At 32.4% G+C, this 117500-nt stretch overlaps 10 protein-coding genes across 12 annotated transcripts; 2 read left to right on the forward strand and 8 right to left on the reverse strand.

Moving 5' to 3' along the window:
* Positions 1–2256: 2256 nt before the first annotated feature.
* On the reverse strand, positions 2257–9974 carry LOC119603966 (nucleoporin NUP188 homolog). Its single transcript, XM_037956270.1, has 9 exons — positions 9809–9974; positions 9519–9738; positions 8611–9456; positions 8373–8544; positions 7876–7985; positions 4791–7808; positions 4579–4733; positions 3371–3584; positions 2257–3303 (listed from the first exon to the last, which is right to left on the reverse strand). The coding sequence occupies exons 1-9, from the start codon at positions 9832–9834 to the stop codon at positions 2389–2391; spliced, it is 5676 nt and encodes a 1891-aa protein (XP_037812198.1). The 5' UTR covers positions 9835–9974; the 3' UTR covers positions 2257–2388.
* Positions 9975–11089: 1115 nt separating this feature from the next.
* On the forward strand, positions 11090–15389 carry LOC119603971 (phosphatidylinositol 3-kinase catalytic subunit type 3). Its single transcript, XM_037956276.1, has 6 exons — positions 11090–11300; positions 11359–11980; positions 12046–12141; positions 12944–14196; positions 14423–14784; positions 14852–15389. The coding sequence occupies exons 1-6, from the start codon at positions 11230–11232 to the stop codon at positions 15295–15297; spliced, it is 2850 nt and encodes a 949-aa protein (XP_037812204.1). The 5' UTR covers positions 11090–11229; the 3' UTR covers positions 15298–15389.
* A 1495-nt stretch (positions 15390–16884) lies between these two features.
* LOC119603967 lies at positions 16885–24874 on the reverse strand. 2 transcript variants are annotated; one of them, XM_037956271.1, is made up of 8 exons: positions 24438–24874; positions 24145–24220; positions 20574–21931; positions 20344–20478; positions 20153–20281; positions 20024–20085; positions 18219–19050; positions 16885–18153 (listed from the first exon to the last, which is right to left on the reverse strand). In XM_037956271.1, exons 2-8 carry the CDS (start codon positions 24214–24216, stop codon positions 17526–17528), a joined length of 3216 nt encoding a protein of 1071 aa, XP_037812199.1. In that variant the 5' UTR covers positions 24217–24220; positions 24438–24874; the 3' UTR covers positions 16885–17525. The 2 variants fall into 2 exon arrangements, with proteins under 2 accessions (XP_037812199.1, XP_037812200.1); XM_037956272.1 differs by lacking the exon at positions 24145–24220 and having other exon boundaries at positions 24438–24873.
* A 2965-nt stretch (positions 24875–27839) lies between these two features.
* Positions 27840–30611, reverse strand: LOC119603975 (putative uncharacterized protein DDB_G0286901). Of its 2 annotated transcripts, none has more exons than XM_037956282.1 (3): positions 30420–30611; positions 30024–30196; positions 27840–29957 (listed from the first exon to the last, which is right to left on the reverse strand). In XM_037956282.1, exons 1-3 carry the CDS (start codon positions 30437–30439, stop codon positions 28456–28458), a joined length of 1695 nt encoding a protein of 564 aa, XP_037812210.1. In that variant the 5' UTR covers positions 30440–30611; the 3' UTR covers positions 27840–28455. The 2 variants fall into 2 exon arrangements, with proteins under 2 accessions (XP_037812210.1, XP_037812211.1); XM_037956283.1 differs by having other exon boundaries at positions 30550–30574.
* A 459-nt stretch (positions 30612–31070) lies between these two features.
* Positions 31071–37905, reverse strand: LOC119603973. Its single transcript, XM_037956280.1, has 7 exons — positions 37605–37905; positions 37429–37542; positions 34815–35185; positions 34556–34755; positions 33822–34487; positions 31372–31500; positions 31071–31305 (listed from the first exon to the last, which is right to left on the reverse strand). The coding sequence occupies exons 1-7, from the start codon at positions 37899–37901 to the stop codon at positions 31196–31198; spliced, it is 1887 nt and encodes a 628-aa protein (XP_037812208.1). The 5' UTR covers positions 37902–37905; the 3' UTR covers positions 31071–31195.
* Positions 37906–43517: 5612 nt separating this feature from the next.
* On the reverse strand, positions 43518–46268 carry LOC119603978 (transient receptor potential cation channel protein painless-like). The gene is made up of 4 exons (XM_037956286.1): positions 46233–46268; positions 46009–46173; positions 43734–45950; positions 43518–43523 (listed from the first exon to the last, which is right to left on the reverse strand). Exons 1-4 carry the CDS (start codon positions 46266–46268, stop codon positions 43518–43520), a joined length of 2424 nt encoding a protein of 807 aa, XP_037812214.1.
* Positions 46269–49390: 3122 nt separating this feature from the next.
* Positions 49391–65870, reverse strand: LOC119603977. The gene is made up of 22 exons (XM_037956285.1): positions 65652–65870; positions 65048–65324; positions 61317–61664; positions 61159–61253; positions 60997–61106; positions 60720–60929; positions 60470–60612; positions 60042–60228; positions 59863–59975; positions 59523–59798; positions 58356–59384; positions 57754–58249; positions 57526–57689; positions 57373–57466; positions 57218–57302; positions 57014–57153; positions 55557–55811; positions 55136–55497; positions 55011–55066; positions 54537–54949; positions 53124–53249; positions 49391–49585 (listed from the first exon to the last, which is right to left on the reverse strand). The coding sequence occupies exons 2-22, from the start codon at positions 65133–65135 to the stop codon at positions 49495–49497; spliced, it is 4881 nt and encodes a 1626-aa protein (XP_037812213.1). The 5' UTR covers positions 65136–65324; positions 65652–65870; the 3' UTR covers positions 49391–49494.
* Positions 65871–82791: 16921 nt separating this feature from the next.
* On the reverse strand, positions 82792–87989 carry LOC119603980 (odorant receptor 47b). Its single transcript, XM_037956288.1, has 6 exons — positions 87805–87989; positions 87575–87746; positions 86976–87499; positions 86694–86898; positions 82996–83154; positions 82792–82858 (listed from the first exon to the last, which is right to left on the reverse strand). The coding sequence occupies exons 1-6, from the start codon at positions 87987–87989 to the stop codon at positions 82805–82807; spliced, it is 1299 nt and encodes a 432-aa protein (XP_037812216.1). The 3' UTR covers positions 82792–82804.
* Positions 87990–92209: 4220 nt separating this feature from the next.
* Positions 92210–92833, forward strand: LOC119603976. Its single transcript, XM_037956284.1, has 3 exons — positions 92210–92305; positions 92490–92607; positions 92682–92833. Exons 1-3 carry the CDS (start codon positions 92218–92220, stop codon positions 92800–92802), a joined length of 327 nt encoding a protein of 108 aa, XP_037812212.1. The 5' UTR covers positions 92210–92217; the 3' UTR covers positions 92803–92833.
* Positions 92834–102639: 9806 nt separating this feature from the next.
* LOC119603974 lies at positions 102640–103271 on the reverse strand. Its single transcript, XM_037956281.1, has 3 exons — positions 103119–103271; positions 102924–103041; positions 102640–102856 (listed from the first exon to the last, which is right to left on the reverse strand). The coding sequence occupies exons 1-3, from the start codon at positions 103216–103218 to the stop codon at positions 102733–102735; spliced, it is 342 nt and encodes a 113-aa protein (XP_037812209.1). The 5' UTR covers positions 103219–103271; the 3' UTR covers positions 102640–102732.
* Positions 103272–117500: the final 14229 nt, after the last annotated feature.

The following is a 117500-nucleotide window of genomic DNA, read 5'->3' on the forward strand; positions in this document are numbered from 1 at the left end:
TACAATATTAGAAAATCAATAGCTTAAATCCAAAAAATTACTCCACCAAAGTCTGTAATGATCGGTTCACAATTGACTCAAGGCTTCATAAAGGCTTGAGACAGAATTCAAAATATGTAAAATCTAACGGCAACACTAGTTTAATATGAGTTACTTTTAAGGGTTTTATGCTCTTAAGAACTGTTTGTTAAAGGGTGAACATACTTTTAAACAGAGATGGAAGAATTTTTCAAATTTTTCTTCAAACTTCAATTTTTGGATCAAAAACATAAAATCAACAGTAATTTCTTTAAAACACGTTCAAATTGAAATCGTGTCATATTTCGTGACCACCAAACATGTAAACGGCGGAAACTTCCATAAAATACATCCTTCAAATAAAACGCTTTTTCCATCCCTGTTCTAAATCGGATTAATTTGAGTTATTTATGTATCTGACTGTTGAATATTTAGTAGAGGGTCTGTTTGTTAATGGGGTAGTTGGCATAACAAATAATGAATTAATGTAGCGTATGAGCTTAAGTTTGTACTAAAAACTATGAAAAGTACCTATTTCAAATTGTTACTAAACTGTGTTAAACTAAACATTTGCAAATCACATTATTCTCATAGCAACACGTAGCTAAACTAATTAAGAGAAAACAATTAAGGTTTTTTTTATGGAAAACATGTTAAAATATCTATTGCCAACTAATTGTTTCACACTAGTTGTTAGAGAGGGTTTTTTTTTTCGCATAAAATAGGTACAATACAATATAAAAAAGTTTATTCAACTTTCGGAACTAAAAATGACTAATCTTTAGCTTCCCCTCGTGCCGCTTGATCATCATATAAAGAAAACTATTGTAATGTTCTTGTAAAATATGTAGTTTGAAAATTCTGCTCTCAGATTCTCAAAATCTGAGTACAATTGTACGTGTACAAGAGCAATTATTGGATTCGTAAGTACTTAAGTAAGTATTGTTGTTATAGTTTTTTATCTTTAGGGGGCTCGTTTTCTTGTTTTTGTATCTGAAATAAAAATATCTCAATATTTGTATACAACATTGTTGAAGGTAAAAGTGGTTGTGTTCTCACATTAATAGCAAAAGCGATAGATAAAAGTAAACAATTGTAAGATTTTAAAACCCAAATGAATAGGAGAAGTGTGCAACAGTAAATTTCTGGTAATTGGAAACATTTTCAACGAAAACAATGTATGTAATTGAGGAAACATTTTCAACGAAAACAATGTATGTAATTGAGGAAGGGAGATGGATCATTAATTAGTTAGTTAGTTAGTAAGTAAGTTAGTTAGTTAGTTAGTTAGTTAGTTAGTAGTTAGTTAGTTAGTTAGTTAGATAGTTAGTTAGTTAGATAGTTAGTTAGTTAGTTAGTTAGTTAGTTAGTTAGTTAGTTAGTTAGTTAGTTAGTTAGTTAGTTAGTTAGTTAGTTAGTTAGTTAGTTAGTTAGTTAGTTAGTTAGTTAGTTAGTTAGTTAGTTAGTTAGTTAGTTAGTTAGTTAGTTAGTTAGTTCGTTAGTTGTTAGTTAGTAGTTAGTTAGTTAGTAGTTAGTAGGTTAGTTAGTTAGTAGTTAGTTAGTTAGTAGTTAGTAGTTAGTAGTTAGTTAGTTAGTTAGTAGTTAGTGAGTTAGTTAGTTAGTTAGTTAGTTAATTAGTTAGTTAGTTAGTTAGTTAGTAGTTAGTATTTTTTTTTTTTTTTTTTTTTTTTTTTTTTTTTTTTTTTTTTTTTTTTGTTAGTTAGTTAGTTATTAGTTGTAGTTAGTTAGTAGTTAGTTAGTTAGCGCCAATGTATCTATCGAAACCCATGACATCTCTCTACAACTTTTTGAAAAAGTCTATAAGTGCTCACTAAATAAACTCCTTTTCCAGATTACATGTGTTTCAACGGAGTTACTAACGGATTTTAGGTTTTTGGTCAAAATACAGGATTTTCAATGGAGAATAGCTTCTTTATCAATTTAAACCTGTTTTAATGCAATTATAAGATTTCTTAGATTTTCGCCCAAAAATATCAATTTTTCATTTTAAAAGTGGTTCGACTAATTTACATGCGATTAAAGATTTTCAACCAAACAATAGATTTTTTGAAGGAAAATATGAATGATCACAAAATAAGCTACTCTTCCAAAATGTTACAGCATTTTAGTTTCTTTGTAGCGAGGAAATCTTGATCTCCCAATAAGCTGTTCTTGTTGACCCATCATATGTTTATACAACTAAATAAAACAGTTGCAGCAATTAAAAATTGTGACATGTACTTTTAAAGTGTTCTTCTTTTTATTAAACTTGTATAACAGGCGTTTGAAATTAAACGCGTTTAAGACTTTAATATTAATAAAGAAAATAAAAAAATACCTTAATCAGCAAAGAATTTCATTGCATCAGTTTCAATCATTTTGACAAATAATGAAGAATAAATTGGACATAAAATGTAAATAATCCTCTTCCACGAATTGTATATAGGATAAAGGACTATATTTAGGTTCTTCGGGTGGGAAGTAAGTGATTTCTTCTTGCTCTTCCTCAGCGGCGGGTTCAATTTCTGAAACTTCTTCAGCTATATGAACACGTTTAGTGGGATCGTAGTTTGTGCTGTCACCTGGTCGACGTAAAGCAGATCTTGCTAAGTGTGGTGTAGAAGCTGCCGGCTGTTGACTTGTTGAAGGTTGCGGTTGCTGACTCTTTGCGCTAATGGGACTTATTATGTGAGACATTTCAAAGTTACCCGTTGGTGCGGGTGTCCTATGCTGTTGCAAATGTAAACGTCTTACAACATTTACCCTCAAATCTGTTGAGGGTCTTTTGTGTATATCGCTGGATGAACGTTGTGTTGCATTTCCTGATGTAGATGCCAATTCATGCTCTTCTACTTGCTGCATTAACACTTGCCCATGTTTACGTCTGTGCCAAATTTTATTATGTTCCCTGTATTCTACCAAAACTTTGCGGCGTACAAACTCATGGTATGATAATAATTCACTGGATATTTCACGTTTTATAAGTTGCTTTTCGCGCACTGGCAACAGAGAGTTTTTCAACGCCAACATACTTTGTGAGGCAGCCAAAGTGAGTATATGTTCTAAGGCCATTAGACACAATTCACCATCTAGGTTGGAAAGTAATTCATTGGGTGGACAATTTACCGATGATACTGAGGCCACCGACAATGATTTGGAGAAAGGCCTTTGTGAAGTATTGTGTGTCTGGGGAGATTTAGTAACATTTGTAGATGCATTTGTTGACTCCTTATTGCCTATTTCGGGTAAAACATTTAGAGGCACTTCATGGAAACCATAATTTTGCTTTATGGAGAAATGTATAGTTTGGAATTATATATGGATTTTGTAAAATAGGTTTTTTTGAACTTACCAAATTTAAGACCTTTGTATAGACTCCTACTATGCTGAGTACTGTACCAAATGTTAGATGTATGGCATTTTCACTTAGTTTGGGGGCTCCAAAACGTATTTCAAATATAGGTTCCCATTTGCTGGATAAGAATTCCGGTTCACAAATTAAATCGATAAGATTTGGTGAGAAGGCTTGCAGACATTTAACGCACAAAATGATTACTTCGGTTAAACTGGAAAATAAGAAAAATCACATAAGGGAATCTTTTATATAGAGAAGACTAAGGGCTAGTTTATAGACAAGACTATAGACTAGACTATAGACTAGACTATAGACTAGACTATAGACTAGACTATAGACTAGACTATAGACTAGACTATAGACTAGACTATAGACTAGACTATAGACTAGACTATAGACTAGACTATAGACTAGACTATAGACTAGACTATAGACTAGACTATAGACTAGACTATAGACTAGACTATAGACTAGACTATAGACTAGACTATAGACTAGACTATAGACTAGACTATAGACTAGACTATAGACTAGACTATAGACTAGACTAGACTATAGACTAGACTATAGACTAGACTATAGACTAGACTATAGACTAGACTATAGACTAGACTATAGACTAGACTATAGACTAGTATAGACTAAACTATAGACTAGACTATAGACTAGACTATAGACTAGACTATAGACTAGACTATAGACTAGACTATAGACTAGACTATAGACTAGACTATAGACTAGACTATAGACTAGACTATAGACTAGACTATAGACTAGACTATAGACTAGACTATAGACTAGACTATAGACTAGACTATAGACTAGACTATAGACTAGACTATAGACTAGACTATAGACTAGACTATAGACTAGACTATAGACTAGACTATAGACTAGACTATAGACTAGACTATAGACTAGACTATAGACTAGACTATAGACTAGACTATAGACTAGACTATAGACTAGACTATAGACTAGACTATAGACTAGACTATAGACTAGACTATAGACTAGACTATAGACTAGACTATAGACTAGACTATAGACTAGACTATAGACTAGACTATAGACTAGACTATAGACTAGACTATAGACTATAGACTATAGACTAGACTATAGACTAGACTATAGACTAGACTATAGACTAGACTAGACTATAGACGGAATGACAATCTTATTAAAGTCGGGAATTTTGTACTTACTCATTAAAAGTGGTTATAACTTCATCCACCATTCCAGCATTTTCAATATCCCTCAATATATCTATTTGAGAACGACGGCCGGCTAATAAAAGTTTTAAATTTTTAGGCTGATGGAACATAGAAATGGCATGACCCAAAAGCATTTGTACCGAACGCTAAGAAAACAAAATATATGTAAAAATTTTTCCAACAAATTTACACCAAAAACTCACCATTAAATTAAACAAAGACTGAGAATGCTCCAAACGCCATTGTTTTTCAAATTGAACCAAATTGACCAGTAAAGTTACGGTACTCTTTATTAATTGCATGGCTGCTGGTTCGAGTGATTGTTTGCTTAACAACAAAGAGTCTACTAAGTATTCCTCATGAATGCCCACAAATTGTAGGGCCTCCTTTAGGAAATGATACGAGTGTTTTTGGAATAGTATACAAACTAATTCTATACCACGAGCATAAATGGGCCACCATTTCTGTACAGTCCATTCAGAATCTTTAGGTTGTTGGAGAGCATAATTGGCTTCTAGCAAATCCTTGGGAGGCAAAAGTTTCAACCATAGATAATCACCCACATCGCAGTGTAAAAATTCTGAGGAACAATTGCCTTTAGCAAAGACTATTAAAACATCGAGTAGTTCTACTGACAGCTGTTGTTTACTGTTTAGTTGTAGTATAGCTCCTGTGCAGCTTAGCAAACGTTGGAAAACCTTATTGCTGATAAAGGGAAAATCCCAATTGCCAAAACCATCTTTGTGAAAAATGCCGGCCACTGTCTTTAAAAGATTTAAACACAATACTAAAGAATTGGAAGAAGTTCTTTTGGCTTCCTCCAACCCCGATTTTCTACTTTGTATTTCCATTTTAACACCATTTTCTAGATACTGCAATTCAGAGCAAATTATATGAACCACTGAATGCAAAAATGATAACGATAGGGAGGAGTCTTCTGTCAGTTCCTCAGAAAGTAAATCTGCTGATTTAATAGCTATAGAAAGACAAGCTTCTTTAGCTCTTACATGTAGGTCACTATAACAGGAGGCGACTCTGCTTAAAAGATGATTTAATTGTTTCAACATTTGTTTATGTTCTTCTGAGGTTTCGGTGTAGGCATGTTTGAAGCTGAGTATAATAAATAGATATAATTCCGATAAAATAATCAAAGGCCTTAAATCCTCTACATATTCCGAACGTTCTACTAGAATATTTAAACATTTTTGGGCTAAAAGTTTAAATTGTTTTTTGGGTATTTCCATGAACAGGGGTTGCTTTTTCAAGAGTATTAAAAGGAAACTTTTAAAAGCCTGCAATCTGCACAACCATTCGGGCATTTCCTCGGGATTAAATTCTTGCAATTTATCCACCGAAGTCTTGGGCAAATCGAAAACAAAATCTAGCCATTTTTCAAAATATTGAGGCTCAAAAAACTTGGTTAAGATTTTTTTCAAACCATTATTGGTTTTAGCATTAGTACAGAATACTTCTATGGCCAATATATTCAGCAGTTGTGTATAGGCCTTGACATTAGGCTTAAACGAGCCAAATAAGGGTTGACAAAAGTTGTCCCAGAAGTTGGGCTTTTGCAGCAGAGAATCTGTTAATAATTGCATGTTTTGTTTCCACAGCATGTGGTATAGATTCATAATTTTACTGGGTATTATTTGTTCCACAATATGAGGATCCTTGGACACCGCCTCCAAATAATCTTCCATATAGGTTACTATACTATCGGAGATTTGAGCATTTTGTTCTTTGCCAAATATACGTTTTTCCTTGTTATAGTTGACCTTAAAGAAGGCCTCTGTAACACCTGGTTGTTTCTCTATACAGGCCTCTATCAACTCTAAAATGGCTATTTTGATGGAATCACTTTCCAATTCATCGGGTAACTTTTGCAAAAAAGTCAATCTTATTTGATCTGGTTCCATATCCAAACAGGCCAATAGAGACATGTTAAATTCCAAAGCAATTCTTTTCAATAAACGACAGGACAATATAGGCAGCCATCTGTCAAAAATATTACTCATGTAGCTAGTAACCACCGGAATAATGCGTAAAGTATCTCTTTGTTTGGGTTGGGTATAAATCATGGCTTCTAAGGGTGACAACTCAGAGGTTTTGAAAATATTACTTTTTAACTTTAACACTTGCATTAGAATGCGCATAGACAAACGCACCAACAGCACCAAACCATGAGTCTGTTGTACAATCCAATTTGATTCCATTTCCATGCAATGTTGTAAATAAGCATTGCCCAGGGCTACAAATCTCAATAGAATCTGACCATTTTCCATAGACAACAAAGAGTATACACAAATATCTCTTAACAACAAATGATCTTTGGGTATTTTAACATCCTTTTCCAACGAAGTAAACTCATCCAATATGTCACATATAAAACCCATAATTTCAGCATAAATTTTATGTTTAACCTGTTGCGACTGGAATCTCCAAACATGTAAATGAGGAAAAACATCACGCAATAGAAATATTAAACCGGGTATCTCCACCTGGAAATATTTACGTCTTTGCAATTTGGTATAACAACGCAGAAAGCTGATATAGGCTTGTAGGAAATCAAATTTTTCCTTTTTCTTTTCCACATCTACCAAATAAGTACCCACTAGATTCGAGTCGAAACAAGAACCATGAGCGTATTTCTTATAATCATCCAAAGAATCATTAGTGATAACGGGCAATATAGCCAAATTTATGACACGTATAAAAATCTCCGCATCAGCCAAGGGCAGTAGAGCTGTGCAGACATTCAAACAATTAGCCATTAATTCCACCGGTGGCTGTTGTACCGCTTTAAATTTATTCAATAAATCTATGCACATCTCAGTAGGATGCACCATTTCTACACTTATATTGGCCAATGTCTTTGTTTTCTTTAAAGCTTCATGCAAATACTTTAAACCCTCATTAACACGTTTTACTCTTTCTATATTCTCATATTCCCCATAATATTGTTGCGTCTCGGCCAGCAGACAATTGATTTCATGATGCAAAACATTGAAATAATTCACCGGCAAACGAAAATGTACACAATAGCCCTCGGGGCGAGCCAAAACTGCAGTCGAAGTGCCTTCTGGTATATAGAAATCAATGTGGGCAAAGGGTTTAACAGTTTGTGTCAAAACATATTCATCATCACCCACCGATTTAAGAAAGTATTTATTTTCATCATAGTAATCGGTGAGTATGGGTAAAGATTCCAATTGTGTTTTAATCTAAGGCGAAAAAAGGAAGTATTTTCAATGTTAATTGCTTTTACGTATATTTTCTTAGATAACTTACATAATTGCCCATACCAGCTTTGGTCAAGGAACAAGCCAACAGGGACATGTGCTGGAAGTCTATGGGGAATATTTCCAATAGAGTGTTGTACAGAGAACGAACGCCAACATCTAAAATTTTAAAAATTTTTAAATATTTTAAATGCAATAACAATAAGGATTTCTTCTTGTTGAGTTCTAGTTCAGTTCTAGTTCAGTTCTAGTTCAGTTCTAGTTCAGTTCTAGTTCAGTTCTAGTTCAGTTCTAGTTCAGTTCTAGTTCAGTTCTAGTTCAGTTTTAGTTCAGTTCTAGTTCAGTTCTAGTTCAGTTCTAGTTCAGTTCTAGTTCAGTTCTAGTTCAGTTCTAGTTCAGTTCTAGTTCAGTTCTAGTTCAGTTCTAGTTCAGTTCTAGTTCAGTTCTAGTTCAGTTCTAGTTCAGTTCTAGTTCAGTTCTAGTTCAGTTCTAGTTCAGTTCTAGTTCAGTTCTAGTTCAGTTCCAGTTCAGTTCTAGTTAACTTACCTTCATTACTGCAAAACTCCTTGGCTAAACTTGGCCAACTTAATAATTCACACAAAAGTTCATAAATAAAAGGATGGCGTGAACATGAACCATCACCATCGAAATAGTCACACAAGTAGGACAACAAATCATAAATAGTTTTACGTACAATACGAGCCACCATAGAATCATCCTAAAAAACAACAAAGCTCACAAATTTCAGTATTCTCTCTGCATTTCTGCACATTTATCTACTCACCCTAAATAGAGGACTAGAAATTAAACTATGCAAATAGTTAAAACATTTCAAATCCATAGCCCTTTTACCCATTTGCTGGCAACGCAAAAGTTGTTCATCATTTTCGGCAGCATTGCAACAGCGTATTTGTAACATCATCCAGGATAATAAAATGGGACCATTTTCTGGATGATGACACATGCGTGTTAAATCTTTATCTAAACTCTCATAGATTTCTTGGCATATTTTCGAAGATGCCTGAGCATCTTTAAAATCAAAACACTTGAGTAATATGGCCACTTCCGAGTAGGCTAAACGTAGAAATAATTCAGCATGCAAAGAATTTGAACTGCTCAAATAGGCCTGTTGGCGGCCAAACGAATGTTGCTTAAAGCAATTGAATAAACGTGTAATCTCCGCCACACTCAAATGTTTATGATCACACAATATTAACAGGATCTGTAAAACTTCTATGATTTCACGAGCATTTCTTTCGGACCAATTTACCAGTTTGGCCTGATAGTTGAAAAACTCTCTGGCCGTAAGTTTTTGTGGTGGCTGTTCATTAATCAAGTGTTCTAATTGTTTCATATACGATTCTTTCAACTTGTCCAGACCGATTTTATCTACAATTTCCTTGTATTCATTGTGATAGGGATGATTGGGCACTTTATAGAATATCAAGAGATTTTTAACAATTTTTAATACAATCATACGTTCCAAAGTGTAATAACCCCATATATCATCCAATAATTGTGTCATATTGTTCTCGGTGGATATTAAACTAGTAAGAGAACTGGCCGAACCGCGGTACTCATTGGCCAAATAGTAACATAAGATTTCCCAGCATTGTAATGATTCTAGATCCTACATAAAGTAGTAATTTAATTACAAATCTAGCATTTTATTTTGTTTAAAACATTACTTACCAACAATTCCTGCAATCTCAAGGTAAATGGCAACAATTTCTCCTGCTTTTTATCACTTAACAATTTTTCCAAGTTGTTTTTAGTTGAATTGGCTGTTTTAAATTGTAATATACCATCCTGCAATTCTTTGGAAACATTAAATAGTTCTTCTTTTACCGTAGACTCAGGTGTCTCATGATGTATACCAGACACCAGTTGCCACAAACGTTTCCAGTCCGTACTGCAAAGAAAAATGTAAACACGTTTTTAAATACATTTTTAGCAAATTCTTTTGTAAATATTTTACTTACATGACATTATTTGAGGCCGAGGACATTGTTTATTTTATAATTTATTATTTTATTTATAATTTTGCAATAAATTTTATTAAAAAAAAACAATTAATTTACTTTATGCTACCGGCCCGCCAGTTTTTATACGGCTTGTTTTGATTCTCCACACTTTTTGAATTCGCCTTAGCTTACCATAACAAACGAGAAGTTAGCAATAAAAACGGGGATATTTTTGGGAATAGGGCAATTTGATGTAAATTTAACAGTGTTGCTGCTGTGAAATTTTGCATTTTATTTGATAAATATTGATTTGATAGAAAATTTTTGATACATTTTTATTTTATACAAAATTTTTTATAAATTTAGTTTTTATAGAAATTTTCGATAAATTTTGATTTAATAGAAAATGTTCGATAAATTTTGATTTTAGAAAATTTTCGATAAATTTTTATTTTCTAGAAAATTTTTGATAAATTTTGATTTCATAGAAAATTTTTGATAAATTTTGATTTCATAGAAAATTTTTTATAAATATTAATTTAACAGAAAATTTTCGATAAATTTTTATTTGATAGAAAATTTTTGATAAATTTTTATATTATAGAAAATTTTCGATAAATTTTGATTTAATAGAAAATTTTCAATAAAATTTGATTTCATAGAAAATTTTCGATAAATTTTGATTTCATAGAAAATTTTCGATAAATGTTGATTTAATAGAAAATTTTCGATAAAATTTGATTTCATAGAAAATTTTCGATAAATTTTGAGTTCATAGAAAATTTTCGATAAATTTTGATTTCATAAAAAATTTTCGATAAATTTTGATTTCATAGAAAATTTTCGATAAATTTTGATTTCATAGAAAATTTTTGATAAATTTTGATTTTAGTTTTCTTTATAAATTTTTAAACAAGTTTTCAAAATTTTCAAAGAAATTAAAATTGTTATAGAAAAATGTCGATAAATACCTCTTGTTTATAAAACATTTTGAAAAATATTTTGTTGAAAATTTTCCATTAATTACCTATTTTGAAGATAATTTTAGATTTTTCAGCGTTTTTGTCTTTAACAAAATTCCTAAATGTATTTTTTATTTCTCCATACATCTGGTAGCACTTAACTATCAATCAAATTTGTTAATATCAATCAATATTGTTTACATAAAAACCTACACCAAACTGTCAAAGTCATTAAATAAAAAATTAGCTGGCAACCAATACTGTCAAACATTTGCCATAAAAAAAAAAAAACAAACATACACCTTTGTTGTCACCTAATAAATTTGCCTTGTAAACAGCTGTGCAGTACCTTTCTTTTGTTTACGTTTTGTTTATATTGTGAAAAAAATACAGAAAATAGTTTATCTGGGAAAAAAAGGGGAGGATTTTTTTAATTCAAACCATATAAAATTAATAAATTATTACTAAATTAAAGTAATGGATCAACCAAATGATTATTTTCGTTATATCTACAGTTCATCATTACATGAATTGGTGCAAATCAAAGTGTAAGTTAATTAATACAACATGAATCATGTATAGCTTATTTTTTTTTCTGAATTTTAGAGGCACTTTGGAAGGCAAAAAACGCCAACCAGATTTTGAAAAACTCCTAGAAGATCCTATATTACGCTTTTCCGGTCTCTATTCCGAAGAATGCCCCTCTTTTCAAGTACGTTTGCAAATTTTCAACCAGGGTCGCCCCTACTGCCTACCAGTTACCACTTCCTATAAGTCGTTCACCAAACGTTGGAGCTGGAATGAATGGGTTACTTTACCTTTGCAATTTTCACACTTACCACGTACTGCCATGTTGGTACTCACCATACTCGATTGTGCTGGTGCTGGCCAGACATCCGTTATAGGCGGCACTGCTATATCATTATTTGGAAAGAATGGCATGTTTCGCCAGGGTATGTACGACTTAAGAATATGGTTGGGTGTAGAGGGCGATGGTAGTTATCCCTCTAAGACTCCCGGCAAGGGTAAGGATTCTTCGAAATCACAAATGCAACGTTTGGGTAAATTGGCGAAAAAACATCGTAATGGCCAAATACAAAAAGTCGATTGGTTGGATCGTCTAACATTTCGTGAAATCGAATTGATTAATGAACGTGAAAAGAGAATGTCGGATTATATGTATCTGATGATTGAATTTCCCACTGTGGTGGTGGATGATTGTTATAATGTAAGTGTTGATGAGGAAGATAGTGGAAGGTGTTAGTTATTCTTAACTTTTTTTAATTCTTTTAGTATTCTATTGTGTACTTTGAACCGGAGGGAGATAAAAATTACAAATTTTTAAGTAAACCAAAATTGGTTACAGTTCCAGATTCGGAAATTTTACAGGTAAATAAAACATAATTTTGAATTTTATCATTTTATAGACAATTTTTCTTAAAATTTTGTTTTTATAGAAAATTTTCTATAAAATTTCTTTTTATATAGAAAAATTTAAATAAATTTTGTTTTTATAGAAAATTTTTAATAAATTTTTCGATAAATCGTTTATCATGAAAAACTCACTTCGACCCAAGATTGAGTTAGCTCTTTTTGAATATATTTTTTGAAACAAAAATGAATAAAAATAAAATAATATTAAACTAAAAACAAATTATTTTCTGTTACATTGTTGAAGTCAAGTGTTTTATAAACAAAAACCAATTGTCTTAATGTAAATGAGTTCAGTGTCACAAAACAAACGACCTGAGACAATGAGTCTTTCGCCCTGACTCTGACCTTGCAACAATATAAACAAAATAAACAATAATAATTCTATGTGGGGGATATTCTGAAAGTGTTCAGGTTCATACCCTACAAAATATACATTGAAAATTTTCTATTCAACTGTTTTAAAATCCATAGAAATGTTATGGCGCAAAAACTTTGTTCAGTAAACATTTATTATCTTAAACTAACAAACGTTAAATTTGCTACTAACGCCAAAGTATTTATATATTTTTTCAAAATTAAGGAATTTAAAGAAAAATGTTTAAAATATTTCGATGGTCTAATGCGTAAAATAAAATATCGTATAAAACGTTTTCGTTCTTTTAAATTTGAAAAATGTTTACAAAAATATTATGTAATATGATAAAAATAAATAAATTAATTACTTTTTAACAACAACTTAATTTCTTTTCATTAACAGGAAAACTTAGTAGAACGAAAACATCATCGTTTGGCGCGTTCCGAAAGATCTAGGATATCTGATCGTGATGCCAAACCTACCGCCAACATACGTGATCAATTACACACGATTGTATATCGTTATCCACCCACTTGTGTTTTGAATAGTGAAGAACAGGATTTATTATGGAAATTCCGTTTTTATTTATGTTCCCACAAAAAAGCTTTGACGAAATTCTTGAAATGCATCAATTGGGAAACACAAGCCGAAGTACAGCAGGCTTTAATTTTACTAAGTAAATGGGCTCCTATGGATGTGGAAGATGCCTTAGAGTTGTTAAGTCCCGCCTTTAAACATCCTCAAGTGCGTAAATATGCCATAAGTCGTTTGGCTCAGGCTCCCGATGAAGATTTATTGCTGTATTTGCTGCAGCTAGTGCAAGCTTTAAAATATGAAAACTTTTCCGATATAATGGAATCGCACAAACGTTTTTTCCCCGATCGTGATATAGTACGTTCTTTGGATGATAATTCTACGCTATTCGATCAGAGTTCTTTGTGTTCTGAACTAAGTGTGGGTGCGGTTGGAGCGGTGGCGGGAGGCAGCACTTCCTCCCTACTAACTACGACTCAACGCAATAACTTACAGCGTGCTAATGTTCAAATTGAACGTTCCTCAACCATGCCCATGGCCATCTCGGTGAATTCTTCATTAGCCGATGAAAATGAAACTTCTATTGGTTCTTTAACCTCTGATGTATCGAATACTCTAATGAGTGATACCAATACGAATGTGCAATATTCCACTATGGCCAATTCCGCCACCAATCTAGCCACATTCCTCATACAACGGGCCTGCAAAAATCCCACTTTAGCTAATTATTTATATTGGTATCTATCGATAGAAGTGGAAGATCAAGAGTCTATACGTAAACAGGATGAAAGAGTACATGAAATGTACGATATGGTTTTGAAAATGTTTATGAAAGTTTTAGAGAATGGCAACTTTCATTTGCGTGGCATTTTCTATAACCTCAAGAAGCAGCAACGTTTTATTGATGAGTTGGTGCGTTTGGTAAAGATTGTAGCCAAAGAAACGGGTAATCGTAATAAGAAAACCGAAAAGTTTCAAAAACTTTTAAATGAAACGGATACATTTAAGATTAATTTCACCAATATTGATCCCATACCATTTCCTTTGGATCCGGATATTTATATAACGAAAATTGTTCCCTCAAAGACGTCGCTATTTAAAAGTGCTCTAATGCCGGCCAAGTAAGTTGTCAACGATAAAACAACTTGATCAAGTTTCCATGGAAAACTTGATTGATTAGTTTTTTATAGAAAATTTATTCACTGATCATTTCTCTATAGAAAACTTGTTCAATGATCTCTACAGTAAACTTGTTCTTTTAAATCGATCAGTTTTCTTGAGAAATCAGTGTTCAAGAAATTACTCCTTATAATGAAAACCTTTTAATTATTGAAAATCTTTTCTTAGATTAACCTTTGTCACATCTATAGCTGCTCATGAGTATGTGGCTATTTTTAAGCATGGCGATGATTTACGACAAGATCAACTTATACTACAAATGATCACTCTAATGGATAAATTATTAAGACGTGAAAATTTAGATCTCAAATTGACACCCTATAAAGTGCTGGCCACAAGTTCAAAACATGGTTTTCTACAATATATAGATTCGTATACAGTGGCCGATGTGTTGGCGCGTGAAGGCAGTATACATAATTTCTTTCGTAAACACAATCCATGCGAATCGGGACCTTATGGTATTTTACCAGAAACCATGGATACTTATATAAAAAGTTGTGCGGGTTATTGTGTGATCACTTATTTGTTGGGTAAAGTTTTAGAAAGTAAAAAAATATATTGAATTTGTTGTTATATTCAAATATTTCTTTATCACAGGCGTGGGTGATCGTCATTTGGATAATCTACTACTGACCACCAATGGCAAATTATTTCACATTGATTTCGGTTATATATTGGGTCGTGATCCCAAACCTATGCCACCACCCATGAAGTTAAGCAAAGAAATGGTTGAGGCTATGGGTGGTGTTAGCTCAGAACATCATCATGAATTCCGCAAACAATGCTATACTGCATATTTACATTTAAGGCGTCATGCAAATGTAGTTTTGAATTTATTCTCTCTTATGGTAGATGCTTCTGTACCCGATATTGCTTTGGAACCCGATAAGGCTGTTAAGAAAGTAGAGGAAAATCTTCAGCTAGGTTTAACCGACGAAGAAGCCGTTCAACATTTACAGGGTCTTTTGGATATATCGATAACGGCTGTGATGCCAGCTTTGGTAGAACAAATACATAAATTGGCTCAGTATTGGCGCAAGTAGATAGTTAGTGTTATGTTTTAAGTATAATATTATATATAAATATCATATAATCTTTAAAATTATCAATATAAATATAATAAATATTTAAAATCGAAAACGAGATTATTTTTATGCTTAAACAGCGATCAGTTTTCTAAACAGCGATCAGTTTTCTATAGAAAACATAAACAGCGATCAGTTTTCTATAGAAAACTTGTTCATCGATCAGTTTTCTATAGAAAACTTGTTCATCGATCAGTTTTCTATAGAAAACTTGTTCATCGATCAGTTTTCTATAGAAAACTTGTTCATCGATCAGTTTTCTATAGAAAACTTGTTCATCGATCAGTTTTCTATAGAAAACTTGTTCATCGATCAGTTTTCTATAGAAAACTTGTTCATCGATCAGTTTGTTATAGAAAACTTGTTCATCGATCAGTTTTTTGTAGAAAACTTGTTCATCGATCAGTTTTTTGTAGAAAACTTGTTCATCGATCAGTTTTCTATAGAAAACTTGTTCATCGATCAGTTTTCTATAGAAAACTTGTTCATCGATCAGTTTTCTATAGAAATCTTTTACATCGATCAGTTTTCTATAGAAAACTTGTTCATCGATCAGTTTTCTATATAAAACTTGTTCATCGATCAGTTTTCTATAGAAATCTTTTACATCGATCAGTTTTTAATAGAAAACTTATTCATCGATCAGTTTTCTATAGCAAACTGGTTCATCGATCAGTTTTATATAGCAAACTGGTTCATCGATCACTTTTCTATATAAAACTTGTTCATCGATCAGTTTTCTACAGAAATCCTTTACAACAATCAGTTTTTTGTAGAAAACTTGTTCATTGATCAGTTTTCTATACAAAACCGAACTTGTTCATCGATCAGTTTTTAATAGAAAACTTATTCATCGATCAGTTTTCTATAGCAAACTGGTTCATCGATCACTTTTCTATATAAAACTTGTTCATCGATCAGTTTTCTATAGAAATATTTTACATTGATCAGTTTTCTATAGAAAACTTGTTCATCGATCAGTTTTCTATAGAAAACTTGTTCATCGATCAGTTTTCTATAGAAAACTTGTTCATCGATCAGTTTGTTATAGAAAACTTGTTCACCGATCAGTTTTCTATAGAAAACTTGTTCATCGATCAGTTTTCTATAGAAAACTTGTTCATCGATCAGTTTTCTATAGAAAACTTGTTCATCGATCAGTTTTCTATAGAAAACTTGTTCATCGATCAGTTTTCTATAGAAAACTTGTTCATCGATCAGTTTTCGATAGAAAACTTGTTCATCGATCAGTTTTCTATAGAAATCTTTTACATCGATCAGTTTTCTATAGAAAACTTGTTCATCGATCAGTATTCTATAGAAAGCTTGTTCATCGCTCAGTTTTCTATAGAAAACTTTTCATCGATCAGTTTCGTATAGAAAACGTTTCATCGATCACTTTCTTCAATTCGAAATTGTTTGCTGCGACATTAAAAAAAAAATAATTAATTTTTTAGTAAGAATTCAGTTACTTTTTTATTTATTAATTATTTAAACGTTAATTACTTAATTTTTCTAATAAAAAAAGTCATTTAAAACTTATGTACGTATGTATTTAGTTTTCATTTAAGAATATTGCAAATTTTATATTAAATAAATTGTATTAGGGAGCCAAGAACGAACGACAAAACATTTTTAACAACTTGAAATTGGTTTTGTTAAAAATCTATTTCAAAGTACTAATGTCGTTAAGAAATTTTCAAAAATAAAAACAAAATTAGCTTAAAACTCAATAATATAAATTTTTAGCTTTTACTTTTGTGCAATGAAAGAGGGGAGGAGATCTTTAAAAAATAATAATGAAAGTGAAATAAAAAAAATAATTAAACAATTCACAATTTGTTTTATATGTATAATTTTTTTTTTTTTTGTAATTTTATAGAAATATTTTTGTCTTATAAAATTGTGAATAAGTGAATAGGGTATGAAAAAGAAAAACAAAATTTAATGAAATGATAATAAAAACCTAAATAAAAATAGCTGGAATAAGGTTTAAATAAACAAAAAATTTTACAACCTTAAAGTTGTGTAATAAGAGTAGAGAAAATGAAAACTTTAAAAACTATTAAAAAAAAAGAACAATTAACTAAATTACAAACTACAGCAACTTAAACAAATATAATGTAGAACGCGTCTTTTCATTATAACGAAAACGTTTTCTGCTTGTGTTTGTGTACCTTAAGCTATTAGCTATCAAAAGATATTTGACGTCTGGCTTTAGCACTATCTGTAACCAATTGTGAGTGAGCCTTGACGGCCGAACCATTACTACCGCCTGTATAGGGACTCATATTACGTTGATCTTTGCCGGTGAAATTCTTTTGAGCTGATCTTCTGATATCACAGTCAACATTTTCACGCAATACCACACCACAGAGATTACTTTTCGAGGAGCTGTTTTGTAGTGAAGGGCATGTTTGTATGGTCTTTGAGGCACTGCAGGAGTTGGAAGTCTGTGATGAATCGGCAGTTATAATATCTTGAGATATTTGACCCAGAAAACTTGTTTGTGACATTGTCATGCCATTGGTAGAACCACAAAAGCCCGATGATGTTTGACTAATCAAACCAAAGGAATCGAATGAGTTGTCGGTGTTGAAAATATTGTGTAGGGAACCTTTGTGACTTTGTGTTTGTGTGAGCAGAGTTTGCGATGATTGTTGCTTAAGTTGCTGGTATTCTTCGGGGCCTATGTAGCCGGACAGACGTGTGGTTGACTGACGTTTAGTATCTTCGATTTGTGCTTTGGCCTGCAGGTAAATATCATCTGCGGAGGAACCAGCGGTTACTGGATAAACATATTTTTTGGCCAATCTAAAAAAACATAACAAAAATATTAAATATTTTTATTGTAAACATCATTTTACATTCCAACTTACCTTAACATAGTCTCACTATTACTGGTACTGCTTTTCTGATAGAATTCTTGAAATATTCTTCTCACTACTCGAGCCAAAATGGAGGCATATTGTTTGAAACTTTCATGTTTAGCATTAATTTTTCTCTCCTGCAAGGCCTGTGAAACGGCCCAAAGTAATTTTTTCTTTTGATTTTCTGTCAAACTATTCGAGGGTGCCAAATTATCCGAATAGGCTTTTTGTAGTTTCGAACCCAATAAGGAAGACACTGAACTAGTGCGTGGCAATTGCAACTGACTATTGCTACCACTACTGCTGGAACACAGTGACATATTTGAAGCTGTTGTAAACGAACTGGAAGCACAGGGCAATTGTTTGCTGTTTTTCGTTGAGGAACCAGCCCCAATACAGAAACTTTGACTTTTAATTTTAAGTGCCCTAGGGGTAAGACCAGTCGATCCATTTCCTTTAAATAGTTTGCTACTTTGTGCAGTCAATTCTGAGGTGTCAACATCTTCGGCATCATCACAATGATTACGTTTACGTTTCAGCAACATATCCAATTGTGTGGTTGTACTGGGAGCAAAGTATGATGTTGTTGTTGCTGCAGATTTCTGTTGCTGCTGTTGTTGTTTTTCGGGTGTGAAGAGTAAAGCTCTTTTGGATTTTTCTACACGATTTGCTAATTCGGGTTTCATGGCAGGTGGTTTTGGTACAGTAGCTCTTTGTTGTTGTACATGTTTGGCAGGACTCTGGAATAGGGCTCGTTTCGAAGTTTCACGTGATGGTCCGGGCTTAACTAGGTCATTACGGAACAAACGTTTGCGTGCCGAAGAACTGGGTGTTTTGCGGTCTAAAAGGAGATAGAAAAACAAATTTAATACTTGAAGCAACGATCAGTTTCTAAAGAAATCTTGTTTCTAATAAAGATCAGTTTTATATAAAAAACAAAAAAAAAAAAAAAATTTGTTCATTGATCAGTTTTCTATAGAAAACCTGTTCATCGATCAGTTTTCCATAGAAAACTTGTTCATCGATCAGTTTTCTATAAAAAAAACTTGTTCATCAATCAGTTTTCTATAAAAAAACTTGTTCATCGATCAGTTTTCTATAAAAAAAACTTGTTCATCGATCAGTTTTCTATAAAAAAAACTTGTTCATCGATCAGTTTTCTATAAAAAAAAAACTTGTTCATCGATCAGTTTTCTATAGAAAACTATTTCATCGAAACGTTTTCTATAGAAAACTATTTCATCGATCAGTTTTCTATAAAAAAAACTTGTTCATCGATTAGTTTTCTATAGAAAACTTGTTCATCGATCAGTTTTCTATAGAAAACTTGTTCATCGATCAGTTTTCTATAGAAAACTTGTTCATCGATCAGTTTTCTATAGAAAACTTGTTCATCGATTAGTTTTCTATAGAAAACTTGTTCATCGATTAGTTTTCTATAGAAAACTTGTTCATCGATCAGTTTTCTATAGAAAACTTGTTCATCGATCAGTTTTCTATAGAAAACTTGTTCATCGTTCAGTTTTCTATAGAAAACATGTTCATCGATCAGTTTTCTATAGAAAACTTGTTCATCGATCAGTTTTCTATAGAAAACTTGTTCATCGATCAGTTTTCTATAGAAAATTTGTTCATCGATCAGTTTTCTATAGAAAACTTGTTCATCGATCAGTTTTCTATAGAAAACTTGTTCATCGATCAGTTTTCTATAGAAAACTTGTTCATCGATCAGTTTTCTATAGAAAACTTGTTCATCGATCAGTTTTCTACAGAAAACTTGTTCATCGTTCAGGAATTGTTTTAAATCTACTTACTTTTCTTTTTACTGCCCGGTGTCATACGTTTGGGAGTAGCCTTGCGGCGATTTTTAACTTTCCTAAAAAGATCGGAAACATTTGATTAGAAAAACACTTTAATTTTAAAGATCTATTAAAAAAACTTACTTTTTATCCAATAAAATTTGTGGCCCGACTAGAGTACTAGTTTTTTGTGTGGCCAAATTCGCGGATGAGAATATAGCACGTCTTTTGGCCAAATGACTTAAACGATTGCCGGGTGATTGACATAATAATCTAGTTATAAATTAAAAGAAAAATTAGTTTATTTATTTGTTAAAGAATAAAGTTTTGCATACTTTAGACGTGTGCTACGTTTCTTAGCTGATGAGGGCGAATTTAGATATGAAGAAGCGGTTTCGGCTCCGATAAAACGCTCCATGACTGATAAACTGAGGTATTCATTGTTTTCAGAGGCCTTGTTTAAATTGTAGCTGAAATGAGAGAATTTTATATTAAAAATTTTGTTTCAAATTCTATATCTTTGTCAAGAAACATAATACATTTTTTAAAAGTGTTTAAAACTCACCACAAACCATGTTGTCTCACACTTAAGATATCACGCCATGGCATATTTTTTGTCTCCTCTAAACTGTGTGTAGGTCTAAATAAACTTGGCGGTCTTGAGGAGCTGCTAGATGCACCATCAATAGCTGTAGATTGTTTTGCTGCCTCTTCTTTTATGTCCTCAATGAAATTGAATATATCATTCTTTTTCGATAACACTGCACTAACCATATCCAATTGTGGTATTGTTACCGAGGGTGGTGGCAAAATACCAGCCAAACATTTACGTATACGTCTCAACATTTCACGTTCACGCCGGCAATTGTCTTTGAATAGTGTATAGGAGTCAGAAGAATTGCCACTGACACCAAAGCAACTGCCTTGAGTTAAACTACAGTCCATGGTTTGATCATCGTTGGCAAAACTAGATTCGGTGGGACAATTGAAAGAGTTATCGGCTAAATTGCAGGTAACAAGAGCAGGTTGGGATTCATTTAATACTGTTGCATGTTCGGGTATGGTTTTAAGATTTTGTGCGTGATCATCTAGTTCTTCGTATTCTACAGTTTCGTCAGGTTCTTGTTCTGGCTCTACGTCTTCTTCATCTTCTTCTTCATCCTCATCTTCCCCGAAAAGATCGGGAGATTTTTCATTGCTGTATTTTTTCAATATAAAAGATTCGGAAAATTGTTGTGAGGTATTAAGAGAAGTTTCCATTAAACTAGATAAACGTCTAGTAGCCACAGGTTGGGCAGTTGATGTCTGTTTTGCTTCCTGTGTTTGATTTAAACTTTTTATTTTACCATTAAATGATAATTCTGAAGAAGGATTCATATCACTATTATAGGAATTATGATTTTCTATGCTTGTTCTTCTAGTCAGGGTGCCATTGTTGTCCATTTCCCGGGACATTTGTATATCTACCGCATTACAGCTGTTTTCCTCTATAATAGTATCGTAGAATTTGGAAAATAACATTTTACCAGGAGAAGGATTTTGTGTGACTTGTTGAGGTTTTAAATGATTCTCCAATTTTAAATTATTTTCCGCTAAGGGTTGCTGATCTTGTGCTTGATTGGAATAGAAGAGACGTTGCAGCTTATCAAAAGGGCTAGAACCAAAACCCTCAAATGATGATTCTTGGCTAGAATTGATGGGTATGCCAAACATTAATTCACGTTGTTGAGATTTCAAGGCCTCTTTTTGTGTTATACTTTCCACATTATTATTGAGCTCACTTAACGAAGGTAAAGTCATGGATTTTGTTGAAGCCATTGTATTGGAATTTGAATAGGAAGTAGTTACAGTTACTTCATTATCATATGAAGGCGCTTGCACCAGATATAGGGAATCAAAATCAGGATGTTCTCCCAATATGGTCTGTAAAGATTTGCAGAAATTTTAAACATTATTATTTTCCAATAATAAAATATTTAGAAATTTAAAGAAAACCTTGACCTTATAGGATGCACAGGGTTTGATAAATGAAGAACAAATTTTCCTAATTTCAAAAAATAAGAAAACCTAGAAACAAATTTTCTTTGTTTAAAACTAAAACTAAAAAGAGAAGAGAAACGAAGCTCAGAGACCTAAAAAAGAAGAACTCACTTCAAACAAAAACACTACTGGTTTTCTTTGAATAATGAATGAGGGTTTTCCTTTTAGACATTTTTATGACCCTAAAAGAATCTTTCAACCTTTAATGCAAAATAAAACTAGTGTACACGTACGCAGGCACGCAGACGTTCTGGCAAAAGACACTCATACACGCACACTCGCAGGGAGATATCTACTTTAGGAAATTTTCCTCAAATTTTGACAACCATAGTATATTTGTATGTTTTGTTTTGTATATACACACATACATAAATCTAATATGTAGGTAACCGTGTGTTTGTTTAAAACAACCATGTCAATCATGTAACTGCAGTATGGCTAGAGAGGGTAACATTTCTTTTCTAATTTCCCCCTTTGTGTTTTCGAAAAAACACATAGCAAACATAAACTACAACAAAATGCAGTTACATTCTCTACATGAAAATATGTTTCTAACATTAAACGTTAAAATTTCGTTAAAAAACTAAAAGTGTAATGGAAAATGAAGATAAATTTAATTTGAAATTATCATTAATAAAACAATTTTATTATCTAAAGACCCTTTAGCATAAAAAAAAGTGAAAAAATATTCGAGTAAAAGAGAACAAGAGACCGAAAAAGATTGTTAACTTTTAAAGAGAACTTGTATATACAATAATGGGGAGTGAATGGTGAACTTATTTAGGGAAACAAAGCACGTCAGCTGTGAATAGTGTTTTAATATACAATCTGCCCTATAAGTGGACTGTTATTGTAGAAGAATGATCTGTATTTCGATGGAATGATTGAAATGAAATGATTCTCTAAATTATCTCCAAAAAATGTCTAAATGTTTAGTGTAAAATCTAAGCGGAATATTGGATATGTTTCATACAATCATCCTTTAACTGATGTTAATATTTGTAGAAGTTTTGAAAGATTTTGACTTACTAGGGGATTTACAATGTATAAAATTAGTCTTTGTTTTGTTAAGTGCTTTATTTTATGAGTCAAAGTTAGTAGGTTATGGAGAAAAGCATAGAAATTCTTTAGTTTGGAAAACTTAAAATGAAAATTATAACTATACTTTGAAAAAGAGACCAGACTATATACATACTTCGGAGTAGAGACTATAGTCTGGAGAGACGATTCTACAGTCTGGACTAGAGACACTACTATAATCTGGAGTACAGAGTAGACTGCAGTCTATTTTTTGGAGTCAAAACTAGACAAAAGACGAGACTAGAAACTCTTCTGGACTAGAGATTCTACTGTAATCTAGATTACAGACTAGACTATAGTCTGAACTAGAGAAGAGACAATAGTCTAGATGAACAATACGCGACTATAGTCTGAACTATGGACAAAACTGTAGTCTAGAATAGACACTCGACTATAGTCGGAAATATATACTAAACTATAGTCTAGGCTAGAGACTATATAATAGCCTAAACTATAGACTAAACCTGGCAATATGTTGGACCAGAGGGGAAACTATAGTTTGCAATAGAGACAAGACTATACTTGGAACAAAAGACAAGACTACAGTCTGGTCTAGAGACTAGACTATAGTCTAGAATAGAAAGGAATTATAGTCCGGACTGGAAAGTAGACTATAGTCTGCGCTAGTGACTAAAATATCGTCTAGATGTTAATATTTTTGTTAATAAGCGTTTAGTTGGATAAGTACAATAACAAGATCTGTGAACACTCGGAATGCCGATCAAAAAATTCAATTTTTTAAACTTCCAACAAGACAAAACAAGTTTCCAGTGTTGTATACAGTATGTATACATAATACTTGGAAACCGCAACCCACAGTGATAATTTTAGAATTGAAAAAGCGATATTAGTGACATAAAAACAACAAAATTTCACTTAATTAGTAATTGTAAGTATGTAAAAAACATTAATATGAAATTTGTATATTATGATGAGGGTATGTATGGGTGGGTATGTGTGTATGGAATGATTTTATGTTTCAGCTTAAAATTTAGAAATCTTGGTCCATAACTTACCCCAGCACCTGAAGATGCTTCCGAGTCATAATTAAACTTGATACAATTATAATTTTGTTTAAAAGAAGTCATTTATCTAGAATTAAATAACAAAAATGTCTTAAGAAAAAATTTTGAAAAATTCCCAAAAAAAAAAAAAAAAATTGAATAACACAAAAGAAACATTAACACCAACATTTTAGCAACGACAGCAATTACTGCACTTTTTTCTTCTTTATAAAAAAGAAACAATATCTTCACAATATTTAATATATAAAAACAACAATAAATCCAATTAAAATATTAATATTTACCTTAATTTAAATAAATTTTGGTATTTTTTTCAAAAAGTTCATAAAATTCTTTTTTAACCACAGCTGATAACTACGAAAAAAGAGAGGCAAAAAGAAAATAAACGCGCGCGCGTTTGCTGCTTTTATAACAACAACAATAATAAAAACCTGGCGCACTTCACGTACATATAAATTTTCGCTGCCGTTGACGTAGCAGCGTATGAGCAGAATCTAAGGTGTAGCACACTTTTGATTTTAAAGATTTTCAATAGATTATTTGCAAAATTTTAACATAATTTTTTAGTTGACTATTTTTGTAGTAATTTAATTATTCTTATTTTATTAAAACTTTTTTAATTATTTATTATTTTAATCATTTATTTCAGGTTTTATTAGCTATACACGCAGCTGTGAATGTGACCACGAAAAAATAATACTCTGCTATGTTGGCTTAGTAGAGTTGTAAAAATAAGGAGTATTTGATTACTGAGTACTTTATTTGTTGGGAATAATATTTTTGGTTACTTTATAGTATGAAACAAAAAAAATAAATTTATTGCAATATAAATAGAAACATAACAAAATTTATTATTTTTAAATTGAAGAAATTATTAGTTTAAATTTATATTAAATATATAAAATGCTTTAGCTAAAAACCCATAGTTATTGAGTAATCGTATTGATTAACATTTTACAACACTAACTTGTAGTGTGATTAGTGTTATCAATGCTTTTCTAAAAAACGCTACCTTGCAAATTGCTAAAAAAGTATAAAAGTATTTTTTAAGTACGAAATTAAACTATTCAACCATAAATAAGTTAACTACAGCTTTCTTTTATTTTTACAAAACTAAATTGATTAAAAAACTTATAATAACTACTCTTATAAGCTGAAACATTGTATAGGCTTATTATAAGTAAAACCCGCTACTTATACATTATTGTTTACCACCATGCAGAACTGCATTTTAATATACGAAAATCACTGGGATGTGATAGCTTTAAATTAACAAGCAAATTCACCACACCAGTTTAGCTTTTAGTTTTTTTTTCTCGTTAACAGTAACTTTTGTAATTCTTGAAGTGATTTTTATTTAAATTTAAATCATATAATAAAGAAAAAGTGTTGTGTTATTGTATAAAAAGTATTTATTAAAAGCAATTTTTTAAATTATTGTGCAAATAAAATTATCAATAAGAAATTTCTGTTTGCTAGAAATCGCAAAAATAAAATATTTATAAAATGAAGGCTTTTTGATTATTAATGAATAAAAAAAAAAAATAAAATAGTAATTTTCTGTGTTATATTGAATATGTTCGGTGCTCAAAATCATAAAAGTGTAATAAACATTAAAAATATGAACTTAATCGAACATTTTGATTTGTTCCAAATCTTACAAGTGAAAAAAGAAAAGCCTGATGACTTGCTTATTATAAGAACTTATGTTGTTGGGGAATCCATAAATTTGGCGGCAACTTTAGGGTAAGTCATATTGTAGAAGATATACATACATACACACATACGTATTTAATAGTGCTACAACAAAATGTAAAGGTTTATGGGAATCTATAAATGGCTCCTAGTGGAGTTGATTAGAGATTTAACTATGATCTGGACAGGGGTTTAGAATGTAGTGGGGAATACAGTACTAGAGGTTATACTTTAGTGTAATTTACAGAATAGTACATAGACTGGAATATAGATTGTAGTTTTTGTAATTGTCTTTAAACTCGATTATAGTCTGGACTATAGACTATCTGGAGTATAGGCTATTGTCTGAACTATAGACTAGACTAGATTATAGACCACACTTGTCTTTAGACACGACTGTAATCTGGACAATCGACCAGATTTTAGTTTACATACTAGAACTATAGAGTAGACTGTTGTCTGGACTATAGAATAGCCAGACTTTAATAGTTTGGGCTATATACTAAACTAGGGTCTGGGTAGATTTGGACTATAGTCTATACTTTAAAGTATAGTCCATAAATTTGGCGGCAACTTTAGGGTAAGTCATATTGTAGAAGATATACATACATACACACATACGTATTTAATAGTGCCACAACAAAATGTAAAGCTTTATGGGAATCTATGAATGGCTCCTAGTGGAGTTGATTAGAGATTTAACTATGATATGGACAGGAGTTTAGAATGTAGTGGGGAATACAGTACTAGAGGTTATACTTTAGTGTAAATTACAGAATAGTACATAGACTGGAATATAGATTGTAGTTTTTGTAATTGTCTTTAAACTCGATTATAGTCTGGACTATAGACTATCTGGAGTATAGGCTATTGTCTGAACTATAAACTAGACTAGATTATAGACCACACTTGTCTTTAGACACGACTGTAATCTGGACAATCGACCAGATTTTAGTTTACATACTAGAACTATATAGTAGACTGTTGTCTGGACTATAGAATAGCCAGACTTTAATAGTTTGGGCTATATACTAAACTAGGGTCTGGGTAGATTTGGACTATAGTCTATACTTTAAAGTATAGTCCACAAATTTGGCGGCAACTTTAGGGTAAGTCATATTGTAGAAGATATACATACATACACACATACGTATTTAATAGTGCCACAACAAAATGTAAAGCTTTATGGGAATCTATGAATGGCTCCTAGTGGAGTTGATTAGAGATTTAACTACGATATGGACAGGAGTTTAGAATGTGGTGGGGAATACAGTACTAGAGGTTATTCTTTAGTGTAAATTACAGAATAGTACATAGACTGGAATATAGATTGTAGTTTTTGTAATTGTCTTTAAACTCGATTATAGTCTGGACTATAGACTATCTGGAGTATAGGCTATTGTCTGAACTATAGACTAGTCTAGATTATAGACCACACTTGTCTTTAGACACGACTGTAATCTGGACAATCGACCAGATTTTAGTTTACATACTAGAACTATAGAGTAGACTGTTGTCTGGACTATAGAATAGCCAGACTTTAATAGTTTGGGCTATAGACTAGACTATAGTGTGTACTAAACTAGGGTCTGGGTAGATTTGGACTATAGTCTAGAATTTAAAGTTGTCTATAGTCTGGAGTAAATACTATAGTCTGGACAATAGATGGGTTTATAGCCAGGACTGTAAATAATCCGGTTTGAACTATAGAGTAGACTATAATCTGGAATATACTACATTCAGGATTATTAACTAGACAAGTGTCTGGACTAGACTATAGTCAGGAATATCGACTACACTGGATTTTAAACAAGACTACAGATAATCTTTAATGAATAATCTATCACAGATTGGACTACAAACTAGATTAGAGACTAAACTGTAGTTTGATATTAAATGATTGGATATGTCTCATTTGTTTTATTTTTTATATAATTTTATTAGTTTTATTAAATATATATGTATATTATGTAGTTTTTTTTTATATTAAATATTACATTATTTAACATAAAACCATTAAAGCTTAGCTTAAAAAATATATTATAAATAGTTTTAATAAAAAGAAATTTACTTTCTTAACTAAAAGTCATAGATAAATACATTTAATAAATCTAGCTGGTTGGGTGATGGGAAAAAAATACAATATTGGAAATTAATGACAAATATACTGACTAGAAATTAGGAAGTACATAGACAAAATAGAGGTTGTATATCAAATAAAATACGCATCTTAAGTTTAAAACAAATTAAAATATATTTTACTTAAAAATAGGTGGGATATTTTGCTCCTTTTTTTAAAATTTTACTTTTTGCATAAAAAAGTGGAATGAATACTTTAATAAACATTAAAACAAATGGTAAAAATTAAAAATGAAATACTTTAAATCTTAACACTGGCTACATGAAAATAAAACAAAAAAGTTGAAACGCTATGTTTTAACATTATGTACTTAAGTTAGTGTCTTTTTGCGCCTTTTCAAAGACCTGGTTGTATATGGAAATATCTTAAGATATGCTTTTGTTCTTTTCTTTTATATATAATTATAATAGTTCATATGTAGTAGAAAAACTGAGTCTTTAAAATCTCCTTTCTCGCTAACGCATTGCTTAGTCGTCAAAGAATAATATTTCCAAAATACGTTTCTGCACATTTTTACGTCTTTCCTTGGACATTTTCAAAAGTTCCGTTGTCACTAGTTCGCCCAATAAATGTTCCGAACTACGCTGTATGCTTGGTTGTGGTGTAGGTGGCACTTGGAATTTATTAAACTGTTGTGTAGGACTTACATTACTATTATGCTGTTGCTGCTGATGCGAGTGATGATGTTGAGGCAATTGTTGATAGAGTTGAAAGAGAAAATCAGCATTTGAGGAAAACATATTGGAAGATGAGGCCTGTGAGTTGTTATTGTGATTGATATTGCTGTTGCCCAAGTTATTTTGATTGTTCATAGAGGAGTTAGAGTGAGAACGCTGTAGTGCAGCATTTGAGGTGGTGGCAGCCATAGTTTGAAAAGGATTTTCGGCGGTATGATGTTCATTAAGCATGGCCTGAGGTTGCAACAAAGAGGAGCTGTTGTCATCGGTATCATCATCATCAGAATCGTCTACAAAGTGTGAGTTATTGTTGCTGCTAGTGTTGAGATTGTTGTGGGAATTGTGATGACTATTATTGCTAGTGTTCTGCTGCTGTTGCTGCTGCAGTTGTGTGGTGGCTGTAGTTGTTGCTGCACTAGTATTGAGTTGTACGCGTGGTTTTTTCATATTATAATTACTAGAGGTGGAGGAATCCATATCATCATTATGGGAATCATTAAAGGAATGGTTATTAAAGTGATGGTTAGTATTATTATTGGTGGCTGCATTCCCGGGCGTATTGGAGGAAGAGGAATGTGCAGCGGCTTGTTGGGGGGTTGAGTGTCCAGCACTCGTGCTGCCATTATGATGATTAGAAGCTCCTAAAGGCGATGATAAAGGTGACTTTATGGATGAAGAAGACGAATGCAAACCACTGCCTGTATTTGCAGCAACGGCAGAGCCATTTAAGTTGCCTGTTCCTCCCACAACAGAAGACAAAGCTGAGCCGGCAGCTTCACGAAAGTGATCATTGTAATTTTGTGAAGAATCGGCTGCCATGGCGGCAGCCACAGTCTGCTGATGTTGCATTTGTGATTGAGATATCTGCTGTAGATGCTGTGAAGCCACTGCTGCGGCAAAATCTCGAAATACTTGATCAGCTTCTAGTTTAACACGGCTATCACCCTCTAAAGCTGAGGCCGCAGCGGCTGCAGAACTCAAAGCACTCATAGCATGTTGCTGGTCAGGGAAATGATGTCCATGTTGACCAAAATGTCCCATACTTTTCATAGAACTATTCGACTTGGAATCCATATTGTAGTCATTAAAATTGGAGCTGTTGGCCGAATGGGGAGAGGTCAAAAAGTTCGGTACATTTCTATACGATTTTCTGGGTTGTATGTGCGAATCTAAGAATTTCATTTTCTCCAAATACGGTCTCGATAAGTGCTCATAGACCGGAGGATCACCCTGTTTACGTTGACTCACATAACGTTCTCGCAAATATTTCCAGCGTTTTTTGCAAGTTTCCACTAAAAGTTAAAAAACTATTTTATAAAGCTGCTCAAAGACCTCGTTAATAAAAAAAAAGTACTCACCATCACTTCTTAACTTCATTGCTATCGAGGACCAAGCCTCATCTTTTGTTTCATACTTATTAGCCGCTACCGGGCCATTGCCATTTGTGCTGCCATTAAGATAATACTTTTGTCGATTGTATATGACAGCATGGTGGGCCACTTCATCGATTAATTGTTCATCCATCATATTGCTAAATAGACAATGAAAAACCAACACAATATTACAAGCTCCCCAATAATAAATACACACGCGCAAAAAAAAAAAACGTCAACACTTCATCCGTAATTAAAGGTCTCTTTAATTTAATTAATTACAACAAACATACACACACCGACCGACCGATTGACTATATTCTGTACAAAATTTTTTTTGTTGTTGTTGGTATGTTTGCATTTTAAGAAAACTAAACATACTCATTGAATTTAGTCCACATTTTATGTTATAACTAGATTTCTATAAACTTTATTAACTTGTTTTTCTTGTGTTTATTTAAAAAAAATGCCTTGTTAATTAATTCTGAATAATTAATATACAAAAAAATACTTTTTTTTGTGGTCTTAAAAATTTTCCGTAACAAAAAAGAAGAACCAAAACAAACTCATGAATTAAAGTGAAGTTGGCTGCAGTTGGCATGTGTAGTGTTATTAGTTCTCAGTGAATGGTTAGCAAATGTGAAATGACGCTCAGATGGGAAGAGTTTGACAGGAAATAAATATACATTTGGCGCGTTCTTATAGGAATTTTGTAAATATACATATTAACAAGTAAAAATAACAGCAAATAATGATTATAAAATAAATGTTAACAAAAATTTTGTTAAAAACATGATTCAACTATTATTATGTTTATTGTTATTATGAGTTGAGAAAACTTATGCTTCAACAGATTTGCATCTTACGTTCGAAAATTCAATCTTTTATGTTTTAACTCAAATATAGATTTTTGGTGGAAAATAAAACTGATCACAGATTTTAATCCTTTTTGCCCTGGAACCTCTAATTTAGCTAGAAATAGGACTTTTATGTTTCAGTGCTAACACGAGACAATTTTTTGATTCTCAATTTTTTTTGCGGATTATTTTATTTAGACAGTTCGATAAATTAAATTTCTTAAAAACTAAATAAAATGTAAAACTTAAAATGATAATTAAATTACATTAAATTAAAAAAAAGAAACAAACATCCTATTATCAACAGTCTTTAGCATCGCTAGTATTCACTTCATTAACGGTCTCAAAGCCCATAGTTTGTTTCGATTTATTAGCAAACCATCTTAGGAAAACAGCACGATTATTGGCAACTATTTAGTATAAAAAAGGGGAAATATTTAATAGAACTTATAAAAATGATAATTTTCTATACTTACAATTATGTTTGTGATCTTTATCGCAAGTGGAAGGACATACAGAGAAATGTACATCGATAGGACGTTCGGCTATAATCTCTAAACGTGGTATTTTTCCATTATCGTTTTCAACACATGGCGGGGCTGCAACTGTTACATTACAAGATTTATTAATATTATTATTATTGTTGCAAGTATGACAATTCTTATTTGTATTTATCACTGGTTTAGTTTTTAAAATATAATATAAACTTTTGCTGGGGGAGGGAGAGTCTAGTAGTGTTGTTGGTGTTTTTTGATCTTCATCTCTAACATGTAGGACTAAAGGATTTGAGTGTTTTTCACATGGTTCAGAAGTGTTTTCGATAGTGTTTGTTGTTGTTGTTGTTGTATATTTGGGTGTAGTAGTGGGCGTTTGTGTGGGCGTAAACGTAGTTGAGTGAGTGTGAGGAAATTGTTGCTTTGCGGTAGTAGTTTCGTCAGAAGTAATTTCATTATTGCTTACTTCATCGCTTTGTTCGTGTAGCTCGATTTCAGAATCCAATACAGCTAATATATCATCGGAAGTATCCACATCGTTTAAAGTTTCTTCTTTGATTGTCGAACTTTCTGCCGTAGTTGTAGTGGTGGGGTCTGCTGCTAATGTATTTTGTATGGGTGGTGTAGCGGTGGTTAGTTGGGTTGTATCTTCGGGAGAAGTTTGTCTTCTCTTTAAGATGGTGGTGCTTTTATCTTCATCTTTCTTTTCCGTTTCTATGGAATTGGAAATTTCTTGTATTTCAGTTTGTTCTTGTGTAACTGCTGGTGTGGTAGTTGCGTCCTTTTCTTTGCTCTTAAGGGTGGTGGTGTGTTCCGTTTCAATAGAATTCGAAATTTCCTCTAGTTCCTTTAGCTCTTTACTATCAGTTGGTAAGGTAGTTGTCTCTATATCTTCCTGAGTGGAGGTTTTAATTTCATCCTTCTTTTCCTCTTCAATTTCCTTTAGTTCCCCACCAACTGTTGCTTTAGTTGTGGCCTCTTTATCCCCTATTACAGTAGTATAATCATCATCAAAATCATCTTCAAACTTTTCAGTTATATAATTAAAATCAGTGGTTTGATCTGTTAACGCATCCATATTTGTGGTTTTACTATGAACTGGTAGAAATTCTTCCCCACTAAAATCGGCATGTCTTAAAGTAACCGATTTTTCATTTAAAGATTTGTGCTCTTCATTGGGTTTAGCTTTAGTCAGCGGTAAAAGTTCTTCATTCTCTAAAGTGCTGGTATTTAGAAATTCTTCATTTTCCATGGAGTTTGTGTTCCCATTTTCTTCCGCCATTAGTGTGGTACTTTCAAAATTGTCTATATTTATTTCAGAATCTAGTAAAGCAATCTCCTCGTCCATGTCTGAGGGTTTATCGGTGCTCTCTTCTGTATTAAGGCTTAAGGTTTCGGTAGTGGTTTGTAATATTTCGGTTTGTGGTAATTCTGTAGTAGTTGTTGTTGTTAATATTTCTAGGTTTTCCTTATTTTCTTGGGATTCCGTGAATTCTAAAGGAGTAGATTCAATATCGTTTGTTAGCGTTTTACTTTCTTGTGGAAAATGTGTGCTAGCAATATCATTTTCTTGTGATATTTCAGATTCTAGACTAGATTCTTCGGAATCTTTAGATGTTGGATCTGATACCGGCTGTTTGGTGGTGGTTTGTATAGTATTCGAAGTTATATCATTATCCGTAAAATCGGAAAGATCATCATAAGATATATCATCTTCTAAAGAAGAAGATTCCACTGATCGTGTGTGTATAGTTTGAGTAAATTGTTTGTTATCTTCTGCAGGAGTTTGCAAGGTGGTAAGATCTGTTTCCTGCTCCTCTGAGTTGGATACTTCCTCATCTTTTATGTTATTATCTTCTAGGTAATCTGCTGTATCTGTCTCTGGCTTATGAGTAGTTTCCCTGGTAACAGCTGTAGTTTTCTCCGATGATTGTGTTGTCTCTGCCGTTTCCAAATTAGTTTCAGAGTCCAAAAGATTCGATTCCGCTTCTTCGTTTACTAAACTATCCTTTTCTAAGTCTAAAACAGTTTCTTGTGGAAGTTGAGTAGTTTCCAAACTGTCCTCGGTGGTGGTCGTTAAAGTGGTGGGTAATTGTGTGGTAGTGGTGATAGTGACAGTGGGTGTAATAGTTGTTAAGTTCTGTTCAAGTATTGTACTTCTAGAACCTCGTGTAAATGCCGTATCAAGTGTTGTACTCTTGGGTTCAGTTTCGACTTTAACAGAATCTGAACTAGTGGTTGTGAGTTTGGGTAAACAAGTTTTGGTTTGTGTCTGTGAAATGTCTTTGGAGGGAATATCTGAAATTTATTTTGGCAAAAAGTTTTTAAAACAAAAAAATAGATTTTCAATAAAAAAATGTTTTGAATTAGTAATGTTGGAGATGTTCCTTAGAAATGTAACTTTTTTTTGAAAATCCTACAAATATACATACCAGTGGGCAAGGGTTTATCATTACTTTCATCACTTTCTATCATATTTTCGCAGGGTTCTGGTTTCACCGATTTGTCTGGCATATCTGTGGTTTTTGCCAAAACTGTGGTGGAGGTGGTAGTTGTTTCCTCTTTTGCCGTAGTGGATGTTATTACTTCATTTTCCTCCTCCATAGAGGGTTTTACAGTTTCCCGTTCAGTTTCTTCTATTAGTACATCTGGCTGATCTGTTTCTTCTTCAGTAATTTCCGTAGTTGCAGAAGTTGCTTCTACTTCTTCAGTCTCTGCCGTGGTATCCATTATAGGATCATCAGTTTCCGATTTACTCTCATCCAATGTTGTGGAAGTTTCTTCATCAAGGCTTTGCTCTGTGGTATCAGTTTCAGAACCAGAACCTTCTATGCTATTTGTTTCTTCGGAACTAATAGTTGTTGCAATAAGGTCTTGAGCTTCTTCTTCTATTTCATCGCTTTGTTTTTTCTCTTCATTGTTTTCAATATCCAAATAGTCAGTTAAAACATCAGCTCCACTGTCGTTTTGTTCCACAGCTTCTGTAACTAAAGTGGTTTCTGAGGTCTCGGGAGCCACAGTTGTAATCACTTCTTCTTCGGCTTCATTTTCGCTCTTATCACTTTTAGTTTCATTTATATTACAATTGATATTCATTTCTGTTAGGGAATATGAAAAGAAATTTATTCACACATCACTGAGAATCCCTTGAAAAGTTTATAATTACCCTCTGCCGATTGTTCTACGGGATACAAATTCTCCTCTAAAGAATCAAAATCATATTGTGCTGGATACATGGCCGGCTGATACGATATACTATTCGCTTTAGGATAAACCAATTCCGCTACTTGTATGCAATCGCAGGGCACTTGTTCTGAGGGTAAACATTCATTCTTTTGCAAATCATAGAAATTACCAGTGGGACATCTTTAAGAAAATACACAATATATTAATATATCTTTGATCAGAAAAGTCTTATAACTCACCTTAATCTTGTCTGCATATAGACACCATTCTTTTGTAAATCACACTTATAGTATAGAGAACAATCGGATGGCGAACGGAATACGCCATTTTCATAACAGGGTGGAAATTTATTGGCACAATATTCGGGTATATAAGAACTATGTGGTGATATTTGTGTGGGTGTACATTTATTACCATTGATGCATTTCTTGGAGGCGGGAGAAAAGACCATATATGCGGGGCAGGAATAGATTTTGGGCTGTAGATCTTCTTCACATTTGTAATAGAGATGACAATCGGAGAAGAGGGGAAAACGTCCTACTCCTGAACAGGTGGGTATATATTCAGGTGGTGGATTTTGAGCACATTGTCCACTCGAGTTATTGAAGATCTGTTTAGGATGGGAAATTACTTGAATTATTTGAATTTCGCAGAGATTATTTAATCTGGGTCTGAGAAGTGTCCTGCATAAACATTATGTGCTAGTAAAGCGTCAAAGGAAGAATAGCTTTACTTCTGCAATACACTGCTGAAGCACACTGATGGCTTACCGAAGCTTATTGTGAATGCTTTTTAAAAGTTCAGAAGTGGAAAAGACAAAGATCGCTCAAACCAGCGTCCAAGTATTGGAAGAATTACTACATAAAAATTGTTGTCAAACTCAACAGGAACTTGTAAAATCATTAGCAGCTTATCAAGCAGTAATTTCAAAATGTTTGCGAGCAGCTGGAGTAATCTAAAATCTGGCAAATTCTCTACCATACAAATTGAAGTCGAGAAAGACTTTGAATTTGCATGTCTGAAATTCTACTTGAAAAGAAAATCATTTTTGCTGCGATCATTACTCTCAATAACATATGAATCGATACGATAACCCGAAACGTAAGAGATCGAATTTGAAGCCCGGCCAACTAGCCGAATCGATGCCAATGCCAAATATCCATGGCACTAAGGTAATGCTCTGTATTTGTTGGAATCAAAAGATTTCTACCTATTATGAGCTGCTGAAATTTTATCAAACCGAAGCGTAAGAGATCGAATTTGAAGCCCGGCCAACTAGCCGAATCGATACCAAAGCAAAATATCCATGGTGCCAAGGTAATTCTCTGTATTTTTTTGAATCAAAGAGTCCTATCTATTTTGAGCTGCTGAAATTTGATCAAACTATCACAGGGAATCTGTATTTGAAGCGAATATTTCCCGAAATATGATCAGAATATGCGACTAGACATGAAAGTGTGGAAGCACTCAGCCACATGATTCAATACCTGTTAAAAATTAAATAAAATGATGGGCTTGGAAAGTTTTGCTTCATCTGCTTTATAGTTAAGACTTTGACCAGTTATCAACTGGTGAACAACTCTCTTTCTGAGATACGCAGCGCATTAGAACAAGGTATCCAAAATAGGCTTGCTGCGCTCTTGTCCACAAAAGAAGAGCAGTTCTTTTGGAGATACCATGATACCAGAAAGACGAAGAATGATCATGGCTAAGAATGGCCAATATTTTGAAAAATTAGTTATACTTCATAATTGGCCTCATTCTCAACGACAGGTGGATGACCTGTAAGTACATTAATCCAAAATCCCGACTTCTTGTATACATTCCTAAAGGATTGAACGCCTTTGAATCCGAATCAGTATTTTACGCTTCAGATTTTCGAGCTATCGTGTCCTAAAATTTGAGAACCTGCATTTTTGTCCATATTTGAGACATTATAATATGCGCGAAGACTGTTTTATTTATAAAGTTTGTTAAATCCGAATCTGGCCTCAGAATTTCTCCAACACATCAGGTTTTCGACTTTTAGGTTAATATATCTTAATGAAGATGGAAGACATAACAGGGATTAAACCTTAAAGTCGTCAGATTAGCCTTTCAGATTGGGACATTTTAAATTATTTAGGATGCGATATCTCGAAAATCGAATGTGATGGAGTCATTATGAAGCCAGCTTCGGATTTATTGTAGGGTTTTATAAATCGACTTGCGCATAATCGAACAATCGACTTTTTGTAGAAAAAAGTCAAAAAGTCAAAGTCAACTATTTTGTTCCAAAAAAGTCGATAACTCGACTACAGTCTATGAAAAAAGTCGAAAAGTCAAAAAAAAGTCGAAAAAATTCGAAAAGTCGAAAAAATTCGAAAAGTCGATAAAAGTCGAAAAGCCGGAAAAAATCGAAAAATCTACTTTTCATAAATGGGAAAAAGTCGACTCTTTATTTCAACTATAGAATGTATATTGTTGGTCTGAGATATCATTTAAACTGTACGACTTTAAAATTATCTTCCAATGTTTAATATTCTTATCTCTTTGGGCCATGGATAAATTCCAGATTCAGATTTATTGTAGCTTAATCCTTTACAAATGTGAACATTGGCTTCTGGGGGTTAAAAATTCATTGGCCTGAGATTTCATATAAACTATGTGATTTTGAAGTTATTGCACAAGGTATTATTCTTAGATCATTTTATTTCCTTGGACCTTTTCGCAGAACCCTTCAAATGTTTATAGAGATTGTTGTTGTATTAGAGAACTGCAAAACTTTTGACTTTATCCATTGTTAAACAAATAAGTCCTTGAGTCATTACAACAATTTAAAGAACTTTTTCAAACTTAAAACTAAAAACTCACCTGTAAATTTTGACATTTTCCAAATATCACACAATCCGGTTTACAAACATAATAATATTGATGTTGTTCCGGATGAGCTTTCACGCCCACATATTGATTCGAACAACGTTTGTGCTAAGAAAATATAAATCAATTTTAACTCCTTTCTTAAAATACAACTCTGCATAACTACTTACATAATCCACTAATACGGGTACGCCACCTCCCGGAAATGGTCTTAAAATACCACGACGTTGATCAAAATATGTACCTGGTGGAGAATATAAAGGTGAATGTTGGGCATAGGGTTGTGGATAAGGACCGGGTTGATAAGGACCGGCGGCGGCGGCTGCTGCATAGGTATAACCATAATCGTTATAAGGTAAATAATAGGGTTGTTGTAAACTATGATAATTGGGTGACACAAGATGGCGACTGTTGACTTGTTGCCAATACAGGGTGGTTATTAATAACAAATACACAGCACTAAACATTATTTAGTTTAAATATATAATGTATTTTAAAGTTTTTGGATTTTTTTGTAATAATTTTGAAATTTATTTATTTGTTTATTTAATTAAATTTGTTATCGTTTTAATTAAAAACATTTATATAGATATTTTTTAATAATTCGTTTTTTTATTATCTTTTTTATAAAACGTTTAGTTTATCCACTAAATATTTCATTTTTTTTTTCATTCAATAAAAAAAAATTCTAGGATTTTTTTTAAATATATTAGTTGCACTAAATCGTTAAGTTATTTTCAATTATATTTCCGTTTAATTAATATTTTAAATATTCTACTTCTTTCATTAATTGCGTTGTTGTTTACTTAAGCAAGTTTAGCGCACGTTTGCTTAATTTCCGCTTTGTAACGGTTGTTTAAATGCATTTTATTACTCAAACTGAAGCACAACTCATACCTGCTGTTCATTTATTTCTTTTTCTAAAATCTTAATTACTCAAATTTCAATTTTCATTTCGTTTCTTGCATAACTCAAATATGAATTTGACTCAATTTTATTTTCATAAATAATTATGCAAATTTCTTTCTTTATTTTCAAATTTCAAAAACAATAAACTTCTAAATTGATATCAAAAGTTTTGAAAACTGAGTAGAAGTTTCTATATAGTTTGTTTTATAAACTTTTTAGTTACGTTTATGTCTCGTAATGAAAGTCAAGTTCAGGGTGATGATATAATTTATGAAAACTTCACCTTATTATTTTTCAGCTTATTAAGCAAGTTTGTTTAATGAATTAATAAATAATTAAATATGTATAACAAATAGAAATTGATTATTCAGTTCTCGGAAAATTTAAACATGTTAAATTGTTTATAAATAGAATTTGTTTAGATAAACGAAAAATTTTAAATTTTTTAATTAAAGACAATATTTTTGTTTAATAAACTAATGAGTAGAGTTACTCATGACCTCATATATAGTTTGAAATATAATAAAAGGAGTACAATTTTTTCCCTTTTCCGTTCAGAATGGTGTAGCGACTTGATTTCGGTTTCTTCTAAACAACCGCATAATTTCCTATGCCGCTTAAAAGGAACTCCTTTCAGCACAAGAACGAATCAGGTCAATTTCGTATATCCAGTTCTGAATCGATCGATACAATTAGTAGTCGGAGGGGTCAAAGTTTGGAATGTAAGGCAAGTGAGGCAGAACTTTCCAACCACTTCTTTCTTACTAGTTTTGAACAATTTATCGCTGGTTCAATTTATGATACTGGGTCCCCCACCGGAGGCATGTTACATTGGTGTTATTGCAATATCCCGGGGAAAAGAGTTGCTACCAATACCTCTAGTCTGCCGGGACCATGATGATGATCAAATGTATCTTCGGCCTTTCAATGGCATGATTTGACATGGCGTCTTACCAGAGTACTATATAATCTGGCACTACGGTTGGCCAGTTGCCCACAGGACTTGTCCTGGCTGATTAGTTGGTTGAGGTTCCTTCGGGATCCACGTAATGACTATGGTTCAAACCCAAATACGCGGGGAAGGGAATCTTGATTCAAGGACTGATATATCCAAATGCCATATATGTTTCGATTCTCTCTCCGGTGCTGTTGCCATCTCAACAGATGTCACTGGGTGATGTGACAGAGCAACATATGCTGGATTCCTGAACCCGTCTTACTCTTCGCGTAGTAGGGCGCCCGTATAGGTTGGGGAATTTTCAATTTGATACTTGGTAGTTGCCTGTCATCTCGTAGATCGTTCTTTATGGTCTAAGAATGGAACTGATGTAATTGGTGAAGGATCGGGAGAGACTCCTCTGCCCGACAGAAGACTATATAGTCTGATTTAGTAGACTTTTTACTTCAGTTAAGTTCTCGGTGCTGTTGCCATCTTAACATGATTCATATTGTTTCATGCTACGCGACTTATGGTTGAGGCCCACCACTCAACTTGTCGGGGCAATTATTGGGTTCGGGATTTGCATTGGGATTGATCCCAAGCTGCCTGTCATTCCGCAAAGGGAAATAAAGCCGTTAAGGCAGGTGTTCACGTAAAGAACTCGACAATCTTTCAATTCTGGGCCTTTTTTTGCAGTTAATCCTCGCTTTAAATGGATCAATTGCATTCGATATACGTTCTCTGTGATGTTTTGTCCAACTTTCAGCAGCTCATAATAGATTGGACAATTTTGGTCTCAACAAATAAAGAGCAATACCTTAGCGCCCTGGACATTTGGCTGTGGTGTCGATTTGGCCGTCCACTTTCAGCAGCTCATAATGGATTGGACCCTTTTGGTCTCAAGAAAAGGGTCCAATTTGGTCTCAACAAAAGGGTCCAATCTGGATATTTGGCTTTAGTATCGATTACGGTACAGTCACATAAAAGGTTTCGCACCTTCTTCTTCTTTATCTAAGATTTTATTTTACTGCTATGGTCCCAGAATGAACCATCTGATACTGATTACAAACACGACTAGACAATCCAGATGAAGAGGGTTATACGAAGATATCTCAGCCTGAGCTCTTGTAGAGCTGGACAGTCAAAGTTGTTGTAGGATTCTTATTATTCAACCAGATCAGTGCAGGCATTAGACAATCTGAAGGAAAAGATCGCGTCGTCCCGTAGAACAGTGTCTTCTCTGGTTAGTTTTTGGATTCGGTCTTCGTGCCATTCCGATGATTCATATTTCAATGAGACAAGCTTAAGGGTCGATTCAGCAGAAATACATTTAGTATAGCTGTCGGAGGCAGGTATATAAGACATTACCTTTAAACTAACCTGAGCCATTGAGCTTATAGCGTTTGTAATAGCAAGACAAGCCAGACTATGTATAAACTGGATGGATGTGACTTGGTTTCTACCATATTAATGAGCTATAGGTTAAAATAGGTCTTATGACCGCTGTGTACATCCAGAGCACAAGTCAGTTTCGAATACATTCTGGAACCTTATTTAAAGATAAATCTATTAAGAAAAGAATGGTATACGAAGGACCTTTCTGTTGATATACATACATACATATATAGGAGAACATGTGTTCAAGATACATTAAAAAATAAGGTCAACAAAATGGAATTTTAAAAAATAAAATCGAAAATTAAAAAAATTAATCTTAACAAATTTGAGAATAGAATATAATAATATTAATAAGATTCCTTTAATATTCCCAAAAAAAATTGAAAACTTCAAATCTTCTTGTAATATTACCATAATTAGTTTACGGAAATCTAAAAAAAAGTTCATTCATATTGACGGAAATAAAAGCTGTATACATCTAAAACTTCCGTAATTCAAAGAAAACAGACAGACAGTTGTAAATTGTGGTGAATGATTGTGTATTTTTAAAGCAGACGCGTGGTATTCTTGTGGTTTGATGCAAAATATTCATACAGTTACTAACTTCTTAATTTCCGAGCTAAAATACTGTATTAATAAGAATATTTTATTATTTTATTCTTTTACGTTTCAAGGTCATTTAAAAAGTTTTAAAAATAATATAAAAATTGTATAAAATCTCTACCTATATTTTATTATTTATATGTATACTTAATAAGCAATGCATATTATAAATTTAAAAAAAAGTTATAGTTAATAACTGCTGCTTTATTTAATGTCGTCGAATAGAATACACACATTATTTTATACAAACTAAAGAATCACTGAAATTTTAATAATTACACGTACTTTAATCTCTAAATAAAGTTTAAAATATAACGTTAACTAAGATGGAAAATGGTCTAACTAATGTTAAGAGTTGTCTTGAAAACATTTTGGTTCTGCTCCAATAAACTATATTTGCCAGACAATCTGCTCTTACATTGTCAGGGTGACCTTCATAGACGGGTTCCCCACAAAGTGTGAGTTTGTTGTATCTACCCAGTTCATTTAGATATGTCAAACAGTTGCCATTTGTCTGTTGGGAACCATCTGTAAACCATAGTAGATCAGCATGTTCCTGCCACCAAGTTGGGTTAACTCATTGGTCCATTTTTGGTATAAGAACCTTAAAGGCTCTATGTAGCCACAGAACTATTGATCCACAGTCAGGAACCCATATATGTATATGTAGCGGTAGAACGTGCAGAATGGCACCAAGAGCATATGTGGGACAACTTCTCGAAGCCTCCGTTATGGTGAAAATGAGACACAAATGACTAGTCTATAGTCCTCTAGTCGATACTCGTCTAGTCTATAGTCGTCTATTCTATAGTCGTCTAATCTATAGTCGTCTAGTCTATAATCGTCTAGTCTGTAGTCGTCTAGTCTATAGTCGTCTGGTCTATAGTCGTCTAGTCTATAGTCGTCTAATCTATAGTCGTCTAGTCTATAGTCGTCTAGTCTATAGTCGTCTAGTCCATAGTCGTCTAGTCTATAGTTTCTAGTCTATAGTCGTCTAGTCTATAGTCGTCTAGTCTATAGTCGTCTAGTCTATAGTCGTCTTGTCTATAGTCGTCTAGACTATAATCGTCTAGTCTATAGCCGTCTAGTCTATAGACGTCTAGTCTATAGACGTCTAGTCTATAGACGTCTAGTCTAGAGACTAGTCTATAGTCTAGTCGATACTCGTCTAGTCTATGGTCTAGTCGATACTCGTCTAGTCTATAGTCGTCTAGTCTATAGTCGTCTAGTCTAAAGTCGTCTAGTCTATAGTTTTCTAGTCTATAGTCGTCTAGTCTATAGTCGTCTAGTCTATAGTCGTCTAGTCTATAGTAGTCTAGTCTATAATCGTCTAGTCTATAGTCGTCTAGTCTATAGTCGTCTAGTCTATAGTCGTCTAGTCTATAGTCGTCTAGTCTATAGTCGTCTAGTCTATAGTCGTCTAGTCTATAGTCGTCTAGTCTATAGTCGTCTAGTCTATAGTCGTCTAGTCTATAGTCGTCTAGTTTATAGTCGTCTAGTCTATAGTCGTCTAGTCTATAGTCGTCCAGTCTATAGTCGTCCAGTCTATAGTCTTCTAGTCTATAGTCGTCTAGTCTATAGTCGTCTAGTCTATAGTCGTCTAGTCTATAGTCGTCCAGTCTATAGTCGTCTAGTCTATAGTCTTCTAGTCTATAGTCGTCTAGTCTATAGTCGTCTAGTCTATAGTCGTCAAGTCTATAGTCGTCTAGTCTATAGTCATCTAGTCTATAGTCGTCTAGTCTATAGTCGTCTAGTCTATAGTCGTCTAGTCTATAGTCGTCCAGTCTATAGTCGTCTAGTCTATAGTCGTCTAGTCTATAGTCATCTAGTCTATAGTCGTCTAGTCTATAATCGTCTAGTCTAGTCTAGTGTATAGTCTAGTCTATAGTTTATATAGTCTATAGTCTCGTCTATAGTCTAGTCTATATTCTAGTCTATAGTCTAGACTATAGTATAGTCTGCAGCTGTTTTTGTTTTAGCTGACCATATAGTTTGTTTGTTGAAAAAAAATTACATACCAGACGTAAATAATAATCGTACGTTTTAAAAAATTCACTTGATTTTAAAATTATTCTATTTATTTTGTAAACATTTATGAAAAATTTGTTTAAATTTACTCCTACTCCAAAAATACACAGCGCATGTCCTACAGGTTTTTGGAATCTATATATAATTAACTCGAAGTCCCTTCTAAAAGTTCCCAGTGCGTTTAATAATATTAGTTTTATTCATTTCATTTCTTAAATAAACAATAATTTTAAAATAATTTTTATTAGTTTATAAATAAAAAACAATAATAAGTTAATTTCCTTTATTTCTTTGTATATAAAATATTTTTAAATTCTGCTAATCTTTCAAGAACTGAGTCTAGTTTCTCTTCTATTTTCTCTAAGCGACTTTCTGGACTGTGAGTGGTTTGTTTTCTCAAAATTTGTTTAGCTCTATTTACTAAATGTTCATTTAATTTTAAATTCTCTAATGAATATATATAATTTAGTAATTTAGTTATGGAATATTTTTCTTCCTTATCATTACTTTTCATACGTGATATCATAATAGTTTGAGCACTTTCCATGTCATTTACGTCCGGTAATTTTTTGAACGGTACGGTATTTTTTTTATTGGGCAAAATTGAGATTTGACCATAGATAGTTAAATCTATACGTAAACTTTTAAAAAAGTGATCAAGAGGTCGTAAAAATGGACGCTTTTTAGCTAGCTTCCCATAACGGGAGAGAACATCGATGCGAGCAATGATGTCGTTAAATTTTGCTTCATCTCTAATTGCTTGGATGTCACTTACGGCCAGGCCATTGAGTAGATTGTACAAAATGATGCTGAATAGAACAAACGAGAGAAATAACAAATATGCAAATATCGTATCTAATTCCAAATTACCGGCATCAAATTCTCCGGTAAACATAACAATGGTTTTTGTAAAAGCCCCCAAAGGATTAGAAAATCTATTAAAGTCCTTTTCGGTTGAGTTTTCCGCTATATTCTTGTCAGTTACATTACCATATTTAAGGTAGAAACACAAAGTATATGAGAATAGAAAAAAGGAGTATATTAGAAAACTTCTGAAGAATGTTTTAAATACCGCCTTTAACATTTGCAAATTAGTACAGATAAAAGTGTTGGGTATACAGCTCACTAAAGACACCAACTCATAGTTCAAAAGCATAATACAACATATTGCTGCATTGCGTTGCACTTCGAAATCCATATTGTCGGCACATGTCATAACGGATACTATTATTAGCAATATTTCCAAATAGTTAGTAAATGATTTCAAATACGTGATGGGAGCAAAAATTAATTGCAGACATTCCCTAGCACTAAAGCCTAACATCGCAATATCTGAAAATAGCATGGAAACTTCTTTAAGACACTCATTATCAAGCTCACAGAATTTAACACAAATCCGTGTGAACATAGTAACGGTTAAAAGGCCGGATAATGCAAAGTTAGTAAAAAATACTTGCAAATGTTTATGCCATTTGAATATCAAGAGGGTGGTTATGATGGGATGTTGCAGCAGATAATGGTAATCCTGGTATCTGGTAAAAAAAAGTATGGGTAATAAATAATCATCCATCTCTTTGTTAATCTTTTGCGATGAAGTAAGAAAATTTTTATAATCCAATATTATTTCATAATTTTTATCGTCCAACTTATGATCGCTGGATGATATACAATCATCTAAATGTTCTTCGAAGAGAGAAGGACTGATATAATATAATGCTAGTTCTTGTTCCTGATTTTCAAGGCTAATGCAAGCTCCTCTCTTTAAAAGTTCCTTAACAGCTTTCTTGTTGCCATATTTGGCGGCATAGTGTAGAGCGGTGTACTTATTATCGGGGTCAGTATCATTTATATCGATTTTACTAGAATCCAATAATATATAAAAACATTGCCAATAGTTGGCTGAATCTAGCAAAGTTTTATCACACAATTTGACTACCACATGGATCAAGAGTTGGTCATCAGCATGAATTACAATGTTGCTTTGTTGTAAAAGTTTTTTGAGGGCATGTGAATTGCCATAAAAACGGGCAATTTGCAGCAGATTTGTATTGTCTGAGGTGATGCAATTACAGTCTAAACCACTATCCAATATCAAATCAAACGCCTTATGACACTCCCGCTCTATAGATTCTACCAATAATTGTAACTTCTCTTCTTTTTTCATATATCCTTCTTTTGCTGTATACAGCTGTTTAAATAGTTCCATTTGGCCACTTTCTATATAACTCAAAAGGAAATCAAATGTTAGTTTATCGTCTAAGCGAGCAAATAATATCTTTAATTCAGCCTCTAGTAAGGCATCCATTTTAATATCGTTTAAAGATAAAAATATTTCGATGATTCTATATTTGATTTCCTTATTTATATTATTATTTTTTACCACATACCACAGTGGAGTCATTTTGCTGGAATCGCAAACATTGGGCGAGGCTCCGTATTGCAGTAAAATATTCATACATTTTATGATATTGTCCGCATTTTTATTGTTAAGTCTTTTAGCCAGCAGATTAAGAGGAGTTAATTCTGAATATTTGTAATCGACATCTATGCCGGGCAGAGCTAAAAGTTCTTTCAAATTATCAGGATCCTGAGAATCGGTGACATAGTTAATGGCTGCCTTTTTACAGCACCTGTTAATCTAAAGTACAATCCATAGATATACTGAGTATTTAATTGCTCTTTTACTTTTTACTCACATAATTTGGATTGTAACCTGCCCGCAGTAATTCTTTCACAAATTTCGAACATCCAGGGGTTTGTAAAACGTTTTCGAAAACTCTAAAATATTTCTTATTATGGTTTTTAGTAATTAGGGTGCTACGAAATTTAGAAATATTTCGTTTAGCCTTTGACAATTTTTTCTGCAAATAAATTATTTACTAAATACTATCCGAAATTAATTCTTAGCACATCAACGCACCTTACAATAGCCGAAAGAGGACTTATTAGTAAACATCATTAAGGAAATTTAAGAAGACAAGAATATAATAATTTTTAATCTATGCAGGTAGCTATTGTTTAACGGACTAAAGGTTTTGAACTGAATAATTTTTAGCATTCGATGTGGTATTGCATCCAAAGAGGAGACTTAGTAATAATTTGTGGTGGAATAAAAATACCATATTAATATTTATACCCTACAGCCGCTATAGTGGGAAGGGTGTTATGTGTTTGTGCTGATGTTTGTAACATCCAAAAATATTGGTCCTTCACCTACACATTAAAGAATACTAATCGACTTAGAATCACTTTCTGAGTCGAAATAGCTATGGCCGTCCGGCAGTCTGCCCGTCTGTGAGTCCATGTAAGCCTTGTGCCAACGCTAAAGGTAGAAATTTTCAAGATAATTTTGTTAAATTAAGCCGATTTTCGTAATGATAGGACCTCATTTGACTCTAGCCCCCATACAAAGTCCTCTTCCGAAAATGACTTGTAGGTCAAAATTTATATATAAACACAAATATCACGATGAAATTATGCATAAATAACTTTAATATAGACGTAAATCCCTTAACCAAAATTTATAAGGATGAGCCCATATTTACTCTGTCCCCGATAAAACATGTCTTTTAAAAAATCTCTATTTTTGCCAACTGATTGTTAATATGTTTCAGAATTCAGGTAAAAGGAAACAAAATGCTTTATTATTTAAGAAATACTGCACATCTGTAACATACTCGTAGGTGTAATGTACCATATGATCGGCTATGACCGATTCTTACTTGTTTTATGCAAGATATTTTTACTTGTTTTATTTGTTTTTATTTGGATCGTTTAAAAATATTTAGAACTGGTAACGTTTTATTAGTTTATCTGATACTAACTAACTAACTAACTAACTAACTAACTAACTAACTAACTAACTAACTAACTACTAACTAACTAACTAACTAACTAACTAACTACTAACTACTAACTAACTAACTAACTAACTAACTAACTAACTAACTAACTAACTAACTAACTAACTAACTAACTAACTAACTAACTAACTAACTAACTAACTACTAACTAACTAACTAACTAACTAACTAACTAACTAACTAACTAACTAACTAACTAACTAACTAACTAACTAACTAACTAACTAACTAACTAACTAACTAACTAACTAACTAACTAACTAACTAACTAACTAACTAACTAACTAACTAACTAACTAACTAACTAACTAACTAACTAACTAACTAACTAACTAACTAACTAACTAACTAACTAACTAACTAACTAACTAACTACTAACTAACTAACTAACTAACTAACTAACTAACTAACTAACTAACTAACTAACTAACTAACTAACTAACTAACTAACTAACTAACTAACTAACTAACTAACTAACTAACTAACTAACTAACTAACTAACTAACTACTAACTAACTAACTAACTAACTACTAACTAACTACTAACTAACTAACTAACTAACTAACTAACTAACTAACTAACTAACTAACTAACTACTAACTAACTAACTAACTAACTAACTAACTAACTAACTAACTAACTAACTAACTAACTAACTAACTAACTAACTAACTAACTAACTAACTAACTAACTAACTAACTAACTAACTAACTAACTAACTAACTAACTAACTAACTAACTACTAACTAACTAACTAACTAACTAACTAACTAACTAACTAACTAACTAACTAACTAACTAACTAACTAACTAACTAACTAACTAACTAACTAACTACTAACTAACTAACTAACTAACTAACTAACTAACTAACTAACTAACTAACTAACTAACTAACTAACTAACTAACTAACTAACTAACTAACTAACTAACTAACTAACAATACTAACTACTAACTAACTAACTAACTACTACTAACTACTAACTAACTAACTAACTACTACTAACTAACTACTAACTAACTAACTACTAACTAACTACTAACTAACTAACTAACTAACTAACTAACTACTAACTAACTAACTACTAACTAACTAACTAACTAACTACTAACTACTAACTACTAACTAACTACTAACTAACTACTAACTAACTAACTAACTACTAACTAACTAACTAACTAACACTAACTAACTAACTAACTAACTAACTAACTACTAACTAACTTAACTAACTACTAACTAACTAATAACTAACTAACTAACTAACTAACTAACTAACTAACTAACTAACTACTAACTAACTAACTACTAACTAACTAACTAACTAACTAACTACTAACTAACTAACTAACTAACTACTAACTAACTAACTAACTACTAACTAACTAAACTAACTAACTAACTACCTAACTAACTAACTAACTAACACTAACTAACTAACTACTACTAACTACTAACTAACTAACTAACTAACTAACTAACTACCTAACTAACTAACTAACTAACTAACTACTAACTAACTAACTAACTAACTAAATAACTAACTTATAGGTGGGACAAACACTAGGGTAAACAGCTATAGTACTGGAAGCTATAAAAATCCCAGGAATTACTGCTCAGGGTTCTTGACTTGTGTTATTTTTGTATGTACATATATTCTTTAGAAGCTGTATATGTTTCTTATTCGATTCTCTTTACATTTCTTTCAAAAGTTTGTAATTAAAGTTTTTGCACATTTGATTTTAGCATTTCTTTTTTTTTAAGATTTTTGAAATTTTTATTAAATGTGTGAAAGGAATATTTTAAACAAAATACTTTCTTATTAATAAGGTTAGTGTTTTTTTCAGTTTACTTAAAAGCCATTTTAACTTAAAATTTATAAACTATAAATTACAATAATTTTATTATTAAATTAAGAATAATGCAAATATTTCAATTTAAAGTTCTTAGAGCAAAAAAAAAAAAAAGCTATAAAAAATGTATGGTAAATAATAATAATATTCTTGGTATCAAAATTTTGTTTAATTTGTGATTATTATTTTTTGGTATAAAATATATTTTTTTAATCACAGATTTAAACTGTATGAGCTTTGGTTTTTTCTGTTAATAATTTTTTTATATAAAGGCAGTTTTTCGTAAACAAATAAATGCTATTGTTTTACTTAATAATATTTAAATTAAGTTTAATTTAATTTATTATTAAATTATTGTTATTTTTTAATATATATTTTTTTTATTTTAGTACATTAAAAGTCCATGGGTTGGTTGTATTTTTTGTATTGAATTTCCCGAGTGACAAGCTGTTGTAATTATTAGACCTCATTACGATGATCATGCTGATCATTATCTCCTCCTCCTCCAGCACCATCACCACCACCTTCCATATTAAGACTGCGTAGAGATCTGGGGAGAAATGATTGTTGATTTTCTTTTAATAAAATAGGTAGGATCAAAGAATATAATTTTAAATTTGTATTACTAAAACTCTAAATCGCTCATAAATTTCCTACAACACGATCTTTTGCGATCATTCCCTTATTAAAGATCGAAAACCTAGCTTTAAAATCTGTGATCACTTTTATTTCTCACCAAAAATCTATTTTTTTAGTGAAAACATAAAAGTCCATTTTCTGGCTAAACTAGAGGCCCCAGGTCAAAAAGCATTGAAATCTGTGATCACTTTTATTTCTCACCAAAAATCGATTTTTGGGTGAAAACATAAAGGTCCATTTTCTGGCTAAACCAAAGACCCCAGGGCAAAAAAGATTGCAATCATTGATCACTTTTATTTCTCACCAAAAATCGAATTTTGAATGAAAACATAAAAGTTCCTTTTCTGGCTAAACTAGAGGCCCCAGGGCAAAAAGCTTTAAAATCTTTTATTTCTCATCAAAAATCGATTTTTGAGTGAAAACATAAAAGTCAATTATCTGGCAAACTAGAGGCCCCAGGGCCTCTATAGTATGGGCTATAGAATAGTCTATAATCTGAACTGTAGAATAGTCTATAGTCTGGATTATAGAATATTCTATAGTCTGTACTATATAATAGTCTATAGTCTGGACTATAAAATAGTCTAAAGTCTGAACTATAGAATAGTCTATGGTCTATACTCTGGAATAAAGAATAGTCTATAGACTGGACTACAGAATAGTCTATAGACTGGATTATAGAAAAGTCTATAGTCTGGACTTTAGAATAGTCTATAGTCTAGACTAGAGAATAGTCTATAGTCTGGACACTAGAATAGTCTATAGTCTAGGCTATAGAATAGTTTATAGTCAGGACTGTAGAATAGGCTATAGTCAGGACTGTGGAATAGTCTATAGTGAGGACTATATAATAGTCTATAGTCTGGACTATAGAATAGTCTATAGTCTGGACTATAGAATATTCTATAGTCTGGACTGTAGAATAGTCTATAGTTTAGGCTATAGAATTCTAGAAAGAAATTGTTACTTCATTTAGTTTCTAACACTTTTTAAACGTGCAAAATATCATGATTAGAAATTTAGAAAATATATCGTAACTAATATTAACGGAAATAAAGAAAAAATTTATTCATTTAGAAAATTAATAAAAAAGTATTTGATGAAAGAAAGATGAGCTTTGGCTAAAACAAACAGAGGCGTTAAAATACATATATTACACTTTCAATAGGGGGCAATACAAAGTGTTTTGAACTAAATTCATTTTAAGAACAATTATGATTTATAATAAATTAAAAAGTTTGTTCTATAAACCTTTGATAAGTTGTTATGAATAAGGCAGTTAGCCATTTTAAAAATATTACCACAGTCTACACAATCTACTATATTGTTACCCTAACGCTAGTCTGGTAAACAGTTTATTGGTTCTTCTGCTTATTGCACTTTTCATATTTAACATTTATAAAATATTAATCGTTATAAAATTTATTAGATTTTTTTTTCGTTTTAATTAATTAAATTCTTTATACGTATTAATGTTGTTATTATTGTAGTTGTTGTTGGAAACGTGCGTGATAACTGCAAAGATTCTCGGGTGTTTGGAAATTTGATCTAAATTTATTTTAGTGGTTTTAAATTGTTTGTTTTATATTCATAATTTTAATATTTTATAAAAAAATTATTCGTATAGTGTTTTTTTTTTTTTTTTTTGCATTGTTAATATTTGTTATTGTTATAATTTATTTGTTATAAAATGTTTTTTGTTTATTATAAAATTATTCATGATAATTAGTTAACTATTTGGAAGTGTTATATTGCATAAGTTGAGCAAGTTTGAATTGCTTTTAACGTAATTTCTAATAACCCAGCGAAACATTTCTTAATAGTAATATCGTCTGGACTCTCGACTAAAGAATAGTCTATAGTCAGGAATATTGAATAGTCTACAGTCATAACTATAGAATAACCTATAGTCTGGACTATATATGTAAGTCCATATGTATATAGACTGGATTATAGAATAGTCTATAGCATAGTCTAAAGTCAGGACTATAGAATAGTCTATAGTCTGGACTATAGAATAGTTTATAGTCTGGACTATAGAATAGTCTATAGTCTGGACTATAGAATAGTCTATATTCTGGACTATAGAATAATCTATAGTCTGGACTATAGAATAGTCTATTGTCTGGACTATAGAATAGTCTATAGTCTGAACTATAGAATAGTCTATAGTATGGACTATAGAATAGTCTATAGTCTGGACTATAGACTAGTCTATAGTCAGGACTATAGAATAGTTTATAGTCAGGACTATAAAATAGTCTATAGTGAGGAATTTCGAATAGTCTATAGTCTGGACTACAGAATAGTCCAAGTATAATTTGGTTTATAATTATAGTCAGGACTGTAAAATAGGATATAGTCACGAATATAGGATACGCTATAGTCTGTACTATAGAATAGGCTATAGTCTGGACTATAGAATAGGCTATAGTCTGGACTATAGAATAGGCTATAGTCTGGACTATAGAATAGGCTATAGTCTGGACTATAGAATAGGCTATAGTCTGGACTATAGAATAGGCTAAAGTCTGGACTATAGAATAGGCTATAGTCTGGACTATAGAATAGGCTATTGTCTGGACTATAGAATAGGCTATAGTCTGGACTATAGCATAGGCTATAGTCTGGACTATAGCATAGGCTATAGTCTGGACTATAGCATAGACTATAGCATAGGCTATGGTCTGGACTATAGCATAGGCTGGACTATAGCATAGGCTGGACTATAGCATAGGCTATAGTCTGGACTATAGCATAGGCTGGACTATAGCATAGGCTATAGTCTGGACTATAGCATAGGCTATAGTCTGGACTATAGCATAGGCTATAGTCTGGACTATAGCATAGGCTATAGTCTGGACTATAGAATAGGCTATAGTCTAGACTATAGAATAGTCTATAGTCTGTACTATAGAATAGGCTATAGTCTGGACTATAGAATAGGCTATAGTCTGGACTTATAATAGGTTGCAGTCAGTTCAATAGAATAGTCTATAGTTGGTACTATAGAATAGTCTATAGTCAGTACTAAAGAATAGTATAAAGGAAGGAAAGTCAAACGTTTTTTGTTTGATTACAAATATTTCGTAAATATATTGCTGGGATATAGTAAAATCTGTAGTTATGTATTTTTTGGAATAATTGTTTACTACTCAAAAACTTTTACTATGATGACTCAACTTGACTCATTATCCAAATTTATGCAATCTACACTGTGACATGTGTGTTCATTTCAAACTTCTAACTCTAGGTGGGTCGGGTTAAAAAGGTTAATCATTATTTAAAACTTGTACTTTATTTGAAATCTAACCTGTTGTGTTCTTTTTATATATCTTTTACTTTTTTTCCGATCAACTTCCTCGTCAATTGACATCACTTAAGCTAAATTTAATTGTTTTTGTAGCTGAGCATTAATGTGTGTTTGTGCCGCAGTTTGTAGTACAAACCTGGAACGTTCGAATAATGAGGGATCAGTGTAGATAGGTTCACTGGGATCTTCAAATTGATTTGGTCCGGCGGTTTGGTTGCGCATGGGATTCATTACGGGTAATTGACACATTCGTGCTAAATTTCTGAAAATAATAATGAAGATGTTAATTACAAATTTTCATAACAATGTAAACCTCGAATATTTAAAACCATATATTTATCAAAATAGTATATCTTTTGGACTATAGAATAGTCTATAGTCTGGACTGTAGAATAGTCTACAGTCTGGACTATAGAATAGTCTATAATCTCGACTATAGAATAGTCTATTGACTGGACTATAGTACAGTCTATAGGCTGAACTATAGAATAGTCTATAGGTTGGACTATAGAATAGTCCATAGGTTGTACTATAGAATAGTCTATATGCTGGACTATAGAATAGTCTATAGTCAGGACTATATAATAGACTATATGTTGGACTATAGAATAGTCTTTAGGAATATAGAATAGTCTATAACCAGGACTATAGAATAGTCTATAGCCAGGACTATTGAATAGTCTATAGCCATGACTGTAGAATAGTCTATAGCCAGGTCTATAGACAAGACTATAGAATAGTTTATTGTCAGGACTATAGGCTATTCTATAGTCCAGATTATAGACTGTTCTATAGTATGGTCTATAAAAGAGTCTATAGTCTGGACTATAGAATAGTCTATAGTCTGGAGTATAGAATAGTCTATAGTCTGGACTATAGAATAGTCTATAGTCGTCTGGACTATAGAATAGTCTATAGTCTGGACTATAGAATAGTCTATAGTCTGGACTATAGAATAGTCTATAGTCTGGACAATAGAATAGTCTATAGTCTGGACTATAGAATAATCTGTAGTCTGGACTATAGAATTATCTATAGTCTGGACTATAGAATAGTCCATAGTCTGGTCTATAGAATAGTCTATAGTCTGGACTATAGAATAGTCAATAGTCTGGACTATACAATAGTCTATAGTGTGGACTATAGAATAGTCTATAGTGTGGATTATAGTATAGTCTATAGTCTGGACTATAAAATTGTCTATAGTCTGGACTATAGAATAGTCTATAGTCTGGACTATAGAATAGTCTATAGTCTGGACTATAGTATAGTCTATATTCTGGACTATAAAATAGTATATAGTCTGGACTATAGAATAGTCTATAGTCTGGACTATAGAATAGTCTATAGTCTGGACTATAGAATAGTCTATAGTCTGAACTATAGAATAGTCTATAGTCTGGACTATAGAATATTCTATTGTCTGGACGCTAGAATAGTCTATAGTCTGGATTATAGAATAGTCTACAACCTGGACTATAGAATAGTCTATACCATAGGTTTATAAGATTTCCATACGAAATAAAATTATCAAACAATAATTACCCACCCAGTAGCAAATGTCTTATGAAGACTACCACCAAACATCGAGACATTTGAACGGAAGGCATTTGCTGCACGATTCGTTGAAGACGAATGAGTGGCATTTGAACTGCTGCTGCCCGAGCCATTAGGCATATGACCAATTTCACTAAAGCGTTCATGTGTGCGTATCGATGATGAGTGTCCTAGCGAATGTATGGGTGAATGGCGATCAGCTAAACGATTTTTTGACATAGTCTTCCAATAACGTCTATAGGCTAAACCCGAGACCAGAGTAATACTCAACAATAAAATCATTAAGAGAATAATGGCGGTTATGAGACCATGATACTCGGAGGGGCTAAGGCATACAGTTTCCACGGGAGCCACTAGTTTGCGGGGATAGGATTCTTTTTCGATTTCCTCACGACTTTCGAAGACCTTTAAATTAAAATCATGTTAAATATAAATTTTAAAAGAAAAGTTTTGAATCTGTTAGTACCTCTATCATTTCGCGTACTTGCTCAGGTTCTTCAGGTTCCGTGTCAGTTGTATTGTCTGTAATAAATATATAACATTAAAGATCAGTTTCTATTTATATTTTTGGGTGGTAAAAGAGTTATATACTTGTGTTACTTTCACCCAAAGTAGCAGTTACAGTTGTGGTATTCAATTCAGACATATCATCTATTAAACGTTCGGCCACTGGTTCCAAAGTAGCTGAATTTTCCTCATCTATTATTTCATCTTCCTCTTCTAAGACATCCGTTTCATTTAAAGATCTTCTACGGCGGCCAAATGAAGGTTCTTGTCTACCCGCTGGTCCGGGACAATAAGCCGGTTGACAACCTTCACGACAAGTGCGTACAGTAGCTTCAAATACCAAGAAATTGGATTCAGGTATTTTAAAGGCATTAAAGCGGGCCTCCAAAGTATCACCATCACGCAGTTTATCCAATTCCGGGAAGACATAAGGATCCACCGGACAACTGTTAACATTATTTTAATTTTGATAAATCGGAAGAAAATTTATTATATAATTACTCACCCAAAACGATCTATTAGTTGTATACTTCTGCCCGAATAAGGATCTCTAGCCACTACATTGGTGGCAAATATATCCGTGGCATGATTATAACCATCTAAGGCCTCTAAACGGAATGTCAAAGGATCTCCCACAGCTATAGTAGTAGTCGGTCTGCCTTGATATAGAATACTTAAACGCACCTTAGAGCTTAAAGTATTTTCGGCTGGTAAATATTCAATGGGTATGGGACTGCCGGATCTATCGGAATCAGAAAGACTTTTTACAACAACAAATAGTTTGTTTACAAACAAAATGTTTTTTGTAAAACGTTTTTTATTTTCTTAACCAATAAAAACGTTTTTGTATAACATTTTGTTTTTAAAATATTTACTACTAAATACAAGGATTAGTGAGCTTTCTACTTAAAAATATTAATCGAAAAGATTTATGACAATCATGCATTATCGTCTACAGTACATGCTTTAAGTATAGGGACTACTTTCAAAGATCTAATGTATTAAGTAATGCTACTAAAAGCTTTTCAAAAGCTTTGTTTATTTATATTTAAGCCTAAAAATATGTTTGTGTAGAGTTTGTTAATAAAACTTAAAGAAAAGCTTAAGGTGATCTTGAAAAAGAAAAGCTTACTTGAAGTTTTTAAAGTTAAACAAAGCTTTAACGGTTTTTTAAACATTTAAAATCTGGAGGTTTTTGAGTAAATGTTTTAAATTTATATAAATTCGGAAATATTGTTAATACGAAAGAACCTTTGAAGTCTACTGACTAGTTTATAGACTATACTAGTGACTAGTCTAAAAACTTGACTAGTAAGTCGTCTAAGACCTAATTTATTGTTTAATGTATTGACTAGACTAAGGACTAGTCTATGGAAGAATCTATTGACTAGTTCATTTACTAGTTTATTGATCAGTTTATGGACTAGTCTAAAGACTAGTGTATTGACTAGATATGGATTTATCTATTGACGAGTCTATAGGCTGGTCTATTGACTCGCCTATAGATTAGCCTATTGACTTGTTTATGGACTTGTATATAGTCAAATAATTATACTGACTGATCTTTGGACTAGTCTCATGTCTAGTCTATTGACTAGTCTTAAGGTTAGTCTGTTGACATGTCTATAGATTAGTCTATTGACTATTATATGGACTAGCCTATTGATCCTTCTATGGACAAATCAATTGGCTAGTTTATCTGTTGACTAATCTGTACACTAGTCGAAAACTTTCTGGAGCCATCTGTTGATACCATATACTGAAATGTTGAAAGTTCTTTCACTGTGGAAGTTCTTAAGGGAACCAAATTTTTAATTAATAACTTAATTCTTCAACTTAGTAACTAAACTAGCCAACTAGTTTAGTCCAAGCCCAACTAGTTCTCCATAAAAATATTTATTTTTTTATCAAATTAAACCCCAAATTACAACATCAACATATCTGTCTGAATTTGGAACATACCCAGCACCAATGTAACCAGATGTAACGACAGCTTCGCCTGGACCACGGAAAACACAAGTTAAATTATAGCGTTTATCACGGCTTGTCTGGACATTGTCCGAGAATTGTACCACCACAATATTGGTAAGAGTGTCGCCATACTTTGCAATTAAAAGAGATGAATAGTAAATAGTGTCCTTAAAGAACTATTTAATGGATACTTACTCTTTGAGTACCACAATCGGGATAACCTTGAGGACCACTGATGCGCAAAACATTGACAGTGCCGCCATTGCCACGGAAGAAACAACTAAATCCATGTTTAAGCAAAAAAAATGTTTGTCCCTTTAATCCTAAAATTACTTTATTTTAAGACTTACCGATCATAGTAACCATAGGTGTAAATGCGTCCCATAAAACTATCTGGGGTTCGTATAGTAAATTCCATGCCCTCCTCATTACAAGTTTGCGTTACTAAGAGAATTTATGGTAACAATTTATTCCTTTAAAACTCCTCTATATAGAATACTTACCATCCATACATTCCCCATCACTGCGTCCCATACTACGTTCATAGAAATCATAATTGGCGGCATCGAATAAACTGGGATCATGAACATCTAATTCACGAGAATCACGATCACTTAACTCACAATTGGGTATATCACGATCATCATAATTGGAAGCCACCGAATCCCTAAATTATATTATTACTTGTATTAAGTATTCCATATCCTTATTAATATCTTTCTTCCACTAACCTATAATTGAAACTTCTACATACAAAATCTCTCGATTCTACACACTCTCTTTCGCACTGTATAAGCGAGGGCACTACTAGTGATCTTCTTATAAAATGTCTTCTCATTTTGTGACGTGCTGCCACCTGCTTAAAGTTATCACTTTCTTCGCAACGTGTAATGGGTGGACGTGGTAAACCTACAGGTCCGTTAGCACCATAAGGTGATATGGGATGGGGATGTGGTGGTGGCGGTGGCAAGGCTCCAGGTATAGGATGATCATTTGGCAGGGGTGTTAAAGTGCCAGTACCCGGACCACCTCCACCAACACCACTATAGTAAGGACGTTTATAGGGACTATCATAACCCACATAACCTCCACTACCACCTGGATTTACTACAGGTCTACGGCTTAAGGGTCTATCATAGTCACGATCATAGGGGCCATAACGATCTCCATAACGTTCCTCATAGTCCATGTCATAGTAGGGAGGAGGAGGGGGTGGTCGTTTATAACCTAAATCAATTTCAATTTTAAAATTTATTATATATTTATGATATCGAATATTAAGGTTTCGGTTTAATAGGTCATTAGTTTATTAATTTGTTTAGTAAAATATTACCTGGTCTTACACCTCCCGCACTAGAGCTACCAAAACGATTTCCATATTTGTATATATCGACGGGATAACGATCTGTACCTACCGGTAAACGATTGGGTGAAGTTGGTGAATATTTACCAGCCGGTTCTGCAATGGGCGGAGGCGGATAACGTTTGGCTGAATCAGGTTCGGGTCTTCTGGCACTATGTATGATTTCATCGGGAGAATAGCGGCCATCTGGACCATAGCGACCTGAAGAAGTAGGTCCTCTTGGACCATCGGGTGATAGAGGATAACGTGATTCGTAAGAGGAAGGTCTAAACCTTCTATCGGGGAAACCTTCTGGAGCATCTCGCCCTGGAGATGCTCCTGCCAGGGAATCTCTTATGGGAGGATAACGAGAGGGATAACGTCCACCATATCGATCCTCGGGATAACGGCTACCAGGCAAGTAAGGTCTATAGGGAACATCATCATCGGGCGGATAAGGTCTAGTGTGTGGTAAATCCATTGGCAATGTATTATCTTTGACAGGAGGATAACGATCAGATGTAGGACGATATAAGGGATAACGATCTCTTGTGGGATAACGTCCTTCATTGGGATAACGATCATTGTAACCACCCTCAGGATAACGGTCAGCATAACGATCTTTTGGTGGTATAACATCATCGTAAGGATAACGTCCTGGTAGACGTTCGGGATAACGATCATCATAAGGAGGACGGTCTCTGTCTAAACCTCCAGGATAACGATCTCTATCACCTACCGGCATATAACGATCTCTATCAGCTGGATAACGTCCACGATCTCCTAAAGGAAAACGATCGCGTTCGCGATCTCGATCACGATCACGATCCCCCGGAAAACGATTACGATCTCGGTCCAAAGGATATCGATCATCTTCATACAATCCTCCACTGGGAGGATAACGGTCCCGATCTCTATCACGATTACGATCACGATCGCGCTCATCATTATAATCACCACCAGGAAAACGATCACCTATGCCAGGTCTTGGCAAACCAGCTCCAGCTACTGGATAACGATCTGGCAGGTTTGTTAGTGTATGTTAAATGTTGGTTAGTTGTTGAGTTAATATTAATTAAATTTAAATGGTGGTTCATATAAAAAAATGGTGAAAAATTAGAAGTTTGTTTTTATATAAAAATCTATTATAACACCTACCATAATCATTAGAGCCCGGGTCAGGATAACGATCATAAGGCGGAGGACGACCATAACCATCCGAAGTACTGCCAGGCATATCACTGGGAATTCTATTACCACTAGGACCATAACGATTGCCACCATAACGATCATCATTTTTATTGGGATTATTCCAGTTATTACCAGGACGATCAGAAGGTCGATGACCATTACCCGAACTTCCCGAACCACCAGATCCTGAAACAGCCGAGCCACCATGGCCATCATTATCATTACCGGTGCCCACAACATTAACTACGTTGTTTTAAATGGATTTAATTATAAACTTTTAAAAACTCCAGAGATTGTGCCAACTTACGCATTAAATTTTCATAATAATCATAGTCTGCATCATAAATTATACGCATGCCATCTTTTTGGTTATAACGACTCAAGCGACAAGTACGAAAACGATCACTATACACTGCCGATCTATAATTTTACAAGATGCAAGTGAGTGAGGGAAAGCGCGTGTTAATGTTTTAACCAAATCTTTACCTGCATTGAAAACTCGTCTGCCTTAAACACTCATCCAGACATTCGCTTAATGAGCGTCCTGTTATTTCCGAATGAAATTCTCCGCCCAAACGTGAATTGCGGTAACGTTGAAATGCTGTATCTGGTCGTCTGCCGCTAGAGAATAGATGTGATGTCACTGAGTTATCCGGATAATCTGTTGCACGTTCTACAAATAAAAAGTGTCAGCTTAAGAACGCAAAACTTTGCCACAAAATTAGAGAAAAACATTAAAATTTAATTAGCATTAGAAGTGTGTGTCGGCTTAAGTTGAGGAAGTATGTTCAGCACGAGTCAAAAGCTTTTTATTCCTAGAATTAAGGTGTTTATATAAAATGTTTGTTTTTCAACAAGCCAACCTTCCCCTTTTGTTAGTAGCAGCATCCACACTAATCAGGCTTATTACTTACGGTTATCCAAGCAGACAAGATCATAAAAATGATGTGTTGGACTGGAGCTTATACTAATGTCATCTTTTTGAGAAATTGAATCTTCTTCAGACAGTATACACTGTTTAGTTTGGTCATCAAATTCCACCGAACGGCAAAAGTATCTGAAAGAATGAAGTTTAAAAAGAAAATAATAATTTTAATTAAAAACTGGTACTATAATGTTATACTTATGTGTTAAGTAAATATAGCTGTTCATTGTCCCACTTACTTTTCAGCACGCAAACACATTGTCTGGCATTCTTCCAAAGTCATATTATTAAATATGTCCACTTCAAATGGTCCTCCCAAACGTTTGTTCTCCTCCTTAACAAATACAGCCAAACCATCACAACGACGCTCTGCATTAAGACAAGTATTTTCTAAATAATCAGAATTTGGATCATCTTCCAAGAGTTCGGGATGCGTGCGACGTGTAAATCTAAAATGTTTTAAATGTATTCAATTTAAACCTGTTAAGTTTCCTAATTAATGGGTCAAACAAATACCTGCTTAAAGTACAGGAACGCATAGTGGAATCAAAATTAGCAGAACGGCAAACAAATGAGAATTCGTTAAGACATTTATCCTCACAATCTGAACGATTGGCGGCGGTAATCTAAAAGAATTTTGATTAATTAATATCAAGAAAGAAAAAACCCTTAACCTACCTCTTTAATATCCGAAATTGGTAACTTTAGTTTTTTCCGGGGATGTCTTTCAAACACATAACTACGACTAGGACATTCTCTTTCCGGTCGGCTAGCTAAAATCAAAACATTTATTAACAATATCTAACAAATTCAATTTCATTCTATTTATCTCTTACATGTCAAACAAATCTCATTGAAATGTACACTGTTCGGTACTAGCATTAAACTGCCAATACCTTCAGGTCCCGCCTGTTCAGATGTCAAATAACACAAAGATTCTTCGTATTCCATGTTACCGCCAAATGCCGTTATTCTACTGCCTGGCTGAAAATCAAAACTAGTGCAAGTACGCACTAAATTATTGGTGCCAGTGCGATCACGTAAACATAGATCTTGACATTTCTCTAGCACACGAAAGGGTGGAGCTGTGTCACGTACTACATCATCGTCGTAGCCTTGTAATTGTTGGTTGGGTAGACGTTCGTAGAGAACACGACCTAAACCATTTTTACAAGTTGTTTGAGCTGCATGGTCAAACAACAAGATCAACAAATAATACAAAAAAATCAGTATTAAATAAAATGTAACAATTTCGTTTTTTTTACGTTGTAAGAGATGACAAGTTGTAGGGAGACAGAGGTGTTATGGAATATTATTGTTTAGAGGGGTATTAAAAACAAGCTTTAAAAATATTAACAATAGAATTTCTCGCATTAGTTGCGATTGGCCGAGTTTAACAATTCTATAAAGATCACACGTTCATATTAATAGTAGATAATTATAAATAATTGTGTGAGAAAGTTTAAACTAATATATATATTTGCAATATGATGCAAAATTATAAAATGCATTTTTTGTTATCTATAATTAAAAATATGATAATATGTATGTCAATTTAACTTTATGAAACAAGTACCTTTATTTTTAAAACGTCAATTGTGGTTCAGTTCTAGTACAGTTCATGTTTAGATTTAGTTCAGTACTTGATCAGTTTTGGTTCAGTTCTATTTCTGTACTAGTTCAGTTCTAGTTCAGTTCTAGTTCAGTTCTAGTTCAGTTCTAGTTCAGTTCTAGTTCAGTTCTAGTTCAGTTCTAGTTCAGTTCTAGTTCAGTTCTAGTTCAGTTCTAGTTCAGTTCTAGTTCAGTTCCAGTTCAGCTCTAGTTCAGTTCCAGTTCAGTTCTAGTTCAGTTCTAGTTCAGTTCTAGTTCAGTTCTAGTTCAGCTCTAGTTCAGTTCCAGTTCAGTTCTAGTTCAGTTCTAGTTCAGTTCTAGTTCAGTTCTAGTTCAGTTCTAGTTCAGTTCTAGTTCAGTTCTAGTTCAGTTCTAGTTCAGTTCTAGTTCAGTTCTAGTTCAGTTCTAGTTCAGTTCTAGTTCAGTTCTAGTTCAGTTCTAGTTCAGTTCTAGTTCAGTTCTAGTTCAGTTCTAGTTCTGTTCTAGTTCTATTCTAGTTCTGTTCTAGTTCTGTTCTGTTCTAGTTCTGTTCTAGTTCTGTTCTAGTTCTGTTCTAGTTCTGTTCTAGTTCTGTTCTAGTTCTGTTCTAGTTCTGTTCTAGTTCTGTTCTAGTTCTGTTCTAGTTCTGTTCTAGTTCTGTTCTAGTTCTGTTTCTAGTTCTGTTCTAGTTCTGTTCTAGTTCTGTTCTAGTTCTGTTCTAGTTCTGTCTAGTTCTGTTCTAGTTCTGTTCTAGTTCTGTTCTAGTTCTGTTCTAGTTCTGTTCTAGTTCTGTTCTAGTTCTGTTCTAGTTCTGTTCTAGTTCTGTTCTAGTTCTGTTCTAGTTCTGTTCTAGTTCTGTTCTAGTTCTGTTCTAGTTCTGTTCTAGTTCTGTTCTAGTTCTGTTCTAGTTCTGTTCTAGTTCTGTTCTAGTTCTGTTCTAGTTCTGTTCTAGTTCTGTTCTAGTTCTGTTCTAGTTCTGTTCTAGTTCTGTTCTAGTTCTGTTCTAGTTCTGTTCTAGTTCTGTTTCTAGTTCTGTTCTAGTTCTGTTCTAGTTCTGTTCTAGTTCTGTTCTAGTTGTTCTGTTCTAGTTCTGTTCTAGTTCTGTTCTAGTTCTGTTCTAGTTCTGTTCTAGTTGTTCTAGTTGTCTAGTTCTGTTCTAGTTCTGTTCTAGTTCTGTTCTAGTTCTGTTCTAGTTCTGTTCTAGTTCTGTTCTAGTTCTGTTCTAGTTCTGTTCTAGTTCTGTTCTAGTTCTGTTCTAGTTCTGTCTAGTTCTGTTCTAGTTCTGTTCTAGTTCTGTTCTAGTTCTGTTCTAGTTCTGTTCTAGTTCTGTTCTAGTTCTAGTTCTAGTTCTAGTTCTGTTCTAGTTCTGTTCTAGTTCTGTTCTAGTTCTGTTCTAGTTCTGTTCTAGTTCTGTTCTAGTTCTGTTCTAGTTCTGTCTAGTTCTGTTCTAGTTGCTGTTCTAGTTCTGTTCTAGTTCTGTTCTAGTTCTGTTCTAGTTCTGTTCTAGTTCTGTTCTAGTTCTGTTCTAGTTCTGTTCTAGTTCTGTTCTAGTTCTGTTCTAGTTCTGTTCTAGTTCTGTTCTAGTTCTGTTCTAGTTCTGTTCTAGTTCTGTTCTAGTTCTGTTCTAGTTCTGTTCTAGTTCTGTTCTAGTTCTGTTCTAGTTCTGTCTAGTTCTGTTCTGTTCTGTTGTTCTAGTTCTGTTCTAGTTCTGTTCTAGTTCTGTTCTAGTTCTGTTCTAGTTCTGTTCTAGTTCTGTTCTAGTTCTGTTCTAGTTCTGTTCTAGTTCTGTTCTAGTTCTGTTCTAGTTCTGTTCTAGTTCTGTTCTAGTTCTGTTCTAGTTCTGTTCTAGTTCTGTTCTAGTTCTGTTCTAGTTCTGTTTGTCTGTTAGTTCTGTTCTAGTTCTGTTCTAGTTCTGTTTTTTGTTCTAGTTCTGTTCTAGTTCTGTTCTAGTTCTGTTCTAGTTCTGTTCTAGTTCTGTTCTAGTTCTGTTCTAGTTCTGTTCTAGTTCTGTTCTAGTTCTGTTCTAGTTCTGTTCTAGTTCTGTTCTAGTTCTGTTCTAGTTCTGTTCTAGTTCTGTTCTAGTTCTGTTCTAGTTCTGTTCTAGTTCTGTTCTAGTTCTGTTCTAGTTCTGTTCTAGTTCTGTTCTAGTTCTGTTCTAGTTCTGTTCTAGTTTGTTCTAGTTCTGTTCTAGTTCTGTTCTAGTTCTGTTTAGTTCTGTTCTAGTTCTGTTCTAGTTCTGTTCTAGTTCTGTTCTGTTCTAGTTCTGTTCTAGTTCTGTTCTAGTTCTGTTCTAGTTCTGTTCTAGTTCTGTTCTAGTTCTGTTCTAGTTCTGTTCTAGTTCTGTTCTAGTTCTGTTCTAGTTCTGTTCTAGTTCTGTTCTAGTTCTGTTCTAGTTCTGTTCTAGTTCTGTTCTAGTTCTGTTCTAGTCTGTTCTAGTTCTGTTCTAGTTCTGTTCTAGTTCTGTTCTAGTTCTGTTCTAGTTCTGTTCTAGTTCTGTTCTAGTTCTGTTCTAGTTCTGTTCTAATTCTGTTCTGTTCTAGTTCTGTTCTAGTTTTGTTCTAGTTCTGTTCTAGTTCTGTTCTAGTTTTGTTCTAGTTCTGTTCTAGTTCTGTTCTAGTTCAGTTCTAGTTCAGTTCTAGTTCAGTTCTAGTTCCGTTCTAGTTCTGTTCTAGTTCTGTTCTAGTTCTGTTCTAGTACTGTTCTAGTTCTGTTTTAATTCTTTTCTAGTTCTGTTCTAGTACTGTTCTAGTTCTGTTTTAATTCTTTTCTAGTTCTGTTCTAGTTCTGTTCTAGTTCTGTTCTACTTCTGTTAAGCTCTACTGTGTTCATGTTCTTGTACTATTCTAGATCTGTTTTAGTTCTGTTCTTCTGCTAGAAGCGATTGTAGAATATTAAATTTTGAAACCCTTTTCAATAACACACCTCTGTTATTATATCATGACTTCTAAATAATATGTTTTAAATTTAATCCACTTACCATAAATCTCGTCCCATCTTAAACTAGCAATACAAACTATCAATAAAATTACAGTATTTTTTCTTAGTTTCATCATTATTTTCATCATTCCGAACAAATTTTGTATGTGTTGCGAATCCGCCTTTAAAGCGAATTTGATTTTGAAATATTTATTGGTCTCCTTGAGAATGAGATACGAATTTAAAGTAGTTATCTGTAAAACATGATTATGATCCTCATTAGATGATGTGCATGCAGCTTACACAAAAAAACACACTTTAAACTGTATTATAAAGAACTGGAATTAAAGAAAAAAAAAAAAATTGGTATAAAATGAAATCAAATAGTTTAAAATAAAACTATTGGAAACAAAGTGACCTTAATACTAGAAATAAGCAGTAATAATTATAATTTTTTTATGGAGAATTTTTCAAATTGAATTTTTAATTAAGTTCATAAAGTGTTGCCATGCGTAACGCATAGAATAGTTTTTAGTGTTTTTTTTTTTTGGGTTGACAATTATCCAAACAGTTGAAATCATAATTCATCCAACCACCAACCCCACTGAAGAAAAAAAAAAAACACATGTTTTGCTACAGCTATAGCCATTAACTTGGTCATTTACATATGGGTTTTTTTAGGTTTCGTTTTTCATGTTTTTTCTGCGGCACGAGTAAATGACAAAAAAACGCAAAATCTATTTAAACGCAAAATCAGATTTGATTTTTCAACACCGGAAATTATATCCGGTTCTTTGTTGTTTTTTTCCAAATATTTTTTAACCAAATATTATTGTATTCCTTTTTTTTCGAAGCGCTTTAACTTTGGTGTGGGGCTTAAAGTTTTTTACTTTAATGATTTAAAGTGTATTTTTTAAACTTTCATCAAGTAACAGTTAAATTTCTCATTCTCATTCTAATTTTAAATTTAATTATTGTACTTTTTTTTGTAGTTTTGTAGCTGCTGGTTTTAGCCGACATTGGCATTCGTCTCATTTTTTTAACAGAATATGGAAATTGGTGTTGTTGTTGTTTCGCTGATTTTTATTTGTTATTTAAATTTTGTATTAAATATATGGATCCATAGATCAGTTGCATGTTAATAAAGAGGTGGGGTGCATATTGAATGAAATGAGCGCGAGAAAGTTTATTTGTATTTCTCTTTATTTGATTACTTTTTCCCGCCATTTTTTGTATTTACTTGTTAATTACAATTAAATTATAAATCATATTGTAACTAAAGAGTCTATGGTGGGAATCAAACCCGCAACCGCTGGACTAGTGCGCTTTGTTTTCAGGCACCCGCTCTTTTCCTAGTTTTTATAGGAGGTTGTCATTTAATGGACTAAAATGGAAGGGACAATCGGTCGTCACAGGAAAGCAAACTTAATCTTTGAAAGCGTCGCTATCGCACATGTCATCTATGATCTTATTTAAATTTCGAGGAATAGTCTTATTGGCCGTTTAGTCGAAAAGTCGGGAATTATACGATCTGTAGGCATTTAAAAACTCTTAAAAGGAATATATTTAATAACAAATTATATACCCCAATTCTGTACCCTAATAGAATTTCAGGAAGATCTTTGTTTGTATGTTGAATGCACAATAGGGCCTAGAAGGTTCCGGTCCCGGTTCAGCCGCAAACAATTAAAACAAAATGTCCGACATCTAATAAAAGCGCGTTCGCCTATATGCTGAAGGCACAGGACAGACTAAAGACATATAGTAAAGGCGCTAGGACTTATAAAAAGGGGTCTATCTGACTTTGTGTTGGAGGCCCGGGACAGACTTGGGAGAAAACTATAGGAAAATTAAATTTTTTTCGAAAATTCTCTATTGATCGAAAATATTCGAAATGAGATTTATTGTAAAACAAATTAGAACTAAATGTCCGAAAAAGTATTAGGGCTTAATGAAAGAACATTCCGAGCGGTCGGGAATTATACGATCTATAGGGATATAAAAACTTTTTACAGGAACATACATATTTAATAATAAATTATATACCCCAATTCTGCGCCTTAATGGAATTCCAGGAAGATCTTTGTTTGTATATTGAATGCACAATAGGGCCTATGTGGAATAACCTTTCTGGTCCCGGTTCAGCCGCAAACAATTAAAACAAAATGTCCGACATGTAATAAAAGCGCGTTCGCCTATATGCTGAAGGCACAGGACAGACTAAAGACATATAGTAAAGGCGCTAGTACTTATAAAAAGGGGTCTGTCCGCCTTAGTGTTGGAGGCTCAGGACAGACTTAGGAGAAAACTATAGGAAGATGAAATTTTCTGATCTGATTGAAAATATTCGAAATAAGATCCATTGAAAAAACAAATTAGAATTAAATGTCCCAAAAAGTGTTAGGGGTTAATGAAAGAACCGTTTTTTTGCCCGTTAAAGGTTTAGAAAGGTTCATACCTCTAAATCAGTCCGAAACATAATAAATACGTCTTTTCAGCTATGTATTAAATACTCTTAACAGATTAAAGAAAACCCCATAGGAGCATGAAATGTCCTTAGAAATATTTTCAGGATTCTTGATCGGAATTATGCGACAAAGTCCGAAAAGTGTTAGGGCTTAATAAAAGAACAGCTATTTTGCCTATTAAAGGTTAATAAAGGTCCATACCTCTAGATCAGTCCGATACATAATAAATGCGTCTGTTCAGCTATGTATATGGAATGTCCTTACAAATATTTTCAGGATTCTTGATCGGAAATATACGACAATATTGAAAAACAAATTAGAACTAAATGTCCGAAAAAGTGATAGATCTAACTAAATGACTTCTGACTGTTAATTGACTATATAAAGGTCCATACATCTAGACACAAATCGAAGAAAACTTTCTCTCAAAAATTCTTTGTTGAATGAAAATAATCGTTAGTAGAAAGTGACAAAATCTGTCCAGACGTAAAATATTCGAAATAAAATGTCCATACAAGTCCAAAAATGCTATAGATCTTAATAGAAGGTATCAGAATAGCTAGATATTTCAATGTATCTGGAAATGTATAATAAAATATCCATGGCAAAAGCTCTAGAGTTTCTAAGTTCAGGATATGGTTATGTCTGTCGTGTTTATGAAATTAGAAAATCGTTATCGTTTCTTAAGAACATGTATTCTTGCGGAATGACATTTGTTGTCTGTGAAATTTCTTTTAGCTGGACTAAGAAGTAAGATCATTAGTTGATCTTATTATATCTCTCTAACGGGACTAAATAGAAGACGTTAAAGAGATACAACATTTCGCTAATGGTTCCTGTTGATAAAATTTCTTTGCTATGATTCAACAAAAATTGGAAGAAATTGTCCTTCCGATTTCGAAAACATGTCTTAAATAACAGGACTATATGTAATTTGTCATTAATGGCCTAATTTAGAATGTTTCGAACACCAGGAGACACATATATAATTATCCAAGGGAAAAGTTACCCGAATATGCAAGAGATACAATGCAGAAACCGATAAACAATTAAATTTTGATATAGATTTTGATATACAATTTTAATTTAATATTCCCGATTGTTTCCTTTCCCTAAAAACTGATATTTATAGATTTTCCGTGATAAGATTCCCAACTGGTGATGATGTATTTTAATAAAGATTTGTTAAAATAAATAGTGTATTGTTACTTTTTTCTATAATTTTCCAATTGTGTGGCAACACTTTCATATGGTCCTTCGAACCAATTACATTTGAATATAATAAATCCAGTTTCTTCACTTTGATTTCACTCGATTTTTTTTGTTATAAAATTTTAATTTAACACTTACTTTACACTAATTCAAAACGTTTAGCTACTTTTTAATTTATTAAATTATTTATAGTTTAGTTTTATAAAATTGTTTATTATTTTATAAAAAACTTTATTTTTGCACTTAGTTTTATATACTTAATTAATATTTTAATTAATTTAATTAAACACTAATGTTCAAGGATATTTTCAATTTTGTAAAGTTTTACAACAAAAAATCTCTATATTTGTTTAATATAATATATATAGTACGATCCGTACGATTTATAAAACTCGACCGATCATTAGAATATTTCGCGAAGAACTGAAATTATGAACAACCAATAAAGTTACAACCAACTTCAGCGACATTGGAAAAACTCAACATAATGTTGGAAAATCCATAATCAAAATTATTGCTATCAGCAGCAGTTGAAGCGACAGCAGCAACTATAAAAACAACAAAAAGGGCTGCTGAAAATACATACATATAAATTTTTTTAACAATAAAAAGAATAAAACTATAGAATTTTATGAAAATAAATAAACAAAGAACAATAATCCATAACCAGTGATTGTACCAAACAGTGCTGATGATCAGCAGCATACAGCGCTGCATGCCACACCAACAGTACCACCAACAACTCTAGTTACTGCCATTTAGACAATAGTTTATACGAAAAAAAAAAACCTCCACCAACGCAGAGCTTAATTAGATGCGTAACAAAAGCAACAAATACATATTTTTTAACATTCAAGTTAAAAAAAGTTAATACTAGTACAGTACAATAACAAAATAAATATGTTTTTACATAAATATATTAACCAACAACTCCAACTTTTATTGCGATATGGTTCTAAAAGTTTTAACACTAAGTGCAGCAGATCTTAATTATAAAAGAACAATAATAGACTATACTATAAAACTAGACTATAGACTAGACTATAGACTAGACTATAGACTAGACTATAGACTAGACTATAGACTAGACTATAGACTAGACTATAGACTAGACTATAGACTAGACTATAGACTAGACTATAGACTAGACTATAGACTAGACTATAGACTAGACTATAGACTAGACTATAGACTAGACTATAGACTAGACTATAGACTAGACTATAGACTAGACTATAGACTAGACTATAGACTAGACTATAGACTAGACTATAGACTAGACTATAGACTAGACTATAGACTAGACTATAGACTAGACTATAGACTAGACTATAGACTAGACTATAGACTAGACTATAGACTAGACTATAGACTAGACTATAGACTAGACTATAGACTAGACTATAGACTAGACTATAGACTAGACTATAGACTAGACTATAGACTAGACTATAGACTAGACTATAGACTAGACTATAGACTAGACTATAGACTAGACTATAGACTAGACTATAGACTAGACTATAGACTAGACTATAGACTAGACTATAGACTAGACTATAGACTAGACTATAGACTAGACTATAGACTAGACTATAGACTAGACTATAGACTAGACTATAGACTAGACTATAGACTAGACTATAGACTAGACTATAGACTAGACTATAGACTAGACTATAGACTAGAACTATAGACTAGACTATAGACTAGACTTAGACTAGACTATAGACTAGACTATAGACTAGACTATAGACTAGACTATAGACTAGACTATAGACTAGACTAGACTATAGACTAGACTATAGACTAGACTATAGACTAGACTATGACTAGACTATATACTAGACTATAGACTAGACTATAGACTAGATAGACTATAGACTAGACTATAGACTAGACTATAGACTAGACTATAGACTAGACTATAGACTAGACTATAGACTAGACTATAGACTAGACTATAGACTAGACTAGCTATAGACTAGACTATAGACTAGACTATAGACTAGACTATAGACTAGACTATAGACTAGACTATAGACTAGACTATAGACTAGACTATAGACTAGACTATAGACTAGACTAGACTAGACTATAGACTAGACTATAGACTAGACTATAGACTAGACTATAGACTAGACTAGACTAGACTAGACTATAGACTAGACTATAGACTAGACTATAGACTAGACTATAGACTAGACTATAGACTAGACTATAGACTAGACTATAGACTAGACTATAGACTAGACTATAGACTAGACTATAGACTAGACTATAGACTAGACTATAGACTAGACTATAGACTAGACTATAGACTAGACTATAGACTAGACTATAGACTAGATTATAGACTAGACTATAGACTAGACTATAGACTATATACTAGACTATACTAGACTATAGACTAGACTATAGACTAGACTATAGACTAGACTATAGACTAGACTATAGACTAGACTATAGACTAGACTATAGACTAGACTATAGACTAGACTATAGACTAGACTATAGACTAGACTATAGACTAGACTATAGACTAGACTATAGACTAGACTATAGACTAGACTATAGACTAGACTATAGACTAGACTATAGACTAGACTATAGACTAGACTATAGACTAGACTATAGACTAGACTATAGACTAGACTAGACTATAGACTAGACTATAGACTAGACTATAGACTAGACTATAGACTAGACTATAGACTAGACTATAGACTAGACTATAGACTAGACTATAGACTAGACTATAGACTAGACTATAGACTAGACTATAGACTAGACTATAGACTAGACTATAGACTAGACTATAGACTAGACTATAGACTAGACTATAGACTAGACCATAGACTAGACTATATACCAGACTTCAGGTTGAACTATATTATTATCCACTGACTATACGTTACCCCTCTTCGGTTACACTTAGTGTTAATGATATTTTTATGACCACACAGTTACTCTGCCACCACCCTCATTCCATCACTGAACCACTACTACCACTACCATTTAAAAACCAAACACTATAATTGTCACTGCTGATGATTGTTGTCAATATTACACGTCCCCCATTTGCCACCTGATCATTTGTACTCCACACTATTAAAAAGTTCTGATCTTTTAATAGAAACACACAATTCATACCTATAAAGCTGCGTGATGTTGATTTCGTTTTTGTTGCCGATACCAAGAGTTTGTGTGTCTCTCTAAAATCATTGAATTGTGGCTGAAAAAAAGTTGGAGTTAGTTTTTGGTCACAATTGAATGATCTTTTGAATTGTAACTGCTGCTAGGCATTTACCTTCCAGCAGAGATGTGGCGATGGCAATAAAAAGTAAAAAAATTTAAAAAAAATATACGTTCCAGTATATATTATTTTATATTTTTGTATGATTAATAGGTCTTTGCTTTAAACAGATAAGATTGGTGAATTTTTAAAATTCTTTGATTTAATCAAAATTTTAGAATTCCTAAAAAATATTTCATTTTAAATAAATTTTTATTTAAGTTAATCTGGCCATAATTTGATGCTAAACGAACGATGCATCCAATAGCCCTAAGTGTTGAATGACCCACCCATTTTATTGGTTTAACATTTTCAATAACTTCCGCATTTGACAAAGGCAATGAAATCTAAGGTTTGTCTTCTCATAGACAAATCGCATGCAATTAAATGAAATGAAATAAAATAAGTATTTATTTTATGCATTTCGTCTATTTGGGTACAATTTAATGTTTCTATTGTTAATTTTGAAATATAGAATATTTTAAATTTTAAATGGTAAAAAGGTTCTTTTATAAATATTTCCATTCCATTCCTATTTTATTTAATTCTTTTTGGACTATTAATATTAATCTAGTTCCGCTTAGTTTATCATTCACAATGATCGTAATGATTAAAGTCATGCGCAAAGCACAGGTTACAAGTTCACTTAAGGTAATTGGACTACGAACCATTTAAATAAAAAAACATAGGTATTAGTTGGGTGGATATTTGAAAGCATTAATTTAGTATATTTTTATCTCCGATCTCTTTGAAAACCTAGTGATCAATTTTTAATCTTTATCGACAAAATGTAAGATCAGTGAAGTTTGACATATTGTGCCTATTGGCAAAATCTATTGGTTGCAATGAAAACTTGTTTTTGGATAAAAACTATAGACTAGACTATAAACTAGACTATAGACTAGACTATAAACTAGACTATAGACTAGACTATAGACTAGACTATAGACTAGACTATAGACTAGACTATAGACTAGACTATAGACTAGACTATAGACTAGACTATAGACTAGACTATAGACTAGACTATAGACTAGACTATAGACTAGACTATAGAGTAGACTATAGACTAGACTATAGAGTCGACTATAGAGTAGACTATAGACTAGACTATAGAGTAGACTATAGAGTCGATTATAGACTAGACTATAGAGTCGACTATAGACTAGACTATAGACTAGACTATAGATTAGACTATAGAGTAGACTATAGAGTAGACTATAGAGTAGACTATAGACTAGACTATAGAGTAGACTATAGAGTAGAATATAGACTAGACTATAGACTAAACTATAGACTAGACTATAGACTAGACTATAGACTAGACTATAGAGTAGACTATAGACTAGACTATAGACTAGACTAGACTAGATTATAGACTAGACTATAGACTAGACTAGACTATAGACTAGACTATAGACTAGACTATAGACTAGACTATAGACTAGACTATAGACTAGACTATAGACTAGACTATAGACTGGACTATAGACTAGACTATAGACTATATAGACTATAGACTAGACTAGACTATAGACTAGACTATAGACTAGACTATAGACTAGACTATAGACTAGACTATAGACTAGACTATAGACTAGACTATAGACTAGACTATAGACTAGACTATAGACTAGACTATAGACTAGACTATAGAGTAGACTATAGACTAGACTATAGACTAGACTATAGACTAGACTATAGACTAGACTATAGACTAGACTATAGACTAGACTATAGACTCGACTATAGACTAGACATTAGACTAGACTATAGACTAGACTATAGACTAGACTATAGACTAGACTATAGACTCGACTATAGACTAGACTATAGACTAGACTATAGAATAGACTATAGACTAGACTATAGACTTGACTATAGACTAGACTATAGACTAGACTATAGACTAGACTATAGACTAGACTATAGACTAGACTATAGACTAGACTATAGACTAGACTATAGATTAGACTATAGACTAGACTATAGACTAGACTATAGACTAGACTATAGACTAGACTATGGACTAGACTATAGACTAGACTATAGACTAGACTATAGACTAGACTATAGACTAGACTATAGACTAGACTATAGATTAGACTATGGACTAGACTATAGACTAGACTATAGACTAGACTATAGACTAGACTATAGACTAGACTATAGACTAGACTATAGAGTAGACTATAGACTAGACTATAGAGTAGACTATAGACTAGACTATAGACTAGACTATAGACTAGACTATAGACTAGACTATAGACTAGACTACAGACTAGACTATAGAGTAGACTATAGACTAGACTATAGACTAGACTACAGACTAGACTATAGAGTAGACTATAGACTAGACTATAGACTAGACTATAGACTAGACTACAGACTAGACTATAGAGTAGACTATAGACTAGACTATAGACTAGACTATAGACTAGACTATAGACTAGACTATAGAGTAGACTATAGACTAGACTATAGACTAGACTATAGACTAGACTATAGACTAGACTATAGACTAGACTATAGACTAGACTATAGACTAGACTACAGACTAGACTATAGACTATACTATAGACTAGACTATAGACTATACTATAGACTAGACTAGACTATAGACTAGACTATAGACTAGACTATAGACTAGACTATAGACTAGACTATAGACTAGACTATAGACTAGACTATAGACTAGACTATAGACTAGACTATAGACTAGACTATAGACTAGGCTATAGACTAGACTATAGACTAGACTATAGACTAGACTATAGACTAGACTATAGACTAGACTATAGACTAGACTATAGACTAGACTATAGACTAGACTATAGACTAGACTATAGACTAGACTGTAGACTGGACTATAGACTAGACTATAGACTAGACTATAGACTAGACTATAGACTAGACTATAGACTTGACTATAGACTAGACTATAGACTAGACTATAGACTAGACTATAGACTAGACTATAGACTAGACTATAGACTAGACTATAGACTAGACTATAGACTAGACTATAGACTAGACTATAGACTAGACTATAGACTAGACTATAGACTAGACTAGACTATAGACTAGACTACAGACTAGACTATAGACTAGACTATAGACTAGACTATAGACTAGACTATAGACTGGACTATAGACTAGACTATAGACTATATAGACTATAGACTAGACTAGACTATAGACTAGACTATAGACTAGACTATAGACTAGACTATAGACTAGACTATAGACTAGACTATAGACTAGACTATAGACTAGACTATAGACTAGACTATAGAGTAGACTATAGACTAGACTATAGACTAGACTATAGAGTAGACTATAGACTAGACTATAGACTAGACTATAGACTAGACTATAGACTAGACTATAGACTAGACTATAGACTAGACTATAGACTAGACTATAGACTCGACTATAGACTAGACATTAGACTAGACTATAGACTAGACTATAGACTAGACTATAGACTAGACTATAGACTCGACTATAGACTAGACTATAGACTAGACTATAGAATAGACTATAGACTAGACTATAGACTTGACTATAGACTAGACTATAGACTAGACTATAGACTAGACTATAGACTAGACTATAGACTAGACTATAGACTAGACTATAGACTAGACTATAGATTAGACTATAGACTAGACTATAGACTAGACTATAGACTAGACTATAGACTAGACTATGGACTAGACTATAGACTAGACTATAGATTAGACTATAGACTAGACTATAGACTAGACTATAGACTAGACTATAGACTAGACTATGGACTAGACTATAGACTAGACTATAGACTAGACTATAGACTAGACTATAGACTAGACTATAGATTAGACTATTGACTAGACTATAGACTAGACTATAGACTAGACTATAGACTAGACTATAGACTAGACTATAGAGTAGACTATAGACTAGACTATAGAGTAGACTATAGACTAGACTATAGACTAGACTATAGACTAGACTATAGACTAGACTATAGACTAGACTATAGACTAGACTACAGACTAGACTATAGAGTAGACTATAGACTAGACTATAGACTAGACTACAGACTAGACTATAGAGTAGACTATAGACTAGACTATAGACTAGACTATAGACTAGACTACAGACTAGACTATAGAGTAGACTATAGACTAGACTATAGACTAGACTATAGACTAGACTATAGACTAGACTATAGAGTAGACTATAGACTAGACTATAGACTAGACTATAGACTAGACTATAGACTAGACTATAGACTAGACTATAGACTAGACTACAGACTAGACTATAGACTATACTATAGACTAGACTATAGACTATACTATAGACTAGACTATAGACTATAGACTAGACTATAGACTAGACTATAGACTAGACTATAGACTAGACTATAGACTAGACTATAGACTAGACTATAGACTAGACTATAGACTAGACTATAGACTAGACTATAGACTAGACTATAGACTAGACTATAGACTAGACTATAGACTAGACTATAGACTAGGACTATAGACTAGACTATAGACTAGACTATAGACTAGACTATAGACTAGACTATAGACTAGACTATAGACTAGACTATAGACTAGACTATAGACTAGACTATAGACTAGACTATAGACTAGACTATAGACTAGACTATAGACTATAGACTAGACTTACTGGACTATAGACAGACTATAGACTAGACTACTAGACTATAGACTAGACTTAGACTAGACTATAGACTAGAATATAGACTCGACTATAGACTAGACATTAGACTAGACTATAGACTAGACTATAGACTCGACTATAGACTAGACATTAGACTAGACTATAGACTAGACTATAGACTAGACTATAGACTAGACTATAGACTCGACTATAGACTAGACTATAGGACTAGACTATAGAATAGACTATAGACTAGACTATAGACTTGACTATAGACTAGACTATAGACTAGACTATAGACTAGACTATAGACTAGACTATAGACTAGACTATAGACTAGACTATAGACTAGACTATAGATTAGACTATAGACTAGACTATAGACTAGACTATAGACTAGACTATAGACTAGACTATGGACTAGACTATAGACTAGACTATAGATTAGACTATAGACTAGACTATAGACTAGACTATAGGACTAGACTATAGACTAGACTATGGACTAGACTATAGACTAGACTATAGACTAGGACTATAGACTAGACTATAGACTAGACTATAGACTAGACTATAGACTAGACTATGACTAGACTATAGACTAGACTATAGACTAGACTATAGACTAGACTATAGACTAGACTATAGAGTAGACTATAGACTAGACTATAGAGTAGACTATAGACTAGACTATAGACTAGACTATAGACTAGGACTTAGACTAGACTATAGACTAGGACTTATAGACTTAGACTGACTAGACTAGACTATAGAGTAGACTATAGACTAGACTATAGACTAGACTATAGACTAGACTATAGAGTAGACTATAGACTAGACTATAGACTAGACTATAGACTAGACTACAGACAGACTATAGAGTAGACTATAGACTAGACTATAGACTAGACTAGACTAGACTATAGACTAGACTATAGACTAGACTATAGACTAGACTATAGACTATAGAGTAGACTATAGACTAGACTATAGACTAGACTATAGACTAGACTATAGACTAGACTATAGACTAGACTATAGACTAGACTACAGACTAGACTATAGACTATACTATAGACTAGACTATAGACTATACTATAGACTAGACTATAGACTATAGACTAGACTATAGACTATAGACTAGACTATACTAGACTATATAGACTAGACTATAGACTAGACTATAGACTAGACTATAGACTAGACTATAGACTAGACTATAGACTAGACTATAGACTAGACTATAGACTAGGCTATAGACTAGACTATAGACTAGACTATAGACTAGACTATAGACTAGACTATAGACTAGACTATAGACTAGACTATAGACTAGACTATAGACTAGACTATAGACTAGACTATAGACTACTATAGACTAGACTATAGACTAGACTATAGACTAGACTATAGACTAGACTATAGACTAGACTGTAGACTGGACTATAGACTAGACTATAGACTAGACTATAGACTAGACTATAGACTAGACTATAGACTAGACTATAGACTAGACTATAGACTAGACTATAGACTAGACTATAGACTAGACTATAGACTAGACTATAGACTAGACTATAGACTAGACTATAGACTAGACTATAGACTAGACTATAGACTAGACTATAGACTAGACTATAGACTAGACTATAGACTAGACTATAGACTAGACTATAGACTAGACTATAGACTAGACTATAGACTAGACTATAGACTAGACTATAGACTAGACTATAGACTAGACTATAGACTAGACTATAGACTAGACTATAGACTAGACTATAGACTAGACTATAGACTAGACTATAGACTAGACTATAGACTAGACTATAGACTAGACTATAGACTAGACTATAGACTAGACTATAGACTAGACTATAGACTAGACTATAGACTAGACTATAGACTAGACTATAGACTAGACTATAGACTAGACTATAGACTAGACTATAGACTAGACTATAGACTAGACTATAGACTAGACTATAGACTAGACTATAAACTAGACTATAAACTAGACTATAAACTAGACTATAACTAGACTATAGACTAGACTATATACTAGACCATAGACTAGACTATACACTAGACAATAGACTAGACTATAGACTAGACAATAGACCAGACTATAGATAGACTATAAACTATATTATTGACTATACTAGATTAAAGACTAGACTATGGACAAGACTAAAAAGTAGAATATGTATTATATTGTGGACTAGAATATAAATAGACTATACTATAGAACCTAATATTGGCTAATGAATAGAATCCGTCTAGAGAAATGCTTCGGCAACGGGTTGATTTTTGTGACTGCAGTTTGCAACACTTACATACATATATCAAATTCTATAAAAACTCTAACCCATTTCTCTAATATCTGTCGTATATTTGCAATTACTGTTATTAAGTTAATAATTTATAGCTTTATTTGTTAAACTTCTAGTTTTTTGTTTAATGCAATATTAATTTTTTTGTACCAAAACGTTTCTTATATAATTCTATAGACATTAATATTCTTTTTTTTTATTTCAATGTATTTAATTTTTATCCACTGATTACTAACATTATTTGCATTTTTAGAGCATTACATTTTGTTAGTTACTATTAAAGTATTTAATGCCTTTTATTCGTAATATACACATAAAATGACTAGAATTACAAATTGTTTTGGATAAATTAGCGCTTGGTTTAACAGAACCTTGACCATTTCATTGAAAAACTATATATTTTATATTCGGTTAGATATATTTTTGACATTTTTTATTATGATGGTTTTGTAGAGTTTTTAAACATAAACTGGCAATTATACGGATATTATATTTTAAAATTAAATGTTAAAAAATTTAGCTTTTGTTTTTTAATAAAATATTTAAAAGAATTTCATGTTTATTTCAAGAATTTCTAAATAAATAAAGCCTTAACCGGATATTTATATAAATATTTCCACCAACTCTTACTCTTTCTACATTGTCTGACCAATATAATAAAACCGGATATTGTACATTTATCGGTTTGGACTATGGACTACAATTTCATAATAATAAATAAAAAATAAAAAATATCTAAACAAAGTGTTATTTCTTGTAACTACAATTAACTGTAATTTTAAAATAAAAATTATCCTATTAATTGGTTGCATTTTCTCGTATGAAGAATCAGATCACTTGTGTATGTGACTCCCCTTTTACATGTCTCGTATTTTTTGCTTTACTTCCGTTAATTGTCTCTTAAGATTTATATTTCTTTAGGCGATTATTTAATACCTGTAAGACGACTCTTAAACATCAAGTTGTTCTTATTTTTCTTCTTACTGACAAGTACTTGTTGAGCTTGAGACGGCCTAGAGAAGAAAATTCTTTGCCAACTGATGTGTTAAAGATCCATAAATCGTTTATTAAGTGAATAATTAATATGCATGAGAATAAGAATAAAAAAAGGTAAAATAACAATCGTTTTTATTCTAGTTGTTTGCGGAAGACAGTGGGATAACTGGAAGTCAAAGAGTTTAATTATAGACTAGACTATAGACTAGACTATAGACTAGACTATAGACTAGACTATAGACTAGACTATAGACTAGACTATAGACTAGACTATAGACTAGACTATAGACTAGACTATAGACTAGACTATAGACTAGACTATAGACTAGACTATAGACTAGACTATAGACTAGACTATAGACTAGACTATAGACTAGACTATAGACTAGACTATAGACTAGACTATAGACTAGACTATAGACTAGACTTCAGACTAGACTTCAGACGAGACTACAGACTAGACTATAGACTAGAATATAGTCTAGTCGGTAGTCTCGTCTAGACTATAGACTAGACTATAGACTAGACTATAGACTAGACTATAGACTAGACTATATACTAGACTATAGACTAGACTATAGACTAGACTATAGACTAGACTATAGACTAGACTATAGACTAGACAATAGACTAGACTATAGACTAGACATAGACTAGACTATAGACTAGACTATAGACTAAACTACAAACTAGAGTATAGAATAGACTAGACTATAGATTAGACTATAGACTAGACTATATACTAGACTATAGACTAGACCACAGACGAGACTATAGACTAGACTACAGACGAGACTAAAGACTAGATTATAGTCTAGACTATAGACTAGACTATAGACTAGACTATAGACTAGACTACAGACTAGACTACAGACTAGACTACAGGTTAGACTGTAGACTAGACTGCGAGAATATAGACTAGACTATAGTCCAGACTGTAGACTATAGACTAGACTACAGACCAGATTACAGACTAGACTACTGACTAGACTATTGACTAGACTACAGACTAGACTACAGATTAGACTACAGACTAGACTACAGACAAGACTACAGACAAGATTACAGACTATACCACAGACTAGACTGTAGACTAGACTATAGCCGAGACTACAGGCTAGACTACAGACTAGACTACAGACTAGACTACAGACTAGACTACAGACTAGACTACAGACTAGACTACAGACTAGACTTCACACTAGACTACAGACTAGACTACAGACTAGACTACAGACTAGACTACAGACTTGACTACAGACTAGACTACACACTAGACTACAGACTAGACTACAGACTAGACTACAGACTAGACTACAGACTAGACTACAGACTGGACCACAAACTAGACTGTAGACTAGACTATAGCCGAGACTATAAACAAGGCTATAGACATGACTATGGACTAGACTATAGACTTGAGCATGGACTAGAATAATGACTAGGCCTTGTATTGTAGAACTGTGAAGCATTTCTTATTACATTTTTTGAAACTCTGTTACGTCTTGAACTCACTGTACTTCTCACTTCTCCGACCAGGTAAGTCTTTTCATAAATTAACTGCAAAAAACCTGCTATCGATTACATGCAAGTGCAACATCACGTAAAAAAACAACAAATCAACCTTAAAAAAAAATTGTTACTTCTTTTTTGTGTTGTAAAGCTAGTTTTTATGCAAGTTATAGAAGCGGACTAAAGAAGTAATATTTATGTTTTATATGCGATTTATTCATTTTTGTTTTGTTTGCCCATGTTAAGCAAAGTCATTGCCAAGTTGCCAACAAGTATAAACTTGAACTTGAATTTGATATTAAAGTTATTAATGATTACATTTGTACTTGAATTTTGCAAAAAAAAAAATCTGTATAAAATTACATACTTAAGTAATTTTATGTGCATTATAAAATTGCGTATTTATTAAAAGTATCTTGAAGAAAAAACTTTTTGATAACTTTTGTATTACTTGCGAGTAGTTTAGTAAGCGCTATTAAAAGGTTTCTTTGTCAGCACCTACTCAGCTGCCGAAGTGTAAGGGAAGTGGGAGCAAGATAGTGCTGTTGCTTAAGTGCTGTTTACTCTCTCGCCTACAAAAGGCATGATTTAATGTGGATAGAGCGTCATCTCACAGTATTTCGAAATAGGTTTAAATTAGGAAAGTTGAGTCCATTTTCATAAAATATTGCAATTTTCTAATTCGATTTAAAACAAATTTTATTATTTCAACTACAAATTCTTTTGCTTTAGTTAAAACATTAAAATAATTTATGCCATATTTATTTAATTTATTTTTTTCTATCCAAAGTTCATTGATCTTTTTCTGGTGAAATGATCTGTTCTATGAAAATATTATAACAATAAATAAAATAGTATTTTCATTTAAATTGCGTGTTTTTATATTAGATCATCAGTGAATGATAAAACTTATGTACTAAATTACAAAAAAAAAAAAAAACTATTTAAAGCAAAAACTACAATTTAATGTTGAAATATAATATTATTTCTAAATCTAAACATAAATAAACATAGTAAATTATTTAAAAATTTAACAATCATAAATATAACTATTAGAATTTATAATTTCGCACTATTATGATTTATATTTGAAGCGTAAGATTGTGATAAATTATACTACAATGTACAATAATAATATTTTATATTAATATATTATGATGACCAAGTACATTTATAATAATTTTATGGCAAAAACATTTAACAGAATTAATTTAATAGGCCTAAAATGTTATTATGTTTTCAAATATATATGAGTGTTAAGTCATCATTCAAAATCAAAACCATCATCAGAATATTATGATTTTTATGCCATTTCTTGTTTAATCATTCATTGTCCTCAAAAGAGCAAAATACGAATATGAAGTGCTAAGTATCTGAAATAAATTAAAAAAAAAAATAATCTTATATTTTTTTCGGACCATATGTCTTGAACATATGATTATTTTTCTAGACATTTACAATGTCTTTGTTTGAGAACATACCACCGAGATATGTTATCTTCAATACTTACACTTGAAAATGTCTCGAAATTAAAGCCGAACAATGGTCTTGGTCGAAAAACCAATGGAGTTTGAGCTCGTAAAATCAAAAATCGTAAACAATATTTAAACTCCTTAGATTGATCGTACCAACCATCAATTTCGTAAGCAGCATCGGCGACATCAAGAGACTAAAGGATAGAAAGAGAACAAAATAGACTAATCTATAGACCAGACTATAGACTAGATTAAAGACTAGACTATAGACTACACTATAGCAGCACTAAAGACTAGACTATAGACTAGATTAAAGACTAGACTATAGACTACACTATAGACAGCACTAAAGACTAGACTATAGACTAGATTAAAGACTAGACTATAGACTAGACTATAGACTTGACTATAGACTAGATTAAAGACTAGACTATAGACTAGATTAAAGACTAGACTATAGACTAGACTATAGTCTAGACTATAGACTAGACTATAGACTAGACTATAGACTAGACTATAGACTAGACTATAGACTAGACTATAGACTAGACCATAGACTAGACTATAGACTAGACTATAGACTAGACTATAGACTAGGACTATAGACTAGACTAGACTAGACTATGACTAGACTATAGACTAGACTATAGACTAGACTAGACGACTAGACTATAGACTAGACTATAGACTAGACTATAGACTAGACTATAGACTAGACTATGGACTAGACTATAGACTAGACTATAGACTAGACTATAGACTAGACTATAGACTAGACTATAGACTAGACTATAGACTAGACTATAGACTAGACTATAGACTAGACTATAGACTAGACTATAGACTAGACTATAGACTAGACTATAGACTAGACTATAGACTAGACTATAGACTAGACTATAGACTAGACTATAGACTAGACTATAGACTAGACTATAGACTAGACTATAGACTAGACTATAGACTAGACTATAGACTAGACTAAAGACTAGACTATAGACTAGACTATAGACTAGACTATAGGCTAGACTATAGACTAGACTATAGACTAGACTATAGACTAGACTATAGACTAGACTAAAGACTAGACTATAGACTAGACTAAAGACTAGACTATAGACTAGACTATAGACTAGACTATAGACTAGACTATAGACTAGACTATAGACTAGACTATAGACTAGACTATAGACTAGACTATAGACTAGACTATGGACTAGACTATAGACTAGACTATAGACTAGACTATAGACTAGACTATAGACTAGACTATAGACTAGACTATAGACTAGACTATAGACTAGACTATAGACTAGACTATAGACTAGACTATAGACTAGACTATAGACTAGACTATAGACTATAGACTAGACTATAGACTAGACTATAGACTAGACTATAGACTAGACTATAGACTAGACTATAGACTAGACTATAGACTAGTCTATAGACTAGTCTATAGACTAGTCTATAGTCTAGTCTATAGACTAGTCTATAGTCTAGTCTATAGTCTAGTCTATAGTCTAGTCTATAGTCTAGTCTATAGTCTAGTCTATAGTCTAGTCTATAGTCTAGTCTATATAGACTATAGACTAGACTAGACTAGACTATAGACTAGACTATAGACTAGACTATAGACTAGACTATAGACTAGACTATAGACTAGACTATAGACTAGACTATAGACTAGACTATAGACTAGACTATAGACTAGACTATAGACTAGACTATAGACTAGACTATAGACTAGACTATAGACTAGACTATAGACTAGACTATAGACTAGACTATAGACTAGACTATAGACTAGACTATAGACTAGACTATAGACTAGACTATAGACTAGACTATAGACTAGACTATAGACTAGACTATAGACTAGACTATAGACTAGACTATAGACTAGACTATAGACTAGACTATAGACTAGACTATAGACTAGACTATAGACTATAGACTAGACTATAGACTAGACTATAGACTAGACTATAGACTAGACTATAGACTAGACTATAGACTAGACTATAGACTAGACTATAGACTAGACTATAGACTAGACTATAGACTAGACTATAGACTAGACTATAGACTAGACTATAGACTAGACTATAGACTAGACTATAGACTAGACTATAGACTAGACTATAGACTAGACTATAGACTAGACTATAGACTAGACTATAGACTAGACTATAGACTAGACTATAGACTAGACTATAGACTAGACTATAGACTAGACTATAGACTAGACTATAGACTAGACTATAGACTAGACTATAGACTAGACTATAGACTAGACTATAGACTAGACTATAGACTAGACTATAGACTAGACTATAGACTAGACTATAGACTAGACTATAGACTAGACTATAGACTAGACTATAGACTAGACTATAGACTAGACTATAGACTAGACTATAGACTAGACTATAGACTAGACTATAGACTAGACTATAGACTAGACTATAGACTAGACTATAGACTAGACTATAGACTAGACTATAGACTAGACTATAGACTAGACTAGACTATAGACTAGACTAGACTAGACTATAGACTAGACTAAAGACTAGACTATAGACTAGACTATAGACTAGACTATAGACTAGACTATAGACTAGACTATAGACTAGACCTCTACTAGACTAGACTATAGACTAGACTATAGACTAGACTATAGACTAGACTATAGACTAGACTATAGACTAGACTATAGACTAGACTATAGACTAGACTATAGCTAGACTATAGACTAGACTATAGACTAGACTATAGACTAGACTATAGACTAGACTATAGACTAGACTATAGACTAGACTATAGACTAGACTATAGACTAGACTATAGACTAGACTATAGACTAGACTATAGACTAGACTATAGACTAGACTATAGACTCTATAGACTATAGACTAGACTATAGACTATAGACTAGACTATAGACTAGACTATAGACTAGACTATAGACTAGACTATAGACTAGACTATAGACTAGACTATAGACTAGACTATAGACTAGACTATAGACTAGACTATAGACTAGACTATAGACTAACTATAGACTAGACTATAGACTAGACTATAGACTAGACTATAGACTAGACTATAGACTAGACTATAGACTAGACTATAGACTACTAGACTATAGACTAGACTATAGACTAGACTATAGACTAGACTATAGACTAGACTATAGCTAGACTATAGACTAGACATAGACTAGACTAGGAACTATAGACTAGACTATAGACTAGACTATAGACTAGACTATAGACTAGACTATAGACTAGATAGACTATAGACTAGACTATAGACTAGACTATAGACTAGACTATAGACTAGACTATAGACTAGACTTAGACTAGACTATAGACTAGACTATAGACTAGACTATAGACTAGGACTATAGACTAGACTATAGACTAGACTAAAGACTAGACTATAGACCAGACTATAGACTAGACTATAGACTAGACTATAGACTAGACTATAGACTAGACTATAGACTAGACTATAGACTAGACTATAGACTAGACTATAGACTAGACTATAGACTAGACTATAGACTAGACTATAGACTAGACTATAGACTAGACTATAGACTAGACTATAGTCTAGGAGATTAGACTAGACGATAGACTAGGCGATAGTATAGTCATACTATATACTAGACTATAGACTAGACTATAGACAATTAAAATTATTTAAATTTTATATTGTTTAAACTTACATCATAATAAACCATATTACCAGTAGCACACCAATAAAACAATTGAGAAAATGCTGAAAACATATAAATTTGAAATTTGATAGCTAACATGGGTTGATCCTGGGCTAACATGGCCTCAAAGGCAGTCAAGCATATCATAAAAGTACTGGCTGCCATTTGAGCGGCATAATTGTAGTAATAAACCTCATTAATTTTCGAAATTAAACTGAAATATAAAGAAAATTATAAAAAGAAAACATTCGGCTGTTCCCCGTTTACGAAAGAATATCATAAATTGTATACTTAATAATATACTGATGAAATTGAATGGCCTTGCGCAACTCCTGCAAAGCATTATCAGCTGGTTGTGTGGCCATATCTCTAATAAGAATACAAAATATCTTCAAATTCAATGTTGTCTGGGTAAAAATATGACAACCAATATTATCGATGACCACAATGGATAGTAGAACAAATAAAGTCATAAGACTTTGAAATATATAAACCATGGCAAATAGTATGGGATGTTCGGCTGATGTATGCCATTCAAAAGGATATTTAGCTCTATAGGGTGTGGTATCGGGCGTCAAGATCGGCGGCAAGCAAATGGCGGCTGCAAAAAGTATTACCAAATTTACATAGAGAAAAAATGAAATCACTTCGGCTATATAAAATAAACGCTGTAATTTGCGTATTTTACGCGAAGTTCTAGAATATTTTTTCAATTGACTAAAATATTTATGCATTTTAGTAAATTCAGATATTATATACTCTATATCCTTAGCATAATAGGCAGATAGGATTAGTTTAAAGAAAATTAAATAAATCTAGAGGGAAAAATAAAAAAATTAACAATTTAAAGTTATAGGTAAACGATTTGTTATATTGGATGTGTGAAATACCCCTATTAAAACCACTAAATCTTCACCAAATTGTAAAACATCTTGAGAGGCCTCATATAGATCAAACGTTATGCTCACAGCAAATATGATCAACATTACCATGAGAACTTTATTAATGATTCTATAAAGCATAGATTCATTTTTCCAAGTGCGAGGCAAAATAAACATAAGTCTGAAATTTAAAAGAAGTTGGAACTAAAGCAATCTTGGATCCGGTTATTTATATTTACCTCATGTAATTTCTCATATAGACTAAAGATATTTTCCCGGGTTCTTGCTTTTGGAGTAACACTTTTCTTAAATCTGTTAAATGTACCAAAATGCTCTTCAAACTGGCCTCTTCCAGACCATATTCTGCTTCCTCTTCTGTAATTTGTTGGCGGTTGTTAAACTTTTTTATTTCAACTTTTGTCATGGTTTTACTTTAAGTTTAACTGTTAATAATCCCTAGAAATTGCAGCATTTTATATAGTTTTTTTTTTTGTGGAGAAAAAAGATTTGTGGGGGAGGGTTTGGACTTTAGGCCTTTTTGTTTTATTATGTTGTTAAAGTAAATTATTATTTACCGTTTTTTTAACTAAAATATGCAATTTATTGTAAATATCTGTAGGGCCATATTTGCAATTACTAATTGGTTTATTATACAATAGAGATTATAGTTTTATTAAAGGGTTTGTAAGAAAGAAGTGTTAAGTTTTTAAGAAATTTATATTTTTTAAGGAGATTTCTACTCTTACTCTCTTTAGGGTCACTCCATAGGATATTTGTGGTTATACCCATTGTTTTGTTATTCCGAGAGGACTTATGGGATTCTCTTACCTCGAGCTCCCTTCCCTTTAAATCTAATACATTCGCCCTATCGTTGCCGTCTACTCCCGAGTGGCCTGGTACCCATATGATGTAAACCTTACATGTGGGAGAGTATTCAGTTAAAGCTTTCTTACAATCCAACGACCGGTTTTGATTTAACTTTATCACTTGATATTGCCCTAATTGCCTTCTGGCTGTCGGTAAATATGTTAAACCCTATGGGCGCCATATTTATTCTAATCCAATTTACACATTCCGTTATTGCTCGTACTTCCGCCTGGAAGTTTGTATTGTGATTATGTAAATTTAGAACCCCAGACCCACTTTGTCCCCCAATTTAGAGCCATGCGTATAGTAACGGATCAGCGTAGCAATTTGGTTAACGTGTAATGTAATTTTATGCTCTCGAGAAACTTTTTTCGCCCACTTTGAGCAAAGCAGTTACATTGAAACATTGCTCTAGACCCACAAAAGTGTATATATTATTGGATCTAAGATGATCTATTTGTATTTACTTCACACTTTTTTGAAACTTATTAAAAGTCCACCCATTTTTCCCCAAATGCTCACATAGATTCTAGCTGTAACAGTTTCCCTGATATACGATTTTTTGTAATAAATTTTTATGGTAGGTGCCACGCCCCCTATTTTTTCCATGCGTTTGAAAATTCTACTTCTAATAATATAGCAGATATGTGCATTTTTTATTTAATTTATATGTGTGGTGCCGATACCCCATAATATTACTTAGATGTCAAAATTCTTTCTGCAAAATTTGAGTATTCTAGATGTAATAGTTTCTCAGATATACGAATTTTTGTATGTAATTCTTATGGGAGAGTGTCAAGCCCCTTATTACTGGTACGTCCACTTTTTTCTTCAAATATTCACATGAATGTTATTGTTGTTCGTACAAAATTTGAGGATTCTAGCTCTAATAGTTTTCAAAAATTCACCTGAGAGGTGTCACGCCCCAACTGCTAGCTCGCTCATTTTACCTAAATATTCATACTCAAGTGGCTCTCATTAGGGTCACCCGATAGGATATTTGTGGTTCTAGCGACCGTTTTGTTATTTCAAGAGGCCTTCTGCGACTCTTTCACTTCGAGAACTTTCGTTGCCGTCTACTCCCGAGTGGCCTGGTACCCATATGATGTAAACCTTACCTGTGGGACAGTATTCAGTATTACAATCTAACGACGGTTTTAGATTTAACTTTATCACTTGATATTGCCCTAATTGCCTTCTTGCTGTCGGTAAATATGTTAAACCCTGTGGGCGCGATATTTATTCGAATTCAATGTACACACTCTGTTATTGCTTGTACTTCTGTCTGGAAGCTTGTGTTGTTTATGTTTCTTCAATATAGAACTCAGGACCACTTCGTCCCCCAATTTAGAGCCATGCGCGTAGTAACGGATCAGCGTAGCAATCTGGTTAACATGTTATGTATCTTTATACTCTCGAGAACATTTTTTCGCCCACTTTGAGCAGAGCAGTTACATTGAAACATTGCTCTAGACCCACAAAAGTGTATATATTATTGGATCTAAGACGATCTTGCCATAACTAAATCTTTGTATTTACTTCACACTTTTTTGAAACGTATTAAAAGTCCACCCATTTATCCCCAAATGTTCACATAGATTCTAACTTAGATATACGATTTTTTGTAACTAATTTATATGGAAGGTGCCACGCCCCCTTTTTTTCCATACGTTTGAAAACTCTACGTCTAATAATCTCGCAGATATGTACATTTCGTATTTAATTTATATGGGTGGTGCCGTGACCCTATAATATTTCTTAGATGTCAAAATTCTTTGTGCAAAATTTGAGTATTCTTGATGTAATAGATGATGTTCACACGAATGTTAATGTTGTTCGTACAAAATTTGAGGATTCTAGCTCTAATAGTTTTCAAGAATTCACCTGGGTAGTGTCACGCCCCTATTGCTAGCTCGCCCCTTTTCCCTAAATATTCATATTGATACTCAAGTGGCTCTGAAAAAATTTTAAGTCTGTAGCTGTTATTTTTCACAGATATACTAGTTTAATATTATAATTTTATGGGAGCTGCCACTCCCACTGTATCTCATTATATCGCCAAGTGTTCATATGGATGTTAAAGTTGTCCGCACAAAATTTGAGGACTGTAACTATTGAGAATTTGCTTGGTATTGAAAATGGGCAATATCGGTCCACATTTTCGCATACAAGTGGCCCCCCGAAAAGTAGCGAAAAGCGATTATGGCGATGAAATTTGACATAAGTCTGAGAATCGGTCCATAATACCCCTCATATAAGTTCCCCTCCAAAAAATAACTTTAACGACCATTACTGTCTTAGAAATACGAGTCTAGCGCTGAAATTCGACATAAGTAAGTTGCTTATGAGCAAAAAATCTTTCTACCGACTTTTAGGAGGATCGGTCCATAATATACTCCAGCCCCCTATATAAGGTCCTTTTCAGAAATGACTTTAACTGTCATTACTGTTTTAAAAATAAGAGTATAGCGATGAAATTCGACACAAATAAGTTTCTTACAAGACTACCAAATTATATGAGGATCGGTTCATAATTGTCCCTACCCTCCTTATAAGGTTCTCTTTAGGAAATGATTTTAATGCTAATTATTGTCATACGGTTTGATGGTGGGTGGATGATGGTTCGGCATAGCCTAATATAATAGTCTTACTTGTTTTTTGTTGTAATAACTTATTTAAGTACTTATTTGTAAGCGAGGGTGATAAGTACTTGCTTCTAAAGTTAAAATAATGAGTCTGCTGATTACTCAACCAAATCGATCCAACAATGAACATATTTAATCACCCTTTTTCTAAATATTTTTTTTCTTGATGAGAATAAATAGTTTATTTCGCATTTATGTCTTTTTTACAGCCAAACTATAATTTCTATTTATTTTTCCTTTTTTTTGCAGTTATGACCATATATACCTCATGTGTCCATTCACACTGTTTTTTTTTCTTGTGTTTTGGAATCGTAATAACTTACACACGCCCACTTCAATTGCGGCTCGAAGTAATACATTTGAAAACATACAGAAATACAAATAAGGTAAGTTAGAAGAACACGATATTAAATTACAAAATTACATGTTTGTTCTGTTCTATACTTTTGATTTGGAAAGAAAGCCATTGTAATCATCATCTAGTGTTAAATAAGCAATTGAAACTGTAAATACACTTGTATTGTATTCAATTGAATTGATTTATTGGCCACAATATGCCGGCAAAATTTTAATTTGAAAATAATTTATACTTTTGGAGAACAATGATGATGATGATGTATTTAAAGAGACAGACAGACAGACAGACAGACAGACAGACAGACAGACAGACAGACAGACAGACAGACGGACAGACAGACAGACAGACCGACAGACAAAGAAAGTGTGCTGATTTGTAAAGTAAATAACAAAACAGAGAGGTAGTAGATTTTTAAAAATACTTTTAAACAAAATTTTAATAAGAATTCAAGAAATTTTTACCACAAAAAGTAAATCCCCGTAGAAGCAACCTCAATATCTCCTGCAACGTTTTTAGTGTTGTGGTTGTATTTGGCTTGGTGTTACCATTTGGTAAAAATTTCTTAAATTTTTTTTGGTTTTTAATTTTCTGTGGAATATGTAATAAATACATCGAAACCCTATAATTTCCAAAAAATCTATATTCTACCTTGTATTAAGACCCAGCAGGCTCTCTCTATACGATCGTAAATATAAACCTTTGGCAACACTGTTTTAAATACATTTTCTTGCAAAAAATTTTATATTTAAAATCAGTATCTTGTGGTTTCTTCAATGCACGACATGCACATCTTCGTCCCTTTAATTTTAGTATTTTGCACGATCTCGTCTGGTTTTGCGGCTGCATTTTATGGTTTCTACGGAGATTCCGGTAAGATGAGACATTGTTGTTTTTAATAAAAAAAAACAAAATTGTTTACTATTTTTAAGTGTCACGTGAGTAAATAATAAAGTTATGATGAAAGACGCAATATGTATAAAAATATTACAAAAGTTACGACAAAGTGTTATATTATTAAAAATAAAGATGTTGAAAAACAAATCTATACTTTTAGCTCATCCTGGTAAATGTGTTATAAATGGTTTAATCTTATCACCCGGCGAAATTCATTACAATCAAACCAACTGCGAAAAAACTACATGTGATGAGAAAACTATGGTATATTTTCTAAGGTATACACTTCTTCGTGATTATGAAATGATAATGGTTAAGATTATTTAACTGTAATTAATTATTAAACTTTTAGTTGTGGCATATATAAACCACCTAATGATTGCAAATTGGGAGAACCTATATATCCAGATGCTCCATATCCTGACTGTTGCCAACGTCATGAAATATGCAATGCTATAGCTGTTGATGAATAACAATATAATTAATCTTTTTATAACAAACATTTTAAAATTTGTGTTTTTTCTTTTTTGTAAAACTCGACTATAGTCAATACCGAAGACTAAACTATAGTCCTTACTTAAGACTAGAATATAATCTAAAAAACTATATACTAGACTATAGACTTGACTATAGACTAGACTTGACTATAGACTAGAGACTAGACTACATACCAGACTATAGACTAGACTTTAGACCAGACTATAAACTAGCCTATAGTCTAGCCTATAGTCTAGTCTATAGTCTAGCCTATAGTCTAGTCTATAGTCTAGCCTATAGTCTAGTCTATAGTCTAGCCTATAGTCTAGCCTATAGTCTAGTCTATAGTCTAGCCTATAGTCTAGCCTATAGTCTAGTCTATAGTCTAGCCTATAGTCTAGTCTATAGTCTAGCCTATAGTCTAGCCTACAGTCTAGTCTATAGTCTAGCCTATAGTCTAGTCTATAGTCTAGCCTATAGTCTAGTCTATAGTCTAGTCTATAGCCTAGTCTATAGTCTAGTCTATAGTCTAGTCTATAGTCTAGTCTATAGTCTAGTCTATAGTCTAGTCTATAGTCTAGTCTATAGTCTAGTCTATAGTCTAGTCTATAGTCTAGTCTATAGTCTAGTCTATACACCATAGGCTAGACTATAGTCTAGTCTATAGTCTAGTCTATACACCATAGGCTAGACTATAGTCTAGTCTATAGTCTAGTCTATACACCATAGGCTAGACTATAGTCTAGTCTATACACCATAGGCTAGACTATAGGCTAGACTATAGGCTAGACTATAGGCTAGAATATAGGCTAGACTATAGGCTAGAATATAAGCCAGACTAAAGACTCGACTATGGAATAGAGTCTTCCAAACTACGGACTAGCCCTTAGTCCAGATTATAGACTATACTATAGTCAAGACTATAGACTAAACTATAGATTAGAATGTAGTGCACACTATAGCCTATTATAGTCCAGACGATAGACTAGACTATGGATCAGTCTATAGACTATTATATAGTCCAGACTATAGGCTAGACTATAATCCAGACTATAGACTAGACTATTGTAGACTATAGGCTATAGAATATACTGTAGTCCAGACTATAGACTAGACTATAGTCCAGACTATAGACTAGACTATAGTCCAGACTATAGACTAGACTATAGTCCAGACTATAGACTAGACTATAGTCCAGACTATAGACTAGACTATAGTCCAGACTATAGACTAGACTATAGTCCAGACTATAGACTAGACTATAGTCCAGACTATAGACTGGACAATAGTCCGGACTGTGGTCTAGACTATAGTCTAGACTATAGTCCAGACTTTAGGCTAGACTATATTCCAGACTATAGACTGGACTATAGTCCACACTATAGACAAGACTATAGAATAGAGTCTAGTCCAGACTATGTACTAGACTTTAGTCCAGGTTGTAGACTAAACTATGGACTAGACTAAAGTCAAGACTATAGACTAGACTAGCCGTTAGTCCAGACGATAGACTAGACTATGGTTCAGTCTATAGACTGGTGTATAGTCCAGACTGTATGCTAGACAATAATCCTGACTATTGTCCAGAGTATAGGCTAGACTATATTTCAAACTATAGACTATAGTAGACTAGACTATACTGTACTCCAGACTTTAGATTAGACTATAGTCCAGATTATAGACCAGACTATAGTGCAGACTTTAGACTAGACTATAGTCCAAACTTTAGACTAGACTATAGTCCATACTTTAGACTAGATTATAGCCTAGACTATAGACTGGACTATAGTCCACAATATAGACTAGACTGTAGTCCAGACTATAGACTACATGATAGTCTGGACTATAGAATAGACTATAGGCTATAGAATATACTGTAGTCCAGACTATAGACTAGACTATAGTCCAGACTATAGACTAGACTATAGTCCAGACTATAGACTAGACTATAGTCCAGACTATAGACTAGACTATAGTCCAGACTATAGACTAGACTATAGTCCAGACTATAGACTAGACTATAGTCCAGACTATAGACTAGACTATAGTCCAGACTATAGACTGGACAATAGTCCAGACTATAGTCTAGACTATAGTCTAGACTATAGTCCAGACTATAGTCTAGACTATAGTCCAGACTTTAGGCTAGACTATATTCCAGACTATAGACTGGACTATAGTCCACACTATAGACAAGACTATAGAATAGAGTCTAGTCCAGACTATGTACTAGACTTTAGTCCAGGTTGTAGACTAAACTATGGACTAGACTAAAGTCAAGACTATAGACTAGACTAGCCGTTAGTCCAGACGATAGACTAGACTATGGTTCAGTCTATAGACTGGTGTATAGTCCAGACTGTATGCTAGACAATAATCCTGACTATTGTCCAGAGTATAGGCTAGACTATATTTCAAACTATAGACTATAGTAGACTAGACTATACTGTACTCCAGACTTTAGATTAGACTATAGTCCAGATTATAGACCAGACTATAGTGCAGACTTTAGACTAGACTATAGTCCAAACTTTAGACTAGACTATAGTCCATACTTTAGACTAGATTATAGCCTAGACTATAGACTGGACTATAGTCCACAATATAGACTAGACTGTAGTCCAGACTATAGACTACATGATAGTCTGGACTATAGAATAGACTCTAGTCCAGACCAGAGATACAATCCGAGACGGCTATCACGGTAATATTTTGCAAGCTGCGCCGCCGCCGACCTAAAACGGTTGCGCTGCCGCCGCCGATCATTTTGCATTGGCTTGTATCCCTGGTCCAGACTACGTACTAGACTTTAGTCCAGATTACAGACTAGACTATAGTCATGACTATAGACTAGACTATAGTTATGACTATAGATTAGAATAGAGTCGATACCATAGATTAGATTAATGCCCAGATTATAGGCTAGACTAGAGTCCAGAGTATAGACTAGCTTATAGTCTAGACTATATTCCAAACTGTTAACTAGGTAATAGTCCAGACTATAGGCAATAGTCTCAATTATAGACTAGTATATGGTCTAAACCATAGACGATATACTATAGTTTTGATTAGATTATAGTCTGCACTAAGCTAAACTATAGTCCTGCCTATAGACTATATGATAGACCGGACTACAGACTAGTCCATCGTTAAAATGCGATAAAATTTTAAAAGGAAACATATCTGTGATAACTCCTATTTTTCTTTAAATTCACGGTGGTAAATTCTTAAAATACGTTTTAATTAAAAAAGGATAATCACAAATATTTTATTTATAAGTTCGAATTTTCTGTGGATAATCTTGAAAAAACTAAAATCGCTTTTAACTTCTAACATACATATATTATATTATTGTTTGTTTGAGAACCACTGATCTTAGAGGCTTTTTCCACACATATAAACAAACTATTGATTACCTTAATAAAACCTTTAGCCGTCAATTTGTATAGTTGACCATATTGACATCTGGTTAAAACTGTTAGAAAGTAAACGTTTGCATTATAGTTAAGCGTAAGTCAAGAAGCCAGTTAATCAGTCAACTATAACCACAAAATAAATCTCACACGACAGATGTCTAGAGAAAAGTTCCTAACAGGTTTAATGTACTTAAATAAAAAGAAAAAAAAATATTAATGACAAAACTAATAAGCGAAACAAAAGATATATTATTTATTGGCAAATTTAAACAAATAAAACTAATCATTCTTTTAATTTAAATGCTAAAGAGACAAAATTCTATAAGAACAACAATAACAATAATAATAATAACAACAATAATATTTATTAATTTGTTTTTAAATATTTAAAATATTTCAGTGGCTAGCTGAACACACGTTTGTTTTATAATATTTTAATACAAATTTTAAATAAAAACTTGCAAAACCACTAAATATTTATTTTTTATTTTTTATAAATGTTTTTTTTTTTTTGGAATATTCTTTTAGTTTTTTTGTAAATATTCAAATAAACCCATTACTTTTTAAAGTTTATTTTTATGCTTGTTCCCTCAGAACAGAAGCAAAAAACATTAATAGTGAATGTTTCTTTTTTTAAAGAATTATGTCAATACTTCGCTTCACTGCCAATAAATTAAACAGTTAAAATTAAATTAATTCAAACATTTTTTTATAAGGCGCCTTATACAAATTTGTTTAATAAGAAGATAAGAACGTTCTAGAAGTTTGCTAAAAATAAGATTAAAATTATAGAAATAAACAAATAAAACCAGCAGTTCAGAATATCCCCGTTTTTATAAGGGTATTAGCCAAAGGGTCACCTTAGCCGATTGTTGTTAAACGTTTGCTTCTTATTAATTTAATTAAGGTAATCTGTAATACTTCCATTGCATCGGGATGTATAGTATAGTGGTCTAAAGTCTAGTCTAGTCTATAGTCTAGTCTATAGTCTAGTCTATAGTCTAGTCTATAGTCTAGTCTATAGTCTAGTCTATAGTCTAGTCTATAGTCTAGTCTATAGTCTAGTCTATAGTCTAGTCTATAGTCTTCTAGTCTAGTCTATAGTCTAGTCTATAGTCTAGTCTATAGTCTAGTCTATAGTCTAGTCTATAGTCTAGTCTATAGTCTAGTCTATAGTCTAGTCTATAGTCTAGTCTATAGTCTAGTCTATAGTCTAGTCTATAGTCTAGTCTATCGTCTAGTCTATAGTCTAGTCTATAGTCTAGTCTATAGTCTAGTCTATAGTCTAGTCTATAGTCTAGTCTATAGTCTAGTCTATAGTCTAGTCTATAGTCTAGTCTATAGTCTAGTCTATAGTCTAGTCTATAGTCTAGTCTATAGTCTAGTCTATAGTCTAGTCTATAGTCTAGTCTATAGTCTAGTCTATAGTCTAGTCTATAGTCTAGTCTATAGTCTAGTCTATAGTCTAGTCTATAGTCCTAGTCTATAGTCTAGTCTATAGGTCTAGTCTATAGTCTAGTCTATAGTCTAGTCTATAGTCTAGTCTATAGTCTAGTCTATAGTCTAGTCTATAGTCTAGTCTATAGTCTAGTCTATAGTCTAGTCTATAGTCTAGTCTATAGTCTAGTCTATAGTCTAGTCTATAGTCTAGTCTATAGTCTAGTCTATAGTCTAGTCTATAGTCTAGTCTATAGTCTAGTCTATAGTCTAGTCTATAGTCTAGTTATCTAGTCTATAGTCTAGTCTATAGTCTAGTCTATAGTCTAGTCTATAGTCTAGTCTATAGTCTAGTCTATAGTCTAGTCTATAGTCTAGTCTATAGTCTAGTCTATAGTCTAGTCTATAGTCTAGTCTATAGTCTAGTCTATAGTCTAGTCTATAGTCTAGTCTATAGTCTAGTCTATAGTCTAGTCTATAGTCTAGTCTATAGTCTAGTCTATAGTCTAGTCTATAGTCTAGTCTATAGTCTAGTCTATAGTCTAGTCTATAGTCTAGTCTATAGTCTAGTCTATAGTCTAGTCTATAGTCTAGTCTATAGTCTAGTCTATAGTCTAGTCTATAGTCTAGTCTATAGTCTAGTCTATAGTCTAGTCTATAGTCTAGTCTATAGTCTAGTCTATAGTCTAGTCTATAGTCTAGTCTATAGTCTAGTCTATAGTCTAGTCTATAGTCTAGTCTATAGTCTAGTCTATAGTCTAGTCTATAGTCTAGTCTATAGTCTAGTCTATAGTAGTCTATAGTCTAGTCTATAGTCTAGTCTATAGTCTAGTCTATAGTCTAGTCTATAGTCTAGTCTATAGTCTAGTCTATAGTCTAGTCTATAGTCTAGTCTATAGTCTAGTCTATAGTCTAGTCTATAGTCTAGTCTAAGTCTAGTCTATAGTCTAGTCTATAGTCTAGTCTATAGTCTAGTCTATAGTCTAGTCTATAGTCTAGTCTATAGTCTAGTCTATAGTCTAGTCTATAGTCTAGTCTATAGTCTAGTCTATAGTCTAGTCTATAGTCTAGTCTATAGTCTAGTCTATAGTCTAGTCTATAGTCTAGTCTATAGTCTAGTCTATAGTCTAGTCTATAGTCTAGTCTATAGTCTAGTCTATAGTCTAGTCTATAGTCTAGTCTATAGTCTAGTCTATAGTCTAGTCTATAGTCTAGTCTATAGTCTAGTCTATAGTCTAGTCTATAGTCTAGTCTATAGTCTAGTCTATAGTCTAGTCTATAGTCTAGTCTATAGTCTAGTCTATAGTCTAGTCTATAGTCTAGTCTATAGTCTAGTCTATAGTTCTATAGTCTAGTCTATAGTCTAGTCTAGTCTAGTCTATAGTCTAGTCTATAGTCTAGTCTATAGTCTAGTCTATAGTCTAGTCTATAGTCTATAGTGTAGTCTATAGTCTAGTCTATAGTCTAGTCTATAGTCTATAGTCTAGTCTATAGTCTAGTCTATAGTCTAGTCCATAGTCTAGTCTATAGTCTAGTCTATAGTCTAGTCTATAGTCTATAGTCTAGTCTATAGTCTAGTCTATAGTCTAGTCTATAGTCTAGTCTATAGTCTAGTCTATAGTCTAGTCTATAGTATAGTCTAGTCTATAGTATAGTCTAGTCTATAGTCTAGTCTATAGTCTAGTCTATAGTCTAGTCTATAGTCTAGTCTATAGTCTAGTCTATAGTCTAGTCCATAGTCTAGTCTATAGTCTAGTCTATAGTCTAGTCTATAGTCTAGTCTATAGTCTAGTCTATAGTCTAGTCTATAGTCTATAGTCTAGTCTATAGTCTAGTCTATAGTCTAGTCTATAGTCTAGTCTATAGTCTTGTCTATAGTCTAGTCTATAGTCTAGTCTCTAGTCTAGTCTATAGTCTAGTCTATAGTCTAGTCTATAGACTAGTCTATAGTCTAGTCTATAGTCTAATCTATAGTCTAGTCTATAGTCTAGTCTATAGTCTAGTCTATAGTCTAGTCTATAGTCTAGTCTATAGTCTAGTCTATAGTCTAGTCTATAGTCTAGTCTATAGTCTAGTCTATAGTCTAGTCTATAGTCTAGTCTATAGTCTAGTCTATAGTCTAGTCTATAGTCTAGTCTATAGTCTAGTCTATAGTCTAGTCTATAGTCTAGTCTATAGTCTAGTCTATAGTCTAGTCTATAGTCTAGTCTATAGTCTAGTCTATAGTCTAGTCTATAGTCTAGTCTATAGTCTAGTCTATAGTCTAGTCTATAGTCTAGTCTATAGTCTAGTCTATAGTCTAGTCTATAGTCTAGTCTATAGTCTAGTCTATAGTCTAGTCTATAGTCTAGTCTATAGTCTAGTCTATAGTCTAGTCTATAGTCTAGTCTATAGTCTAGTCTATAGTCTAGTCTATAGTCTAGTCTATAGTCTAGTCTATAGTCTAGTCTATAGTCTAGTCTATAGTCTAGTCTATAGTCTAGTCTATAGTCTAGTCTATAGTCTAGTCTATAGTCTAGTCTATAGTCTAGTCTATAGTCTAGTCTATAGTCTAGTCTATAGTCTAGTCTATAGTCTAGTCTATAGTCTAGTCTATAGTCTAGTCTATAGTCTAGTCTATAGTCTAGTCTATAGTCTAGTCTATAGTCTAGTCTATAGTCTAGTCTATAGTCTAGTCTATAGTCTAGTCTATAGTCTAGTCTATAGTCTAGTCTATAGTCTAGTCTATAGTCTAGTCTATAGTCTAGTCTATAGTCTAGTCTATAGTCTAGTCTATAGTCTAGTCTATAGTCTAGTCTATAGTCTAGTCTATAGTCTAGTCTATAGTCTAGTCTATAGTCTAGTCTATAGTCTAGTCTATAGTCTAGTCTATAGTCTAGTCTATAGTCTAGTCTAGTCTAGTCTATAGTCTAGTCTATAGTCTAGTCTATAGTCTAGTCTATAGTCTAGTCTATAGTCTAGTCTATAGTCTAGTCTATAGTCTAGTCTATAGTCTAGTCTATATATAGTCTATAGTCTAGTCTATAGTCTAGTCTATAGTCTAGTCTATAGTCTAGTCTATAGTCTAGTCTATAGTAGTCTATAGTCTAGTCTATAGTCTAGTCTATAGTCTAGTCTATAGTCTAGTCTATAGTCTAGTCTATAGTCTAGTCTATAGTCTAGTCTATAGTCTAGTCTATAGTCTAGTCTATAGTCTAGTCTATAGTCTAGTCTAGTCTAGTCTATAGTCTAGTCTATAGTCTATATAGTCTAGTCTATAGTCTAGTCTATAGTCTAGTCTATAGTCTAGTCTATAGTCTAGTCTATAGTCTAGTCTATAGTCTAGTCTATAGTCTAGTCTATAGTCTAGTCTATAGTCTAGTCTATAGTCTAGTCTATAGTCTAGTCTATAGTCTAGTCTATAGTCTAGTCTATAGTCTAGTCTATAGTCTAGTCTATAGTCTAGATAGTCTAGTCTATAGTCTAGTCTATAGTCTAGTCTATAGTCTAGTCTATAGTCTAGTCTATAGTCTAGTTTATAGTCTAGTCTATAGTCTAGTCTATAGTCTAGTCTATAGTCTAGTCTATAGTCTAGTCTATAGTCTAGTCTATAGTCTAGTCTATAGTCCAGTCTATAGTCTAGTCTATAGTCTAGTCTATAGTCTAGTCTGTAGTCTAGTCTATAGTCTAGTCTATAGTCTAGTCTATAGTCTAGTCTATAGTCTAGTCTATAGTCTAGTCTGTAGTCTAGTCTGTAGTCTAGTCTATAGTCTAGTCTATAGTCTAGTCTATAGTCTAGTCTATAGTCTAGTCTATAGTCTAGTCTATAGTCTAGTCTATAGTCTAGTCTATAGTCTAGTCTAGTCTATAGTCTAGTCTAGTCTATAGTCTAGTGTAGTCTATAGTCTAGTCTGTAGTCTAGTCTATAGTCTAGTCTGTAGTCTAGTCTATAGTCTAGTCTATAGTCTAGTCTATAGTCTAGTCTATAGTCTAGTCTATAGTCTAGTCTATAGTCTAGTCTATAGTCTAGTCTATAGTCTAGTCTATAGTCTAGTCTATAGTCTAGTCTATAGTCTAGTCTATAGTCTAGTCTATAGTCTAGTCCCTATAGTCTAGTCTATAGTCTAGTCTATAGTCTAGTCCTAAGTCTAGTCTATAGTCTAGTCTATAGTCTAGTCCTTATCAGTCTAGGTCTATAGTCTAAGTCTATAGTCTAGTCTATAGTCTAGTCTATAGTCTAGTCTATAGTCTAGTCTATAGGTCTAGTCTATAGTCTAGTCTATAGTCTAGTCTATAGTCTAGTCTATAGTCTAGTCTATAGTCTAGTCTATAGGTCTAGTCTAGTAGTCTAGTCTATAGTCTAGTCTATAGTCTAGTCTATAGTCTGTCTATAGTCTAGTCTATAGTCTAGTCTATAGTCTAGTCTATAGTCTAGTCTATAGTCTAGTCTATAGTCTAGTCTATAGTCTAGTCTATAGTCTAGTCTATAGGTCCTAGTCTATAGTTTAGTCTATAGTCTAGTCTATAGTCTAGTCTATAGTCTAGTCTATAGTCTAGTCTATAGTCTAGTCTATAGTCTATAGTATAGTCTATAGTAAAGCTTGTAGTCGTATGGATTATGATCTATTCTAGTGCTATATCTAGATAGTTTCATATACATATTCTGGATCGTTTTTAATTGACCTTCGCAGAAAGGAAACCGATACAGCATTAAGCAAGTAATTGTGTCTGACAAATAAAGTTTGGGCTATGATAGTTGTTCTATCACAGATCAGTTCAGAACGGTTTTTGTCAAATTAATTCAAAATTAAAAACACTGTCAACTTGACACTTTTAGATCTATTAAAGGATATTTAAAAACACTTTTACAAAACACATGATAAGAACACTTCAATTTAATATACACAAATTTCCTCGTGGAAGGATAGTTCAAACATTGATAATTTTGATCCAAGTGTTGTCTGTAAAATATAATATTTTTTCTGAATAAAACAGTGTATATAATTTTAAATATTTTAACAAAATAAATAACAAAACTTTATTACAATTACTTTGCACTACAACTATCACTAAAAGTAAAATAAATACGCCTGCCTAACTATTAAATACTAAACCATTTTTACAAATAATCTTCTTGCGACAACAGTTTGGATAATTGGCCTCAGGATCTACAGGTTCTCCCACTGTACAGCCTTCAGGGGGTATCATGGTAGCACAACTGTAATAAATTGAATGAAGATTAAATTAAACATAGAATTACAAAACATATATAAACATAAACCTACGTGACTATGGAGGCTTTGCTATTATCGTGGCAGGTAATTTTGGCACACATCTCGGGATGTTTAGCTACCGCACCGGGAGATAAAACTAATTGTTGCAACACACATTGACCGGGATGACCTGAGTTGGACAAAACGACAAGTATGTGTAATTTTTCTGCATTTTTTAGTTAAAAGTATTTTTTATATTTTACTTACTTGGATCGGCATATGTACCGATAGTTACTTCTGCTGAAACTTTAGCTTTCAGCGTTAATCTGACAAATATAAGACTCAATACTAGAAGTTCAAATTTCATGTTGCTGCTTTCAGTGTTAGAATTCAACTAATTAGTTGCTTGAGAAAGGTTTGCGATTTTAAATTAAAATAAACACAAACAAAATGGTAATTAAATAAAATGAAATGAAAAAAAAAAACAGTGTAGACGTATAAGAAGAACTAGAAGTGTATTCTTATCGGTTTAGTCATCGCTAGAATGATGAAGTTGTTCTATATTTAATTTTTTGAGAAAATTATATATACATTTTTAATTTGTTTATATTTATACGAATAAAAATATTTTTGGTTGAACAGTGTTTAAGGGTTGTAAAAAAATGGGATTTTTAGTTTTTATAAAATTGATCTTTTTCAGATTCTAATGTAAAAGTAAAGACATCTTGATCGTCGGATAGTCTAGTCTATAGTCTAGTCTATAGTCTATAGTCTAGTCTATAGTCTAGTCTATAGTCTAGTCTATAGTCTAGTCTATAGTCTAGTCTATAGTCTAGTCTATAGTCTAGTCTATAGTCTAGTCTATAGTCTAGTCTATAGTCTAGTCTATAGTCTAGTCTATAGTCTAGTCTAGTCTAGTCTATAGTCTAGTCTATAGTCTAGTCTATAGTCTAGTCTATAGTCTAGTCTATAGTCTAGTCTATAGTCTAGTCTATAGTCTAGTCTATAGTCTAGTCTATAGTCTAGTCTATAGTCTAGTCTATAGTCTAGTCTATAGTCTAGTCTATAGTCTAGTCTATAGTCTAGTCTATAGTCTAGTCTATAGTCTAGTCTATAGTCTAGTCTATAGTCTAGTCTATAGTCTAGTCTATAGTCTAGTCTATAGTCTAGTCTATAGTCTAGTCTATAGTCTAGTCTATAGTCTAGTCTATAGTCTAGTCTATAGTCTAGTCTATAGTCTAGTCTATAGTCTAGTCTATAGTCTAGTCTATAGTCTAGTCTATAGTCTAGTCTATAGTCTAGTCTATAGTCTAGTCTATAGTCTAGTCTATAGTCTAGTCTATAGTCTAGTCTATAGTCTAGTCTATAGTCTAGTCTATAGTCTAGTCTATAGTCTAGTCTATAGTCTAGTCTATAGTCTAGTCTATAGTCTAGTCTATAGTCTAGTCTATAGTCTAGTCTATAGTCTAGTCTATAGTCTAGTCTATAGTCTAGTCTATAGTCTAGTCTATAGTCTAGTCTATAGTCTAGTCTATAGTCTAATCTATAGTCTAGTCTATAGTCTAATCTATAGTCTAGTCTATAGTCTAATCTATAGTCTAGTCTATAGTCTAGTCTATAGTCTAGTCTATAGTCTAGTCTATAGTCAAGTCTATAGTCTAGTCCTATAGTCCAGTCTATAGTCTAGTCTATAGTCTAGTCTATAGTCTAGTCTATAGTCTAGTCTATAGTCTAGTCTATAGTCTAGTCTATAGTCTAGTCTATAGTCTAGTCTATAGTCTAGTCTATAGTCTAGTCTATAGTCTAGTCTATAGTCTAGTCTATAGTCTAGTCTATAGTCTAGTCTATAGTCTAGTCTATAGTCTAGTCTATAGTCTAGTCTATAGTCTAGTCTATAGTCTAGTCTATAGTCTAGTCTATAGTCTAGTCTATAGTCTAGTCTATAGTCTAGTCTAGTAGTCTATAGTCTAGTCTATAGTCTAGTCTATAGTCTAGTCCATAGTCTAGTCTAGTCTAGTCTAAAGTCTAGTCTAAAGTCTAGTCTATTGTCTAATCTAAAGTCTAGTCTATAGTCTAGTCTAAAGTCTTGTCTATAGTATAGTCTATAGTTTAGTCTATAGTCTAGTCTATAGTCTAGTCTATAGTCTAGTCTATATTCTAGTCTATAGTCTAGTCTATAGTCTAGTCTATAGTCTAGTCTATAGTCTAGTCTAGAGTCTAGTCTATAGTCTAGTCTAAAGTCTAGTCTAAAGTCTAGTCTATAGTCTAGTCTATATTCTAGTCTATAGTCTAGTCTATAGTCTAGTCTATAGTCTAGTCTAAAGTCTAGTCTATAGTCTAGTCTATAGTCTAGTCTATAGTCTAGTCTATAGTCTAGTCTATAGTCTAGTCTATAGTCCAGTCTATATTCTAGTTTATAGTCTAGTCTATAGTCTAGTCTATAGTCTAGTCTATAGTCTAGTCTATAGTCTAGTCTAAAGTCTAGTCTAAAGTCTAGTCTAAAGTCTAGTCTAAAGTCTAGTCTAAAGTCTAGTCTATAGTCTAGTCTATAGTCTAGTCTATAGTCTAGTCTATAGTCTAGTCTAGAGTCTAGTCTATAGTCTAGTCTATTGTCTAGTCTATAGTCTAGTCTATAGTCTAGTCTATAGTCTAGTCTATAGTCTAGTCTATAGTCTAGTCTATAATCTAGTCTATAGTCTAGTCTATAGTCTAGTCTATAGTCTAGTCTATAATCTAGTCTATAGTCTAGTCTATAGTCTAGTCTATAGTCTAGTCTATAGTCTAGTCTGTAGTCTAGTCTATATTCTTGTCTATCGTCTAGTCTATAGTCTAGTCTATAGTCCAATCCAATCGGATCATCGGAGAGCCCGTTAGGGTTTTCGTATCTAAAAGTATATCAATATTAGTTCCATTATAATCACTGTATTTCTATCCTTCATTGTTCTAAAATTAACTTTATCAGAAAACAACCAATTAATCTCACATTTCAGTTTAAATAAAATAATTCCGAAATTCCCCAATTTTTTATAGTTACTTGTTTTTCTTGCACTTTGTTTTCAAAAAACTTTGTTTATTTTCTAAACTGTAAAACGGCCAAATATTTATTTATTAATTTGTTATTTATTCAAAAAACAAACAGTTCATTACCCTATAAAAATATAATACTACTTATCTAATATGAGTAAAAGAAATATTATTATTAGCTCAAGACGTAATTAAAGACCATGGCACTTTCATTGTCAAGGTAAACTACAATGCATAAATCTTGTTAAAACAAGACTAAAAATCAATTAAAGACATTTATTTATATTATTGCGAGGGAACGGAAGAACAGTGATAACTGACGTCAATAATTGTATTTTTATCTGATTGAATTGCATACCAGAGTTATATAAGTTTAGCTTATACTTAAATGAGATATATTATTAAGAGGTACATACATATGTATGTATGTACATTAGAGTGCTCCAAGCTTGTATGAAGGAAAAAAAAATTTATCCGACAGGCCGTCCCCCCCTCTGGAATTGTTCTATGGGTTGTAAAACTATGTCATGCAAAAAATTAGGCTGATAGGATAACGTTAACAGGTGCCGCAACGGCTCAGAAGTTTCCAAGTGCATTTACAAGGGGAAAAAATCGATTTTTTTCAGTTTTTGCTCAAATTTTGCAACTTAATAATAAACTTTGCACTTTATTGTAAAGGAATCGTAATGTGCACAGAATAAGCATTTCAGAAAGATATAAAACACAAAAATTGGTTGAAAATTTTTAAAGTTATTGCAAATTCCCCAGGCCATTAACGTGTCTCACAGCACATGAATTCGAAATGTGACAAAAAAATTAAAATTTTTTAGGACATATTGTAAAAAAACCATTTTGTTACTTAAAATATACTAAAAATTACTTGAATACTAGCTTTTGTCCTTATACGATAACGCAAACTTGTTCTCAGCTATGGTCAAAAAAGTTTGATTTTTTCAACGGCCGTTTCAAATCTCCAATTTCAGTTTTTTTGAAACTTTGTTAAAGAAATTTTAAAATTTTTAGAAGATCTCATGGGAATTTATGGACAATAGATAAGGGAATAAAACGGTAAAAAAATTAGATCAATAATTCTTACAGTTTAGCTGTACCTGCGATTTGAACTCGGCGGATTTCGGGAAAATCGCATTTTTTTGTAATATATTAGAGAATACGTATTAATTTTTTACTGTTGTACATTTTAAACAAAGTATTTTCAGAGTATTATAGACCAGATAATATAAAATATATATTCCAAGTTTTATTCAATTCGGACATTCTTAACCCATAAAATGTGGAGTTCAAAGGTTAAATTTTGCTATATTTGGGAATTCTCAGTGCACCATATTAAAATATTATTTATTTGTTGGCCATATTTACCAAAAATTACTGGAATTTATCGTATAAAGTCCGATATTTAAAATAGAGTGAAAAAAAGGTAAATTAACACTTTAAGGCACTTGGGAACAATTTAACACCAAAGTTCAAAAATTTGAAAAAGCACTATCCATTTGAATAAAGCTCTATATAATTAGAGAAATAGCAGAAATATAACAAAAACGTATATATTAAGTATAAAAAATTATACTTTAACCCTTTTCGACTATGGAGTAAACTATAGGTGTACATTTTTAAAAGAAAAATTTTGTTTTTAAAACTGATAATTTATGTAGTCCATTTTTTCGGACCATTTTCGACATAATATGTCTAAAAATACAAACTTTATAGGTTCAAAAAGGGTTAATTCATAAGTTTTTATACCTAATATATATTTTTTTGTTTTATTTATGTTATTCCTCTAATTATATAGAGCATTATTCAAATGGATAGTGTTTTTACGATTTTTTGATCTTCGGGGTTAAATTTTTCCCATGTGTTTTAAAGGGTTAATTTTACTTTTTTTCGCTGCTATTTTAAACATAAGACTTTATACTAAAAATTCAAGTCATCTTTATTAAATATGACCGACAAATACATAATATTTCGATATGGTACACTGAGAATTCCCAAATATAGCAAAATTTGACCTTTGAACTCCACATTTTATGGGTTAAGAATGTCCGAATTGAATAAAACTTGGAATATATATTTTATATTATCTGGTCTATAATACTCTGAAAATACTTTGTTTAAAATGTACAACAGTAAAAAATTAATACGTATTCTCTAATATATTACAAAAAAATGCGATTTTCCCGAAATCCGCCGAGTTCAAATCGCAGGTACAGCTAAACTGTAAGAATTATTGATCTAATTTTTTTACCGTTTTATTCCCTTATCTATTGTCCATAAATCCCCATGAGATCTTCTAAAAATTTTAAAATTTGTTTAACAAAGTTTCAAAAAAACTGAAATTGGAGATTTGAAACGGCCGTTGAAAAATTCAAACTTTTTTAACCATAGCTGAGAACAAGTTTGCGTTATCGTATAAAGACAAAAGCTAACATTCTAGTTATTATAGATATATTTTAAGTAACAAAATGTTTTTTTACAATATTTCCTAAAAAATGTTAATTTTTTTGTCACATTTCGAATTCATGTGCTGTGAGACACGTTAATGGTCTGAGGAATTTGCAATAACTCTGAAAGTTTTCAACCAATATTTATGTTTTATATCTTTCCGAAAAGCTTATTATGTGTACATTGCGATTCCATCACAATACATTGTAAAGTTTATTATTAAGTGGCAAAATTTTAGCAAAAACTGAAAAAAATCGATTTTTTCCCCTTGTAAATGCACTTGGAAACTTTAGTGCCGTTGCGGCACCTGTTAACGTTATCCTATCAGCCTAATTTTTTGTATGACATAGTTTTACAACCCATAGAACAATTCTAGAGGGGGGGACGGGCAAAATTCGCAACTTCGTTTTTTTGGAGCACTCTAATGTACATATATTGGACAGTAATGTAGTATATATCGACAAAATTAGTTTAAATAACATCAACTTTGTGGAGACCACATACTACCCATTCCGGCGATTCTCAGTTGCAGTATTATAGGAACGAAGTACCAACTAACTAGGTGCCTTCTGAAATCTGTCAGCCCGGAAGTGTATCATCCCCTCTTCAAATCAACTAACTAATTAGCTAGTTAGCCTATAGAATAGACAATATACTAGATTATACTAGTAGGCTAGATTAGACTGGACTATAGACTAGACTGTAGACTATATTGTAGACTAGACTATAGACTACACTATACACTGAACTATAGACTGGACTATAGACTAGACTTTAGACCAGACTAGGCTACACTATAGACTAAATTGTAGACTAGACTAAACTATAGAATAGTCTATATATTAGACTAGACTAAAGGCTAGAGTATAGACTACAGAATACACTAAACTATAGACTAAACAATAGACTAAAGTGTAGACCAGACTTTGGACTGGACGATAGACTAAACTATAGACTAGGCTATATACTAGACTATAGACTAGACTATAGACTAGAATATAGACTAGAATATAGACTAAACTATAGACTAGACTATAGACTAGACTATAGACTAAACTATAGACTAGACTATAGACTAGACTATAGACTAGACTATAGACTAGACTATAGACTATAGACTAGACTATAGACTAGACTATAGACTAGACTATAGTGTAGACTATAGACTAGACTGTAGACTAGACTATAGACTAGACTATAGACTAGACTATAGACTAGACTATAGACTAGAATATAGACTAGACTATATACTAGACTATAGACTAGACTATAGACTAGACTATAGACTAGACTATAGACTAGACTATAGACTAGACTATAGACTAGACTATAGACTAGACTATAGACTAGACTATAGACTAGACTATAGACTAGACTATAGACTAGACTATAGACTAGACTATAGACTAGACTATAGACTAGACTATAGACTAGACTATAGACCAGACTATAGACTAGACTATGGACTAGACTTTAGACTAGACTATAGACTAGACTATAGACTAGACTATAGACTAGACTATAGACTAGACTATAGACTAGACTATAGACTAGACTATAGACTAGACTATAGACTAGACTATAGACTAGACTATAGACTAGACTATAGACTAGACTATAGACTAGACTATAGACTAGACTATAGACTAGACTATAGACTAGACTATAGACTAGACTATAGACTAGACTATAGACTAACTAAGACTAGACTATAGACTAGACTATAGACTAGACTATAGACTAGACTATAGACTAGACTATAGACTAGACTATAGACTAGACTATAGACTAGACTATAGACTAGACATAGACTAGACTATATAGTCTATATACTAGATTGAAATCTAGACTTTAGACCAGACTAACTAACTAACTAACTAACTAACTAACTAACTAACTAACTAACTAACTAACTACTACTAACTAACTAACTACTAACTAACTAACTAACTAACTAACTAACTAACTAACTAACTAACTAACTAACTAACTAACTAACTAACTAACTAACTAACTAACTAACTAACTAACTAACTAACTAACTAACTAACTAACTAACTAACTAACTAACTAACTAACTAACTAACTAACTAACTAACTAACTAACTAACTAACTAACTAACTACTAACTAACTAACTAACTAACTAACTAACTACTAACTAACTAACTAACTAACTAACTAACTAACTAACTACTACTAACTAACTACTAACTAACTAACTAACTAACTAACTAACTAACTAACTAACTAACTAACTAACTAACTAACTAACTAACTACTAACTAACTAACTAACTAACTAACTAACTAACTAACTAACTAACTAACTAACTAACTAACTAACTAACTAACTAACTAACTAACTAACTAACTAACTAACTAACTAACTAACTAACTAACTAACTAACTAACTAACTAACTAACTAACTAACTAACTAACTAACTAACTAACTAACTAACTAACTAACTAACTAACTACTAACTAACTAACTAACTAACTAACTAACTAACTAACTAACTAACTAACTAACTAACTAACTAACTAACTAACTAACTAACTAACTAACTAACTAACTAACTAACTAACTAACTAACTAACTAACTAACTAACTAACTAACTAACTAACTAACTAACTAACTAACTAACTACTAACTACTAACTAACTAACTAACTACTAACTAACTAACTAACTAACTACTAACTAACTAACTAACTAACCTAACTAACTAACTAACTAACTAACTAACTAACTAACTAACTAACTAACTAACTAACTAACTAACTAACTACTAACTAACTAACTAACTAACTACTAACTAACTAACTAACTAACTAACTAACTAACTAACTAACTAACTAACTACTAACTAACTAACTAACTAACTAACTAACTAACTAACTAACTAACTAACTCTAACTAACTAACTAACTAACTAACTAACTAACTAACTAACTAACTACTAACTAACTAACTAACTAACTAACTAACTAACTAACTAACTAACTAACTAACTAACTAACTAACTAACTAACTAACTAACTAACTAACTAACTAACTAACTAACTAACTAACTACTAACTAACTACTAACTAACTAACTAACTAACTAACTAACTAACTAACTAACTAACTAACTAACTAACTAACTAACTAACTAACTAACTAACTAACTAACTAACTAACTAACTAACTAACTAACTAACTAACTAACTAACTAACTAACTACTACTAACTAACTAACTAACTAACTAACTAACTAACTAACTAACTAACTAACTACTAACTAACTAACTAACTAACTAACTAACTAACTAACTAACTAACTAACTAACTAACTAACTAACTAACTAACTAACTAACTAACTAACTAACTAACTAACTAACTAACTAACTAACTAACTAACTAACTAACTAACTAACTAACTAACTAACTAACTACTAACTAACTAACTAACTACTAACTAACTAACTAACTAACTAACTAACTAACTAACTAACTAACTAACTAACTAACTAACTAACTAACTACTAACTAACTAACTAACTAACTAACTAACTAACTAACTAACTAACTAACTAACTAACTAACTAACTAACTAACTACTAACTAACTAACTAACTAACTAACTAACTAACTAACTAACTAACTAACTAACTACTAACTAACTAACTAACTAACTAACTAACTAACTAACTAACTAACTAACTAACTAACTAACTAACTAACTAACTAACTACTAACTAACTAACTAACTAACTAACTAACTAACTAACTAACTAACTACTAACTAACTAACTAACTAACTAACTAACTAACTAACTAACTAACTAACTAACTAACTAACTAACTAACTAACTAACTAACTAACTAACTACTAACTAACTAACTAACTAACTAACTAACTAACTAACTAACTAACTAACTAACTAACTACTAACTAACTAACTAACTACTAACTACTAACTAACTAACTAACTAACTAACTAACTAACTAACTAACTAACTAACTAACTAACTAACTAACTAACTAACTAACTACTAACTAACTAACTAACTAACTAACTAACTAACTAACTAACTAACTAACTAACTACTAACTAACTACTAACTAACTAACTAACTAACTAACTAACTAACTACTAACTAACTAACTAACTAACTAACTAACTACTAACTAACTAACTAACTAACTACTAACTAACTAACTAACTAACTAACTAACTAACTAACTAACTAACTAACTAACTAACTAACTAACTAACTAACTAACTAACTACTAACTAACTAACTAACTAACTAACTAACTAACTAACTAACTAACTAACTAACTAACTAACTAACTAACTAACTACTACTAACTAACTAACTAACTAACTAACTAACTAACTAACTAACTAACCTAACTAACTAACTAACTAACTAACTAACTACTAACTAACTAACTAACTAACTAACTAACTACTAACTAACTAACTAACTAACTAGCTAACTAACTAAGTTTTTCGTAGCTTTGCTTAATCCGAACATTATGTCAGTTTTTCGAGTCATCTATCTCTAAGCTTTGCCGAATATTTACATTTTTGCGGAAAGCCGTTGTTTAAAACTTTTACATATCTTTAAGAAGAAATAAGATACGTCCGAAGACTTTAGTTTACAATTGAAGCTTTTCATTAAAAATCTGCCATGGTGCACAGAAAGAAAAACCTGGAATTTGTAAAACACCAAGTTTATTTGCACAAAATGACAGCTAACACTTACAAAACTTGGCGTACGCTCGCTGATGAGTTAAAAGATGATGATTTGATGATCGCAAGCTGAGAGGAATGATTTTGTCTGTAGCAACATGGTACTAGTTTCCGAAAACAAAACGATGCAAATTCTATATTGGTGGCCTTGACTATATGTAAAACTAAAATTTCTTTTTGCATTTGAAAAAAGTATTTAACAAAAACTTATTTTCTTCCTTGTAGCTGCCACATACTATGGTATATATTTATATGTTGAAATGATAATTGCTTTAGCTTGGCTAATATTTATGTATATATGTATGTAGCTGCCACATATTGCAGGAGATAAAGTGTTTAATATGGCACGAAGATGTCCAACATAACTGACACACTGCTGCTTACAATGCAAGTGCAAGAGAGTTGTTTTTTCTGTTTGCCCAAAGGCCTGCCATTAAAACTGACATTTTGATGAGACACATTAAAAACTTCAAATTTGTTCGTGGGTTTCGGTATAAATTTCTATAAATGAAATTACTGGTTGCAATTAGATGCCTGCATAACTACTGTTATTAGAGGTACAAACTTACATTAACATTTCCATGGTAATTTAGGAATTGTGATCTTGAAAGGAAAAGAAAATTTGGGATAAAAGAGTTTCCACCGTTAAATGGAAAATGGGAATAGCGTTTTTTTTAGAATCAAGTTTAACTTTAAATCAGAGAAAGTTTTTAATCTATATGGTATATGATCATTTATTATTACGTATTTTTTAATCATATATTATAGGATTTATGTTTTACATATTTTCCTGGTTGAGAAAACTATTACTATTTATTTCTCATATATAAATTATCCAAAGGCTGCAGTTTAAATGTTAGTAATTTTTCACTTATAATTGCAAATTTTGTTTTTAAGTTTTACTTGGAAAACTACAAATAATCATAGATGATTAAAGACTGTGTCAATAAGAAAATGAAAATTTGTATCATATATCATTAAATATGATGGGCGGTAATGTACCAGACAGAGAAATTGAGGGTGTTTGTTTTTTTAAAGCTGTTTAAGAATTGTAAATTATTATTACAGCGGTCTTATGTCAAGATAGAAAATTTAAAAGTTTTTAATGGAAATTAGCTTTTAGTTTAAAAATCTTTAATGGAATTTTGTTATAAAAGATAATGTAGCTTTTCACTTCCTCTATTAAGTTTTTAATATATGATTTAATAAAATTTATAAATGTGGCAAATATAAGATGTCAATATTTGTAGTTGAAAGCTCGTAATTGAAAACCATGTGACCTTTTTACTAGACTAGAAAATAGACCGGACTATAGATTATACTAGACAATAGACTAGACTATAGACTAGACCCAACACTAGACTAAAGACTAGACTATAAATAATACTATAGACTAGACTTTAGAGAAGACTATAGATTAGACTATAACTAGACTATACCCTAGACTATAGACTAGACTATACACTAGACTATAGACTAGACTATACCTAGACTATAGACTAGACTATACCCTAGACTATAGACTAGACTATAGACTAGACTATAGACTAGACTAGACTAGACTAGACTAGACTAGACTAGACTATAGACTAGACTATAGACTAGACTATAGACTAGACTATAGACTAGACTATAGACTAGACTATAGACTAGACTATAGACTAGACTATAGACTAGACTATAGACTAGACTATAGACTAGACTATAGACTAGACTATAGACTAGACTATAGACTAGACTATAGACTAGACTATAGACTAGACTATAGACTAGACTATAGACTAGACTATAGACTAGACTATAGACTAGACTATAGACTAGACTATAGACTAGACTATAGACTAGACTATAGACTAGACTATAGACTAGACTATAGACTAGACTATAGACTAGACTATAGACTAGACTATAGACTAGACTATAGACTAGACTATAGACTACTAGACTAGACTATAGACTAGACTAGACTATAGACTAAGACTAGACTAGACTATAGACTAGACTAGACTAGACTATAGACTAGACTATAGACTAGACTATAGACTAGACTAGACTAGACTATAGACTAGACTATGACTAGACTATAGACTAGACTATAGACTAGACTATAGACTAGACTATAGACTAGACTATAGACTAGACTATAGACTAGACTATAGACTAGACTATAGACTAGACTATAGACTAGACTATAGACTAGACTATAGACTAGACTATAGACTAGACTATAGACTAGACCTATAGACTAGACTATAGACTAGACTATAGACTAGACTATAGACTAGACTATAGACTAGACTATAGACTAGACTATAGACTAGACTATAGACTCGACTATAGACTAGACTATAGACTAGACTATAGGACTAGACTATAGACTAGACTATAGACTAGACTATAGACTAGACTATAGACTAGACTATAGACTAGACTATAGGACTAGACTATAGACTAGACTATAGACTAGACTATAGACTAGGACTATAGACTAGACTATAGACTAGACTATAGACTAGACTATAGACTAGACTATAGACTAGACTAATAGGACTAGACTATAGACTAGACTATAGACTAGACTATAGACTAGACTATAGACTAGACTATAATAGACTAGACTAGACTAGACTAGACTATAGACTAGACTATAGACTAGACTATAGACTAGACTATGAAGACTAGACTATAGACTAGACTATAGACTAGACTATAGACTAGACTATAGACTAGACTATAGACTAGACTATAGACTAGACTATAGACTAGACTATAGACTAGACTATAGACTAGACTATAGACTAGACTATAGACTAGACTATAGACTAGACTATAGACTAGACTATAGACTAGACTATAGACTAGACTATAGACTAGACTATAGACTAGACTATAGACTAGACTATAGACTATACTATAGACTATACTATAGACTATACTATAGACTAGACTATAGACTAGACTATAGACTAGACTATAGACTAGACTAGACTAGACTAGACTATAGACTAGACTAGACTATGACCTATACTATGACTAGACTAGACTATAGACTATACTATAGACTAGACTATAGACTAGACTATAGACTAGACTATACTAACTAGACTAGACTATAGACTAGACTATAGACTAACTATAGACTAGACTATAGACTAGACTATAGACTAGACTATAGACTAGACTATAGACTAGACTATAGACTAGACTATAGACTAGACTATAGACTAGACTATAGACTAGACTATAGACTAGACTAGACTAGACTATAACTAGACTATAGACTAGACTATAGACTAGACTATAGACTAGACTATAGACTAGACTATAGACTAGACTATAGACTAGACTAAGACTAGACTATAGACTAGACTATAGACTAGACTATAGACTAGACTATAGACTAGACTATAGACTAGACTATAGACTAGACATAGACTAGACTATAGACTAGACTATAGACTAACTACTATAGACTAACTATAGACTAGACTATAGACTAGACTATAGACTATAGACTAGACTATAGACTAGACTGTAGTTTGGTAATTATACTAGACTTTAGGATAGGCTAGTCTAGTATAGTTTTAGATTTATCTCTTCTCAGTAAGAAGATGCTAATTTCGTTACATGCCTGACATCAGACTCACTTTGTTTAATTTAAAATAAATTCACAAGTGTCCCGCTAACGAAGACCACAACAAGATAAAAGCAAAAATGCGAAGGATGAAAATAACCATTAAGAGCCAATACAGGCAAGCAGACCTCAATGATTGTGTGGTAATATTTAGCGCCATCACAAAAATATCCGCCCGCCACCATAAATGTACACATGTTTGACTCTTACACATGGTGTCTATATAGAAGTTTGGTCACGATTTATTTATGCCATACAAATGTTAAGCAATATTGCCAGGTTTAGCAAACTCTTCTGAGTTTTTGACCATACACGATTCTTTGATTGCGTTTACAATTCTTTGCAAGATTTGTAGGTGTAGATTGTTCTCTTGGGTGATATTTATGTCATGTGTTTATATGTGTTTGTTGCTTTTCTGGGTAATATTTGAGGTTGTGTGGTTAAATGCATGGGATTTATTTGAATAACAATTTTTCAGTTGAAAGGTTAAAAGATTTTAGATTATGTTTGTTTTTATTTTTGCCGAGACTATAGACTAGACTATAGTCGGGATCCAATGAGTCTGGATTATATTAAAAATATAAAATAGGGCCATTATGAAACTGTTATCCATATACATTTCTCTCATTCCATACAGACATTTGAATCCACAATGTATCTCTTTGAGTTTACTTGAATAGTAGTTTTGTCTACATTTTTTAAATTTCATCTAAATTTATAAAAAAATCTCATTTATTTGTATTTTTTCTCTCCAACATAAATCAAAAATCAATTTGAACTTTAACA

The sequence above is a fragment of the Lucilia sericata genome, unplaced genomic scaffold (genome assembly GCF_015586225.1).
Source record: "Lucilia sericata isolate MDLA Ls3-8-SP2 unplaced genomic scaffold, ASM1558622v1 Contig000350F_arrow, whole genome shotgun sequence".
In the NCBI taxonomy this organism is placed as follows: domain Eukaryota; kingdom Metazoa; phylum Arthropoda; class Insecta; order Diptera; family Calliphoridae; genus Lucilia; species Lucilia sericata.

What these genes read in the sequence shown, in the direction of transcription:
- LOC119603966 (XM_037956270.1), bottom strand. Translation starts at nt 9,834, where the DNA reads ATGTCCTCGGCCTCAAATAATGTCAT. An exon ending in TTTCTAGTCCTCTATTTAGG is followed by an intron (nt 8,545 to 8,610) that starts GTGAGTAGATAA and finishes GTTGTTTTTTAG; the next exon opens with GATGATTCTATGGTGGCTCG. An exon ending in ATACAAAGGTCTTAAATTTG is followed by an intron (nt 3,304 to 3,370) that starts GTAAGTTCAAAA and finishes TTCTCCATAAAG; the next exon opens with CAAAATTATGGTTTCCATGA.
- LOC119603967 (XM_037956271.1), bottom strand. Translation starts at nt 24,216, where the DNA reads ATGACTTCTTTTAAACAAAATTATAATTGTATCAAGTTTAATTATGAC. An exon ending in AAACGTAGCACACGTCTAAA is followed by an intron (nt 20,282 to 20,343) that starts GTATGCAAAACT and finishes ATTTATAACTAG; the next exon opens with ATTATTATGTCAATCACCCG. An exon ending in ACCGGGCAGTAAAAAGAAAA is followed by an intron (nt 19,051 to 20,023) that starts GTAAGTAGATTT and finishes ATCTCCTTTTAG; the next exon opens with ACCGCAAAACACCCAGTTCT.
- LOC119603978 (XM_037956286.1), bottom strand. Translation starts at nt 46,268, where the DNA reads ATGTTTACTAATAAGTCCTCTTTCGGCTATTGTAAG. An exon ending in CCTCTTTCGGCTATTGTAAG is followed by an intron (nt 46,174 to 46,232) that starts GTGCGTTGATGT and finishes ATTTATTTGCAG; the next exon opens with AAAAAATTGTCAAAGGCTAA. An exon ending in CAGGTTACAATCCAAATTAT is followed by an intron (nt 45,951 to 46,008) that starts GTGAGTAAAAAG and finishes ATTGTACTTTAG; the next exon opens with ATTAACAGGTGCTGTAAAAA.
- LOC119603976 (XM_037956284.1), top strand. Translation starts at nt 92,218, where the DNA reads ATGCACATCTTCGTCCCTTTAATTTTAGTATTTTGCACGATCTCGTCT. An exon ending in TGGTTTCTACGGAGATTCCG is followed by an intron (nt 92,306 to 92,489) that starts GTAAGATGAGAC and finishes CTATACTTTTAG; the next exon opens with CTCATCCTGGTAAATGTGTT. An exon ending in ACTATGGTATATTTTCTAAG is followed by an intron (nt 92,608 to 92,681) that starts GTATACACTTCT and finishes TTAAACTTTTAG; the next exon opens with TTGTGGCATATATAAACCAC.
- LOC119603974 (XM_037956281.1), bottom strand. Translation starts at nt 103,218, where the DNA reads ATGAAATTTGAACTTCTAGTATTGAGTCTTATATTTGTCAGATTAACG. An exon ending in CGGTACATATGCCGATCCAA is followed by an intron (nt 103,042 to 103,118) that starts GTAAGTAAAATA and finishes TGTCCAACTCAG; the next exon opens with GTCATCCCGGTCAATGTGTG. An exon ending in AGCAAAGCCTCCATAGTCAC is followed by an intron (nt 102,857 to 102,923) that starts GTAGGTTTATGT and finishes AATTTATTACAG; the next exon opens with TTGTGCTACCATGATACCCC.
- LOC119603980 (XM_037956288.1), bottom strand. Translation starts at nt 87,989, where the DNA reads ATGACAAAAGTTGAAATAAAAAAGTTTAACAACCGCCAACAAATTACA. An exon ending in ATTTAGTGGTTTTAATAGGG is followed by an intron (nt 87,500 to 87,574) that starts GTATTTCACACA and finishes TTTTCCCTCTAG; the next exon opens with ATTTATTTAATTTTCTTTAA. An exon ending in GTAATATGGTTTATTATGAT is followed by an intron (nt 83,155 to 86,693) that starts GTAAGTTTAAAC and finishes TCTATCCTTTAG; the next exon opens with TCTCTTGATGTCGCCGATGC.
- LOC119603971 (XM_037956276.1), top strand. Translation starts at nt 11,230, where the DNA reads ATGGATCAACCAAATGATTATTTTCGTTATATCTACAGTTCATCATTA. An exon ending in TGGTGGATGATTGTTATAAT is followed by an intron (nt 11,981 to 12,045) that starts GTAAGTGTTGAT and finishes TAATTCTTTTAG; the next exon opens with TATTCTATTGTGTACTTTGA. An exon ending in TGTGATCACTTATTTGTTGG is followed by an intron (nt 14,785 to 14,851) that starts GTAAAGTTTTAG and finishes TCTTTATCACAG; the next exon opens with GCGTGGGTGATCGTCATTTG.
- LOC119603975 (XM_037956282.1), bottom strand. Translation starts at nt 30,439, where the DNA reads ATGTGGACTAAATTCAATGA. An exon ending in ATGTGGACTAAATTCAATGA is followed by an intron (nt 30,197 to 30,419) that starts GTATGTTTAGTT and finishes TTGTCTATTTAG; the next exon opens with CAATATGATGGATGAACAAT. An exon ending in AATGAAGTTAAGAAGTGATG is followed by an intron (nt 29,958 to 30,023) that starts GTGAGTACTTTT and finishes TTTAACTTTTAG; the next exon opens with TGGAAACTTGCAAAAAACGC.
- LOC119603977 (XM_037956285.1), bottom strand. Translation starts at nt 65,135, where the DNA reads ATGATGAAAATAATGATGAAACTAAGAAAAAATACTGTAATTTTATTG. An exon ending in TCTTGTCTGCTTGGATAACC is followed by an intron (nt 60,229 to 60,469) that starts GTAAGTAATAAG and finishes TTTTATTTGTAG; the next exon opens with AACGTGCAACAGATTATCCG. An exon ending in TGATGGGGAATGTATGGATG is followed by an intron (nt 57,467 to 57,525) that starts GTAAGTATTCTA and finishes AAATTCTCTTAG; the next exon opens with TAACGCAAACTTGTAATGAG.
- LOC119603973 (XM_037956280.1), bottom strand. Translation starts at nt 37,901, where the DNA reads ATGTTTAGTGCTGTGTATTTGTTATTAATAACCACCCTGTATTGGCAA. An exon ending in TACCCGTATTAGTGGATTAT is followed by an intron (nt 37,543 to 37,604) that starts GTAAGTAGTTAT and finishes ATATTTTCTTAG; the next exon opens with CACAAACGTTGTTCGAATCA. An exon ending in TGATAAACCCTTGCCCACTG is followed by an intron (nt 31,501 to 33,821) that starts GTATGTATATTT and finishes GTAATGTAACAG; the next exon opens with TTGCAGCCCCGCCATGTGTT.